Source organism: Oncorhynchus tshawytscha, linkage group LG25 (assembly GCF_018296145.1).
Source record: "Oncorhynchus tshawytscha isolate Ot180627B linkage group LG25, Otsh_v2.0, whole genome shotgun sequence".
Lineage (NCBI taxonomy): Eukaryota > Metazoa > Chordata > Actinopteri > Salmoniformes > Salmonidae > Oncorhynchus > Oncorhynchus tshawytscha.
Window position 1 is genome coordinate 40693720 of NC_056453.1, and position 144179 is coordinate 40837898.

Below are 144179 nucleotides of genomic sequence, written 5' to 3' on the forward strand. Positions count from 1 at the left end.
TTATCGCTACTACTACTACTACTATTATCACTATTACTACTACTACTGTTACTACTACTGGTACTACTAGTACTACTATACTACTACTGCCACTACTACTACTATTATCACTACTACTGTTACTACTACTAGTAGTACAACTATTATCACTACTACTACTACTACTGCTCTTATCACTATTACTACTACTACTACTGTTACTACTACTGTTACTACTATTACTACTACTATTGCTACTACTGCTGCTACTTCTAATACTACTACTACTACTACTACTACTACTACTAATGTCACTACTACTACTACTACTGCTGCTACTACTACTACTATCACTACTACTGCTACTGATACTACTACTACTACTACTGTCACTACTACTGCTGCTACTACTACTACTATCACTACTACTGCTACTGATACTACTACTACTACTGTCACTACTACTACTGCTACTTCTACTACTGTCACTACTACCACTGACGCTACTCCTACTACTACTGCTACTACTTCTGCTACTACTACTACTACTACTACTATTGTCACTACCACTACTGATGCTACTACTACTGATGCTACTACTACTACTACTTATGCTGCTACTACTACTACTGCTGTCACTAATACTACTACTACTGTCACTACTACTACTACTGATGCTACTCCTACTACTACTACTACTACTACTTATGCTGCTACTACTACTACTGCTGTCACTACTACTACTACTGCTGTCACTAATACTACTACTACTGTCACTACTACTACTACTGATGCTACTACTACTACTACTACTACTGATGCTACTACTACTACTACTACTACTGATGCTACTACTACTACTACTGCTGTCACTACTACTACTACTGCTGTCACTAATACTACTACTACTGTCACTACTACTACTACTGATGCTAATACTACTACTACTGTCACTACTACTACTACTACTACTGCTGTCACTAATACTACTACTACTGTCACTACTACTACTACTGATGCTACTCCTACTACTACTACTACTTATGCTGCTACTACTACTACTGCTGTCACTAATACTACTACTACTGTCACTACTACTACTACTGATGCTAATACTACTACTACTGTCACTACTACTACTACTACTACTGCTGTCACTAATACTACTACTACTGTCACTACTACTACTACTGATGCTACTCCTACTACTACTACTACTTATGCTGCTACTACTACTACTGCTGTCACTAATACTACTACTACTGTCACTACTACTACTACTGATGCTAATACTACTACTACTGTCACTACTACTACTACTACTACTGCTGTCACTAATACTACTACTACTGTCACTACTACTACTACTGATGCTACTCCTACTACTACTACTACTTATGCTGCTACTACTACTACTGCTGTCACTAATACTACTACTACTGGCACTACTACTACTACTGATGCTACTCCTCTTTACTATATTATTAAGATTGACTGCACTTCTATTGAATGTATTAAAGCTACACAATATAATGCTTAGTTAAGGGCACTTAGCACGGAGCATACAGCCCCTGGAGGAAGGATCCTCTCAAAAGCCAATTTATATCAGCACACACAGGAGAATTTTTACGTTTCCTAGCACTTTGCCTTCATTGACATGTATGAGGCCGCTCTGCACAGTCTCAGTCTCTGTTTTCAGTCTCTCTCTCTCTATATATATATACAGTATATATCAGTCATTTATTTGAAACAAATGAGCAAGCATCTGGACACGCAGGCCACTTAATTAACATGTGGGTATTTTTCCATCACAAGATCAATCATGAAAAGATGTCCTGTCACCTCAGATCTCAAAGGCCAGATGACAACACAGTGGGGGGGCTTTACGAGCTCCATAGTTTGCAGAGAAATATAAACACTGAATGGCCTTTGCTGTTGTTCCAAGGATTATTTCTTAAGCAAGAATAGCGGTCTTGTTGTTTTGAAGCCTTAACGTCTCTGATGTATCATATGGCATGGATCCATCAAATATAATCCATTTATTTCACAGTTGAGTAGATGGCTACGAAAGCCAAACCTGGTTTACAGTGAGTAACTGTATCTTCATGAATATAGTGTAGGACAGGCTTGTATTCGCTTAAACAAACATAATAACAGGAAAAGACATGGAACTCCTGTTGACTCAAGAGGGTTTGGTGCATTATTTTTTTTGGTATCTAATCCATTTGTCTGTGCATCTGAACCAAAACAGATTCACAGTATTTCTAGACAATATCTGGAAAGTCAAACATATTGCGTATGTTATAATGGTCTTTGAAAGTGATCCCTTAATGCACTGAAACTATAACTCATGTGAGCCGGAGTGATTCTCCCCATAAGTTGTGCATCTCAGATGTCGTGTATTTCAAGTATATTTCAGGTTGTGCCAAGATGTTGCGTTAGTCATTACTTCTCTCTTGACTTTTGAAGCTCCAGCATTTATCTTGTAGATTTATGATAGGACAGGCATCCAGATGTTTTAGGAGGATCTTTCTATGTGGGGATGATTTCAGGATCCTGCTGACAGAAGCACAGTTACAGGACGATTACTGTTGTTCTAGTTTTTTTTTTCCCCCACTGTCCCCGGTTTTATTCTAAACTTTCAGAAGTTAGATATCATCTAATTAACCAGTGTGGTCAATATACCACGGCTAAGGTGTCACACCCTGACCATAGTTTGCTTTGTATGTTTCTATGTTTTGTTTGGTCAGGGTGTGATCTGAGTGGGCATTCTATGTTGTGTGTCTAGTTTGTCTGTTTCTGTGTTTGGCCTGATATGGTTCTCAATCAGAGGCAGGTGTTAGTCATTGTCTCTGATTGGGAACCATATTTAGGTAGCCTGTTTGGTGTTGGGTTTTGTGGGTGATTGTTTCCTGTCTCTGTGTTTGCAACAGATAGGGCTGTTTTGGGTTTTCCCACATTTCTTGGTTTTGTTAGTCTATTCATGTATAGTTTCTTTATTAAAGAACCATGAATAATAACCACACTGCGTTTTGGTCCGCCTCGCCTGCGACTCAAGAAAATCGTTACATAAGGACTGTTCTTAGGCACGACGCAACACGGAGTGCCTGGATACAGCCCTTAGCCGTGGCATATTGGCCGTATATCACAAACCCCTGAGGTACCTTATTTCTATTATAAACTAGTTATTATAAACTAGTTACCAACGTAATTAGAGCAGTAAAAGAAAATACTTTGTCATGCCCATGGTAGACGGTCTGATATATCACAGCTTTCAGCCAATCAGCATTCAGAGCTCGAACCACCCAGTTTATAATGCAAATTAAATTCTAAACTCCCGAGTGGCGCAGTAGTTCAAGGACAAGAAGCAGTGCGGCTTGGTCGGGTTGTGTTTCGGGAGGACGCGCGGCTCTCAACCTTCGCCTCTCCCGAGTCCGTACGGGAGTTGCAGCGACTAGACAAAACTGTAGCTACCATTTGGATACCACAAAATTGTGGAGAAAGAGGGGTAAAACAATTATTCTTAAGTTTTCTCAGGATTATATAAAGGACAGATTTTTCGGTAACACTTTACAATGAGGTTACTTTGGTAAAGGGTTTATAAGCTTAGCCTTATTGTGGGTGAACATATACCAAAACGATTCCTCATAGTTTGTAGCCTAGTCACCTTCCCATCTGTCATACCAAAGGTTTCTCTGTTGTCCTAACTCAACCAGACAACTCCCTGTCAGACAATCTCCCTGTCAGGACTTGAAAAGGTTGATATTTTTAGATGTGACATGTTGCTGAGAGATGATTCAGTTGACTGAGTCACAGAGGTCAGCTTTGAACAGCAGACCATCCCAGAGCCATACATTTAAATGCATGGCTCTGGACCATCCCAAAGGCATTTCAGAACATTCATTTCAGCAAACTCATTTCAGATTCAGAACATTCATTTCAGCAAACTCATTTCAGATTCAGAACATTCATTTCAGCAAACTCATTTCAGATTTGGAACATTCATTTCAGCAAACTCATTTCAGATTCGGAACATTAATTTCAGTTTCCTTATTTCAGTTTCAGAATACTCATTTCAGCATACTTAATTCTAACAGTGCAGAAATATATAACAATACACAACAATACACAATACACACAAATATTGAAATATTAGGATGAGAAATAGAAACACAAAATGTATAGGTTTGGTCCCATGTTTCATGAGCTGAAATATAAGGTCCCAGAAATGTTCCATACGCACACAAATTTGTTTACATCCCTGTTAGTGAACATTTCTACTTTGCCAAGATAATCCATCCACCTGATAGGTGTGGAATATGAAGAAGCTGATTAAACAGCATGATCATTATTACACAGGTGCACCTTGTGCTGGGTGCAATACAAGGCCACTCTAAAATGTGCAGTTTTGTGGCACAACACAATGCTACAGATGTCTCAAGTTTTGAGGGAGTGTGCAATTGGCATTCTGACTGCAGGAAAGTCCACCAGAGCTGTTGCCAGATAATGTAATGTTAATTTCTCTCCATAAGCCGCTTTGGCAGCGATTACAGCCTCGGGTCTTCTTAGGCTTATGACGCTACAAGCTTGGCACACCTGTATTTGGGGTGTTTCTCCCATTCTTCTCTGCAGATCCTCTAAAGCACTGTCAGGTTGGATGGGGAGCGTCGCTGCAAAGCTATTTTCAAGTCTCTCCAGAGATGTTCAATTGGGTTCAAGTCCGGGCTCTGGCTGGGCCACTCAAGGACATTCAGAGACTTATCACAAAGCCATTCCTGCATTATCTTGGCTGTGTGCTTAGGGTCGTTGTCCTGTTAGAAGGTGAACCTTCACTCCTGTCTGAGGTCCTGATTGCTCTGGAACAGGTTTTCATCAAGGATCTCTCTGTATTTTGCTCTGTTCATCTTTCCCTCGATCCTCACTAGTCTCCCAGTCACTGCAGCTGAAAAACTTCCCCACAGCATGATGCTGCCACCACCATGCTTCACCATAGGGATGGTGCCAGGTTTTCTCCAGATGTGACACTCGGCATTCAGGCCAAAGAGTTGATGGAGGGCACTGTGTTCTTGGGGACCTTCAATGCTGCAGACATTTTTTTGGTACCCTTCCCCAGGTCTGTGCCTCGACAAAATCCTGTCTCGGAGCTATTTGGACAAATCTTTAACCTTGTGGCTTGGTTGTGTCTCTGACATGCACTGTCAACTGTGGGACCTTATACAGAAAGGATTGTGACTTTCCAAATCATGTCCAATCAATTGAATTTACCACAGGTGGACTCTAATCAAGTTGTATAAACATCTCAAGGATGATCAATGGGAACAGGATGCACCTGAACTTCATTTCGAGTCTCATAGCAAAGGGTCTGAATACTTATGTAAATAAGGTATTTTTTTTTGTTTTTATTTTTAATAAATGAGTAAACATTTCTAAAAACCTGTTTTCATTTTGTCATTATGGGGTATTATGTGTAGATTGATGTCAAAAGAATTGAACGTAACAAAATGTGGAAAAAGTCAAGGGACCTAAATACTTTATGAATGCCCTGTATATGTTAAAGCACGTGTAGCGTAGACTACGAGTTTCTATGAATTTCTGTTTTATTTTTCAAATATCAATTTATGATGTGCAGTGACTTGAAACAGCTCGACTGACCAACTGTCACATTTAATTAGCGACTAGGAACCAGCCCTGTGGCACTGTATCTCTGTTCTCAAGGTTGTCTCAATACCGTCACATTCACATCCACTACTTCTATTCTCCCTTCTAACATAGGCCACTGCTTTAATTTAAAAATATTTGAAAGTAGTATTTTACTACTTTACTTTAAACAATTATTTTAAAGTTGTTGAGACCCTGAGCAACTGAACACTATTGTTCTGGTGTTTTCACTCAGTAACCTCTGGACACAGAGACACACACACACACAGAGACAGAGACAGAGACAGAGACAGAGACAGAGAGACAGAGACAGAGAGACAGAGACAGACAGAGAGACAGAGAGACAGAGACACAGAGACAGAGAGACAGACACACACACAGAGACAGAGAGACGGAGACAGAGAGACAGACACACACACAGAGACAGAGAGACAGAGACAGAGAGACAGAGACAGAGAGACAGAGATAGAGAGACAGAGATAGAGAGACAGACACACACACAGAGACAGAGAGACAAAGAGACAGAGATACAGACACACACACAGAGACAGAGAGACAGAGACAGAGAGACAGACACACACACAGAGACAGAGAGACAGAGACAGAGAGACAGAGAGACAGAGACAGAGCGACAGACACACACACAGAGACAGAGAGACAGAGACAGAGAGACAGACACACACACAGAGACAGAGACAGAGAGACAGACACACACAGAGAGACAGAGAGAGAGACAGAGAGAGAGAGAGAGAGACACACACACAGAGACAGAGAGACAGAGACAGAGAGACAGACACACACACAGAGAGAGACAGAGACAGACACACACACACACAGAGACAGAGAGATAGAGACAGAGCACCAGAGATAGAGACAGAGACAGAGATAGAGACAGAGAGATAGAGACAGAGCACAAGAGATAGAGATAGAGACAGAGAGACAGAGATAGAGACAGAGCACCAGAGACAGAGAGACAGAGATAGAGACAGAGATAGAGACAGAGATAGAGACAGAGAGACAGAGACAGAGCACCAGAGACAGAGATAGAGACAGAGCACCAGAGATAGAGACAGAGCACCAGAGACAGAGACAGAGCACCAGAGACAGAGACAGAGACAGAGCACCAGAGACAGAGATAGAGACAGAGCACCAGAGACAGAGAGACAGAGACAGAGACAGAGACAGAGAGACAGAGACAGAGAGACAGAGACAGAGCACCAGAGCACTATTGGCCCTGGTCAAAAGTAATGTGTTAAACAGGGAATATGGTTGCCATTTGGGATGTAACTCCAGTTTGTAGTGAGGGAGCCCCTGAGGTTAGTGTTTAACATTAGTTTCAGTGTCAAGCAGTTATATGGGCTTCTCTACTCATTTACTGTGATTCATTCCTTGAAGAGAAGAGTATTAATGTCAAATACAGGTTGTGATTCCCAAGGATATCACCGTTTTCACTACCGAGGAGGGAAGAAGAAACCGAAATGTCAAATAGAATTGGTGTAATGGCAGTATAGAGTGCTTATTGTCTTGTAACACTTGAATAAACATATATATATAAATATATATATATATATATATATTATATATATATTGGGTTGACAATATAATTAAAGATAACTTTTATAATTTATCATTTTCATAATGTGGTGTGTCTCCACTTTACAGTAATTATATATAGTAGGTGGGTGGCTATCTGAAATGAGTATCCTGACATGAGTGTGCTGAAATTAGTGTGCTGAAATGAGTATGTTGAAATTAGTGTGTTGAAATGAGTATGCTGAAATTAGTGTGCTGAAATGAGTATGCTGAAATGAGTATGCTGAAATTAGTGTGCTGAAATTAGTATGCTGAGATGAGTGTGCTGAAATTAGTGTGTTGAAATGATTGTGCTGAAATTAGTGTGCTGAAATGAGTATGCTGAAATGAGTGTGCTGAAATGAGTATGTTGAAATGAGTGTGCTGAAATTAATCTGCTGAAATGAGTATGCTGAAATTAGTGTGCTGAAATGAGTATGCTGAAATGAGTATGCTGAATTAGTGTGCTGAAATTAGTATGCTGAGATGAGTGTGCTGAAATTAGTGTGTTGAAATGAGTGTGCTGAAATGAGTGTGCTGAAATGAGTATGCTGAAATTAGTGTGTTGAAATGAGTATGCTGAAATGAGTATGCTGAAATGAGTATGCTGAAATGAGTATGCTGAAAGCGGAGTGGTGCCTGGAAAATAACTTATTCCTCAACGTCAACAAAACAAAGGAGCTGATCGTGGACTTAAGGAGACTGCAGAGACTGCAGAGGGAGGGAACACGCCCCCATCCACATCGACAGGGCCGCAGCGGAGAAGGTGAAAAGCTTCAAGTTGCTCGGTGTACACATCACTGACAATCTGAAATGGTCCACCCACACTGGCAGTGTGATGAAGAAGGCGCAACAGCGCCTCTTCAACCTCAGGAAGCTGAATAAATTTGTCTTGGCATCGAAAAACAAACTTTTTACAGATGCACCATCGCAAGCATCCTGTCTGGCGTATCATCGGCTGGTACGGCAACTGCACCGTCCGCAACCGCAGAGCTCTCCAGAGGGTGGTTCGGTCCGCCCAACGCATCACCGGGGGTACATTGCCTGCCCTCCAGGACACCTACAGCACCCAGTGTCACAGGAAGGCCAAGAAGATCATCAAGGACCTCAGCCACCCGAGCCACGGTCTGTTCACCCTGCCACCATCCAGAAGGCGAGATCACTACATGTGCATCAAAGCTGGGATCGAGAGACTGAAAAACAGCTTCTATCTCAAGACCATCAGACTGTTAAATAGTCAACACTAGCTGGCCTCCTCCTAGTACCCTGCCCTAAACTCAATCACTGACACTAGATGGCTACCACCCGGTCACTCTACCCTGCACCTTAGAGGCTGCTGCCCTATGTACATAGTCATGGAAGACTGGTCACTGTTCTACCTGCTGGTACTCTACCCTGCACCTTAGAGGCTGCTGCCCTATGTACATAGTCATGGAAGACTGGTCACTTTAAGTCTTGTTTACATCCTGTTTTACCTCACAGGAGGTTGGTGGCACCTTACCTGGGGAGGACAGACTCATAGTATTGGCTTGAGGGGAAACAGTGGAATGGTTTCCATGTGTTTGATGCCATACCATTTGTTCCATTCAAGTCATTATTATGAGCCGTTCTCCCCTCAGCAGCCTCCACTTACATGTACAGTATATACTGTATTCTAGTCAGGGAAAATCCTATTGAAATATTGCTGTGCATATACTATTGTTCAGATGTAGAACATATTTTATCCACATACTGTCCATATTGTCAATACATCCCATCACACACACACATACACTGCATTCAGACCCCATCCCTTTTTCCACATTTTGCCTTAGTCTAAAATGGATTCCCCCCAAAAATGTACCTTCATCAATCTAAACACAATACCTCATAATGACAAAGCAAAAACAGGGTTTTAGAAATTTGTGCAAATGTATAACAATATATAAAAACCAGAAATAACTTATTTACATATGCATTCAGACCCTTTGCATGAGACTCGAAATTGAACACAGGTGCATCCCGTTTCCATTGATCATCCTTGAGATATTTCTACACCTTGATTTGAGTCCATCTGTGGTAAATTCAATTGATTGGACAAGATTTGGAAAGGCACACACCTGTCTATATAAGGTCCCACAGTTGACAGTGCATGTCAGAGCAAAAACCAAGCCACAAGGTCAAAGACCTTGTCCGAAGAGCTACGAGACAGGATTGTGTTGAGGCACAGACCAGGGGAAGGGTACCAAAAAATATCTGCAGCATTGAAAGTCCCCAAGAACACAGTGGCATCCATTATTTCTAAATGGAAGAAGTTTGGAACCACCAAGACTCTTCCTAGAGCTGGCCACCCATCCAAACTGAGCAATTGGGGCAGAAGGGTCTTAGTCAGGGAGTTGACTAAGAACCCAATTATCACTGTGACAGAGCTCCAGAGTTCCTCTAGGGAGATGGGAGAACCTTAGAAGGACAACCAACTCTGTAGCACTCCACCAATCAGGTCTTTATGGTAGAGTGGCCAGACGGAAGCCACTCCTCAGTAAAAGGCACATGAGAGCTTGCTTGAAGTTTGTCAACAGGCACCTAAAGGACTCTCCGATGAAACCAAGATAGCACTCTTTGGTCTGAATGCCAAGCGTCACGTCTGGAGGACACCTGGCACCATCCCTGCGGTGAAGCATGGTTTGTGTTTGAGTTTATTTTATTTTTACAGGGACAGTGCACATTAATCAACGTTTCAGTAAAAGTGCAGGTTTTAGCCAGCCGGCTAATTTTCAACCGCAGTCCCTGGGCAGGTTATTTAAAACAATTACAATATAGACAATCATTGAGCAGTGAGCACACGCAGAGCAACATAGGACAAGCAAGACGTAGCATACAGACAGAGCAACATAGGGCTAGCAAGACGTAGCATACAGACAGAGCAACATAGGGCTAGCAAGACGTAGCATACAGACAGAGCAACATAGGGCTAGCAAGACGTAGCATACAGACAGAGCAACATAGGGCTAGCAAGACGTAGCATACAGACAGAGCAACATAGAACAAAAAGCAACAAGACAAAATCCATAAAAGCAACAAAGTGTTTCCACACCTCACAAGCTACAGACAACAGACAACATGGAAAGCGGAAATACACAGCTAGGGATTATGATCACAAATCTGATTGACCTTTAGCCATGTCTTCATACATTTTGTGAAAGTGTGATAGGTGGTGCAGTTATGTGTGTCTGATGGCAGTGTATTCCAGACATGGGAAGCTCTCACAGAGAAAGCGGATTTACTAAAAGTGCTTTTTCTTAAGGAAACTATACAGTCACCTCTCATGGCAGACCTTGTGGATCTGCTGCCATATGTTTGGGTTTTCTGTTTATCAAAAATACTGAGTGGAGGGGGTGCCAGGCCATTCAGGATCTTGAATACAAGACATGCGTCGGTGTATTGCACAAGATTTTCGCAACTCAGGAGCTCATGCTTTCTGAGGATGTAACAGTGATGATGGCTATTGGGCTTCCTATCAAGCACTTTGAGAGCCTGTTTGTAGACAGACTGAATAGGTTTTAATATTACAAGCTTTTACAGCAAGCTTTGGCCCAACTAGTCAAGCAGTACGTTAGGTGGGGAAGTATCATAGATTTGGAGTACAGTTTTGCTACCTCTGTAGTCAAAAATTTCGTATAAATCGGAAATTAGCTAGGTTCAATTTGATTATTTGAATGAGCTTTTTCACATGCTTTTTAAAAGAGAGGTTGGAATCAAGTATGATGCCAAGGTACTTAAAATCACATACCACCTGGAGCTTCTCCCCTGACACATAGACATCTTGCTCAGTAGCCAGATCTTTTGCCCTCTTTGTGAAGAACATGCAAACAGTTTTTTTCACATTGAGATGCAAACACGAGTCACTGAGCCACTTTGTAACGTGGACCATTACAGTAGTGAGTTCTTGTGCAGCTTGTTGTTTGCTCTTTGCATGCACATATATCACTGTATCATCTGCATACACTTGAACTTCAGACCCAGTACAGACAGAAGGCAGATCATTAATGTACAGGCTGAACAGGAGGGGCCCCAGTATTGACCCTTGGGGCATGCCCTGACGACGCTATGCCAATTGTGTGTCGCCCCACGGACCTCCCGGTCGCGGCCGGTTACGACAGAGCCTGGGCGCGAACCCAGAGTCTCTGGTGGCACAGCTGGCGCTGCAGTACAGCACCCTTAACCACCACATCGCTTGACATGTTTCTACGAACTTTAATGGAACTTTTTTTACTTTTCGTCTGAACTTTGTGCATTTGGATTAGTGAACTAAACGTGCAAACAAAAAGGAGGTATTTGGACATAAATGATGGACTTTATCGATCAAAAATAACATTTATTGTGGAACTGGGAATCCTGGGAGTACATTCCGATGAAGATCATCAAAGGTAAGTTAATATTAATAACGCTATTTCTGACTTTTGTTGACTCCACAACATGGCGGGTATCTGTATGGCTTGTTTAGGTGGCTGAGCGCTGTACTCAGATTATCACATGGTGTGCTTTTACCGTAAAGCTTTTTTGAAATCTGACATAGCAGTTGCATTAAGGAGAAGTGTATCTCTAATCCTATGCATAACCTTGTATCTTTCACCAACGTTTATGATGAGTATTTCTGTAAATTGATGTGGCTCTCTACAAATTCACTGGATGTTTTGGAGGCAAAACATTACTGAACATAACGTGTAAACTGAGATTTTTGGATATAAATATTAACTTTATCGAACAAAACATACATGTATTGTGTAACATGAAGTCTTATGAGTGCCATCTGATGAAGATCATCAAAGGTTAGTGATTAATTTTATCTCTATTTCTGCTTTTTGTGACTCCTCTCTTTGGCTGGAAAATGGCTGTGTTTTTTGTGGCTAGGCGCTGACCTAACATAATCGCATGGTATGCTTTTGCCGTAAAGCCTTTTTGAATTCTGTGGTTGGATTAACAAGAAGTTCATCTTTAAAATGGTGTATAATACTTGTATGTTTGAGGAATTTTAATTTTGAGATTTCTGTTGTTTGAATTCGGCGCCCTACAATTTCACTGACTGTTGTCAAATCGATCTCGTTAATGGGATTTGAGCCAAAAGAAGTTAACAGTATCAAAAACCTTCCTCAGGTCCAGAAACATATCCCCAACAACGCCCCCTTTGTCCATCTTGGACTTCACATTTTCCAGAAGAAAGCAGTTGGCCGTTTCTGTGGAATGTTTCGCTCTGAAGCCAAACTGCATGGAGTGTAATGTGAAGGGGCTGTTGTTGAGGTGGGCAATCAGTTGTTCTGCTACACACCTTTCAACAACCTTCAACACCACAGGTAGTATACTAATGGGCCTGTAGTTACTCACGTCAGCAGGGTCGCCCAATTTAAAAATGGCCTTTATTACGGCCGACTTCCATACCCTTGAAACACCCCCAGACCAATAGATCTGTTGGTGACCTTAGTAATGCGGCCAATGAGTGACACTTTGTAGTTTTTAAGAAATGTAGAGTCCAGCCCAAACACATCTTTGGCTTTAGAGTTATTTAGTGAGCTAATCACCTTGTTCACTTCGGACTCAGAAACCTCCCTTATGATGAAGACATGTTGAGTGTCATTCACTAGCACTGAGCCCAATAAACCAGTGGAGGGGTTCTGTGTCAGTACCCTGACAGAGTCTATAAAGTAGGAATTGAAGGCTATTGCTATTTTGACTGCATCCTGTGTTAGATTTTTATTCACCATGATTTCTAGTCTTTTTGCAGTGTTACTATGGTCTTTCCCTGTTAACTTTTTTAGATCCTCCCAGATCAGTGTAGAACTTCCCTTTGCTTCACCAATTATGTTAATAAAAAGTTTGCCTTGGCCTGTCGGATTTCTTTCATCACCTTATTTCTCAACATGGTAAACCTACGTCTGTCATGCTCCAATTTGGATTTTAGGGCTGTTTTTAGAGCATAATCTCGTTCCTTCAACAATTTCCAGATTTCTCCATTCAGCCAAGGAAGAGTGCTCTTCTGGCCAGGTTTGGATTTGATTTTCTTTAGGAAACCATTTATTGTAGTCTGGATTGTGGATAGAAAAACCTGACTATCAGCTTCCACATCTGTATAGGACAAGAGATCATTCCAGTTAATTCCCTTAGTTGCGTTTTCAAAATTGTTTAATTCACTCTTAGGCATTCTTAGTTGATCTAGCTTTCTAACAGTAGAGAGGTTAAACTTGTTCTTAGAAAGCTTTCTGGATATGAGTGTCAGATTATGATCAGACAGCCCAGTAACCATATTGAATGATTTAGTCACTCTCTCTCTGGTTTATTACTGAACACCAAATCAATCTGTGTTTTAGAGCAACAAGTCACCCTGGTTGGCCCTTTAACTAGCTGTGTAAGGTCAAAGGTACTAGTGATCCATTTAAGGGTTTTCCTACAAGACTTGTCCTCATAAATAATATTAAAATCTCCCATTAAGATGACCTCTTTCCCAAAATCACATTCTCTAAGCATGTTATTAAACTGATCAAAAAACACACTTTTGGTGGAAGGTGGTCTATACATTCCAATAAGGGTCAAATACATTTGGGGAGACAGTGTAACGTTCAGGCCAATACATTCTAGTTCATTATCACATGACCACTCAATTTGTTTACATCAGATATGTTCTTTAATGTAAATCATCAGCCCCCCCCCCCTCTTCCTTCAATCCTGCCTCTCCTGAAGACATTGCAGCCATGGTGGTGGCAGCATTATACTGTGGAGATGTTTTGGCAGGGACTGGGAGACCACTCAGGATCGAGGGAAAGATGAAGTACTGAGAGATTCTTGAGGAAAATCTGTCCAGAGCTCTCAGGACCTCAGATTGGGGTGAAAGTTCACCTTCCAACAGGACAACACCCTAAGCACACAGCCAAGACATCGCGGGATTGGCTTCAGGACAAGTCTCTAAAGATCCTTGAGTGTCCCAGGCAGAGCACAAACCTGATCGAACATCTCTGGAGAGACCTGAAAATAGCTGTGCAACGAACTTCCCCATCCAACCTGACAGAACTTGAGAGGATCTGCAGAGAAGAATGGGAGACACTCCCCAAATAAAGGTGTGCCAAGCTTGTAGCGTCATAACCGGCATATTTAAAAAAAATATATCTTTGTCATCATGGGGTATTTGTGTAGATTGATGAGGAAAAATAACAATTGAATGCATTTTAAAATAAGGCTGTAACTTAACAAAATGTGGAAAAAGTCAAGGGGTCTGAATACTTTCCGAATGCACTGTTTATGTACATATCTACCCCCCCCTGCAGATTGACTCGGTACTGGTACTGTATATAGCCAAGTTATCATTACTCATTGTGTATTTATTCTGTGTTATTATTGTTCTATTATTTCTCTTTTCCTCTCTCTGCATTGTTGGGAATGGCCCCGTAAGTAAGCATTTCACTACACCTGTTGTTGGGAATGGCCCCGTAAGTAAGCATTTCACTACACCTGTTGTTGGGAATGGCCCCGTAAGTAAGCATTTCACTACACCTGTTGTTGGGAATGGCCCCGTAAGTAAGCATTTCAATACACCTGTTGTTGGGAATGGCCCCGTAAGTAAGCATTTCAATACACCTGTTGTTGGGAAGGGCCCCGTAAGTAAGCATTTCAATACACCTGTTGTTGGGAAGGGCCCCGTAAGTAAGCATTTCAATACACCTGTTGTTGGGAAGGGCCCCGTAAGTAAGCATTTCAATACACCTGTTGTTGGGAAGGGCCCCGTAAGTAAGCATTTCACTACACCTGTTGTTGGGAAGGGCCCCGTAAGTAAGCATTTCAATACACCTGTTGTTGGGAAGGGCCCCGTAAGTAAGCATTTCAATACACCTGTTGTTGGGAAGGGCCCCGTAAGTAAGCATTTCAATACACCTGTTGTTGGGAAGGGCCCCGTAAGTAAGCATTTCAATACACCTGTTGTTGGGAATGGCCCCGTAAGTAAGCATTTCAATACACCTGTTGTTGGGAAGGGCCCCGTAAGTAAGCATTTCAATACACCTGTTGTTGGGAAGGGCCCCGTAAGTAAGCATTTCACTACACCTGTTGTTGGGAAGGGCCCCGTAAGTAAGCATTTCAATACACCTGTTGTTGGGAAGGGCCCCGTAAGTAAGCATTTCAATACACCTGTTGTTGGGAAGGGCCCCGTAAGTAAGCATTTCAATACACCTGTTGTTGGGAAGGGCCCCGTAAGTAAGCATTTCAATACACCTGTTGTTGGGAATGGCCCCGTAAGTAAGCATTTCACTACACCTGTTGTTGGGAATGGCCCCGTAAGTAAGCATTTCAATACACCTGTTGTTGGGAATGGCCCCGTAAGTAAGCATTTCAATACACCTGTTGTTGGGAAGGGCCCCGTAAGTAAGCATTTCAATACACCTGTTGTTGGGAAGGGCCCCGTAAGTAAGCATTTCAATACACCTGTTGTTGGGAAGGGCCCCGTAAGTAAGCATTTCAATACACCTGTTGTTGGGAATGGCCCCGTAAGTAAGCATTTCACTACACCTGTTGTTGGGAAGGGCCCCGTAAGTAAGCATTTCAATACACCTGTTGTTGGGAAGGGCCCCGTAAGTAAGCATTTCAATACACCTGTTGTTGGGAAGGGCCCCGTAAGTAAGCATTTCACTACACCTGTTGTTGGGAAGGGCCCCGTAAGTAAGCATTTCAATACACCTGTTGTTGGGAATGGCCCCGTAAGTAAGCATTTCACTACACCTGTTGTTGGGAAGGGCCCCGTAAGTAAGCATTTCAATACACCTGTTGTTGGGAAGGGCCCCGTAAGTAAGCATTTCAATACACCTGTTGTTGGGAAGGGCCCCGTAAGTAAGCATTTCAATACACCTGTTGTTGGGAAGGGCCCCGTAAGTAAGCATTTCAATACACCTGTTGTTGGGAAGGGCCCCGTAAGTAAGCATTTCAATACACCTGTTGTTGGGAAGGGCCCCGTAAGTAAGCATTTCAATACACCTGTTGTTGGGAATGGCCCCGTAAGTAAGCATTTCAATACACCTGTTGTTGGGAAGGGCCCCGTAAGTAAGCATTTCAATACACCTGTTGTTGGGAAGGGCCCCGTAAGTAAGCATTTCAATACACCTGTTGTTGGGAAGGGCCCCGTAAGTAAGCATTTCACTACACCTGTTGTTGGGAAGGGCCCCGTAAGTAAGCATTTCAATACACCTGTTGTTGGGAATGGCCCCGTAAGTAAGCATTTCACTACACCTGTTGTTGGGAAGGGCCCCGTAAGTAAGCATTTCAATACACCTGTTGTTGGGAAGGGCCCCGTAAGTAAGCATTTCAATACACCTGTTGTTGGGAAGGGCCCCGTAAGTAAGCATTTCAATACACCTGTTGTTGGGAAGGGCCCCGTAAGTAAGCATTTCAATACACCTGTTGTTGGGAATGGCCCCGTAAGTAAGCATTTCAATACACCTGTTGTTGGGAAGGGCCCCGTAAGTAAGCATTTCAATACACCTGTTGTTGGGAAGGGCCCCGTAAGTAAGCATTTCACTACACCTGTTGTTGGGAAGGGCCCCGTAAGTAAGCATTTCAATACACCTGTTGTTGGGAAGGGCCCCGTAAGTAAGCATTTCAATACACCTGTTGTTGGGAATGGCCCCGTAAGTAAGCATTTCAATACACCTGTTGTTGGGAATGGCCCCGTAAGTAAGCATTTCACTACACCTGTTGTTGGGAAGGGCCCCGTAAGTAAGCATTTCAATACACCTGTTGTTGGGAATGGCCCCGTAAGTAAGCATTTCAATACACCTGTTGTTGGGAAGGGCCCCGTAAGTAAGCATTTCAATACACCTGTTGTTGGGAATGGCCCCGTAAGTAAGCATTTCAATACACCTGTTGTTGGGAAGGGCCCCGTAAGTAAGCATTTCAATACACCTGTTGTTGGGAAGGGCCCCGTAAGTAAGCATTTCAATACACCTGTTGTTGGGAAGGGCCCCGTAAGTAAGCATTTCAATACACCTGTTGTTGGGAATGGCCCCGTAAGTAAGCATTTCAATACACCTGTTGTTGGGAAGGGCCCCGTAAGTAAGCATTTCAATACACCTGTTGTTGGGAAGGGCCCCGTAAGTAAGCATTTCAATACACCTGTTGTTGGGAATGGCCCCGTAAGTAAGCATTTCAATACACCTGTTGTTGGGAAGGGCCCCGTAAGTAAGCATTTCAATACACCTGTTGTTGGGAATGGCCCTGTAAGTAAGCATTTCAATACACCTGTTGTTGGGAATGGCCCCGTAAGTAAGCATTTCAATACACCTGTTGTTGGGAAGGGCCCCGTAAGTAAGCATTTCAATACACCTGTTGTTGGGAATGGCCCCGTAAGTAAGCATTTCAATACACCTGTTGTTGGGAAGGGCCCCGTAAGTAAGCATTTCAATACACCTGTTGTTGGGAAGGGCCCCGTAAGTAAGCATTTCAATACACCTGTTGTTGGGAATGGCCCCGTAAGTAAGCATTTCAATACACCTGTTGTTGGGAATGGCCCCGTAAGTAAGCATTTCAATACACCTGTTGTTTTTACGAAGCATGTGACAAATATAATTTGAAATTAACCTTATTGCAATTCCTGTGTCTGTCTCAGAGGGTTGTGTGTGTAACGGATGTGAAACGGCTAGCTTAGTTAGCGGTGGTGCGCGCTAAATAGCGTTTCAATCGGTGACGTCACTTGCTCTGAGACCTTGAAGTAGTGGTTCCCCTTGCTCTGCAAAGGCTGCGGCTTTTGTGGAGCGATGGGTAACGATGCTTCGTGGGTGACTGTTGTTGATGTGTGCAGAGGGTCCCTGGTTCGCGCCCGGGTATGGGCGAGGGGACGGTCTAAAGCTATACTGTTACATGAGCATAAACACATATGTCCATTCTTAAAGGACGTCTTATCTGTGATATTCTCTACCTGCACCCTGTAGTTCCCATTCACATCCATATCATGCTCCCTCTCTCTATATCTCAGCTTGGACTTTGTCATGCAGCCAAGCACATAACGTAATATGCTCTCAGCTCTGTATCATGTACAATTATAATTATCTTTGTCAGGCCTGAGCCCTACAACCCTCATGCAGATATGATAATATGTCTTCATAACCAAGTGACCTTACATACGCAATATTTCTTTCCTTGTGAAGATTGCATGTCAATAAAGTAATGGCGCCTGGGAGGCGACGTGACGTGGTGTGGTGTGGTGTGGCGGAGAGGCAAAGATTTAGATGATTGGGCTTTCAGGTCCGCTGATGTACCACCATTATTATTCTACCTGTCAGGGTTGTACCCAGCTAGCAAATAACGTTCTAAGAACCATATGTTTCTTAGAGCTTGGTGAGAGCGTGGTTATCCTATGGTTATTTTGCATACAACGTTCTGGGAATAGTTTAGGATACTCAGCTAGCACATAACGTTTTGATAACCATATGTTTCTAAGCTGGGAATTTCAGTACCTCGGCATAATGTTCTCTACAAGGTTTAAAGTAATGTTCTCAAATTGTTCAGAGAATGTTAAGAAACAACATTCTTCTATAGGAATTTCAGTACTTCAGCATAACGTTCTCTGCAGATTTCCTCATGGTTCTATTTAAAATGATCTTATCAGAACATTAACAAAAATGTTCAATAAAAACCTCAAGAAAACTTTAGCGTAAATATACATTCCGTTCTCAGCATCAACAAAACTCTGTCTATCCTCTATCTTGTTAAATGTGTTCTGGTGTGTTGGCTGCACCCACTAATTGGTAACACCTGATCTTAATGAGTGCTTGTTCCCTTTTGAAATTAGCTTTTTTTGAATAGACTAAAATGAACAGCTTTGTATGAGTAAAAAAAGGAACTCTAGCTCCATCCTGGTGGCATAGTGGGCTAATTGCATGGAAGAGAATATAATATCATAGGTTTGAATCTCACTGAAAGCTGTGTCACACAAAAAGAAAGGTGTTTGCATGATTAATGCCTGTGCTTGGTGTTCAAAACTAAACTAAGCTAGCAGTGTTATAAAACGTGTTATTGAAACATGTCAGAACATGATTTAATTACCTTCAAAGATCCTATAGTTTCTGAATGTTAATAAAACTTTCAGGGAACCACAGTAAAATGTTCTCAGAACCTCCCTGCAACCTTAAAATGTATGTTCCCAGTACAGGTGAAATGTTCACGTCTGTTCTAGGAACGTTTTTAAAAGTGTTCCATTTTACCAGTCAGGAAACGTATAGCTTAGTTCCCAGAACCAATAGGAAACCAAAAACGTACGTTCCCAAAACTTCCAAGGAACCAAATGTGCTAACTGGATATACACAGATGAGGGTGGCGATGGGGTGACTAGGTAGAGAGAGAGGCCCAACCAGGCAGGCTCTCATTGGAACTCTTTTGTTAATAATTTTTTTAGACCCGACTAAAGAACAGGAGCAAGGGAGGTTGTGGTTGTGTCCAGAATGGTACCCTTATTCCCTTCATTTAACTAGGGAAGTCAGTTAAGAACAAATTCTTATTTACAATGTCGGCCTACCCCGGCCAAACATGCAGCGCACTATGGGACTCCCAATCACGGCCAAATGTGATTCAGCCTGGATTCTAACCAGGGACTGTAGTGACACCTCTTGCACTGATGCAGTGCTTTAGACCGCTGAGCCACTCGGGAGCCCCCAAAACTGCAGTACTTTTGACCAGAGGCTATGAAGTATTGGGACACAACCTTTTTCTATTTGAATAAAATGAAAAATATATATTGAGCAACAATGTCATTTTTAAAGAACTGGCGTGCGTGAGCCTGATGATATTACTGCGACTTATTATTATTTTTGTAACTGTGTCTTTAATTTTATCTCGTTTCTCATTTGTTATCATTAAGTTGCCCTTATTCCTATGTAACTACATTATTAAGTTGTTATAACTACAGTTATTATTACTGATTAGTTACAATACATAGATAGGTATAAGGGCAACTTAAGGTTAAGTCTTAGTCATCTCACCAACAACTAGTCGCTTACTAGACTTTGTAGCTCCTCTCTCCTACAGTCTGGCCCCAGTTATTACATCCATCCATCCCAGGACCCTTGACAACCCACTACCTGTGGGTCCGGCTGCTTGACAACCCACTACCTGAGGGTCCGGCTGCTTGACAACCCACTACCTGAGGGTCCTGCTGCTTGACAACCCACTACCTGAGTGTCCTGCTGCTTGACAACCCACTACCTGAGTGTCCTACTGCTTGACAACCCACTACCTGAGGGTCCTGCTGCTTGACAACCCACTACCTGAGGGTCCTGCTGCTTGACAACCCACTATCTGAGGGTCCTGCTGCTTGAAAACCCACTACCTGAGGGTCCTACTGCTTGACAACCCACTACCTGAGGATCCTACTGCTTGACAACCCACTGCCTGAGGGTCCTGCTGCTTGACAACCCACTACCCGAGGGTCCTGCAGCTTGACAACCCACTATCTGAGGGTCCTGCGGCTTGACAACCCACTATCTGAGGGTCCTGCGGCTTGACAACCCACTACCTGAGGGTCCTGCTGCTTGACAACCCACTACCTGAGGGTTCTGCTGCTTGACAACCCACTACCTGAGGGTCCTGCGTCTTGACAACCCACTACCTGAGGGTCCTGCTGCTTGACAACCCACTATCTGAGGGTCCTGCTGCTTGACAACCCACTACCTGAGGGTTCTGCTGCTTGACAACCCACTACCTGAGGGTCCTGCATCTTGACAACCCACTATCTGAGGGTCCTGCTGCTATGTAAACTTTTTTTTTTGATTGGCTGAGAGAAATTGATGATTAAAATATTGTAGGAGCTGCTTTGTTAGACTTCAGTGTGGCTTTTGACATGATCGATCACAGTTTACTGCTGGAAAAACTTATGTGTTATGGCTTTACACCCCCTGCTATATGGTGGATAAAGAGTCACCTGTCTAGCAGAACACAGAGGGTGTTCTTTAATGAAAGCCTCGCCAACATAATCCAGGTAGAATCAGGAATTCCCCAGGGCAGCTGTCTAGGCCCCTAACTTTTTTTTCCATCTTTACTAATGACATGCCACACTGGCTTTGAGTAAAGCCAGTGTGTCTATGTATGCGGATGACTCAACACTAGACACATCAGCTACTACAGCGACTGAAATCCCTGCAACACTTAACAAAGAGCTGCAGTTAGTTTCAGAATGGGTGGCAAGAAATAAATTAGTTAATTAATTAAATATAAAAAATTAAATTAAAATAAAAGCAATGTATTTGGGGCAAATCATTCACTAAACCCTAAACCTCAACTAAATCTTGTAATAATGTGGAAATTGAGCAAGTTGAGGTAACTAAACTGCTTGGAGTTACCCTGGTCAACCATTATGGTCAAAACATATTGATACAACAGTAGCTAAGATGGGAAACGTCTGTCCATAATAAAGCGATGCTTTATCAACAACGCAGGTCCTACAGGCCCTAGTTTCTGCCTTAATAACAGCACTATCAACAACGCAGGTCCTACAGGCCCTAGTTTCTGCCTTAATAACAGCACTATCAACAACGAAGGTCCTACGGCCCTAGTTTCTGCCTTAATAACAGCACTATCAACAACGCAGGTCCTACAGGCCCTAGTTTCTGCCTTAATAACAGCACTATCAACAAGGCAGGTCCTACAGGCCCTAGTTTCTGCCTTAATAACAGCACTATCAACAACGCAGGTCCTACAGGCCCTAGTTTCTGCCTTAATAACAGCACTATCAACAAGGCAGGTCCAACAGGCCCTAGTTTCTGCCTTAATAACAGCACTATCAACAACGCAGGTCCTACAGGCCCTACTTTCTGCCTTAATAACAGCACTATCAACAGCGCAGGTCCTACAGGCCCTAGTTTTGGCGCACCCTGGACTAGTGTTCAGTCGCGTGGTCAGGTGCCACAAAGAGGGATTTCAGGAAATTACAATTGGCTCAGAACAGGGCAGCACAGTTGGCACTTAAATGTACCCTGAAAGCTAACATTAATAATATACATGTAAATCTCTCATGGCTCAAAGTGGAGGAGAGATTGACTTCATCACTATTTGTACTTGTGAGAGATATTGACATGTTGAATGCACCAAGGTGCCTGTCTAAACTACTAGCACACAGCTAGGACACCCATGCATACCCCACAAGACATGTCACTAGGGGTCTCTTCACAGTCCCCAAGTCCAGAACAGACTATGGGAGGCACACAGTACTACATAGAGCCATGACTACATGGAACTCTGTTCCACAGTACTACATAGAGCCATGACTACATGGAACTATATTCCACAGTACTACGTAGAGCCAAGACTACATGGAACTATATTCCACAGTACTACAGAGAGCCATGACTACATGGAACTCTATTCCACAGTACTACAGAGAGCCATGACTACATGGAACTCTATTCCACAGTACTACAGAGAGCCATGACTACATGGAACTCTATTCCACAGTACTACATAGAGCCATGGCTATATGGACCTCTATTCCACAGTACTACATAGAGCCATGACTACATGGAACTCTATTCCACAGTACTACATAGAGCCATGACTACATGGAACTCTATTCCACAGTACTACATAGAGCCATGGCTACATGGAACTCTATTCCATAGTACTACATAGAGCCATGGCTACATGGAACTCTATTCCACAGTACTACATAGAGCCATGACTACATGGAACTCTATTCCACAGTACTACATAGAGCCATGACTACATGGAACTCTGTTCCACAGTACTACATAGAGCCATGACTACATGGAACTATATTCCACAGTACTACGTAGAGCCATGACTACATGGAACTATATTCCACAGTACTACAGAGAGCCATGACTACATGGAACTCTATTCCACAGTACTACATAGAGCCATGACTCCATGGAACTCTATTCCACAGTACTACATAGAGCCATGGCTACATGGAACTCTATTCCACAGTACTACATAGAGCCATGGCTACATGGACCTCTATTCCACAGTACTACATAGAGCCATGACTACATGGAACTCTATTCCACAGTACTACATAGAGCCATGGCTATATGGACCTCTATTCCACAGTACTACATAGAGCCATGACTACATGGAACTCTATTCCACAGTACTACATAGAGCCATGGCTACATGGAACTCTATTCCATAGTACTACATAGAGCCATGGCTACATGGAACTCTATTCCACAGTACTACATAGAGCCATGACTACATGGAACTCTATTCCACAGTACTACATAGAGCCATGGCTACATGGAACTCTATTCCACAGTACTACATAGAGCCATGGCTACATGGAACTCTATTCCACAGTACTACATAGAGTCATGGCTACATGGAACTCTATTCCACAGTACTACATAGAGCCATGACTACATGGAACTCTATTCCACAGTACTACATAGAGCCATGGCTACATGGAACTCTATTCCACAGTACTACATAGAGCCATGACTACATGGAACTCTATTCCACAGTACTACATAGAGCCATGACTACATGGAACTCTATTCCACAGTACTACATAGAGCCATGGCTACATGGAACTCTATTCCACAGTACTACATAGAGCCATGGCTACATGGAACTCTATTCCACAGTACTACATAGAGCCATGGCTATATGGACCTCTATTCCACAGTACTACATAGAGCCATGGCTACATGGAACTCTATTCCACAGTACTACATAGAGCCATGGCTACATGGAACTCTATTCCACAGTACTACATAGAGCCATGACTACATGGAACTCTATTCCACAGTACTACATAGAGCCATGGCTACATGGAACTCTATTCCACAGTACTACATAGAGCCATGGCTACATGGAACTCTATTCCACAGTACTACATAGAGCCATGGCTACATGGAACTCTATTCCACAGTACTACATAGAGCCATGGCTATATGGACCTCTATTCCACAGTACTACATAGAGCCATGGCTACATGGAACTCTATTCCACAGTACTACATAGAGCCATGGCTACATGGAACTCTATTCCACAGTACTACATAGAGCCATGGCTACATGGAACTCTATTCCACAGTACTACATAGAGCCATGACTACATGGAACTCTATTCTACATCAAATAACTGATGCCAGCAGTAGAATCAGAATTCAAACACAGATAGAAAAATACACCTTATGGAACAGTGGAGAATGTGAAGAGATACATACTGGAGGCAGCAGGTAGCCTAGTGGTTAGAGCGTTGGGCCAGTAACTGAAGGTTGCTAATTCGAATCCCCGAGCTGACAAGGTAAAACAATCTGCCGTTCTGCCCCTGAACAAGGAAATTAACCCACTGTTCCTAGGCCGTCATTGTAAATAACAATTTGTTCTTAACTGACTTGCCTAGTTAAATTAAATACGCACACTAGCACAAACATTGTTATATGGTTGTATTATACCTGTTGTATTGTAGATATGTAGTGGTGTAATAATGTTATATGATGTACTGTTTTATATTTTGTTTTAAGTGTAAGTGCCTTGATGTGCCTTGATGTGTTTAGACCACAGGAAGAGTAGCTGCTGCGTTGCTTTGGCAGCAGCTAACGGGGATCCCTAATAAATACAAATACAAATACCCACTACCTGAGTGTCCTGCTGCTATTCCCTATAATAGTGCACTACATTTGACCAACTTCTACTTAGAGCACTACTTCTGGTCAAACATAGTGCTCTATACAGGGAAGAGGGTGCCATTTTGGACTCCCTCTGCTGTCAGACTCTTGTTCATTCTACTTCAGACCACCATCTTATTTACAGGATCTCCTTTCATCTATGTGTCCGGCAGTCTCTTTTAAGGGTCTTACCAGTACAGTAGAATGATGGGCGATTAACTTACCAGTACAGTAGAATGATGGGCGATGTAATATAGACACCCTGCAACAGTAGTAATATAGACACCCTGTAACAGTAGAATGATGGGCGATGTAATATAGACACCCTGTAACGGTAGAATGATGGGCGATGTTGCATGAACGGCGGTAATACAGACACCCTGTAACAGTAGTAATATAGACACCCTGTAACAGTAGCAATATAGACACCCTGTAACAGTAGTAATATAGACACCCTGTAACAGTAGTAATATAGACACCCTGTAACAGCAGTAATATAGACACCCTGTAACAGTAGTAATATAGACACCCTGTAACAGTAGTAATATAGACACCCTGTAACAGTAGTAATATAGACACCCTGTAACAGTAGTAATATAGACACCCTGTAACAGTAGTAATATAGACACCCTGTAACAGTAGTAATATAGACACCCTGTAACAGTAGCAATATAGACACCCTGTAACAGTAGCAATATAGACACCCTGTAACAGCAGTAATACAGACACCCTGTAACAGTAGCAATATAGACACCCTGTAACAGTAGCAATATAGACACCCTGTAACAGTAGCAATATAGACACCCTGTAACAGTAGTAATATAGACACCCTGTAACAGTAGCAATATAGACACCCTGTAACAGTAGTAATATAGGCATCCTGTAACAGTAGAAATATAGGCACCATGTAGTGTAACAGCATTAATATAGACACCCTGTATCAGCAGTAATATAGACACCCTGTAACAGTAGTAATATAGACACCCTGTAACAGTAGTAATATAGACACCCTGTAACAGCAGTAATACAGACACTCTGCAACAGTAGTAATACAGACACCCTGTAACAGCAGTAATACAGACACCCTGTAACAGTAGTAATATAGACACCCTGTAACAGCAGTAATACAGACACCCTGTAACAGTAATAATACAGACACCCTGTAACAGTAGCAATATAGACACCCTGTAACAGCAGTAATATAGACACCCTGTAACAGTAGTAATATAGACACCCTGTAACAGCAGTAATACAGACACCCTGTAACAGTAGTAATATAGACACCCTGTAACAGTAGTAATATAGACACCCTGTAGCAGTAGTAATATAGACACCCTGTAACAGTAGCAATATAGACACCCTGTAACAGTAGCAATATAGACACCCTGTAACAATAGTAATATAGGCATCCTGTAACAGTAGAAATATAGGCACCATGTACTGTAACAGCATTAATATAGACACCCTGTATCAGTAGTAATATAGGCACCCTGTAACAGCAGTAAAATAGACACACTGTAACAGTAGTAATATAGACACCCTGTAACAGCAGTAATATCGGCACACTGTAACAGTAGTAATATAGACACCCTGTAACAGTAGTAATATAGACACCCTGTAACAGTAGTAATATAGACACCCTGTAACAGCTGTAATACAGACACCCTGTAACAGTAGTAATATAGACACCCTGTAACAGTAGTAATATAGACACCCTGTAACAGTAGTAATATAGACACCCTGTAACAGTAGTAATATAGACACCCTGTAACAGTAGTAATATAGACACCCTGTAACAGTAGTAATATAGACACCCTGTAACAGTAGTAATATAGACACCCTGTAACAGTAGTAATATAGACACCCTGTAACAGTAGTAATATAGACACCCTGTAACAGCTGTAATACAGACACCCTGTAACAGTAGTAATATAGACACCCTGTAACAGTAGTAATATAGACACCCTGTAACAGTAGTTATATAGGCACCCTGTAACAGCAGTAATACACGAGGCATCATGCCCATAGTGGGCACAAGGGCACGTGTCCCATCAGTTTAGTTCTGTTTTTTAAAGAAAAAAGGTAATTCTGTAATACTACTAGCCACCAAGAAATGTTATGAAGTTGTCTTTAGCTAGCCCAGGTTTCCAGTCTCCAAACCTCCTTACTAGGTAACAAGAAGACATTTATGCTATCAATCAAGTTAGAGTAGCTAGCTTGTCCAACTATTTTAGCTGGCATTTTAGCTGCCTGCTGGCAAGGTTGGTAGACTTTAGAAAAACAGGCAGTTACTAAATGTACTTAATAAGTCTCAGTCTTTTAAATGTTTTACGTAGGTTTTAGCAGAGATGCAGAGATGCATATTTAATTTATTTTAAAACATTTTTTTTTACATAGGATTAAGTGTGATGTTTATGGCTCTAGATTGCAGGAAAAAAACTGTTTAAGGTGTTTGAAAAAAACAAACATTTCGGCCAAAACCCCAGCCATCCTCACGTACTTTGTACCCCTCAGATTTTGGGGATGCATAATGCCCCTGGTAATATAGTCACCCTCTACTGTAATAGCATACTAACATGTGATGGACTGTAATGTTATTGCACAGAGACTTATTTTAGATTATTCTGCCTTGGTCTCCTGCAGACTGTCAAGCCAGTGAAGATGAGACACCTTCTTTTTTTAAAAATGAGATGAGGTAACTATGGTCTGTGTTTCAAATGGCACCCTATTCCCTATATAGTGCACTACTTTTGACCAGGGCCCATAGGGAATAGGGTGCCATTTTGAACCCAGACAGAGAGATGGTAATGGCACCCTATTCCCTATACATAGTGCACTACTTTTGACCAGGGCCCATAGGGAATAGGGTGCCATTTTGAACCCAGACAGAGAGATGGTAATGGCACCCTATTCCCTATATAATACTCTTCTTTTGACCAGGGCCCATAGGGAATAGGGTGCCATTTGGCAACTAGCCTAGCAAATAGCTCCCGTGGTGACAAAATGGATGCCATCAACTACCATCGGTGTCCTGTCTCCATCTCCTCCCAGCCCCAGTGACAGGTCTCATTATCGGGCGTCCAGTAGAATAGTTCCCAACCCGATAAAGGCATACCACTCGGTCTGACTCCACCCGTGGAAAGGAAATTGAATTCTGGAGGACGTACACGCCTGACAGTGAGAGCTCATAGTCCGAGACTAATTTAAGGAAGATTAAGTTAATTTCAATGACAGACCATTCTATCTGGGAAAAGTCTGTATATAACATACTGTTACAGTAGCTCTGTTGCCGGGAGATAAGGGGATAGTAATTTAAGACTGGGCACAGCCAGGGGATGAAGGCCTATAATCCCAATGGATTCAACCTCTTTACAGAACATCACAGGGGATATAGAGTGTCTGACAAGTATTATTCCGTAGAGGGGATTTTGGAAAAATCTTTCAATTTAGCGTGATCATTTAATTGACACTGACCCGAGGCCCGAGGACACACACACACACACATACACATACACATACACACATACACATACACATACACATACACACACACACACACACATACACATACACTTACACTTACACTTACACTTACACTTACACTTACATACACACACACATACACATACACACTTACATACACACACACATACACATACACATACACATACACATACACACTTACATACACACACACATACACAGCATTGGAATGAAACAGTGTAGATACCACGATTCGATGGGAGATGGAGGCTAGGTGGTTCGACTTGAATTCACCCGCTTAGACACAGCTACTCATCCGTAGCTTGGGTAGAAAAATATTTATTTTTCTTAAAACTTGCATTGCGTTTTGGGTTCGTTGACTTTATAGACCTTGGCTGCAGCTTGGGTATCGTAGTCTTCTCTGGAAATTCTTTACTCGCAGGTTTTATACCCTTGGGTCAGAAGTGGGCATAACCGCTATTAGGGCAATTCTCTGGGCGTACCAAGTTATGAGGGAAAGGTCTAGATTTTACTCAAATCCAATTTTAGACAACTAAATTAATTTAATCTTTCCCAAAACATTCTCTTTGATTTTGATATTTTCCATACAATGTACAATGTATAAACATCAAACATATACTAGGAAAACTCTTCATGTTACAATGTTTTCATAATAACGCCATCTATTAACCTTTAATAACAAAACAAAAATGACATACATTTTCATATTCCATCTATCGTCATGACCACCATTGTGGCTGACGGAAACCATTGTTCCAAAGTCCCTTTATTTCATGTTTAATGTTCTGAGGCTGGTTCTCCATATTAATAGGACAAAGGAATTTGTCTGTGGCCTAAGATTTACCAGGGGCGTGAGGGGTCATAAAACCCCCACATCTTCAGACCCCTAGATCTCTCCTCCTCTTTTGGGGTTGAGAGATAATCTGTAGGGTTGTGGTCTCCTGTAACCTGACCTGATCAGGACAGTCAAGTCATGACAGACGGCAATATCAACATACAGCTCGCTGGTTATACGATATACCGGCAGCATTTTTGTAAACAACAACTGGTGTACGATATCTAAGGAAGTCTCGAGCTATTGCTTGTCTGAGGTAGAGTTTCTCATGATAAGCTGCAGATCACATTAACTACCGAGAGAGTTCTCATCTATATTCTTTGTAGCTGTTTACATACCACCACAGTCTGAGCCTGGCACTAAGATAGCATTGAATGAACTGTATTCCACCATAAGCAAACAAGAAAATCCTGATCCAGAGGCGGCGCTCCTAGTAGCCGGGGACTTTAATGCAGAGAAACTTAAATCAGTTTTACCTCATTTCTATCAACATGTAAAAATGTGCTACCAGAGGGAAAAGAACTCTGGACCACCTATACTCCACACAATGAGATGCATACAAAGCTCTCCTTCACCCTCCGTTTGGCTAATCTGACCATAATTCTATCCTCCTGATTCCTGCTTCCAAGCAAAAATTAAAGCAGGATCAATAAACAAGTGGTCTGATGAAGCAGTTGCTAAGCTACAGGACTGTTCTGCTGGCACAGACTGGAATATGTTCCGGGATTTCTCCAATGGCATTGAGGAGTACACCACATCTGTCATTGGCTTCATCAATAAGTGCATCAATGACGTCGTCCCCACAGTGACCGTACATACATACCCCAACTAGAAACCATGGACTACAGGCAGCATCCGCACTGAGCTAAAGGCTAGAGCTGTCGCTTTCAAGGAGTGGAACTCTAACCCGGGAGCTTATAAGAAATCCCGCTATGCCCTCCGACGAACCAGGCAAAGCGTCAATATAGGACTAAGATCGTCGTACTACACCAGCAAACTATTACAGACTACAAAGGGAAGCACAGCCAAGAGCTGCCCAGTGACACGAGCAAACCGGATGAGCTAAACCACTTCTATGCTTGCTTCGAGGCAAATAACACTAAAACATGCATGAGAGCACCAACTGTACCAGAAGACTGTGTGATCACGCTCTCCGCAGCCAATGTGGGTAAGACCTTTAGACACGTCAACATTCACATGGCCGCAGGGTCAGACGTATTACCAGGATGTGTACTGTGAGCATGAGCTGACCAACAAGCAAGTGTCTTCACTGACATTTTCAACCTCTCCCTGTCCGAGTCTGTAATACCAACCTGTTTTAAGCAGACCACCATAGTGCTTGTGCCCAAGAACACTGAGGTAACCTGTCTAAATGACTACTGACTCGTAGCACTCATGTCTGTAGCCATGAAGTGCTTTGAAAGGCTGGTCATGGCTCACATCAACACCATCATCCCAGAAACGCTAGACCCACTCCAATTTGCATACCGCCCCAACTCCACACTGCTCTTTCCCACCTGGACAAAAGGAACACCTATGTGAGAACGCTATTCATTGACTACAGCTCAGCGTTCAACGCCGTAGTGCCCTCAAAGGGCCCGTGGGGTGGCAGGTAGCCTAGTGGTTAGAGTGTTGGACTGGTAACCGAAAGGTTGCAAAATCGAATCCCCAAGCTGACAAGGTAAAAATCTGTCATTCTGCCCCTGAACAAGGCAGTTAACCAACTGTTCCTAGATTTCAAAAATCACTGGATGTTTTGGAATCAAAACATTACTGCACGTAATGCGCCAATGTAAACTGAGATTTTTGGATATAAATATGCACATTATCGAACAAAACATACATGTATTGTGTAACATGATGTCCTATGAGTGTTATCTGATGAAGATCATCAAAGGTTAGTGATTAATTTGATCTATATTTCTGCTTTTTGTGACTACTCACTTTGGCTGGGAAAAAGGCTGTGTGTTTTTTTGACTTGGCCTTGACCTAACATAATCATATGTTGTGCTTTCGCTGTAAAGTATTTTTGAAATCGGACACGATGGGTAGATTAACAAGATGTGTATCTTTCATTTGCTGTATTGGACTTGTTAATGTGTGAAAGTTACACATTTCTAAAAAATATTTTAAAATATTTTTGAATTTCTGTTTCGATTGCTGTTTCGTGCGTTGACTTTTCACCGGAATGTTGTCGAGGGGTTCTGCTAGCGGAAAATAAATGAATAAAAAAAGCTAATCAATAAGCTAAGGACCCTGGGACTAAACACCTCCCTCTGAAACTGGATCCTGGACTTCCTGACGGGCTGCCCCCAGGTGGTAAGCATATGTAACAACACATCTGCCACGCTGATCCTCAGCACAGGGGCCCCTCAGGGGTGCATGCTCAGCCCGATCCTGTACTCCCTGTTCACTCATGACTGCACGGCCAGGCACGACTCCAAAACCATTATTAAATTTGCAGATGACACAACAGTGATCACCAACAACAACAAGACAGCCTATAGGGAGGAGGTCAGAGACCTGGCCATGTGGTGCCAGGACAATATCCTCTCCCTCAGTGTGTCCAAGACAAAGGAGATGATTGTGGACTATAGTAAAAAGAGGACAGAGTACGCGCCCATTCTCATCGACGGGGCTGCAGTGGAACAGCTTGAGAGAGCTTCAAGTTCCTTGGTGTCCACATCACCAACAAACTAACATGGTCCAAGCACATCATGACAGTCATGAAGCGGGCACAAAAAACCTATTCCCCCTCAGGAGACTGAAAAGATTTGACATGGGTCCTCAGATCCTCAAAAGTTTCTACAGCTGCACCATCGAGAGCATCACTGCCTGGTATGGCAAGAAGCCTCCAACCACAAGGCACTACAGAGGGTAGTGTGAACGGCCCAGTACATCACTGGGGCCAAGCTTTCTGCCATTCAGGACCTCTATACCAGGCGGGGTCAGAAGAAGGCCCAAAAAATTGTCAAAGACTCCAGCCACCCTAGTCATAGACTGTTCTCTCTGCTACCACACAACAAGCGGTACCGGAGCGCCAAGACTAGGTCCATGAGGCTTCTTAACAGCTTCTACCCCAAAGCCATAAGACTCCTGAACATCTAGTCAAATGGCTACCAGACTATTCACATTGCACCCCTCCCCTCTCCACACCACTGCAACTCTCTGTTGTCATCTATGCATAGTCACTTCAATTAACTCTTCCCTACATGTACATACTACCTCATCTAACCGGTGCCCCCGCACATTGACTCTGTACCGACACCTCCCTGTATATATTGTTAGTTTTTACTGCTCCTCTTTAATTACTTGTTACTTTTATCTCTTATTCTTATCCATACTTTTTGAAACTGCACTGTCGGTTAGGGGCTCGTAGGTAAGCATTTCACTGTAAGCATTTCACAGGTAAGATCTAACAATTCCACAACAAAACGTAATACACACAATCTAGTAAAGGAATGGGATGAGAATATATAAGTATAAAATATGTGGATGAGCAGTGACAGAGCGGCTAAGATGCAGTAGAAAGTAAAGAATAGGTAGTGAAGGATACAGTATACATTATATACATATGAAATGAGTAATGCGAGATATGTAAACACTATTAAAGAGGCCAGTGATTGAGTCTCAGTGGAGGCAGCAGCCTCTCTGAGTTAGTGATTGCTGTTTAGCGGTCTGATGGCATTGAGATAGAAGCTATTTTTCAAACTCTTTGTCCCAGCTTTGATGCACCTGTACTGACCTCGTCTTCTGGATGGACGCAGGGTGAACAGGCAGTGGCTTGGGTTGTTATTGTCCATGATGATCTTTTTTGCCTTCCTGTGACATGGGGTGCTGTTGGTGTCCTGGAGGGCAGGTAGTTTTCCCCCGGTGATGAGTTGTGCAGACCGCACCACCCTCTGGAGAGCTTTGCGGTTGTGGACGGTGCAGTTGCTGGCTCTCAATTGTGCACCTGTAAAAGTTAGTGAGGGTTTTTGGTGACAAGCCACATTTTATCAGCCTCCTAAGGTTGAAGAGGCGCTGTTGCACCTTCTTCACCACACTGTCTGTGTGCGTGGACCATTTCAGATTGTCGGTGATATGAACACCAAGGAACTTAAAACTTTCCACCTTCTCCACCGCTGTCCCATCAATGTGGATAGGGGGGTGCTCTCTTTGCTGTTTAATGAAGTCCAGAATCATCTCCTTTGTTTTGCTGAGTGAGAGGTTATTTTCCTGACACCACACTCCGAGGACCCTCACCTCTTCCCTGTAGGCTGTCTCGTCCTTGTTGGTAATCAAACCTACTACTGTTGTGTCATCTGCAAACTTGATGATTGATTTGGAGGTGTGCATGGCCACGCAGTCATGGGTGATCAGGGAGTACAGGAGGGGGCTGAGAACGCACCCTTGTGGGACCCCAGTGTTCAGGATCAGAGGAGTGGAGATGTTGTTGCCTAACTTCACCACCTGGGGGCGGTCCTTCAAGAAGTCCAGGACCCAGTTGCACAGGGCAGGGTCGAAACCCATGGTCTCAAGCTTAGTGATGAGTTTGGAGGGTACCATGGTGTTGAATGCTGAGCTGTGGTCAATGAACAGCATTCTTACATAGGTATTCCTCTTGTCCAGGTGGGATAGGGCAGTGTGCAGTGTGATGGCGATTGTATTGTCTGTGGACCTATTGAGGCGGTAAGACAATTGAAGTGTTTCTAGGGTGACAGGTAGGGTGGAGATGATATGATCCTTGTCTAGTCTCTCAAAGCACTTCATGATGACAGAAGAGAGTGCTATGGTGCGATAGTCATTTCGTTCAGTTTCCTTAGCTTTCTTGGGAACAGGAACAATAGTGGCCATCTTGAAGCATGTGAAGCACCATCCCATCTTGAAGCACCATCCCAGCAGACTGGGATTGGGACTGATTGAATATGTCTATTAACACACCATCCAGCTGGTCTGACCATACTCTGAGGACGTGGCTAGTGATGCCGTCTGGGCCGGCAGACTTGCGAGGGTTAACATGTTTAAATGTTTTAACGAGAGCCCACAGTCTTTGGTAGCGGACCGCGTTGTTGGCACTGTATTGTCCTCTAAGTGCTCAAAGAAAATGTTTAATTTGTCTGGAAACAAGACTTTGATGTTCGCGACGGGGCTGGTTTTCTTTTTGTAATCCGTGATTGTTTGTAGACCCTGCCACATACATCTCGTGTTTGAGCCGTTGAATTGAGACTACACTGTTTGTATTCGGTCATATTTCCAGTCGCCTTACCATGATTGAATGTGGTGGTACGTGCTTTCAGCTTTGTGTGAATGCTGCCATCAATCCATGGTTCCTGTTTAGGGCAGGTTTTAATAGTTACAGTGGGTACAACGTCTCCTATACACTTCCTTATAAATTCGCTCACCGAATATTATTATCTGAGGCTACCCGGAAAATATCCCAGTCCACCTCATCGAAGCAATCTTGAAGCGTGGAATCCGATTGGTCAGACCAGCGTTGGATAGACATGAGCACGGGCGCTTCCTGTTTTAGTTTCTGCCTACTGGAGGGGAGCAACAAGATGGAATCATGGTCAGATTTGCAAAAAGGAGGGTGAGGGAGGAAGACCGCTCCAGCACCCTCTCCACGGCAGCGTTGTTTTGGGTCGGCCTCTGGAATCAGCTCAAATGCCCTGGGAGGTGCAGACAAAGGATCCGCTTTGGGAAAGTCGTATTCCTGGTCGAAGTGCTGGTTGTGCTGGTAAGGTGACGTCTCTCTGATATCCAGTAGTTATTCCCGGTTGTATGTAATAACAATTAAGGTTTTCTGGGCTAACAATGTAATAAATAATACAGAAAGAAAACAAATACTGCAAATACTGTTTCGTAAGGACCTGAAGCGAAGCTGGAATCTCTATCGGCGCCATCTTACCAGATATATATATATATATATATATATATATATATATATATATATATATATATATATGAACTTAATGCACAAATATATACAGTATATATATATATATATATATATATATATATATATATATATATATATATATATATATACTGTATATATTTGTGCATTAAGTTCAAATCATGTGTAGATAATTTCCAAGCCCTTGGACTTCTGAGTTGTCTTTAGTCGGGGTGTGAACATTTAAACTTTGAAATGTTTAAGCGAAATTGGGATCCTTAACGTTCAGAAAATTCCCCGAATTAATTGTTTTTTTCTTCAACATTTTTTATCACAGTACAGTTATCACAAAACAATAAATACAATTTAAAAATCTGAACCTAGCCTATTCATTGATGATAGGTCCTGCTTTACTGAAGTTGAGAGACATCGAGCGGAGTTGAAGATTCCTCAGCTAAACAGACCCATGACATTTAATTTGTCCGTATTCACACCATTTTAGTCAGTTGGTCTTAGTCATTAAGTTTAAAATTCTTGAAATAATATAATAAATCAAATAACCCTGTCATTTTCTAAAGAGATATGTAATGTGATGAGAACATAATATAGACTATTACATAAATTGTCATGATTGTAATTGTATAGATACATCAAATTAAGTTCACTGTTGAGAAATAAAATGTGGAGTTTCACCCAAAACTTTTTCTTGATAATACTGTAGAGTATATTGTGGTTTGTTCTGCATTCCAAATATGTTTTGGAGCTTAACAAAATGGAATTAAGGTTACTTCCCAAATGGCACCCTATCCTATCCTTATATAATGCCCAGACCCTTATAGGCCCTAGTCAATATTAGTGCACTAATAAGGGAAGAGGGTGCAATTTGGTACGCAACCTCAGTCTAGCTTTGACAGTTGTCGTGGAAATTCCCATTACACAGAAATTAGTTATAAGAAAAGGGCAAACATTACAATTCCCATTACACAGTGTTTCCCTGTTATTGGTATGCTACAGGGTTTTCAGTTCACTCTCAGTTCCCAAGCTTACTTACATAGAGTGAAAAATGGCAGTCTCTCTCTCTCTCTCTCTTGTTCTGTTTCTTCTCTTTCCCTCTCTCTTTGGTCTCCCCCTCCGCCATTTTTTCTTAGAATCGAAAAAATATACATCTGCATGACTTTATCAGCATTCAACTTTCCTCTGAGACCTATGGATGGAAATGTAAGAATGAAAGACAGAGACATATGATTTATAATTATTATTTTTCTCTCTTCTTCTTCGTCTCTCTCTCTACCAATGACATAAGAACAGTTTCCCGCAATCCAATGAGAAAACAACCCATTGATAGTTTATGTCGAACTCCCACTCAAGTTTTGGTAATTTATCCATCCTTATGGACCCAGACTGATATGATCATCGTACCAGAGGCCAGCCAATTAAATTCACTATTGTTCCATAACCATGGGTACATGTCACTGATAATCTATGTGGGTGCGTCCTAAATTGTATCCTATCCCCTATATTGTGCACTGTAGTGGTTTAATGGGACCAGGTAAAAACAGTTCAATTTGGGACGCTACCATGGAGAATATCAATATACTCCTGTTATCAACATTTATAGCTATACTTACTACAGATGTGATATGCAGACATCTAAACTTTTAATACACTTTTACTGTATTCATTGAGGATTCATGAAGCCGAGGGATAATAGATATCAACTGAAATCCATGTCATTGTGAATTGATCATATGACTACAAATATGGCATTGAATATTGGCTTTATCTGATAGTGTTGGTGATGAAACGTACCGTGCAGATCAGGCCGAATGACCGTACACAGCTAACGGCTTACAGCATGGCTAAAAGCCTGTACATAACCTCATAATTCTCCCCCGCTGTGAAAAGGTTGTAAATGAACACGAGAAGACTGTTAGCGAGGATAAGAACAGTTTAATTGCGATGTTAATTGATTTTTCCATTACCACCTTAATTGATTGCTGGGTTGGTGAAAATGTAATTGTTTTTATTTTTATGTTATACACATGCAATGTGAAAGGGACCAGAAGGAGTAACAGAGAAACACTGTGAAATGGGTAGGAGTTGCAGAATAGATTTCCTTATTACTAAGCACTGCTATGTCCTTTGGATATACAAATAAATGCAATTTGATTTGATTTGCTATGCATCCTTTTGACATATTGATGGCTCTTGAAAAGCTGATTGTATGCAATCGTTAAACTCACCTCAGCTTGCAAATATTTCCTCCTTTTCTGACAGATCTGAGATGCTTGTTGAACATTTGGACAACATTTGGACAACAGCTTTACTTCTGTTGTCTGCGATATCCTTGTTGCTCTGACTTGAAATACATTTTCATTGAACCACCTCGGTATCAAATCAAATTTTATTTGTCACATGCAACGAGTAGACTTTACCATGAAATGCTTTACTTACAAGCCCTTAACCAATAGTGCAGTTCAAGAAGAAGAAAATATTTACCAAATAAACTAAAGTAAAAAATTATCAAAGTAACACAATAACAAGGCTATATACAGGGGCTACCAGTACACAATCAGTGTGTGGGGGTACAGGTTAGAAGTAATTTGTACATGTAAGGTTGGGGTGAAGTGACTATGCATAGATAACGAACAGCGAGGAGCAGCAGTGTACAAAACAAATGGAGGGGGGGGGGTCAATGTAATAGTCCGGTGGCCAATTGATAAATTGATCAGCAGTCTTATGGATTTGGGGTAGAAGCTGGTGTAGACTTTATCACTCGTGTTTAATTACTAAATTGTAATTACTTCGCCACTACGGCCTATTTATTCCCTACCTTCCTTATTTTACCTCATTTTCACACTGTATATAGACTTTTTCTCTACTGTATTATTGACTGTACGTTTGTTTATTCCATGTGTAATTCTGTGTTGTTTGTGTCGCACTGCTTTACTTTATCTTGGCCAGGTCGCAATTGTAAATGAGAACTTGTTCTCAACTAGCCTACCTGGTTAAATAAAGGTGAAATAAATAAATAAATAAAAATTAAAAGACCTTGTCGTGAAATGCTTATATACAAGCCCTAAACCAAAAATGCAGTTTTAAGAAAAATAAGAGTTAAGAAAAATATTTACTAAATAAACTAAAGTAAAAAGTAATAATAAATTGCTCTCAATGACCAATTTCCAAAGGAGATGAACGTCGTAAGAGACTGTATCCGGTACAAAGACAACAATGGATGGATGGTAAGCGTGGCTTTATCAATGTGGACAAACTCTTTATAGATGGACAGCTATTCCGAGACAGCTCCATAACACAGTGGCTGTACTAAATTCTCCAGGGACTTCATGTGACGAAAAAAAAAGTATGGGAACTGTTTAAAATATCTGAATGTTATGAAGTGGATATGAACACACACATACTTAACAAGCTTGCTTACACATAGAGACTTATACATACACACACACACACACACACACACCTGATCTCTCTCTTTTCTCTTCTCTTCCCTCGCTCTCTCAATTGTCAAGAACTGTTTTATAATTTCATGTGTTTATTGTGTCTCTTTTTTATGTATTTGTCTACAGGTTTATATATGTTTACAACAAGCAGAAGATATCAAAAGAGGGGCATTGGGGATGAATAACATATTGTACGGAATACATTTGTACTGTGGTGGAGTCGTCTCTAGAGTAATGCAAGGTCTCTTTCATGAGAAAGAGAAACGTCAAGTGCTATGGAAATGCTGGGATGTGTTTTTCAATTATGTTAAAGGTAATTATGATGCAACTATGATGGTGATACAATATGGATTACAATTATGAATATTATGGCTATACGCACCACATGTTACACACATAGACACTCAAACATACAAATTGGCAGAGTTATTTATTTGGGCAACACACATTATAGTCTTACTCTTTTACAGACATCATACACACTCATTATATCATATCCAATATCAGACACATCAACCTACTCAGATTTGTTACACAAATAATTTGTCTCAATTTTTTAACATCTGTGGCATTGGCTCACAGTCAAACAGGCAAGGGAATTTAAAAATCAGACATTTGAAAGCTCTAGTTGTCACGACTCCGACCGAAGGACACTCCCCTTCCCGTTTCTGGTGGCACTCGGCGGTCGTCATCGCCGGCCTACTAGCTGCTACTGATTATTTCCTCCCCCTCCTTATGTGTTGATTGTGTGCACCTGTTTTGAGTTAGGTAGTAGGCTTTATTAGTCAGCCGGCCCGCAGGGTTCCTTGTTTGGTCTCGTCTGTTTGGTGTACTTGTGTGCACGTCTATTGGGTTTTGTGTTTTCCCATTTTGTGGGTTTTCCTGGACGGTTTAAGTCCCCCTGTTTGGGGCATTTGTTTGTTCAGTACGCCCTGTGTTTTTGTGAGGGTTGGCTTATGTTCAGCGTTTATTCAGTGCATTAAAATAGCACTCCCCTGAACTCTCTGCTTCCTGCGCCTGACTCCTCACCCACTACACTCAGACCGTTACACTAGTTTTGACCTTCGTAATACTTCTGATGGCAGTAACTTTACAAGCACTAATTATGGTCAATTTAGCCTGAGAATAGTATCTAGTTATGGTAAAGGGTGAAATAAGTATAGCTAGTTATAATTGTAACGGTTAGGCAGATTATAAAAAAAGAAGATCCGTCTTTACATGACTAAAAGAAAAGGAATATAACATATAATATAACTGTTTACAGGAAACTCACTCTACATCCTTAGATGAAGTTGAGTTGAAAAAGGAATGGGGTGGTGAAATAATTTTCTGTCATGGACAAAGGAACTCAAAGGGTGTGATGATATTAATTAACAAAAATGTCGATCTGAATGTGCGAATAATCAGGAATGATTCGCAAGGAAGGTGGATCCTTTTGAATATGAAAGTGAACGAAAAAGTTTTGGCTCATTAATCTATATGGTCCAAAACAGGATGATCCACACCTCTTCGAAAACATTTATACCAGTTTATTGAATTTACAGGCAACAAATGATCTATTCATTATGGTAGGAGACTATAACACAGTGTTATCTACCTCAATCGTGTAACGGCAGATCTCCTCTTCGTCTGAAAAGGAGTAAGGATCGGACCAAGATGCAGCGTGGTAAGTGTCCATAACTTTAATCAAAGAAAACACTGAATACAAAAATAACAAAACAAATGTGAAGAAACAAAACCGAAACAATACCGTGTGGCGACAAACACTGACACAGAAACAAACACCCACAAACCAACAGTGAAACCCAGGCTACCTAAGTATGATTCTCAATCAGAGACAACTAACGACACCTGCCTCTGATTCAGAACCATACTAGGCCAAAACAGAAACCAAACATAGAAAAACAAACAGACTGCCCACCTCAACGCACGCTCTGACCATACTAAATAAAGACAAAACAAAGGAAATAAAGGTCAGAACGTGACAAACGGACTGTAAAGGTAATCTCTACAAACTATCAACACCGTGCCCTTAAGGAAATCACAAATATTATGGACACATTAGAAATAGTGGATATTTGGAGACTAAAAAACACCGACCTAGTCAGATATGCATGGAGGAGACTTAAGAAAGTAGTCAAGACGACTAGTTTGATTGTCTCTTTCTTTCTTGCATCAAAGGTTAACCTGTTGCGGCGAGCAATCCCGTATCCGGGATCCTATTTATAGCCTCAAGCTCATTACCATAACGCAACGTTAACTATTCATGAAAATCGCAAATGAAATGAAATAAATATATTTGCTCTCAAGCTTAGCCTTTTGTTAACAACACTGTCATCTCAGATTTTCAAAATATGCTTTTGAACCATAGCTAAACAAGCATTTGTGTAAGAGTATTGATAGCCTAGCATAGCATTAAGCCTGGTATTCAGCATGCAACATTTTCACAAAAACAAGAAAAGCATTCAAATAAAATAATTTACCTTTGAAGAACTTCAGATGTTTTCAATGAGGAGACTCTCAGTTAGATAGCAAATGTTCAGTTTTTCCAAAAATATTATTTGTGTAGGACAAATCGCTCTGTTTTGTTCATCACGTTTGGGTAAGAAAAAACCCGAAAATTAAGTCATTACAACGCAAACTTTTTTCCAAATTAACTCCATAATATTGACAGAAACATGGCAAACGTTGTTTAGAATCAATCCTCAAGGTGTTTTTCACATATCTATTGATGATAAATCATTCGTGGCAGTTTGGTTTCTCCTCTGAAGAAATGGAACGCGCATGGACCTGGAGATTACGCAATAATTTCGACGGAGGACACCGGGCGGACACCTGGTAAATGTAGTCTCTTATGGTCAATCTTCCAATGATATGCCTACAAATACGTCGCAATGCTGCAGACACCTTGGGGAAACGACAGAAAGTGCAGGCTCATTCCTGGCGCATTCACAGCCATATAAGGAGACATTGGAACACAGGGCATTCAAACTCTGGACCATTTCCTGTATGAAATTTCATCTTGGTTTCGCCTGTAGCATTAGTTCTGGGGCACTCACAGATAATATCTTTGCAGTTTTGGAAACGTCAGAGTGTTTTCTTTCCAAAGCTAAGCAAAGCAAAGTCAATTACATGCATAGTCGAGCATCTTTTCATGACAAAATATCTTGTTTAAAACGGGAACGTTTTTTATCCAAAAATTAAAAGAGCGCCCCCTATCTCGAAGAAGTTAAAAAAGTTTTAATAGGAGACAGAATGCGATCGGATCATCATCTAATTGGCATTCACATAACTCTTATAGATTTTCCTTGTGGAGGGGGATATTGGAAATTTAATCAAAGTTTACTGGAGGACATCTTATTTTTAACTAAGACAAAATAATTTATAACTGAATATTTCAAGTATAATATAGGTTCAGCAAATCCCCTTATTGTTTGGGATACCTTTTAAATGTACCTTCAGGGGTCATTCAATTCAACATTCATCAATAATAAAAAAACAGTTTCTGGCTAAAGAGACAAGACTGACAAGGGAAATCCATGACCTAATAGTACAGGTAGATGGCAATAAAAACAATACTACAGAGATACAGAATAAGTTAGAGGAAAAACAAAAAGAACTTGAGGAACTTATTCAAGAACAATCTAATGTAATCTATTACAAAAATAAAGCAAACTGGATGGAATATAGAGAAAAATGCACAAAATTCATCCTGAATCTCCAATACAGGAACGCAAATAAAAATAATTTGTAGAAAATCGTTACTGAAGATGGAGTCATCTATGATTCTCCAAATGATATTTTAAAAGAGGAAGCTAATTATTTTAGGTAGATGTTCTCTTTTCCATCTCATCCTCTCCCACTGAATGACGATTACGGTAAAGAATTATTTCCAAATAATATAAAAAATGGAAAATGTACAAATGTACAGAAAGATCAGTGTGAAAGCCAAACTACAGAGGAATAACTTTTTGAGGCTATTAAATCCTTTTAGTCTGGAAAAACCCCAAGTAATTTTTGATATACTAAAAGCTCCATTGTTAGATTGTTCTACCTACTCCTATAGAAATGGTAGTCTGTCAGGTACTCAGCAAGAAGGTCTGATTTCTCTATTATTCAAACACGACCCAGATGGCAAATATAAAGACCCGGTCTATCTAAAAAACTGGAGGCCCCTTACACTTTAATGTTGTGATGCAAAAATACTAGCAAAATGCATAGCACTCAGACAGGTTTTTTACATGGACGATACATTGGAGATAATATACGACAACTACTAGAAATAATAGAACATTGTGAAACATATAAGGAGCCAGAAATTGTATATATAGCGGATTTTGAAAAAAGCATTTGATAAGATAAGACTGGATTTTATTTATAAATGCCTGGATTTTTTCAATTTTGGTAATTTTCTTATAAAATGGGTACACAATAATGTATAGCAACCCATGTGTAAAATTTTAAATAATGGCTACTTCACAGAGAGTTTTGAATTGTCAAAAGGAGTTAAACAAGGGTGTCCGCTGTCACCATATCTATTCATTATGGCCATTGAAATGCTAGATATTAAAATCAGATCCAATAACAACATTAGAGGAATAGAAATCCAAGGCTTAAAAACAAAGGTGTCCATGTGTGCCGATGACTCACGTTTTATATGAAGTCCGTAAGCTAGATCCCTGCAATGTCTCATTAAAGATCTACATAACTTTTCTGGACTCTCTGGACTAAAACCTAATTATGATAAGTGTGCAATACATTGGATCTTTAAGAAATACAACTTTTACATTACCTTGCAGCTTACCTATGAAATGGGCTGATGGTGAAGTAGACATACTCGGTATTCATATCACAAAAAATATAAATAAGCTCTCAACAATGAATTTCAATAGAAAACTTGTAAAAAATAGACAAGATCCTGCAACCATGGAGAGGTAAATACCTGTCAATTTATGTAAAAATTGCCCTGATTAACTCCTTAGTCATATCTCAGTTTACTCACTTACTTAAGGCCTCCTCTTGATGATTCCTTTTTCAAATCATATGAGCAAAAAATATTTCGCTTTATCTGGGACGCTAAACTAGACAAAATTAAACGAGCCTATCTATATAATGAATACGAATTGGGTGAGTTGAGATTTTTAAATATAAAAGCACTAAACCTCTCTCTAAAAGCTTTAGGGGTGATGTTTAGGGGTGAAGCTGTGGGGGTAATGTTGACCAGACCAGAGCCTCTTCTGAATGTTAGGACATGAGTTCTTAGTGTTCTCTCATACATGATTCTCTATGGCCTGAATAAAACAATCTTGGAACGCTCCGTCCATCCTCTGACATAAAGCATTTCACTACCATACCTTCATCCTCCTCCCCTCATCCTCCCCTCATCTGCTTGGTCCCATGGTTTCTAGGCAAGCCTCCTCCATTTTACGCTGCTGCTACTCTCTGTTTATCTTATATGTATAGTCACTTTAACTATACATTCATGTACATACAACCTCAATTGGCCCGACCAACCAGTGCTCCCGCACATTGGCTAACCGGGCTATCTGCATTGTGTCCCACCACCCGCCAACCCCTCTTTTTACGCTACTGCTACTCTCTGTTCATCAAAAACGCATAGTCACTTTAACCATACCTACATGTACACACTACCTCAATCATCCTGACTAACCGGTGACTGTATATAGCCTTGCTACTGTTATTTTCAAATGTATTTTTACTGTTGTTTTAATTCTTTACTTACCTACACACACACACACACACACACACACACCTTTTTTTTGCACTATTGGTTAGAGCCTGTAAGTAAGCATTTCACTGTAAGGTCTAGACCTGTTGTATTCGGCACACGTGACAAATAAACTTTGATTTGATTTGATTTCCCCTTAGATATATGATGCGTGAAGGCAATGTTTACATTTCCCCTCAGATGATGTGTGATGGCAAGGTTTACATTTCCCCTCAGATAGATGATGTGTCAAGGCAAGATTTACATTTCCCCTCAGATATATGATGTGTCAAGGCAAGATTTACATTTCCCCTCAGATAGATGATGTGTCAAGGCAAGGTTTACATTTCCCCTCAGATAGAAGACGTGTGAAAGCAAGGTTTACATTTCCCCTCAGATAGATGATGTGTGAAAGCAAGTTTTACATTTCCCCTCAGATAGATGATGTGTGAAAGCAAGGTTTACATTTCCCCTCAGATAGATGATGTGTGAAGGCAAAGTTTACATTTCCCCTCAGATAGATGATGTGTGAAAGCAAGGTTTACATTTCCCCTCAGATAGATGATGTGTGAAAGCAAGTTTTACATTTCCCCTCAGATATATGATGATTTCCCACATTTTTCATTCTCTCTCTTTTCCACTGCCACCCTTTTCCTTCCACCAACACTCTATCTTTCAAACTTTAACTCAGGTCACCAGCTCTGCAGGGAGCCCCTGAGTGTATTTCTGGCAAGTTGCATTTTATCACACAACAGAGTAGAGCAGATTATCTTCGGGCAAGTTTTACTGTGAGCATGCCTCAGTCCCTCTCCAGTGTGTCCGTCCCGAAGCCTTCATCTTTGTGTTGCTGCTATCATCCTCTCTTCCTCCCTGGTTTCCTTCCCAGCTGGCTCTGATGGACCCAGTTGATATGTACCAATTCATTACACTATTCCCTACAGAATGCACTACTTTCAACAGATCCCTATGGGTCCTGGTCAAACGTGGTGCACTATAAAGGGAACAGGTGGCCGTTTGGGATGCAACCCAAGCGACAGTGAAAGTGAGGTGAACTGTTACATCCTGCAGTGTAGACTCTTCTGGTGCCTAAAGCCCTCGGGTGTATGAACAGCATGCCCGCTGCTACAACAACCAAACACTGGCAGCCAATTAAAACAGCTATAACAAACATATCTACCCTAAACAAACTGGCTCCTAGCCAGAGCACTGAGTAGTGGATACAGCTTTGTGAATGGGTCCATGATGACATGACCAAAACAAACCCCCCACTACTAAATCTGATCAACCTCTCACACCAAAACATTACTGTAATGTATTTTTTTACCAGCTATTGTGACAACCCACACCAACCCCTGTGTCTCACCTCTGTCTCTCCATCCCGGCATCCCTCCACCCCTCTATCCCTCCACCCCTCTATCCCTCCACCCCTCTATCACTCCACCCCTCTATCACTCCACCCCTCTATCCCTCCACCCCTCTATCCCTCCACCCCTCTATCCCTCCACCCATCCATCTCTCTATCCATCCATCCATCTCTCCATCCATCTCTCTATCCCTCCATCCCTCCACCCCTCCATGGTTGGTGATGGGGGGATGGGGGTGATGGGGGTGATGGTTGATGATGGGGGATGGGGTGATGGTTGATGATGGGGGATGGTTGATGATGGGGATGGGGTGATGGGGGATGGGGGTGATGGTTGATGATGGGGGATGGGGGATGGTTGATGATGGGGGATGGGGGAATCGGGGATGGGGGTGATGGGGGATGATGGGGGATGGTTGATGATGGGGGATGGGGGATGGGGGATGGGGGATGGTTGATGATGGGGGATGGGGTGATGGGGGATGGGGGATGGTTGATGATGGGGGATGGGGGTGATGGTTGATGATGGGGGAAGGTTGATGATGGGGGATGGGGGTGATGGGGGATGATGGGGGATGGGGGATGGTTGATGATGGGGTGAATGGGGGTGATGGGGGATGGTTGATGATGGGGTGGGGGGATGGGGGAATGGTTGGTGATGGGGGAATGGTTGGTGATGGGGGGGGTGGGGGAATGGTTGGTGATGGGGACCGGGAATTGTTGGTGATGGGGTGATGGGGTGATGGTTGGTGATGGGGGATGGGGGAATGGTTGGTGATGGGGGTGATGGGGGAATGGGGGGTGGGGTGATGGTTGATGATGGGGGATGGGGGAATGGGGGGTGGGGTGATGGTTGATGATGGGGGTGATGGGGGAATGGGGGTGGGGTGATGGTTGATGATGGGAGTGATGGGGGAATGGGGGGTGGGGTGATGGTTGATGATGGGAGTGATGGGGGAATGGGGGTGGGGTGATGGTTGATGATGGGAGTGATGGGGGAATGGGGGTGATGGTTGATGATGGGAGTGATGGGGGAATGGGGGTGATGGTTGATGATGGGGGATGGGGTGATGGTTGATGATGGGGGATGGGGTGATGGTTGATGATGGGGTGATGGGGGAATGGGGTGATGGGGTGATGGTTGATGATGGGGTGATGGGGTGATGGTTGATGATGGGGTGATGGGGGAATGGGGGTGATGGGGGGATGGTTGATGATTGGGGTGATGGGGTGATGGTTGAGGATGTGGGGTATGGGGTGATGGTTGATGATGGGGGTGGGGTGATGGTTGATGATGGGGGTGATGGGGGAATGGGGGTGATGGGGTGATGGTTGATGTTGGGGGTGGGGTGATGGTTGATGATGGAGGTGATGGGGGAATGGGGGTGATGGGGTGATGGTTGATGATGGGGTGATGGTTGGTGTTGGTCAATGTTCTCTCAAAAGAATTTGATCAAATTTCAGGTCTGTTGAGTGCAAACTTGAACGTTGTGAAAATTCTGTGCATCTTCCGACAATCTGGCCCTCAAACCATCACAGTCACCTAATAATCCCCAGTTTACAATTGGCTCATTCATCCTCCTCCACTCCCCTGTAACTATTCCCCAGGTCGTTGCTGCAAATGAGAACGTGTTCTCAGTCAACTTACCTGGTAAAAGAAGGGATAAATAAAATAAATACAAATAAAAAATAATGAAAAACACTGAGGCTGTACCTGCTTTAAGTTCGTTTTAACAGTGGTCAAGTAGGCTGCTGTGGATATTTGATTGTAATGTAGGCCTACCGGAGTAGCCTACCATCAAAAACAATGGAGAAAATGCCTCCCATAACATTTTAACATGGAAATAGCTTGTTCTATCATCCAGCCTACAGTAGCAGCCAATGTGTGGTGTTCAATGTAGACCTACATTCCATGAGACTTTTGAAAAAAACATACAGGGCTTGACCTGTTTATCCACTTGTCCTTCAGACACGGAGGTGACTGAATATGTTGTTGTGTTGTTTGATGCAAAAAAACACTTTACAAAATAAAAAGCGTTATTATTACCATACCACTATTACAGAGAATCAGATAAATTATTCTACCATCTGCCTATTGGCTACTCAGCTTATTCAAGCCTGTCTAAAATACAACACCGCCCCTTTAAGACAAGCTCTTTACCTGATTCGCTTTTCAAAGATGTCTAGAAATGTACACGTTTTGTGCTCTTGCAGGAAGCAAACACTCCCCTATAAGTGACTACAAATGATCATGATAACTGGGCTAATAACTCACTAACTAGCAAAAGATATGAACAAATGTACAAATGTGTACACGTTGCTACTGTACATGTAGGTTTCTCTTTGATCTCAAAACAAGTGCATCTACTCACGACCGCTCATGCTGTAAAAACAGTCCAGTTCAATGGCAATGGCACAGATCCATAAAGTATAGGACAATGGTCTATTTGCATATAGGCCTACTTCAGCTCTGATGGTTGGTGATGGAGGGGGGTTGGTTTATATTCTTTGAAGCATCAATATGTGGTAATGTCAGGCTTGCTTAGACTCAAGGACAATAATGTGTGTGTGTGTTTGAATATGCTACCCACTAATGTAGCACTACCGGTATCTCTGTCCTCATCTCTGTTTTCTGTCACTACGAAAAATCCCCGGGACTGTTTCAGGACACTGTCTCCTCTCTGCGCGGGGCCCTGCCTGTCCTGACAATGTCCTTTCACATCATGTTATTGTCTACCACACTCTGAGATGCAGTAGTCCAGTCAGCAAGACATCACTCATCCTCTTTGTCTGATGTCTGCCCTCCTTTTTCTTTGCCAGTAATACACTCTGCGTCTGTTTAGAATTGATGGAGAAGGGAATGTGCCTATCTGTTAAGCTGTCAGGAGATCTTTGACAATAGTAATAGCACTCACTGTTTTCCTCATTTGCCTGCCTGAAACCCATAGCAGTAGTCTGAAGGATTTGACAAGTGGCAATCTCCCCACCACTGTAGTGCCATGCTCTCTCAATGCTCTCGCTATGCTCTCTCTATGCTCTCTCTCTCTATGCTCTCTCTCTCTCTCTCTCTCTCTCTCTCTCTCTCTCTCTCGCTATGCTCTCTCTCTCTCTCTCTCTCGCTATGCTCTCTCTATGCTCACTCTCTCTCTCTCTCTCTCTCTCTCTCTCTGTCTCTCTGTCTCTCTCTCAATTCAATTCAATTCAAGGGCTTTATTGGCATGGGAAACATGTGTTAACATTGCCAAAGCAAGTGAGGTAGACAACATACAAAGTGAATATATAAAGTGAAAAACAACAAAAATTAACAGTAAACATTACACATACAGAAGTTTCAAAACAGTAAAGACATTACAAATGTCATATTATATATACAGTGTTTTAACAATGTACAAATGGTTAAAGGACACAAGATAAAATAAATATGCATAAATATGGGTTGTATTTACAATGGTGTTTGTTCTTCACTGGTTGCCCTTTTCTCGTGGCAACAGGTCACAAATCTTGCTGCTGTGATGGCACACTGGAATTTCACCCAGTAGATATGGGAGTTTTTCAAAATTGGATTTGTTTTCGAATTCTTTGTGGATCTGTGTAATCTGAGGGAAATATGTCTCTCTAATATGGTCATACATTGGGCAGGAGGTTAGGAAGTGCAGCTCAGTTTCCACCTCATTTTGTGGGCAGTGAGCACATAGCCTGTCTTCTCTTGAGAGCCATGTCTGCCTACGGCGGCCTTTCTCAATAGCAAGGCTATGCTCACTGAGTCTGTACATAGTCAAGGCTTTCCTTAATTTTGGGTCAGTCACAGTGGTCAGGTATTCTGCCGCTGTGTACTCTCTGTGTAGGACCAAATAGCATTCTAGTTTGCTCTGTTTTTTTGTTAATTCTTTCCAATGTGTTAAGTAGTTATCTTTTTGTTTTCTCATGATTTGGTTGGGTCTAATTGTGCTGCTGTCCTGGGGCTCTGTAGTGTGTGTTTGTGTTTGTGAACAGAGCCCCAGGACCAGCTTGCTTAGGGGACTCTTCTCCAGGTTCATCTCTCTGTAGGTGATGGCTTTGTTATGGAAGGTTTGTGAATCGCTTCCTTTTAGGTGGTTGTAGAATTTAACAGCTCTTTTCTGGATTTTGATAATTAGTGGGTATCGGCCTAATTCTGCTCTGCATGCATTATTTGGTGTTCTACGTTGTACACGGAGGATATTTTTGCAGAATTCTGCGTGCAGAGTCTCAATTTGGTGTTTGTCCCATTTTGTGAAGTCTTGGTTGGTGAGCGGACCCCAGACCTCACAACCATAAAGGACAATGGGCTCTATGACTGATTCAAGTATTTTTAGCCAAATCCTAATTGGTATGTTGAAATTTATGTTTCTTTTGATGGCATAGAATGCCCTTCTTGCCTTGTCTCTCAGATCGTTCACAGCTTTGTGGAAGTTACCTGTGGTGCTGATGTTTAGGCCAAGGTATGTATAGTTTTTTGTGTGCTCTAGGGCAACAGTGTCTAGATGGAATTTGTATTTGTGGTCCTGGTGACTGGACCTTTTTTGGAACACCATTATTTTGGTCTTACTGAGATTTACTGTCAGGGCCCAGGTCTGACAGAATCTGTGCAGAAGATCTAGGTGCTGCTGTAGGCCCTCCTTGGTTGATGACAGAAGCACCAGATCATCAGCAAACAGCAGACATTTGACTTCGGATTCTAGCAGAGGGAGGCCGGGTGCTGCAGACTTTTCTAGTGCCCGCGCCAATTCGTTGATATATATGTTGAAGAGGGTGGGGCTTACGCTGCATCCCTGTCTAACCCCACGACCCTGTGTGAAGAAATGTGTGTGTTTTTTGCCAATTTTAACCGCACACTTGTTGTTTGTGTACATGGATTTTATAATGTCGTATGTTTTACCCCCAACACCACTTTCCATCAGTTTGTATAGCAGACCCTCATGCCAGATTGAGTCGAAGGCTTTTTGAAATCAACAAAGCATGAGAAGACTTTGCCTTTGTTTTGGTTTGTTTGGTTGTCAATTAGGGTGTGCAGGGTGAATACATGGTCTGTTGTACGGTAATTTGGTAAAAAGCCAATTTGACATTTGCTCAGTACTTTGTTTTCATTGAGGAAATGTACGAGTCTGCTGTTAATAATAATGCAGAGGGTTTTCCCAAGGTTACTGTTGACACATATTCCACGGTAGTTATTGGGGTCAAATTTGTCTCCACTTTTGTGGATTGGGGTGATCAGTCCTTGGTTCCAAATATTGGGGAAGATGCCAGAGCTAAGTATGATGTTAAAGAGTTTTAGTATAGCCAATTGGAATTTGTTGTCTGTATATTTGATCATTTCATTGAGGATACCATCAACACCACAGGCCTTTTTGGGTTGGAGGGTTTTTATTTTGTCCTGTAACTCTTTCAATGTAATTGGAGAATCCAGTGGGTTCTGGTAGTCTTTAATAGTTGATTCTAAGATCTGTATTTGATCATGTATATGTTTTTGCTCTTTATTCTTTGTTATAGAGCCAAAAAGATTGGAGAAGTGGTTTACCCATACATCTCCATTTTGGATAGATAATTCTTCGTGTTGTTGTTTGTTTAGTGTTTTCCAATTTTCCCAGAAGTGGTTAGAGTCTATGGATTCTTCAATTGCATTGAGCTGATTTCTGACATGCTGTTCCTTCTTTTTCCGTAGTGTATTTCTGTATTGTTTTAGTGATTCACCATAGTGAAGGCGTAGACTCAGGTTTTCCGGGTCTCTATGTTTTTGGTTGGACAGGTTTCTCAATTTCTTTCTTAGATTTTTGCATTCTTCATCAAACCATTTGTCATTATTGTTAATTTTCTTCGGTTTTCTATTTGAGATTTTTAGATTTGATTAGGAAGCTGAGAGGTCAAATATACTGTTAAGATTTTCTACTGCCAAGTTTACACCTTCACTATTACAGTGGAATGTTTTTCCTCAGGAAATTGTCTAAAAGGGATTGAATTTGTTGTTGCCTAATTGTTTTTTGGTAGGTTTCCAAACAGCATTCCTTCCATCTATAGCATTTCTTAATGTTACTCAGTTCCTTTGGCTTTGATGCCTCATGATTGAGTATTGCTCTGTTTAAGTAGACTGTGATTTTGCTGTGGTCTGATAGGGGTGTCAGTGGGCTGACTGTGAACGCTCTGAGAGACTCTGGGTTGAGGTCAGTGATAAAGTAGTCTACAGTACTACTGCCAAGAGATGAGCTATAGGTGTACCTACCATAGGAGTCCCCTCGAAGCCTACCGTTGACTATGTACATACCCAGCGTGCGACAGAGCTGCAGGAGTTGTGACCCGTTTTTGTTGGTTATGTTGTCATAGTTGTGCCTAGGGGGGCATATGTAGGAGGGAATGCTGTCACCTCCAGGCAGGTGTTTGTCCCCCTGTGTGCTGAGGGTGTCAGGTTCTTGTCCGGTTCTGGCATTTAGGTCGCCACAGACTAGTACATGTCCCTGGGCCTGGAAATGATTGATTTCCCCCTCCAGGATGGAGAAGCTGTCTTCATTAAAATATGGGGATTCTAGTGGGGGGATATAGGTAGCACACAGGAGGACATTTTTCTCTGTTAGGATCATTTCTTTTTGAATTTCTAGCCAAATGTAGAATGTTCCTGTTTTGATTAATTTAATGGAGTGAGTTAGCTCTGCTCTATACCAAATTAGCATACCCCCTGAGTCCCTTCCCTGTTTCACACCTGGTAGTTTGGTGGATGGGACTACCAGCTCTCTGTAACCTAGAGGGCAACCAGTGGGTCCATCTCCTCTATACCAGGTTTCTTGCAGGATGACAATGTCTGTATTACCGATTTCTTTGGTGAAGTCCGGGTTTCGGCTCTTTAGGCCAAAGGCAGATGACCTCAGGCCTTGGATATTCCAGGATAATATAGTGAAGGCTTTTTGTTCCATAGAGTGTCCAATGTTGTTGGTCGTCGTTTGGCCTCAGGCCAGTAAGTGTGAGCAGAGCCTGCTGAGCATCTGGTACATGCCATTGGCTTCTCTCTCTCTCTCTCTCTCTCTTTAGGTATCTGTCTGTCTGTCAATTCAGTTTGCTTTATTGGCATGATGTAACAATGTACATATTGCCAAAGCTTACTTTGGATATTTACAATATGAAAATAAGAAGAATCAAAATTGTCAATGGGACAACAGTAACAACAATAACCAAGGGTCAATATAACAATACATTGAACAATAACAATAACCATACAGTAGAGGACATGTGCAGGTTGATTGGTCTCTCAGATACGGTCCCTCATCTTATGGCAGGCAGCAATGTAGTGCGCTGCCAACCCACAGCTCTCTGCGTCCTCCCCCAACAGGACGGGTAGCCTACTCTCATCAGAGAGGTGTTTGAAACCTTGAATAAGGGCTTCAAATTTGGGGAAATAACACTCTCTAATTGTTTTATATTTTTTACATTTTGTCAGGAAACGCACCTCTGTCTCAGGTTCTGCTGTTGTGCAGTGGTTGCACAGCCTTTCCTCTACAGGGAGCCAGGTTTTCCTGTGTCAACCCTTCTCAATGGCAAGGCTGTGCTCACTGAGCCTGTACCCTGTCAAGTTTTTTCTAAGGTTTTGATCAGTAACCATGGTCAAACAGTTAGGCATGGTGTACTGTCGATTTAGGGCCAGACAGCACTGCATTTTGCTTTGTGCTTGTGCCTGTGTTTCCCAATAAGCAATGTAGTATTGTTTTAACTGTGTTATAATTTGGTTTATTCTGATTGATTGGATGTTCTGGTCCTGAGGCTTCAGTGTGTTAGTAGAACAAGTTTGTGAACTCAGCCCCAGGGCCAGCTGGATGAGGGGACTCTTTTCTTTGCTCAGCTCTTGGCATTGCAGGGCTTAGTAATGATATGAGAGGGGGTCACTGTATTTTAGATGTTTCCAAAACTGAATTGCTTTTTTAAAAGTTTTTATTATTAGTGGATATTGGCCTAATTCTGCCCTGCGTGCATTGTTTGTAGTTTTCCTCTGGACATGTAGGAGAATCTTACATAATCACTTCCGGTGCCGACAGAGATGGCCGCCTAGCTTCGCCTTCCTAGGAAACTATGCAGTACTTCGTTTTTTTTATGTGTTATTTCATACATTGGTACCCCAGTTAATCTTAGGTTTTATTACATACAGTCGGGAGGAACTATTGGATATAAGAGCAACATCAACTCACCATCATTACGACCAGGAATACGACTTTCCCGAAGCGGATCCTCTGTTTTGCGCAGGACAATGGATCTGATCCCAGCCGGCGAACCAAAACAACGACGCCGTAAAAGGGGCAGACGAAGCGGTCTTCTGGTTAGGCTCCAGGGATGGGCACATCGCGCACCGCTCCTGAGCATACTACTCGCCAAAGTCCAGTCTCTTGACAACAAGGTAGATGAAATCCGAGCAAGGGTAGCATTCCAGAGAGACATGAGACTGTAACGTTCTTTGCTTCACGGAAACATGGCTCACTCGAGACACGCTATCGGAGTCTGTACAGCCAGTTGGTTTCTTCATGGATCGCGCCGACAGAAACAAGCATCTTTCTGGTAAGAAGAGGGAGGGGGGTATATGCCTTATGATTAACGAGACGTGGTGTGATCCGTGGTCCTGGGGATTTTAACAAGGCTAATCTGAAAACAAGGCTCCCTAAATTCTATCAGCATATCGATTGCGCAACCAGGGCTGACAAAACCCTAGATCATTGTGATCAGAGCAACATACAGGAACTCAAGTCCTTCTGTTCGCCTGACTTAGAATTCCTCACAATCAAATGTCGACCGCATTATCTACCAAGAGAATTCTCTTCGATTATAATCACAGCCGCATATATTCCCACCCAAGCAGACACATTGATGGCCCTGAATGTAATTTATTTGACTCTATGTAAACTGGAAACCACATATCTGGGGATTTTAACAAGGCTAATCTGAAAACAAGACTCTATTCTAACTTCCGCGATGCATATAAGGCCCTTCCCCGCCCTCCTTTCGGAAAAGCTGACTACGACTCCAGTTTGTTGCTTCCTGCCTATAGACAGAAACTAAAACAGGAAGCTCGCACGCTCAGGTCTGTTCAACGCTGGTCCGACCAATCTGATTCCACGCTTCAAGATTGCTTTGATCACGTGGACTGGGATATGTTCCGCATTGCGTCAAACAACAACATTGACGAATACGCTGATTCGGTGAGAGAGTTTATTAGCAAGTGTATCGGCGATGTCGTACCCACAGCAACTATTAAAACATTCCCAAACCAGAAACCGTGGATTGATGGCAGCATTCGCCAAAACTGAAAGCACGAACCACTGCTTTTAATCAGGGCAAGGTGACCGGAAACATGACCAAATACAAACAGTGTAGCTATTCCCTCCACAAGGCAATCAAACAAGCTAAGCGTCAGTGTAGAGACAAAGTAGAGTCACAATTCAACGGCTCAGACACAAAAGGTATGTGGCAGGGTCTACAGTCAATCACGGATTACAAAAAGAAAACCAGACCCGTCGCGGACCAGGATGTCTTGCTCCCAGACAGACTAAACAACTTCTTTGCTCGCTTTGAGGACAATACAGTGCCACTGACACGGCCCGCTACCAAAACCTGCGGACTCTCCTTCACTGCAGCCGACGTGAGTAAAACATTTTAACGTGTTAACCCTCGCTTGGCTGCAGGTCCAGACGGCATCCCCAGCCGCATCCTCAGAGCATGCGCAGAACAGCTGGCTGGTGTGTTTACGGACATATTCAATCAATCTTTATCCCAGTCTGCTGTTCCCACATGCTTCAAGAGGGCCACCATTGTTCCTGTTCCCAAGAAAGCAAAGGTAACTGAGCTAAACGACTACCGCCCTGTAGCACTCACTTCCATCATCATGAAGTGTTTTGAGAGACTAGCCAAGGACCATATCTCCTCCACCCTACCTGACACCCTAGACCCACTCCAATTTGCTTACCGCCCCAATAGGTCCACAGACGACGCAATCGCAACCACACTGTATACTGCCCTAACCCATCTGGACAAGAGGAATACCTATGTGAGAATGCTGTTCATCGACTACAGCTCAGCATTTAACACCATAGTACCATCCAAACTCATCATCAAGCTTGAGACCCTGGGTCTCGACCCCGCCCTGTGCAACTGGGTACTGGACTTCCTGACGGGCCACCCCCAGGTGGTGAGGGTAGGTAACAATATCTCCAACCCGCTGATCCTCAACACAAGGGTGCGTTCTGAGCCCTCTCCTGTACTCCCTGTTCACCCACGACTGAGTGGCCATGCACGCCTCACTCAATCATCAAGTTTGCAGGCGACACTACAGTGGTAGGCTTGATTACCAACAACGATGAGATGGCCTACAGGGAGGAGGTGAGGGCCCTCGGCGTGTGGTGTCAGGAAAATAACCTTACACTCAACATCAACAAAACAAAGGAGATGATCATGGACTTCAGGAAACAGCAGAGAGAGCACTCCCCTATCCACATCGACGGGACAGTAGTGGAGAGGGTAGTAAGTTTTAAGTTCCTCGGCGTACACATCACGGACAAACTGAATTGGTCCACCCACACAGACAGCGTGGTGAAGAAGGCACAGCAGCGCCTCTTCAACCTCAGGAGGCTGAAGAAATTTGGCTTGTCACCTAAAGCACTCACAAACTTCTACAGATGCACAATCGAGAGCATCCTGTTGGGATGTATCACCGCCTGGTACGGCAACTGCTCCTCCCACAACTGTAAGGCTCTCCAGAGGGTAGTGAGGTCTGCACAACGCATCACCGGGGGCAAACTACCAAACTAACTAGCTTCTATCTCAAGGCCATCAGACTGTTAAACAGCCACCGCTAACATTGAGTGGCTGCTGCCAACACACTGACTCAACTCCAGCCACTTTAATAATGGAACAATTGATGTAATAAATGTATCACTAGCCACTTTTATATGTTCACATACCCTACATTACTCAGCTCATATGTATACTGTATACTGTACTCGATACCATCTACTGCATCTTGCCTATGCCATTCTGTACCATCACTCATTCATATATCTTTATGTACATATTCTTTATCCCTTTACACTTGTGTGTATAAGGTAGCAGTTGTGGAATTGTTAGGTTAGATTACTCGTTGGTTTTTACTGCATTGTCGGAACTAGAAGCACAAGCATTTCGCTACACTCGCATTAACATCTGCTAACCATGTGTATGTGACAAATAAAATTTGATTTGATTTGAATTTGATGCAGAGTTTCAATGGGGTGTTTGTCCCATTTGATGAAATCTTGTTTTTTGTTTTGGACCCCACACCTTGCTGCCATAAAGTGCAATTAGGTGTTTCAATTTGAATTCGTTTTTAAATGGCGTAGAATGCCCTGTGTGCTTTCTCCCTCATTAAGGCGTCCAGTTGTCTGTCTCTGACTGTCGCTCTCTGTCTGTCTGTCTGTCTCGATCTCTCTCTCTCGCTCTCTCTCTCTCGCCCTCTCTCGCTCTCTCTCTTTCTCGCTCTCTCTCGCTCTCTCTCGCTCTCTCTCGCTCTCTCTCGCTCTCTCACTCTCTCTCTCGCTCTCTCTCTCTCTCGCTCTCTCGCTCTCTCTCTCTCGCTCTCTCTCTCGCTCTCTCTTGCTCTCTTGCTCTCTCTCTCTCGCTCTCTCTCGCTCTCTCTCTCTCGCTCTCTCTGTGTCTCTGTCTCTCTCTCTCTGCCTGTCTCTCTCTCTCTCTCTCATCTGGTTTTCATATCACATAGAGGGCTTGGGCTGTTGCACAACAGCAACCAAAGCCCATGTAAGTCAGTTTATAACATTCCATCATTGGTCTCAGGCCTCAGGTCCTGTGGTGCTAACCTTGGAAAAGTAATTCACATTTCTATATCAATATCACCCATCAGACAGGGCCCGCAACCGCCTAGCTTGTTTGAGTTGGAGACTCCATGTGACTTTAAAAATCGTAAAGGACTTGGGTTGATGCATCTGACAGTTAATAGCTTACTTTCTAAACTGGATTTACATTAAGGTCCGGGCTATGCAGATGAAAGCGGACATTCTGGTATTGACTGAAACCAATTTTGAGGGTTATAATGTATTCAGAGCTGATAGATAGGGTAGAGGTGGTGGAGTGGCCATTCTTATTAAAAATAATTGATCTGTCTCTTTACTGAAACGCATTTCCCTTTGTAAATGTATTTAGCTGCTATCTTTAAGCCTTTGTCTGGGGGAAAATGTATCCATAACTGTTATAGGGTTCTGCCGTCCTCCCTCGGCTAACATTCGTGCACTCGATGAGTTCACTAGTTTGTTGTCTTCTTTTACTTTCTCCTAGGTGACTTAAATTATGAAAAGAAGAAGGAAATACAGGCTTCGACAATCTAAAAAACATGATGATGATGATGATGATCTAAACCCAACCCAGATGGTGACTAAGTCTACACAGCCCAACCCTATAGATCCTTCAAAGTCAACTCTGATGGATCTCATCCTAACAAATACACCAGAGAGATATGTTTCTACTGTTATCTTCTCCTAAGACAATAGTGACCATTTCCAAGGTGTTTGTGTTAGAGATGTGAAAATACAAAAATCTAAGCCTTGTGTCATCTCAAAGAGGAACTTCAAAAACTTCAGTGAACAGGATATTTTTACATGATCGTTGTTTTAGTGACCTTGATTGTATTTTAGTTATCGCTGAACCTGATTCAGCTTTGAGCCTCTTTGTATATGTCTTCAATACTATTGTAGATAGTCATGCTCCCTGTGCTTGATTCAGCTTTGAGCCTCTTTGTAGATGTCTTCTATACTATTGTGGATAGTCATGCTCCCTTTATAGAATGGAGGGTTAAAGGTAGATCTAATGCCTGGTACACGCCGCAATTATCAGAAGTCATTCATAAAAGAGATGATGCTTGGGTCAAGGCCAGGAACACAGTCTTAGGCCCAGACTGGCAAGCTTTTATTAAGCAACTGAGGAATCACTGTGTAAAATAAATCAGAAAGGCTAAATCTGATTATTATGTAATCGCTCTTTCGGATTGTAAAGGGATAAATTTTGAAAAGCTGTCAAATCCCTGAAGGATTCAACTTTCTCTCTGCCACAACAAATTAATTCAGATCAAATCAAATTGTATTTGTCACATGCGCCGAATACAACAGGTGTAGACCTTACAGTGAAATGCTTACTTACAAGCCCTTAACCAACAATACAGTCTAAAGAAAATCCCACAAAAAGTAAGAGATAAGAAGAACAAATAATTAAAGAGCAGCAGTAAATAACAATAGCGGGACTATATACAGGAGGTATCGGTACAGAGTCAATGTGTCAATGTACTGGGGGCACCGGTGTCGAGGCAATTGAGGTAATTATGTACATGTAGGTAGAGTTATTAAAGTGGCTATGCATAGATAATAACAGAGAGTAGCAGCGTGGGGTTGGGCAATGCAAATAGTCTGGGTAGCCATTTGATTAGCTGTTCAGGAGTCTTTATGGCTTGGGGGTAGAAGCTGTTTAGAAGCCTCTTGGACCTAGACTTGGTGCTCCAGTACCGCTTGCCGTGCGGTAGCAGAGAGAACTGTCTATGACTAGGGTGGCTGGAATCTTTGACAATTGTTAGGGCCTGTGGCATACTATTACCTACAGTGCATTCGGAGAGTATTCAGACCACTTCCCTTTTTCCATATGTTGTTACGTTACAGTTATTCTAAAATGGATTCAAAATACATTCAAAATACTCATCAATCTACACACAATACCCCGCAACGACAAAGTGAAAACAGGATTTTTAGAAATGTTTACAAATGCATTAAAATAAAATACCTTTTTACTTACATAAGTATTCAGACCCTGAAATTGAGCTCAGCTGCATCGTGTTTCCATTGATCATCTTTGAGATGTTTTCTACAACTTGATTGGAGTCCACGTGTGGTAAATTCAGGAAAACTGTCCCTGAAGTGTTCTGCTTCCTCTCTACCACAACAAATGAATTAAGACACAATGGCATACTATTACATGTAGTGCATTAGGAAAGTGTTCAGACCCCTTACCGCTTTCAGAAGTATTCAGACCCATTCCCTAGCTAAATAAGGGTTCAAAAAAAATAAAAAAATAAACATTATTTGGTCAATTTTGTTCCTCAAAAATGCAGTGTATGATAAAGAATTTTGTAGCTCTGAGTCTCTATTTTTATCCAATGTAAAAAAAAAACACAATTTCAAATGTTGCTACATAAGACCGATTTGAGCCAGTCGGTCACCTATAAGGTCAGTTGCATTTCAGAGAGAGAGAAAAACAAAGCTGTGAGGTCAAAGGAATTGTCCGTAGAGCTCCGAGACAGGATTAACAGATCTGTATATGTCCAGTACTTTCTCAATGCACTGTGTAAGGTTGGGTATGGTTTGTATATTTATGTTGTATATACAGAGCGCATTTGTAAAAGAAACCTAGGTTTCAATATATCTTCCCTGCTAAAATAAAAGTTATAAATAAAATAAAAAAATATTCCAAAAATGATCTTTCCAAAATCCCAGAACAGAAGGAAACTTTGGCATTACAGTCAGTCAATATTATTTCAAATATCTCAAGTACTTTTACATGCATTCAAAGTAAATATTCAGATATATTTTATTTAAAAAGTCAAGTAGTTAAATATTTTAATGTATTTGTAAATACACTTGGAAAGTATTTGAAAATACTCAAAGAATCTGGATTTGTCGCACATTTATTTACTATTTTTCATTGGCTAAGGATGTGGAATGCTGAACACAGTATACTATTAAACTGTGGTTCAATTAATCATAAATTACCTATAAGCAATCAATGCACAGGCATTTAAATGACCTATTCCCTCCCTACAGTGGATACAATTTCCCAAACAAACAAGTTCGGTAGTTTTGTGTTTCTTGGTATTTTACATATACCCACAGTCAAAAACGAAATATAGATGACTGTACATATACCCACATCCAAATCAAATCAAATTGTATTGGTCAAATACAGATATTTATCAGATGTTATTGCGGGTATAACAAAATGCTTGTGTTCCTAGCTCCGACGGTGCAGTAGTATCTAACAAATCACAACAATGCACACAAATCTAAAAGTAAAAGAATGGAATTAAGAAATATATAAATATTAGGATGAGCAATTGAGTGGCATTGACTAAAATACAGTAGAGTAGAATACAGTATATACATGAGATGAGTAAAGTGGTGTGTAAACATTATTAAAGTGACTAGGGTTCAATTATTAAAGTGGCCAGTGATTTTATGTCTATGAACATAGGGCAGCAGCCTCTAAGGTGCTGGGTTGAGTAACCAGGTGGTAGCTGGCTATTTAACAGTTTGATGGGCCTTGAGATAGAAGCTGCTCTCCTTCCCTTCTCCTCTCCTCTCCTATTCTTCCTTTCCTTTCCTCTCCTCTCCTACCCTTCTCCTCTCCTCTCCTCTTCTCTCTCAGCCTCCTCTCAACTCCACTCCTCTCCTCTCCTCCCAACACCTCCTCTCCTCCACTCCTCTCTACTCCTCCCCTCCTCTCCTCTCTTCTCCACTCCTCTCCTCACCACTCCTCTCCTCTCTTCCTCTCATCATCAGTGACAAACAGCTGCAGCCAAGCAGCCCAGGCACCTCCTGTGACAGTAAGAGTCGCATGATGGATTGCCCTGCTGATCAAAGGGGGTCAAAGGTCAAATCTGGGGCTGCGCTATCTGAGCACTGGACATGTGATATCATCCCAGATAGCCACTTTAGGTCTTGTCTCAACAAAAAAAACTCTGTGAAATCTGGATTTGTATGATTTTGGATTTGTTTACAACATGTGTAATGGATTTATTTTATCAAAGCCACATTATTTGAAGTATGTTTTGGACGGTGAACATAAACAGTAATTGATATTTGGGGCTCGTCACTATTATTGTAATTGATTGTGCCATGGGATATGTTACGGAGTGCAGTTGTATTAGTGTTTGTCTCACTGAGAAACATTACACAATGTTTCTCAGTTAAATGTCAATGTGTTTACAGACGACTGGTACTGAGAGTCACAAGGGGAAGATACAACGATCTGCACCCAATCTCCCCTCTCTCCTCTCTTTCCCTCCTCTCTTACCCTCACACATACCCCCACCACCACCACCACCACACACACACACACACACACACATACAATTTAATCTCCACCCAGGTCGGGCTGAAGAGGCCCCCTCTGCTGAAAAGAGCAGACATCTAAAAGTTTGTGACATATGTGACAGTAGTATTGATCCAGTGATCGTGACAATGGGGAGAGATGACAGCATTCCAGCCACAGAAGATAGCTCTGGGACGTTCCCAGTTTGGTATGTGTCATGTCCTATTGTTGTCATGGTCACACATACAGTATCAACATGATGCAGAGGTCCTAGCGTACGTAAACAGCGCCGGTAAAAACAGTCCTGGTTTTAACTGGCACGGGTTTAAGGTAGGAGAAATTACATGTTTTTTTTTAAAGGGAATTTATCTTAGATGTATTCTGAATTTTGTATTTAAAGGTTTAACGAAATGACTAAAATTACTATGGGCCCCCTGATTTCGACCCGAGTTAAGCGGGCCTAAATGGAACGTAATTCCCTTTTCATGCACTTTTATCTTGGTGTATTCTGACCTGGAACTTAACCATGATAACGCCATTCTCCATGCACTGTAATGTAATGTACAACTTGATAAGAGCTAGGTAAATGATTCATCCGTTTGGATAAGGGAATTGTAAATATAAATTAGATATCGATAGTTTTAGATATAGATAGTTTTAAATATATTTGACCTTATAAACGCTGGAGACAAATGTGAAACCAGTCATATGGCAGCAAACTGAAGCATATCAACTTATCAACATATCAACATATCAACATATCAACATATCAACGTATCAACGTATCAACGTATCAACGTATCAACATATCAACTTTCCCACAGTGAAATCAAATCAAACCAAATCAAATGGTATTTGTCACATACACATGGTTAGCAGATGTTATTAGTCACACACACATTGTTTGCAGATGTTATTGGTCACATACACATGGTTAGCAGATGCTATTGGTCACACACACATGGTTTGCAGATGTTATTGGTCACATACACATGGTTTGCAGATGTTATCGGTCACATACACATGGTTAGCAGATGTTATTGGTCACACACACATGGTTTGCAGATGTTATTGGTCACATACACATGGTTAGCAGATGTTATTGGTCACACACACATGGTTTGCAGATGTTATTGGTCACATACACATGGTTAGCAGATGTTATTGGTCACACACACATGGTTTGCAGATGTTATTGGTCACATACACATGGTTTGCAGATGTTATCGGTCACATACACATGGTTAGCAGATGTTATTGGTCACACACACATGGTTTGCAGATGTTATTGGTCACATACACATGGTTAGCAGATGTTATTGGTCACACACACATGGTTTGCAGATGTTATTGGTCACATACACATGGTTAGCAGATGTTATTGTGAGTGTAGAGAAATGCTACATGTAGCAAAATGAAGTCTATGAAACTCTGTCCCTGTCACGACTTCCACTGAAGGTGGTTCCTCTCCTTGTTCGGGCGGCACTCGGCGTCGCCGGTCTACTAGCCTTCGCCGATCCATTTTTCCTTTTCTGTTTGTTTTGTCTTTGGTTCTTTCACACCTGGTTTTCATTTGCTTTATTTCTGTGTGTATAATTACCCCTGTTGCCTGCTTAGGTTATTCGTTTCATGTTGTTCATTGAGGGTGTGCCTCAGTTATTTTCACTGTATATACCGATTGGGTATAAGTTTAAGGAGTGTTGTTTTTCCTCCTTCCATGAGTAACTGTGTTCTCTTTTGTCGTGGGTGTTTATTTTGGTATTGTACCTGACCCTATTGTTGTGGACTTGCCTATTAAAAGACGCTACTTGGACATCTCTGCTCTCCTGCGCTTGACTCTTTCACCTACCTCTAAATACAATATCGCAACAGTGCCATTATGAAGAATTTAAATTGTAAGGCCTTTTAACTTGTAGCAATGGGCACCCTCGAATATCTTAATTATAGGCTACTTTCTCTGTTTCTTATTTCTATCACGTTAAATATTAGTCACTATCAGTATGGAGCGTCAGTAGACCTTATAACAACACATACTCAACTGTCAATTCACTGTTTGTTCCCTTCAGTTGGTCCTGCCTTCATGATCATTCCATTTAATTACATTGCTTCCTCTTTAAACGTTGTTAAGGCCGTTTGGTTGTTGCTGAGGACCGTTAGTAACAGTTGATAATATCATTTTTTTAAGACATGTAGGCTAATTAAGTCGTTGAGCTGAGCGCAGACCAAGCCAAAACAGTTTTGAACCTGGCGCATGGCACAATACTCGACCATTGTTAGTGCAGGCAACCGACAAGGGTACTAGTGTACACTATTCTCCCTACTAATAATTCTATGTAGACTAATATTCCAACATTATCATGGGTTAAGGAACTGAATGTGTACATTTTCAGGATGAATCAAACCACTGTAGTTTCTACTCATCAATATATTTTGTGCATGAAAGCTTTCCAAACCCTGTTTTTTATGATTCATCAATCATACTTTCATAGTCCTAAAATTTGAATTAATTTACAAGATCAAAGTCTTTTTTTTAATCTACCAGTTGGTGCTGAAATGAAGATGAATATGAATATATTTAGATGGGATTCTTTCATTGATCCCTATATTCTGAACCTGTTCTCTCAATGTATAGTCTAGTCTGTTGATACAATTAGAATTAAAGGTACACCATATTTAAAGGGATAGCTTAAATAAATGTACCAAAGACAGTGTCACGCCCTGGTCTTAGTATTTTGTGTTTTCTTTATTATTTTGGTCAGGGTGTGACATGGGTTTATTATGTAGTGTGTTTTGTCTTGGGGTTTTTGTAGGTATTAGGATTATGGTATAGTGGGGTTATCTAGAAAAGTCTATGGTTGCCTGAAGTGGTTCTCAATCAGAGGCAGGTGTTTATCGTTGTCTCTGATTGGGAACCATATTTAGGCAGCCATATTCTTTGAGTGTTTTGTGGGTGATTGTTCCTGTCTCTGTGTTTGTTTGCACCAGATAGGCTGTTTATAGGGTTTTTCACGGTTATTGTTTTTGTATACTGTTCGTGTTCTCATCTTTATTAAAGATGTATACGAATAACCACGCTGCATTTTGGTCCGATCCCTGCTAAACCTCCTCTTCAGAGGAAGAGGAAGAAGAAAACTGTAACAGACAGTACAGTATGAAGATAGTTTAAAACTGCTTCTCCAGTAGAAATCACAGATCAATCCTCGATGTCATGGCGATATTGGCTAGCTAAACTCATACATATTAACATGTCATTGGATCTAACTAGTGGTGTGAAAAGTATCCAATTGTCATACTTTAGTAAAATGAAAGATACTTTAATTGAAAGTTACTCAAGTATAAGTGAAGGTCACCTAGTAAAATAATACTTGGGGTAAAAGTATATGGTTTTAAATATACTTAAGTATCAGAAGTAGAAGTATACATTTCAAATCTCTTATTTTAGGCAAAGCAGACAGCACCGTTTTCTAGTTTTTTTTAAATGTACGGTTAGCCAGGGAGCACAGTTCAATATTCAGACATTATTTACAAAAGATGCATGTGTGTGTTTAGTGAGTCCGCCAGACCATAGGTAGTAGGGATGGCCACGTGTTCTCTTGATAAGTGAGTGAATTTCACAAATGTCCTGTCCTGTTAAGCATTCAAAACATAACAAGTACTTTTGGGTGTCAGGGAAAATGTATCTCGGGAAAAGTACATTATTTTCTTTAGGAATGTAGTGAAGTAAAAGTAGTCAAAAATATAGTACAGATACCCCCCAAAAAAAAAAAAGTGACTTAAGTAGTACTTTAAAATATTTTTACTTAAGTACTTTACACCACTGGGTCCAAGGGTTTCACTTCTCTAAATGACTTTTCTAACCCCAAACCCTGGCCTTGTCTGTTTGGTCTGTTTTGCAAAAGTTCCAGAAAGTCTTACCATGTTGTGTCTCTGGGTTTAGAAACTATGTGAATGTACTGAAAACCCAAGACAAAATATGTTGGCTCAGCAAGTGGGAGGGTTTTCAGAAACTGAAATTTATTTGAAGTGCGTGCAAAAAAAAAGTGGGGACCATGAATGCAAAGCCCATTACGCACCTTCATAAGTCTAAATATAAACTATTGAGAAGCTTGTCAGAAAGGCATGTGTAAGAAATGCAGAATTTAGTCAGGGGGGTATATTTAGTCAGGGGGGTATATTTTGTCAGGGGGTATATTTAGTCAGGGGGTATATTTAGTCAGGGGGTATATTTAGTCAGGGGGTATATTTAGTCAGGGGGGTATATTTAGTCAGGGGGTATATTTAGTCAGGGGGTATATTTAGTCAGGGGGAAAGGTATATTTTATCCACCCACACTCTCAGGGATACAATCTGTTCCTTGTATCTCACAACAACAACAACAACAAAAATCAATGTTTATGGAAATACAGACCCAGTCATCATCAGCCAGGTCTATAAGAGGTGTGCTAAATAAGAGACATACATCAGCCATTACTTCTATGGTACAGTAGAGACTTGCTGAGAACCTATAAGAGGTGTGCTAAATAAGAGACATACATCAGCCAGGTCTATAAGAGGTGTGCTAAATAAGAGACATACATCAGCCAGGTCTATAAAGAGGTGTGCTAAATAAGAGACATACATCAGCCAGGTCTATAAGAGGTGTGCTAAATAAGAGACATACATCAGCCAGGACTATAAGAGGTGTGCTAAATAAGAGACATACATCAGCCATTACTTCTATGGTACAGTAGAGACTTGCTGAGAACCTATAAGAGGTGTGCTAAATAAGAGACATACATCAGCCAGGTCTATAAAGAGGTGTGCTAAATAAGAGACATACATCAGCCAGGTCTATAAGAGGTGTGCTAAATAAGAAATACAAGAGGTCTATACATCAGCCAGGTCTATAAGAGGTGTGCTAAATAAGAGACATACATCAGCCATTACTTCTATGGTACAGTAGAGACTTGCTGAGAACCTATAAGAGGTGTGCTAAATAAGAGACATACATCAGCCAGGTCTATAAAGAGGTGTGCTAAATAAGAGACATACATCAGCCAGGACTATAAGAGGTGTGCTAAATAAGAGACATACATCAGCCAGGACTATAAGAGGTGTGCTACATAAGAGACATACATCAGCCAGGTCTATAAGAGGTGTGCTAAATAAGAGACATACATCAGCCATTACTTCTATGGTACAGTAGAGACTTGCTGAGAACCATTGATTTAATGCCTGAATGGATTGTGTAAAATAACTTCATTTAGGACCAAACTGGGAGAGAATAAGAGAATAGGGCTCTAATTGTATTCTCAGAGGATATTGGTCTGGAGCAGACTTTGGCTGGTACCAAAACTGGCACCCTATTCCCTTTATAGTGCACTACTTTTGACCAAGGCCCATAGGTCCCTGGTCAAAAGTAGTGCACTACATCCTATGGGCCCTGGTCACAAGTAGTGCACTACATCCTATGGGCCCTGGTCACAAGTAGTGCACTACATCCTATGGGCCCTGGTCAAAAGTAGTGCACTACATATGGACTAGGGTGCAATTTTGGGGGGGATTCATACTAAAAGGCAGTCTGGTTTTAAGATTAGTGACATTTATCACTTGTGAGAGAAGATGGTATAATTAGCTTGCCAGTCTACTTTAGGCTGTGGTAGTGCTCAGCAGAAAGAAGGATGGACTGCATGCCGAAGCACCTGACAGCCAGTCGATAATGTGGCATTTAACGTCATAAATTATTCTAAAGCCAATTATATCAAAATGGACACTGCGCTCTCCAGAAATAACTTTATTCCCTATCATTTCCCCTCTAACAGCAGGCGTAGATTTCATTCTTTTTTTCTACATACGGCACTAATAAAGTCATATGGTGAAACCATGATAATTAGGGATAGGATTTATACAGTAATTGTCATTATGTGAATTTGTACAGTCGATACATTATTTCTTTGTCACGTTTTTTTTTTCTCATCAATTTCTTTATATAAATTGGAAAATGTCAAAACACATATTGTTCATATGGGCTGAAACGTATTTTATTTTTTCATCCAAATGAAATCTCTCAATCTCTTCTCATGTCCGGTCATAAAACAAAAACGCTTCTCCACCTCATAAAGAATGTGAGTCAGTAATTTAACGAGAATAGCAGTAATATATATCAGATATGTATCTCATTCTTCCGGGAGGCCTTGAGAGGCAGGGTCAAGCTGCCTGGTAATATATAGAATAGACTGTGATGTCTGAAGGTCGTGTCAGTTCTCTTGGATCCTGTAACTCATCCTTCGGGGAGGCCTTGAGAGGTCAAGCTGAGTGTTAGTATATAGAGTAGACTGTGTCTCCCGTGTGGCGCAGCGGTCTAAGGCACTGCATCTCAATGATAGAGGCGTCACTACAGAGCCTGGTTAGATCCCGGGCTGTAACACAACCAGCCGTGATCGGGGGTCCCATAGGGCGTTGCACAATTGGCCCAGCGTCGTCCGAGTTAGGGGAGGGTTTGGCAGGGGCAGGCCGTCATTGTAAATAAGTATTTGTTCTTAACTGACTTGCCTAGTTTAATAAAGGTTAAATAAGAAGGTCGTGTCAGTTCTCCTCTACATAATGCATAATGATCCTGCACCTCAGACTGACTCCAATCTCCTGATCCTGAACTTTGGGGATGAACATTTTACTAAGGAAATCATCCGCCATGTGGCACTTCTATCAACCCACCAATGTGCTACTGACAGGCGTGAATCATAGTAAATAATATCTTGCAAATTATAAAGCATGTTTTACCACTATGGGGTGAGGGATAAATGTTGTTGGATACATACCGCCAGCTGTTTGCAGTTATGGCTAGTTTGTTTTTTAGCAGAGTAGTAAGTAGTAAAATGGAATGTTCTGTTTTAGAGGATTGGGTGTGGAGTACTATTAAACAACTAGGAAGTAGAGTAACTGGTGCCTTCTGGGGGCTTGTCAACGTACTGCTGTAATCAATCTAGCATATTCTCAGAATATAATAAAGTTGAGTCCTCGTACTGAATAATCTTGTTGGGAACATGGCATTTTTACCATGAAACCAAAGACCCTGAACATTGACTGTACAATATAGTCAATACAGTATGGTACACTATCAAGAGGTCCAAATGCAACATGGTAAATCGCCTATACCTTGTTCTCAAGGTAGTCATCTCTGTAATATTGGATATGATGAATGTGTAATATGTTGCATTATATCGAACTGTAGTTAGTGTATTATGGTTATATCTAACTGTAGTTACTGTATTATGGTTATATTTAACTGTAGTTACTGTATTATGGTTATATCTAACTGTAGTTACTGTATTATGGTTATATCTAACTGTAGTTAGTGTATTATGGTTATATCTAACTGTAGTTACTGTATTATGGTTATATTTAACTGTAGTTACTGTATTATGGTTATATCTAACTGTAGTTACTGTATTATGGTTATATCTAACTGTAGTTACTGTATTATGGTTATATCTAACTTTAGTTACTGTATTATGGTTATATCTAACTTTAGTTACTGTATTATGGTTATATCTAACTTTAGTTACTGTATTATGGTTATATCTAACTTTAGTTACTGTATTATGGTTATATCTAACTGTAGTTAGTGTATTATGGTTATATCTAACTGTAGTTACTGTATTATGGTTATATCTAATTGTAGGTACTGTATTATGGTTATATCTAACTGTAGTTACTGTATTATGGTTATATCTAACTTTAGTTACTGTATTATGGTTATATCTAACTGTAGTTACTGTATTATGGTTATATCTAACTTTAGTTACTGTATTATGGTTATATCTAACTTTAGTTACTGTATTATGGTTATATCTAACTGTAGTTAGTGTATTATGGTTATATCTAACTGTAGTTAGTGTATTATGGTTATATCTAACTGTAGTTACTGTATTATGGTTATATCTAATTGTAGTTACTGTATTATGGTTATATCTAACTTTAGTTACTGTATTATGGTTATATCTAACTGTAGTTACTGTATTATGGTTATATCTAACTGTAGTTACTGTATTATGGTTATATCTAACTTTAGTTACTGTATTATGGTTATATCTAACTTTAGTTACTGTATTATGGTTATATCTAACTTTAGTTACTGTATTATGGTTATATCTAACTGTAGTTACTGTATTATGGTTATATCTAACTTTAGTTACTGTATTATGGTTATATCTAACTTTAGTTACTGTATTATGGTTATATCTAACTTTAGTTACTGTATAGTAACTGAAAGAGACAGAAATCATGTCGCGATTGACAGCATGGCCAATATTGAATGTTTATCCTTTTAAATTTGGAAAAGAGACCCTTAAACTCACACATCCCCTCCACTGAATAGCAGGCTAGTGATGTATTTGCAATGCTTGCAGTTAGCCACTGTTTCCTTCCAAACCACTCACTATTGAATTTGCCATTTCCAACTTGTTGTGTAAATGTTTATGTCCAATGGCCGATGAGCACCGATGCGTTTCATCTATAATTTCTCTTCATCGTATCTCTTCATACGACACGGATTGAACAGGATTTGCCAGTAGATTGTCGAATTGATTCATGATGAAGAAGATTTTGAAAGTATGATGTCCAGTCAAAGCTACTGTAGATATAACTTGATTTAACGTCATGTTATGCTTATATGTAACTGTAGTTACCGTATATGCTGATATCTAACTGTAGTTAGTGTATTATGGTTATATCTAACTGTAGTTACTGTATTATGGTTATATCTAACTTTAGTTACTGTATTATGGTTATATTTAACTTTAGTTACTGTATTATGGTTATATCTAACTGTAGTTACTGTATTATGGTTATATTTAACTGTAGTTACTGTATTATGGTTATATCTAACTGTAGTTACTGTATTATGGTTATATCTAACTGTAGTTAGTGTATTATGGTTATATCTAACTGTAGTTACTGTATTATGGTTATATTTAACTGTAGTTACTGTATTATGGTTATATCTAACTGTAGTTACTGTATTATGGTTATATCTAACTGTAGTTACTGTATTATGGTTATATCTAACTTTAGTTACTGTATTATGGTTATATCTAACTGTAGTTACTGTATTATGGTTATATCTAACTGTAGTTACTGTATTATGGTTATATCTAACTGTAGTTACTGTATTATGGTTATATCTAACTGTAGTTACTGTATTATGGTTATATCTAACTGTAGTTACTGTATTATGGTTATATCTAACTTTAGTTACTGTATTATGGTTATATCTAACTTTAGTTACTGTATTATGGTTATATCTAACTTTAGTTACTGTATTATGGTTATATCTAACTTTAGTTACTGTATTATGGTTATATCTAACTTTAGTTACTGTATTATGGTTATATCTAACTTTAGTTACTGTATTATGGTTATATCTAACTTTAGTTACTATATTATGGTTATATCTAACTTTAGTTACTGTATTATGGTTATATCTAACTTTAGTTACTGTATAGTAACTGAAAGAGACAGAAATCATGTCGCGATTGACAGCATGGCCAATATTGAATGTTTATCCTTTTAAATTTGGAAAAGAGACCCTTAAACCCACACATCCCCTCCACTGAATAGCAGGCTAGTGATGTATTTGCAATGCTTGCAGTTAGCCACTGTTTCCTTCCAAACCACTCACTATTGAATTTGCCATTTCCAACTTGTTGTGTAAATGTTTATGTCCAATGGCCGATGAGCACCGATGCGTTTCATCTATAATTTCTCTTCATCGTATCTCTTCATACGACACGGATTGAACAGGATTTGCCAGTAGATTGTCGAATTGATTCGTGATGAAGAAGATTTTGAAAGTATGATGTCCAGTCAAAGCTACTGTAGATATAACTTGATTTAACGTCATGTTATGCTTATATGTAACTGTAGTTACCGTATATGCTGATATCTAACTGTAGTTAGTGTATTATGGTTATATCTAACTGTAGTTACTGTATTATGGTTATATCTAACTTTAGTTACTGTATTATGGTTATATTTAACTTTAGTTACTGTATTATGGTTATATTTAACTTTAGTTACTGTATTATGGTTATATTTAACTGTAGTTACTGTATTATGGTTATATCTAACTGTAGTTACTGTATTATGGTTATATCTAACTGTAGTTACTGTATTATGGTTATATCTAACTGTATTATGGTTATATCTAACTGTAGTTACTGTATTATGGTCATATCTAACTGTAGTTACTGTATTATGGTTATATCTAACTGTAGTTACTGTATTATGGTTATATCTAACTGTAGTTACTGTATTATGGTTATATCTAATTGTAGTTACTGTATTATGGTTATATTCAACTGTAGTCACTGTATATAGTTATATCTATCTGTAATTAATGTATATGCTTAATGTACACCTTTTAGGGTTGATATTTTGTCTTTGAAGCAGTGTAACATCCCCCCCCAGGACACAGTGATTCGAACATTGACATAGACATAGCCGAGAGCTTTGATTTATGCATGCAAGCACTGAAACAAAGGAGTGGAAAATGTTGACCTTTCCAGATAACAGAAAAAGGCTTGAGGGCCTTGTGAAGGAGCAGCAGGGCTTTCCCTTACATTAGGGATCAAATGTTAATCTGTTACTGTTTGTACCCCAGAAAATGTACCAGTTGAAATAGGAACTGAATCACTTTGTTGTCTTTCTTTCCTACACCTGTATGCTAAAAAAAAATTTTTTCATGTATACTAAACCTTATTTTTCATGAATGCTAACCCTTTAATGTTTGCACGCATGGTTATAATATTATATAAGAAGAAAAGGAAGGATTAGTGATATTAGAAGTGATCAAAATTATATTATAAACTGGGTGGTTTGATCCCTGAATTCTGATTGGCTGAAAGCCGTGGTATATCACAGCTATGACAAAACATGTATTTTTACTGCTCTAATTACATTGGTAACCTGTTTATAATAGCTATAAGGCACCTTTTGGGGGTTTGTGGTATATTGCCAATATATCACGGCTGTAAGGGATTTCCTCCTCTTCTTCCGAAGAGGAGAGGCGAGAAGGATCGGAGGACCAATATGCGGCGTGGTAAGTGTCCATGGTTCTTTTAATACGAAATAGTACACATGAACAACTGAATACAAAAACAAGAAACGTGGAATGAACGAAACCCAAAACAGTACCGTGTGGTGAACAACACAGACACGGAAACAAACACCCACAAACACACAGTGAAACCCAGGCTACCTAAGTATGATTCTCAATCAGAGACAACTAATGACAACTGCCTCTGATTGAGAACCATACTAGGCCGAAACATAGAAATCCCCAAATCATAGAAAAACAAACATAGATTGCCCACCCCAACTCACGCCCTGACCATACTAAATAATGACAAAACAAAGGAAATAAAGGTCAGAACGTGACAACGGCTAAGGGCTGCATCCAGGCACGCCATTTTGTCTCATGCGTAAGAACAGTGAATTATTGGCCATATACCACACCCCCTCGGGCCTTATCGCTTAAATATAATTGTACTTTACCATTTTTTTTACTGACGTTGGGTTTATTTAAAACGTTTTGAAATGGTTGCAAGATCCACTACTGTACCGGTCCTGTATTGTCTAATATTTCTGCATGTGTGCAACCAGGTCTGTGGAGTGAGAAACCTTCTGTTCTCATTCATTTCTCTATCAGAGAGGAACCTAATGCAAAATGAATGTAGCCCCTTGGCATAGAAGATAGAGGTACAGATCTAAAAGCCTTGGAACATCTGTGTAATAAAACATATGGCCCCCCCAACGATGTAGGCAATGTTCTCTTAGCCTTAAGTTAAGATGTCCAATGCAATATACCTTTGCCCTGAGGCTCTACTGTACCAGTCTGACTCTCAACATCTGTAAGCCCCCACCAGATCTACATGCATTGGGTCTTTGTTGTTGCAAATATTTTCTCAAACATTCAGCTTATTAGTGTGGAAACATTAACATTTAACCAACCATATTTCAATATTCGGATTTTGTAGCGAACATGTTTTTGGTGGTGTGGTTGTCTACTAATTGCATATAATCAGTTGCCATTATAAAGATAAGCAGACCTTTGTAATATTGAAGAACAATAATTTCAGACATTCAGAAGAGATAATGTGGTCTGACATGGCGGTTCCATAAAGGTCATATCTGTGGGCTTACGTGCGTTAGTAAAAAAAAAAATGTAAAAGACTAAAAGAACAAGAAATACCAGTCGAGTTGAAAACAACATCAGAGAAACAAGCTCCTCCATCCCTTTTCTGTTGTTTCATTCTGTTAATAGCCCTGTTGTTTCATTCTGTTAATAGCCCTGTTGTTTCATTCTGTTAATAGCCCTGTTGTTTCATTCTGTTAATAGCCCTGTTGTTTCATTCTGTTAATAGCCCTGTTGTTTCATTCTGTTAATAGCCCTGTTGTTTCATTCTGTTAATAGCCCTGTTGTTTCATTCTGTTAATAGCCCTGTTGTTTCATTCTGTTAATAGCCCTGTTGTTTCATTCTGTTAATAGCCCTGTTGTTTCATTCTGTTAATAGCCCTGTTGTTTCATTCTGTTAATAGCCCTGTTGTTTCATTCTGTTAATAGCCCTGTTGTTTCATTCTGTTAATAGCCCAAGGTAAAGATTTATCTGCTGTTGTTAATTTACTTCAGTTTCAAATAAAGCATCCAAGGTCACTTCTTCTCCTCTCTCCTTCTGCCGGCTGCCGGGCCCCACAGGATAACATTGTCATGTCTCTCTAATAGGCAGTACAGGGAATCATTAGTTCTGCTCAGCTTTCTGCCTGATAGGCTTTTCAGACCAATCATCAGTCTAACTACATCCCAAATTGCACCCTATTGCTTACCTAAGTGCACTACTTTTGCCCAGAGCTCAGGCTAAAGTAGGAAATAGGCTGCCGACACAGACAAAGCCACAGCCGTGGGCTTCCCTCCATCAGCCAGGCAGCCAGGCAGTATTGACACTGTCAGGGCAACGGCTTAATCAGGCAGGACACTCTGAAACATTGATTTGAGGAGCCTGGCGTAATGCTCTCCTTGTTTTATCCACAATGGTATTGATGCGCTAAGAGCCACCACTAGCTAGCTAGCTCACCTGCCACATTGTCATGGAAAGTGTGTGTGTGTGTGTGTGTGTGTGTGTGTGTGTGTGTGTGTGTGTGTGCGTGTGCTTGCGCAATCAACAGCCCCTCCGGTCCCCTCTCCTCTCGAGCCTCGGAGGTGTCAGATGGTAAATATTATTGGCATGCTGACAGTCCCCCGCCAAGCAGGGGTGTGTAAATACGTTAATAAACAACATGATGGGCCCACTTCATCCCAAGGTGAGAACGCGGAGACTGTTTCATCAACCCTTATCCGCAGGCTGCACTGAGACAGCCAGGCCTCCCCTGTCCGATGATTTGTCTGGCAATCGTAAAGTGCCTTGTGTCAACAGGGAGTGGAGGCTTTGTCCCAAATGGCAGCCTGTTTACTTTACGGGCTTTGTAGAACACTAAATAGGGTGCCTTTTGAGACGCAAACAGGGGAGAGTTTATATAGGACAGTGTTTGGTCTCTGCTGTGGTAGAGGTCAACAACGATCACATCCAAATGTACAGTACAGTATATAGCCTAAATCAGAAGACTGTACTGTATTCTTAAAATGTGTAAATGGGGTTGATCCTTCATGTGTAAATGGGGTTGATCCTTCATGTGTAAATGGGGTTGATCCTTCATGTGTAAATGGGGTTGATCCTTCATGTGTAAATGTGTTGATCCTTCATGTGTAAATGGGGTTGATGCTTCATGTGTAAATTGAATTATTATGTATAATTCCTTCAACAACAGAAAATCTGATCACCAATGACAAAATGTCATAGAACACAATACAGCAGTTGTTTTAATTTGTGAAAAATACAAAACTAAATCATGTGCAAGATATTTACAATAATTTTGTAAAATACAATATACTGTATTTAGCATTCAGTATTGTACCTATGACACAGTCAGACATATTAAACTTAGCACTTGTCAGTGTCCACAAATCAATGTGCTAAAATATACAAACAAAACAAACTAGACGTCCAATGCCAAAACTCCCTCTTCACCCACAGTCTACTGTGTACACACAATAGGAATAATCCAACAAAGCTTTTTTGTTGACTTCTTGAAAGGACCATTGAAATGACAAAGAAGAGCAGTATGTTTTATCTCAAAGTTAACACTAAATGGTTAATTTGTTAGTTTAAGACTTTTATTCCTTATCATTACTTGCTAACATGCTAATCATCTTAATCTCCAGGGAATCTGTATATTCCCAATAATATTTTACAATTAAATGTCTTTAAAAATAAATGTGCATGTTTTGATGCGAATGTCATGAGAGGAATATGTTATTTATTAAATTTGAACACTAAACTGGCAAGATGTATCTAGATGTATCTAGATGTATCTACTGAAAATCAGGTGGTACAAAGTTTCACATTTATGTATAAACAGTTATAAATAACTATCTCCTCTGGTAATATCAATTTACATGCCCTGTTTTATATGTAATTCCTATCTTGTTAAGCCACTCTTCGCTACAGTGGATCTTTATCCTGAGTCCTCCTCCGACGTAAACACTGCCTAGCACATTGCTGGCACAGAGCCATGGAAAGCTTGAATGTTCTCCATTCCAGCAAAATCCCACATACTTTCTTTCTTCTTTCAGTCTTTCTGCAGATTACCAACTTTTATTGGCTCCATTGGAGGCATGTAGTTACATTGGAGTCTCTGTATGCTTTGACACGCTAGTGTTGTTCTGGCCCTCACGGATCTCTCTTCACCACTGTCCACTTGGATGGTTAGGGGAGAAACAAGGGATCATGTTGAAGGTATTTCTAAATGGTTTGGGGAGAAACAAGGGATCATGTTGAAGGTATTTCTAAATGGTTTGGGGAGAAACAAGGGATCATGTTGAAGATATTTCTAAATGGTTAGGGGAGAAACAAGGGATCATGTTGAAGGTATTTCTAAATGGTTTGGGGAGAAACAAGGGATCATGTTGAAGATATTTCTAAATGGTTTGGGGAGAAACAAGGGATCATGTTGAAGGTATTTCTAAATGGTTTGGGGAGAAACAAGGGATCATGTTGAAGGTATTTCTAAATGGTTTGGGGAGAAACAAGGGATCATGTTGAAGATATTTCTAAATGGTTTGGGGAGAAACAAGGGATCATGTTGAAGGTATTTCTAAATGGTTAGGGGAGAAACAAGGGATCATGTTGAAGGTATTTCTAAATGGTTTGGGGAGAAACAAGGGATCATGTTGAAGGTATTTCTAAATGGTTTGGGGAGAAACAAGGGATCATGTTGAAGATATTTCTAAATGGTTAGGGGAGAAACAAGGGATCATGTTGAAGATATTTCTAAATGGTTAGGGGAGAAACAAGGGATCATGTTGAAGGTATTTCTAAATGGTTTGGGGAGAAACAAGGGATCATGTTGAAGATATTTCTAAATGGTTAGGGGAGAAACAAGGGATCATGTTGAAGATATTTCTAAATGGTTAGGGGAGAAACAAGGGATCATGTTGAAGGTATTTCTAAATGGTTTGGGGAGAAACAAGGGATCATGTTGAAGGTATTTCTAAATGGTTTGGGGAGAAACAAGGGATCATGTTGAAGATATTTCTAAATGGTTAGGGGAGAAACAAGGGATCATGTTGAAGGTATTTCTAAATGGTTTGGGGAGAAACAAGGGATCATGTTGAGGTGTTTCAGAGTATAACTACACCTGTAACATTCTTCTTCTACTGTCTGAGTACAGCGTGGGGACTGGTCTTCTACTGTCTGAGTACAGCGTGGGGACTGGTCTTCTACTGTCTGAGTACAGCGTGGGGACTGGTCTTCTACTGTCTGAGTACAGCGTGGGGACTGGTCTTCTACTGTCTGAGTACAGCGTGGGGACTGGTCTTCTACTGTCTGAGTACAGCGTGGGGACTGGTCTTCTACTGTCTGAGTACAGCGTGGGGACTGGTCTTCTACTGTCTGAGTACAGCGTGGGGACTGGTCTTCTACTGTCTGAGTACAGCGTGGGGACTGGTCTTCTACTGTCTGAGTACAGCGTGGGGACTGGTCTTCTACTGTCTGAGTACAGCGTGGGGACTGGTCTTCTACTGTCTGAGTACAGCGTGGGGACTGGTCTTCTACTGTCTGAGTACAGCGTGGGGACTGGTCTTCTACTGTCTGAGTACAGCGTGGGGACTGGTCTTCTACTGTCTGAGTACAGCGTGGGGACTGGTCTTCTACTGTCTGAGTACAGCGTGGGGACTGGTCTTCTACTGTCTGAGTACAGCGTTGGGACTGGTCTTCTACTGTCTGAGTACAGCGTGGGGACTGGTCTTCTACTGTCTGAGTACAGCGTTGGGACTGGTCTTCTACTGTCTGAGTACAGCGTGGGGACTGGTCTTCTACTGTCTGAGTACAGAGTTGGGACTGGTCTTCTACTGTCTGAGTACAGCGTTGGGACTGGTCTTCTACTGTCTGAGTACAGCGTGGGGACTGGTCTTCTACTGTCTGAGTACAGAGTTGGGACTGGTCTTCTACTGTCTGAGTACAGAGTTGGGACTGGTCTTCTACTGTCTGAGTACAGCGTGGGGACTGGTCTTCTACTGTCTGAGTACAGCGTGGGGACTGGTCTTCTACTGTCTGAGTACAGAGTTGGGACTGGTCTTCTACTGTCTGAGTACAGCGTGGGGACTGGTCTTCTACTGTCTGAGTACAGCGTGGGGACTGGTCTTCTACTGTCTGAGTACAGCGTGGGGACTGGTCTTCTACTGTCTGAGTACAGCGTGGGGACTGGTCTTCTACTGTCTGAGTACAGCGTGGGGACTGGTCTTCTACTGTCTGAGTACAGCGTGGGGACTGGTCTTCTACTGTCTGAGTACAGAGTTGGGACTGGTCTTCTACTGTCTGAGTACAGCGTGGGGACTGGTCTTCTACTGTCTGAGTACAGAGTTGGGACTGGTCTTCTACTGTCTGAGTACAGAGTTGGGACTGGTCTTCTACTGTCTGAGTACAGAGTTGGGACTGGTCTTCTACTGTCTGAGTACAGAGTTGGGACTGGTCTTCTACTGTCTGAGTACAGAGTTGGGACTGGTCTTCTACTGTCTGAGTACAGAGTTGGGACTGGTCTTCTACTGTCTGAGTACAGAGTTGGGACTGGTCTTCTACTGTCTGAGTACAGAGTTGGGACTGGTCTTCTACTGTCTGAGTACAGAGTTGGGACTGGTCTTCTACTGTCTGAGTACAGCGTTGGGACTGGTCTTCTACTGTCTGAGTACAGCGTGGGGACTGGTCTTCTACTGTCTGAGTACAGCGTGGGGACTGGTCTTCTACTGTCTGAGTACAGCGTGGGGACTGGTCTTCTACTGTCTGAGTACAGCGTGGGGACTGGTCTTCTACTGTCTGAGTACAGCGTGGGGACTGGTCTTCTACTGTCTGAGTACAGCGTGGGGACTGGTCTTCTACTGTCTGAGTACAGCGTGGGGACTGGTCTTCTACTGTCTGAGTACAGCGTGGGGACTGGTCTTCTACTGTCTGAGTACAGCGTGGGGACTGGTCTTCTACTGTCTGAGTACAGCGTGGGGACTGGTCTTCTACTGTCTGAGTACAGCGTGGGGACTGGTCTTCTACTGTCTGAGTACAGCGTGGGGACTGGTCTTCTACTGTCTGAGTACAGCGTTGGGACTGGTCTTCTACTGTCTGAGTACAGCGTGGGGACTGGTCTTCTACTGTCTGAGTACAGCGTTGGGACTGGTCTTCTACTGTCTGAGTACAGCGTGGGGACTGGTCTTCTACTGTCTGAGTACAGAGTTGGGACTGGTCTTCTACTGTCTGAGTACAGCGTTGGGACTGGTCTTCTACTGTCTGAGTACAGCGTGGGGACTGGTCTTCTACTGTCTGAGTACAGAGTTGGGACTGGTCTTCTACTGTCTGAGTACAGAGTTGGGACTGGTCTTCTACTGTCTGAGTACAGCGTGGGGACTGGTCTTCTACTGTCTGAGTACAGCGTGGGGACTGGTCTTCTACTGTCTGAGTACAGAGTTGGGACTGGTCTTCTACTGTCTGAGTACAGCGTGGGGACTGGTCTTCTACTGTCTGAGTACAGCGTGGGGACTGGTCTTCTACTGTCTGAGTACAGCGTGGGGACTGGTCTTCTACTGTCTGAGTACAGCGTGGGGACTGGTCTTCTACTGTCTGAGTACAGCGTGGGGACTGGTCTTCTACTGTCTGAGTACAGCGTGGGGACTGGTCTTCTACTGTCTGAGTACAGAGTTGGGACTGGTCTTCTACTGTCTGAGTACAGCGTGGGGACTGGTCTTCTACTGTCTGAGTACAGAGTTGGGACTGGTCTTCTACTGTCTGAGTACAGAGTTGGGACTGGTCTTCTACTGTCTGAGTACAGAGTTGGGACTGGTCTTCTACTGTCTGAGTACAGAGTTGGGACTGGTCTTCTACTGTCTGAGTACAGAGTTGGGACTGGTCTTCTACTGTCTGAGTACAGAGTTGGGACTGGTCTTCTACTGTCTGAGTACAGAGTTGGGACTGGTCTTCTACTGTCTGAGTACAGAGTTGGGACTGGTCTTCTACTGTCTGAGTACAGAGTTGGGACTGGTCTTCTACTGTCTGAGTACAGCGTTGGGACTGGTCTTCTACTGTCTGAGTACAGCGTGGGGACTGGTCTTCTACTGTCTGAGTACAGCGTGGGGACTGGTCTTCTACTGTCTGAGTACAGCGTGGGGACTGGTCTTCTACTGTCTGAGTACAACGTTGGGACTGGTCTTCTACTGTCTGAGTACAGAGTTGGGACTGGTCTTCTACTGTCTGAGTACAGCGTGGGGACTGGTCTTCTACTGTCTGAGTACAGCGTGGGGACTGGTCTTCTACTGTCTGAGTACAACGTTGGGACTGGTCTTCTACTGTCTGAGTACAGAGTTGGGACTGGTCTTCTACTGTCTGAGTACAGAGTGGGGACTGGTCTTCTACTGTCTGAATACAGAGTTGGGACTGGTCTTCTATTGTCTGAGTACAGAGTTGGGACTGGTCTTCTACTGTCTGAGTACAACGTTGGGACTGGTCTTCTACTGTCTGAGTACAGCGTGGGGACTGGTCTTCTACTGTCTGAGTACAGAGCTGTGACTGGTCTTCTACTGTCTGAGTACAGAGCTGTGACTGGTCTTCGACTGTCTGGGTACAGCGCTGGGACTGGTCATGGAGAACATCCAAGCTTCTCCGGTGCCTCCATGCCAGGCCAGTGGTAGGCAGGCCAGCGCCAGGTAGGCCAGTGGTAGGCAGGCCAGTGCCAGGCAGGTAGGCAGGCCAGTGCCAGGCAGGCCAGTGCCAGGCAGGCCAGTGGCAGGCAGTGCTTATAGCCAAAGGAGGACCTGTCTACAGGTATAGATAGGTGCATTAGCTCTGGTCCAGGGCGTTAGTGAGAACTCCTCTACTGTACTAAGAGAGAGTTGCAATGGGACTGGAGCTACAGGTATTTATGCCCACTTGTGGCATGTGGCATGCTCGATCTTTCACCTCATCCTTGGTGATATGATGTTATCATCATTTTACAGTATATAACCCACCCTTTTGGTTTCAGGTAGGCCTATCAAAGTCAATAAGGTATTGATAGGGTTATATAGGTAGGGTTATACAGTATAACCTAATCGAATAGGCAAACCTATTAAGGTCATTAATATGTATCTTATTTGCTGCTCAGATTGCTAACGTTACTCAACATCCTCCAGTGTCTCCTCGGAAACAGCTCACATTTGGGTTATAGCAATGGCATTATAATGACAGGTCAAACGTGCCAAATGAATAGAGAATGTGTTTTTTAAATGTATTTCCAGTGTCATTCCATCCACATCACACATTGCCTATATATTTAACATTTGCAGGTTGTTTGGGATTTGATATACATACTGTCACTCAAACAAACTGGCCAATCGAAATAAGGCTGGGGCCAGTACAATACCATGTACCATTCTGACATGAACTCTGACTATCAACCACAAATATAGATGGTGATTTTACTCTCATCCCAATGACGGTCCACAAACGATCCGCTAAATAATATAATTGGTGTGGGACTGCGTTTAACAGAAAAGACCGTCATATCATATAGCATTGTTTTGTATTGAATCTTACCAGGTTTGCCAAAAACCCCATGGAAGCAGTATGACTATCCAATCCTGGATACATCGGTCGATACGTGTCAGTCTTGAAATGTCATTGTACAAATGACAGTCAACAGCGTATATATGGTTTTTATTGGCAAATAATCAGTCCAGTTTGATAACACTCTATTATAATGTTTCATCATATGTTATCTGGCATTGCGTTGCTTTGCTACTCTGACTGAAGCGACCCTCATTCTCCAAAATGGTTCAACTGATGGAGTCTGGTCACTATGGAACTGGCTGTGTAAACTACAGTGTTAGCATTAGTGACTGACTGCCTTGTACATCTGATTGACATCTGATTTTATTTAAATGTCTATTACTTCATTTACATATTCATATGTATTAAACATGTCAAGAAGCCTGTTGATATGATGTTACTGTAGCTACTGTACATACGCACCTTTCCATGAGGTTTATTATGCAGCATTGATGTTTTGATCATTCATTTATAAGTCCATAAATTGATGTAGCAACTAAGGATCCTAGCTTTAAATTGTTCTTCAGATTCCAGTTCCACTGGATCAGGGTGGAGTTCCATGCATTCTCTAGGTGGGTTCTAGCTGTTTTTGTGTTCTAGTTCCATGCGTTCTCTAGTTGGGTTCTAGCTGTTCTTGGGTTCTAGTTCCAGGTGTTCTGTAAGTGGGTTCTAGCTGTTCTTGTGTTCTAGTTCCAGGTGTTCTGTAGGTGGGTTCTAGCTGTTCTTGTGTTCTAGTTCCATGCGTTCTCTAGTTGGGATCTAGCTGTTCTTGGGTTCTAGTTCCAGGTGTTCTGTAAGTGGGTTCTAGCTGTTCTTGTGTTCTAGTTCCAGGTGTTCTGTAGGTGGGTTCTAGCTGTTCTTGTGTTCTAGTTCCAGGTGTTCTGTAGGTGGGTTCTAGCTGTTTTGGGGTTCTAGTTCCAGGTGTTCTGTAGGTGGGTTCTAGCTGTTCTTGGGCTCTAGTTCCAGGTGTTCTCCAGGTGGGTTGTACGGTAGGTCTCAACATTGGGTTCTGTAGTTCAGTATTCGCCCTCCACCTCTCTGATGGACGGGATGAGGTTGTTGGTGGATTTGTAAGGGTTCTGGTTAACCTGGTGGTTGACCTGGTGGTTGGCTGTGTGACTAGAGTGTGACTTCCTGGGGTAGGCTGCGTTCTCAGGCTCATCTATAAAGCATGTCTTTTCTGAGAAACAATGGGGGGGGGGAATCAAACAGTTAATGGTTTGTGGATGTTACTGGTTCCATTCCAAATGGCCCCCTGCTCCTTATGTAGTGCACTTCGTTTGACCAGTGCCCATAGGGGTCTGGTCAAAGGTAGTGCCCTATATAATATGGTGCCATTTGGGACGTAATCACTGTTTTCAAAGTGATTACTAGCTATTTCATTAGCATTCCAAATAAGTACGATTTACTCTGAATAAGACCCATTGCCTAACGTCAGCGAGTGAACAATGCAAGCTCTTTTTAATACAGTAGTTCGCCATGCTGTTGTATCGGTCAGTGGTCATGCAATGCAAATATCTCATATTGTGGCGTCAAATCAAATCAAAGTTTATTTGTCACATGCGCCGAATACAACAGTGAAATGCTTACTTACAGGCTCTAACCATTAGTGCGGGGAAAAAAGGTCAGAGAACAAAAAGAGAAACACTCAGTGCATACAGCTTACAGTAGTAATCTGGGGAAGTTGGAAATGGATCCATCATTTTTTGGGGGGGGGGGTTTAAAATTTTTACCCCCTTTTTTCTCCCCAATTTCATGGTATCCAATTGTTAGTAGCTACTATCTTGTCTCATCGCTACAACGCCCGTACGGGCTTGGGAGATACACAACCCAACCAAGCCACACTGCTTCCTAACACAGCGTGCATCCAACCCGGAAGCCAGCCGCACCAATGTGTCGGAGGAAACACCATGGGCCTCGGTTAGCGTGCACTGCGCCCTGCCCGCCACAGGAGTCTCTGGTGCGCGATGAGACAAGGATATCCCTACCGGCCAATCCCTCCCTAACCTAAATGACGCTGTGTGTCACCCCACGGACCTCCCGGTCGCGGCCGGTTATGGCAGAGCCTGGGCGCAAACCCAGAGTCTCTGGTGGCACAGATATTAGAATGATTTCAAACCTTGCACGCCCTTAACCACTGCGCCACCCGGGAGGCCCATGGACCCATCATTGATCAATACAGTTTTAGTCAAGGTTTGAAATCATTCTAATATCCTTTGTGTTTTATTATACGAGGGGATTCACTCTTTGGCTTGATGTAACCTGCCTTGTGAGGATCCAATTACAAATACAAGACAAGTTGACAATTGATTTGATATCCCGCACTGTATATAATAAATTATTCAATGACTTATTCAACAACATTCTCCTAACAAGAGCATTTTCACAGAAACATATGGTGGTTGATATGGAAAGATATAGAACGGTTGAAATCATTTACTCTAGTTTGTTTGAAGTATAATTTGTCTGAAAACAGATCAAAGTGGCATTAAACCACGTGGTGTGGTTGTATAAAAGGATCCATCCTGTCGTATTAAAGAGGGACTGATGATGAGCTTATAGCCATGCAGGTCTGGGATACTGTTGGGTGAGGCAGCTATATCAGAAACACCAGAAGTTTCTTTGCCCCCCCCCCGCCATCTTCTACTTCATGCATGTTCATTCATCACATCCATACCTTGGCCCATTCTATTCATCCTTGTTGCATTTTAGAGAAAGGAGCATAAACTATGTCAGACAAACAGCCGCCATGTAGTGTGGTAATATTTGAAATATAAAGTATATTATATATATATATAATATAAGATATATATATATATATATATATATATATATACATAATCGTAATAAGACTAAGCATTTAGTCTATTAAAATGTTTATCTGACTCCATAAAGATAATTAGCAATATACAAGAGACTATGGTTGAGTTACGGTAATAGGCAATGAAGACATGTCTGGGAATGGAATTCTAAATACAAGTGGGGGGGTGAGATCAACACAGGAGACATTACTCTGTAGAATGATGAGACAAATGGGGGGGGGTGAGATCAACACAGGAGACATTACTCTGTAGAATGATGAGACAAATGGGGGGGTGAGATCAACACAGGAGACATTACTCTGTAGAATGATGAGACAAATGGGGGGGTGAGATCAACACAGGAGACATTACTCTGTAGAATGATGAGACAAATGGGGGGGTGAGATCAACACAGGAGACATTACTCTGTAGAATGATGAGACAAATGGGGGGGTGAGATCAACACAGGAGACATTACTCTGTAGAATGATGAGACAAATGGGGGGGGAGAGATCAACACAGGAGACATTACTCTGTAGAATGATGAGACAAATGGGGGGGAGATCAACACAGGAGACATTACTCTGTAGAATGATGAGACAAATGGGGGGGAGAGATCAACACAGGAGACATTACTCTGTAGAATGATGAGACAAATGGGGGTGAGATCAACACAGGAGACATTACTCTGTAGAATGATGAGACAAATGGGGGGGTGAGATCAACACAGGAGACATTACTCTGTAGAATGATGAGACAAATGGGGGGGGGTGTTGGTGGGATCAACACAGAGACTGCTGAATTCCTAAGACAACACAGAAGTCATTCTTGCATGCAATTGATAAGAAGACTGACTTCGGGGGGGAATGGGCTGGCCTAGAACCGTACATGTTAAAACCACATGTCTAAAAACACTGGCTGGCTGGGATAGTAGACTGGACTGGGTACAATTCAGGTCCAAATTCTGCGGCATGCGTTATTTAAAAAAAATGTTCTACTAGCCTGGTTTGGAAAGTACTAGCAATCGGGCAAAGCAAGCTAGCTTAATAACTCGCATCCCTTCAAAAAGTTGCTCATGTTCTGAATATATCAAAGTGTACATGGTAACATGGTTTCAACTCATTTTGCTGCTTAAAATGGTATACATTGATGTTACAGCATGTACACTGCATGTGTATACATGTGCACATCAACTACAGCATGTACACTGCATGTGTATACACGTGTGCACATCAACTACAGCATGTACACTGCATGTGTATACATGTGCACATCAACTACAGCATGTACACTGCATGTGTACACACGTGTGCACATCAACTACAGCATGTACACTACATGTGTACACACGTGTGCACATCAACTACAGCATGTACACTGCATGTGTATACACGTGCACATCAACTACAGCATGTACACTGCATGTGTACACACGTGTGCACATCAACTACAGCATGTACACTGCATGTGTACACACGTGTGCACATCAACTGCAGCATGTACACTGCATGTGTACACACGTGTGCACATCAACTACAGCATGTACACTGCATGTGTATACACGTGTGCACATCAACTACAGCATGTACACTGCATGTGTACACACGTGTGCACATCAACTACAGCATGTACACTGCATGTGTACACACGTGTGCACATCAACTACAGCATGTACACTGCATGTGTACACACGTGTGCACATCAACTACAGCATGTACACCGCATGTGTACACACGTGTGCACATCAACTACAGCATGTACACTGCATGTGTACACACGTGCACATCAACTACAGAATGTCCATGCTTGTTTCCAAAGCATTCTGAGAGTTGTCCATGCTATGCACAATACTTATTTTTGATTTCGCTGTAAATATCCAAATATGTATGAAAAGCGTGCAAGTTCCATAACAAAATCTAATCTAATATTAGCATCTTTTTAAAAAGTGTGATTAAAAGAAATACAGGATAAACAAAAAACAAGCTTGGATGTCTATGTATAGTCTCACCCACAATACTAACCACAGTAGTATTCACTCAGCAACCTCAGTAAATGTTCAAGATATCCTGTAAACCCATACTTCAACTTTAGTATTCTCAAGGAGACCAAACACAAAATAATCATTATTAATAGTTCCTTGTTTATAGATCACATGAATTTTAATGTGTTATTCTGCATTATTTTCTGCTGTCATCGAGATCTGCCATTTTGACTTCTCTGTTTATAGAGCAATCGGTGAGAAAAAACACTAGATTATTTAGAAATGATAAGAAATGCAGAACTTCATAACAGGCAGTTCACTACTGGACAAATACAAACAGACACGTTCTCTATGTTCCAAATGGCATCCTTACTTTCTTTGTTGTGCACTACTTTTGACCAGAACACATAGGGCTCTGATCAAAAGTAGTGTACTAAATAGGAAATAGGGTTTGCCATTTGGGATGCAAACATCTTTAGAGGAATCACATACTTTTGTTTATCCCGTGAGTCCCTGCTCTTGGCGCGGTTGGTGCGGTTGGTGGTGGGGATAGAATGGACGGAGGAGCTCTTTTTGCTGGAGGAATGGGAGGAGTGGGAGCTATGGGTGAGGCTGGCCTGGGACTGACCCGCGTTGTGGTCAAACTGCATCAGGCAGAAGATCAGGTCTGATGGCACCAGCTCAAAACCATACGGTGGGTTGGTTATTACATATCTGGAGAGAGAGAGAGAGAGAGAGAGAGAGAGAGAGAGAGAGAGAGAGAGAGAGAGAGAGAGAGAGAGAGAGAGAGAGAGAGAGAGAGAGAGAGAGAGAGAGAGAGAGAGAGAGAGAGAGAGAGAGAAAATATATCTATTCATGTAGTCCTTAATATTAGCAGGCATGTCAGTTACAAACTAAATTCTTATTTACAATGTTAGCCGGGCAAATGTAGATACAGTAATCAATTTTTTTCGATTTTCGATTTATCCAAATGTATCAAAATGAGCCATCTACAGTTATTCTAGTGGACAATGTGTCGACAGTAACTCACCTCCTAACATACTCACCGTTTAGTGCATTGACTTGTATGACTTTGTGTGTTTAGATGGGCGTCCCTCAATCGGTAAATTCCGAAGCAAAGCATGTTGTATGTTTTTAACGCTTTACAAAACAAGTCACCGTAGCAACCACCATCCTGGAAGACAGAGAAGCAAAAAGTTTAACCTCTCTAGGCAAGGGGGTGGTATTTTCACGTCCGGATGAAAAGCGTGCCCAAAGTAAACTGCCTGCTACTCAGGCTCAGAAGCTAGGATATGCATATTATTAGTAGATTTGGATAGAAAACACTCTGACGGTTCTACAACTGTTTGAATCATGTCTGTGAGTATAGCAGAACTTATTTGGCAGGCAAAACCCTGAGGACAAACCATACAGGATTTCTTTTGTTGAGGGGACAGTGTTTTCAAATGAGTGTTCTATGTGGATCTAGATTTCTAAGACACTTAATTGCAGTTCCTATTGCTTCCACTAGATGTCAACAGTCTTTAGAAATTGGTTGATGTTTTTCCTTTGATTAATGAAGAAGTAGCCATTTCCTATCTGGGTGGATAGCTAAGTGTACTGTTGTGGTTGGGGGACGCGCAACCTGAAAGCTCGATCCACTCTGTTTTTATCTGCTATTAAATGCAGTTTATCCCGTCTTAAATGTTATCGATGATTTCCATAAAAAAACATACCTCAAGTTGGATTAGGAAAGTTGTTTGAAATGTTTGAATAAAGTTTACAGGTAACTTATTAGATAATGTGTAGTCATGTCGGGCAAGTTGGAACCGGTGTTTTTCAGAATCAAACGCGCCAAACAAATTGACATTTTGGAGATATAATGACGGAATTTATCGAACAAAAGGACCATTTGTGATGTTTACGGGACATATTGGAATGCCAACAGAAGAAGCTCTTAAAAGGTAAGGCATGAATTATATCGTTATTTGTGAGTTCTGTGTCGAGCCTGGTGGGTTGAAATATGATTGTCTGTGTTTGTTTGATGGGGTGCTGGGTGCTGTCCTAAGATAATAGCATGGTTTGCTTTCGCCATAAAGCCTTTTTTTCAAAATCTGACACAGTGGCTGGATTAACAAGAAGTAAAGCTTTAATTTGGTGTATTGCACTTGTGATTGTATGAAAGTTAAATATTTCTAATAATTTAATTTGGATGTGGCGCTCTGCCATGTCACCGGATGTTGTCAAATCAATCCCGTTAACGGGATTTAATCCCTAAGACGTTTTTAATGTTACGTTTTAGATTTTTTAACTCACAGCTTGTCCCTATATGATTCATATAAATTGTGAATAAAATGGAGTCTTGTGGAATTCCTGGAAACTACTGTAGATTTTTGTCCATCCACATTGACACACAGTAGCCTCTGAAAATGAGCCTCACATTTCATTACATACACTGGATCCACTTGATATGTATGGTTCAGCATACCACAGAGGCCAGGATATATCATTCAGCCTCCTCTTCAACCACAGAGGCCAGGATATATCATTCTGCCTCCTCTACAACCACAGAGGCCAGGATATATCATTCAGCCTCCTCTACAACCACAGAGGCCAGGATATATCATTCAGCCTCCTCTTCAACCACAGAGGCCAGGATATATCATTCTGCCTCCTCTACAACCACAGAGGCCAGGATATATCATTCAGCCTCCTCTTCAACCACAGAGGCCAGGATATATCATTCTGCCTCCTCTACAACCACAGAGGCTAGGATATATCATTCAGCCTCCTCTTCAACCACAGAGGCCAGGATATATCATTCTGCCTCCTCTACAACCACAGAGGCCAGGATATATCATTCAGCCTCCTCTACAACCACAGAGGCCAGGATGTATCATTCAGCCTCCTCTACAACCACAGAGGCCAGGATATATCATTCAGCCTCCTCTACAACCACAGAGGCCAGGATATATCATTCAGCCTCCTCTACAACCACAGAGGCCAGGATATATCATTCAGCCTCCTCTACAACCACAGAGGCCAGGATATATCATTCAGCCTCCTCTACAACCACAGAGGCCAGGATATATCATTCAGCCTCCTCTACAACCACAGAGGCCAGGATATATCATTCAGCCTCCTCTACAACCACAGAGGCCAGGATATATCATTCAGCCTCCTCTACAACCACAGAGGCCAGGATATATCATTCAGCCTCCTCTACAACCACAGAGGCCAGGATATATCATTCAGCCTCCTCTACAACCACAGAGGCCAGGATATATCATTCAGCCTCCTCTACAACCACAGAGGCCAGGATATATCATTCAGCCTCCTCTACATGCCTTGTTCTCCCCTACTGGCCTCAGTGAGTAAACAGCCCTGAAGGACTTTTCTGTACTGCAAGCAGAGGTGACAAAACACAACCAGTCACTTACCCCCAAGTCAGCGAAAGGCCCGTCGTACAAGGCTAACTGTGCAACACGACACCTGTCCCGGTTAGCGAGGGTCTGCGGCGTGCTGTAGCCTCCTCGTAATGCGTTCTCCTCCGCCAACAGACCCTCCAGCTCCGGGGTGGCCCCCCCTGTTACCAGCGTCCGGATCAGGGTGAGGATATTATCATTGAAGTATGTCTGAAACAATGAATGAGACAAGAGAGAGAGAGAGAGAGAGAGAGAGAGTGAGCAAGAGGGAGAGATTGTTAAGCATGAATCCATGACATGCAGCCAGCCATTTAGGCCTGAAGAAATTCCAATTACTGCAGGTTACTCTCTCTCTCTCTCTCTATCTCTCTCTCTCTCGCTCTCTCTCCCTCTACCGCCAGGCAGAGCCACAGTGACTTGTTTCTACACATATTCATGCTGTTGAGGTACTCTTAGGACTGGTAAGAATGAAGGGTTTGGATAGAGAAGGGACAGTAGTGGTGGGGAGTATGTAACAACCCTGTGTTAGTTCATTACAACACTGTAGATTTAGTGAACATGTTCAGGTCTTCTTCTTTCTCTGGTCCGTCTGTCTGTCTGTCTGTCTGTCTGTCTGTCTGTCTGTCTGTCTGTCTGTCTGTCTGTCTGTCTGTCTCTGCCCGCACGCCCACCTGCCTGCCTGTCTGCCTGCCTGTCTGTCTGCCTGTCTGCCTGCCTGTCTGCCTGTCTGTCTGCCTGTCTGCCTGTCTTTGCTTGTTCTACACAGGAACATGTTCCCTGTCTGGGATGCTGTCAGGGCTCCAGAGTAGAATGACGGATGAGCCTTGTCTATTAGGTAACATGACCTTTGTCTACACCGAAACACACTTAAAGGCAGCTTCTGTTCCAGCCTCAGTCAAAGTGAAAGACAGACAGATGAAGCCATCGTACCAGGTAAAGTGCCAGGCTTTCTTGTATGTCATCCTGGAGTCTTTTTGTTTTTTTAACCACGGGGACATAACATTTTATTGTCCCAATGGGATTCCATTAAGACCTTTCTTGGTTTGATGATGTCTGTGTAGAGACCTTTTAGTCAGTAACATCAGTAACACTTGAAGGTACACATATTAGACACAAATTGGTGGATTATAAGTGTGTATATAAGTAGCTTATAAGGCCTTTATTAGGTCTTATAAGGGTGTATATAAGTAGCTTATAAGGCCTTTATTAGGTCTTATAAGGGTGTATATATGTAGCTTATAAGGCCTTTATTAGGTCTTATAAACCATCTATTAGTGTTCAAACATAAGTCATGTCTATTACTGGTCAGTCCTTAATAACCTCATTGTTAGTTACAATACATGCTTATTACTAGTTAATAAAGAGCGAGTTACACAAGAAACAGGCTGTTAGTAAGCTGTCTCAATGTGGGGTTAATAAGGGCATAGTACCACTATATGTGTTCCCTGGTCTAAATTGTGACCATATGTTTACTTGCCAAACTTTTTTTCCAGAAATGACGTCATTGGACAGAAAGGGGCCCGCCTCCTGTCATATACAGTATGCCATACAACCACCATTTAAGTTGAAATGTAATGCTTAATAACCTCATCAAACAAACAAGACCTAATAAAGACCTTATAAGCTACTTACATACACAGTTATAAGACATAATAAAGGCCTTATAAGCTACTTACATACACAGTTATAAGACATAATAAAGTCCTTATAAGCTACTTCCATACACCCTTATAAGACATAATAAAGTCCTTATAAGCTACTTCCATACACCTTTATAAGACATAATAAAGTCCTTATAAGCTACTTACATACACCCTTATAAGACATAATAAAGACCTTATAAGCTACTTACATACACCCTTATAAGTCATAATAAAGTCCTTATAAGCTACTTACATACACCCTTATAAGACATAATAAAGTCCTTATAAGCTACTTACATACACCCTTATAAGACATAATAAAGTCCTTATAAGCTACTTACATACACCCTTATAAGTCATAATAAAGTCCTTATAAGCTACTTCCATACACCCTTATAAGACATAATAAAGTCCTTATAAGCTACTTACATACACCCTTATAAGACATAATAAAGTCCTTATAAGCTACTTACATACACCCTTATAAGTCATAATAAAGTCCTTATAAGCTACTTCCATAGAGCCTTATAAGACATAATAAAGTCCTTATAAGCTACTTACATACACCCTTATAAGACATAATAAAGTCCTTATAAGCTACTTACATACACCCTTATAAGACATAATAAAGTCCTTATAAGCTACTTCCATAGACCCTTATAAGTCATAATAAAGTCCTTATAAGCTACTTACATACACCCTTATAAGACATAATAAAGTCCTTATAAGCTACTTACATACACCCTTATAAGACATAATAAAGTCCTTATAAGCTACTTACATACACCCTTATAAGTCATAATAAAGTCCTTATAAGCTACTTCCATACACCCTTATAAGACATAATAAAGTCCTTATAAGCTACTTACATACACCCTTATAAGACATAATAAAGTCCTTATAAGCTACTTACATACACCCTTATAAGTCATAATAAAGTCCTTATAAGCTACTTCCATAGACCCTTATAAGACATAATAAAGTCCTTATAAGCTACTTACATACACCCTTATAAGACATAATAAAGTCCTTATAAGCTACTTACATACACCCTTATAAGTCATAATAAAGTCCTTATAAGCTACTTCCATACACCCTTATAAGACATAATAAAGTCCTTATAAGCTACTTACATACACCCTTATAAGTCATAATAAAGTCCTTATAAGCTACTTACATACACCCTTATAAGTCATAATAAAGTCCTTATAAGCTACTTCCATACACCCTTATAAGACCTAATAAAGGCCTTATAATAAAGTGTTACCGTAACGTCTATAGTTTCCCATTCCTATTAACCGATTTCTTTTGTTGAGCATTTATGGTATAAAATCTGGAAACCACAAGCTCTTTGCGTTACCAACTGGAGTCTGAAACCGGGTCTCTTTGGGTCTGAAACCAGGTCTCTTTGGGTCTGAAACCGGGTCTCTTGGGGTCAGAAACCCGGGTCTCTTTGGGTCTGAAACCAGGTCTCTTGGGGTCAGAAACCCGGGTCTCTTTGGGTCTGAAACCGGGTCTCTTGGGGTCAGAAACCCGGGTCTCTTTGGGTCTGAAACCGGGTCTCTTGGGGTCAGAAACCCGGGTCTCTTTGGGTCTGAAACCAGGTCTCTTTGGGTCTGAAACCGGGTCTCTTGGGGTCAGAAACCCGGGTCACTTTGGGTCTGAAACCGGGTCTCTTGGGGTCAGAAACCGGGTCTCTTTGGGTCTGAAACCAGGTCTCTTTGGGTCTGAAACCGGGTCTCTTGGGGTCAGAAACCCGGGTCTCTTTGGGTCTGAAACCAGGTCTCTTTGGGTCTGAAACCGGGTCTCTTGGGGTCAGAAACCGGGTCTCTTTGGGTCTGAAACCGCATCTCTTGGGGTCTGAAACCGCGTCTCTGGCAAGCCACAATGCTTTGTGAGCCCACCTTGCTAAAGCCTATATAGGCAATCGCTCAGGGGAGCCAAACGTTAGCATTTCGCTACACTCGCAAATAACATCTGCTAACCATGTGTACGTGAGAAAAATAAAATGTTGATTTGATTTGAAAAAGTCTGTGTAGTGTGTAGTTAGTGCATGTCTTACAGCACTCATCAGGGAATCCAGCACGCTCACTGCGAAAGCCGTCCCACAGGCGAAGGGCTGAGTGAGGTACAACTCTGTGTCAGGGTCGTCGTCGTCATCCTGGTCCAGGAACTGAACATTGGAGTCATTCACTGGTGGGGAAGACATTAAAATATGGACTTATTGATGTGTATGATACTACAGTGTTGTAGTATAGCATGACAGTCAGGCTGTTCAACATACAGTACGCTATAACTAAAATCTGATCAACAGCTTAACCATCCTGCAGGAAATAGTTATCATGCATAACATATACTTTTACACACAGCCATAATCTCAGACATTATTCACGTAAAACAGCGATTCTGAAGCGTCACAGATTCAGTCATAGAACGTAGACAATGCCAGATGGCACAGAGGGATTGCTTTAAACAGTCAATGGTTGTGGATATGGATTGTTAAAAGAGTCAGAGGAGATTTAATACGTAGGTATTTAAATCATGTGTTTACTTGGAGAAGATCTCAAATATTTACAGGCCATCCTCCATGGAAGCATAGTATTGTATGTGCGAGTTTTGTCTCTGGTTGGCTTTGTGGTCAGCTACAGCATTACAACCCATATCCCCAGGCCATTCATGGACTCATGACTTCATGCACATTAAAAGACTTAAGCTTTGAATTTCAACATAAGCAATCTTCAACCGTATCAACAACATCAATAAGATGTTGTTAAGTCTTGTAAGTATAGCTATAGGTCCAGCTAAAGTTATTCATTTGAAAAGAAAATATGTTAATCTTTTTTTAAACACACCTTTGAGCACAAAAAACACCTAGAGCTTTAAAAAAGAAAGTATTGATGTTGTTTAGTTTCAGAAGTGCTACTCCAACCGTGTGCTAAATAAAAATCAGCCAGACCTGACAAGAGTCAGATGAAAGGAAGGTCATTGGCAAGAGAAATGATCAATGAACAACTAAGATGATACTACGGAAACAGACCTAAGACGCTACTATGGAACCCGAACTAAGATGCTACTACAGAAAAAGAGATAAGATGCTCTAATGGAAACAGAACTAAGATGATACTATGGAAACCGAACTAAGATGATACTACGGAAACAGAACTTAGATGATACTATGGAAACCGAACTATGATACTATGGAAACAGAACTATGATACCATGGAAACAGAACTAAGATGATACTATGGAAACAGAACTTAGATGATACTATGGAAACCGAACTATGATACTATGGAAACAGAACTATGATACCATGGAAACCGAACTAAGATGATACTACGGAAACAGAACTTAGATGATACTATGGAAACCGAACTATGATACTATGGAAACAGAACTATGATACCATGGAAACAGAACTAAGATGACACTATGGAAACAGAACTAAGATGATACTATGGAAACAGAACTATGATACCATGGAAACAGAACTAAGATGACACTATGGAAACAGAACTAAGATGATACTATGGAAACAGAACTATGATACCATGGAAACAGAACTAAGATGATACTATAGAAACAGATCTAAGATGATACTATGGAAACAGAACTAAGATGATACTATGGAAACAGAACTATGATACTATGGAGACAGAACTATGATACTATCGAAACAGAACTACAATAGTAATGGAAACAGAACTAAGATGATACTATGGAAACCAAACTAAGATGATACTGTGGAAACATAAGTAAGATGATACTATGGAAACAGAACTAAGATGATACTATGGAAACAGAACTATGATACCATGGAAACAGAACTAAGATGATACTATAGAAACAGATCTAAGATGATACTATGGAAACAGAACTAAGATGATACTATGGAAACAGAACTAAGATGATACTATGGAAACAGAACTAAGACGATACTATGGAAACAGAACTATGATACTATGGAGACAGAACTATGATACTATGGAAACAGAACTACAATAGTAATGGAAACAGAACTAAGATGATACTATGGAAACCAAACTAAGATGATACTGTGGAAACATAAGTAAGATGATACTATGGAAACAGAACTAAGATGATACTATGGAAACAGAACTATGATACCATGGAAACAGAACTAAGATGATACTGTGGAAACAGAACTATGATACCATGGAAACAGAGCTAAGATTACACTATGGAAACAGAACTAAGATGACACTATGGAAACATAACTATGATACCATGGAAACAGAACTAAGATGACACTATGGAAACATAACTATGATACTATGGAAACAGAACTAAGATGACACTATGGAAACATAACTATGATACTATGGAAACAGAACTAAGATGACACTATGGAAACATAACTATGATACTATGGAAACATAACTATGATACTATGGAAACATAACTATGACACTATGGAAACAGAACTAAGATGACACTATGGAAACAGAACTAAGATGACAGTATGGAAACATAACTATGATACCATGGAAACAGAACTAAGATGACACTATGGAAACATAACTATGATACTATGGAAACAGAACTAAGATGACACTATGGAAACATAACTATGATACTATGGAAACAGAACTATGATACTATGGAAACATAACTATGATACTATGGAAACATAACTATGATACCATGGAAACAGAACTAAGATGACACTATGGAAACATAACTATGATACTATGGAAACAGAACTAAGACGATGCTATGGAAACAGAACTATGATGCTACTATGGAAACAGAACTATGATACTATGGAAACAGAAATAAGATGATACCATTCCCCCTGTGTTTGTTCTATGCTGGCTGAAGACCTACAGTAGCTAGCCAGGTACTAGCTAACACCAGACACAGATGATAGAAGTAACCTAGAAGTATCTTTGCCTTAGATGAATAGTTAATTGCTGACATGCTGCAGTCAAATGTTGGAACTAGTAGACTATGTAAAACAGTGTGAAACACGCCTTCTACGATGTTCATTACACGGCCATACTTATTTAAATAAGGTAAGAGAATAAGACATTACCATTGGTGCATTAAAATTGTGCTTTTTGTGATAACTGAAAGCCATGCCTCCAATATAATTTTCAGGTATGCCTTGCCTTTTCGAGTGAATTCTAGAGTTACCACCATGACTGTATTTGTTAGAGAAAGAGACGTGGTTTTTGAATTCGTACATTTTCAGTCCTGTGGTCTTCATCAAGGGACTTCCTAGGCATATGTTATCATTCAAATTAAACTCTTTATGACAATTTGTTATATATCTCATGAGGCCATATTTTGAGGCCTAATTTTACCCTAATACAGTGAACTGTAATTAATGGTTTACAGGCCACATCAGGCCTGCAAGTAGGATTTCAAAATGCTGGTAACCTTCCCCAAATTCTCAGATTTTAAACAAATCCTGGTTGAAGGATTTCCTGTTTATTCCCTCCCGTTTCCAGGAATCTTCCAACTGGGACTTCTGGGAAATGTGGTAATTCTGGTTGCCAGAATGTTGCAAACCTACCTGCAAGTCACATTATTCTGGGTTACAATGTGATGTGTAATTCCTATTCTAACAGCGACAGAATTAGGATAACCAACAGATGGAATTTTTATTCTCCTGCAACCTGCATTATTAATAAAGACTGCCATGGTTAGGAACACTGTGAGGAGACTACCTAAGCCATCTAAACTGGACAAGCATTTCAGTTACGGTGCAAAATGACTGATTGGATAAGTTTAGAAAAATGTATGTTATTGTATTTTGTGTAGCATAAGATTAATGAATAAATTAAACTACATTCAAAAACACAGATATTAAAAATAATTCTATAATCAACCTGCAGTAAAGCATTCTGGGAAATATGATAATGATTATGGTACAAATGTGCCTTTTTTTGGGTACCACCCCAGTGACAAACCCGTTAGTTCCTTTAGGTTGCAACAATGTTGTATTGTACCCGATGGTGGGTATTGAGGGTACACAAAATACGCTTGTGCCCTGGGAAACATTTATATTTGAGTAATTTAGCAGATACTCTTATCCAGAGCAACTTACGTGAGCAATTAGGGTTAAGTGCCATGCTCAAGGGCACATGGAACTAGCAACCCTTGAGTTACTGGCCCAACGCACTAACCACTAGGCTTCCTGCCGTCCAGAAATGTACCTTCACACTGTACCTCTTTTGTTGAGAGTGTAATTCTTGTGATTCCTTTATATTCAAATTATTGGATACATTAACTATAATCTTCATCCGCACATGTAGCCTAAAAAGTACCGAACTGTACCATGTGAGATTATACGTGTACCTCTGAAGGTACATTATGTGTTTTTAATATTGTTGTACAACAGGGAACAATACTGTACCCTAACCATACCATTATTTATAAGTGTATGAAAACAGAACTAAGACGTTACCATGGAAACAGAACTGAGATGCTACAATGGAAACAGAACTGCGATACTACTATGGAAACAGAACTGCGATGGTACTATGGAAACAGAACTGAGATGCTACTTTGGCAACAGAACTAAGGTGCTACTAAGGAAACAGCCACGAGGACTTGCATTGGGATCAAAGAGCCTTGTGATTCTCAGAAAAGAGAAATAGGCCAAAACAAGACAGTCAATTCCAACAAGAGAACCCAGAGTAACAGAGTACAATCTGCTCAAAGTGATACCCTGGGAATGAACCAGACTCGGGTTACATCCCAAATCACACCCTATTCCCTACATAATGCACTACATAAGGTTCCATTTGGGATGCAACCTAGGCCTCTTGGACCAGGCAGACAGAGAAATCAAAAGGAAGCTGGAGGAGGACGAGGCGGCTCGGCGGCGGTAGTGCAACACCGAGGCAGCGGCTTCTTACCCAGTTCTGTTATTATGTGTATGTTGATCCCACTGCTTGTATCCTGACTGAATGAAATCACAGGTAGGACTTTGCCTGCTGCTTTTACTAACGGTGCTACAGACAAGTGTTAGGGAGAAATAGTTACGAGGTTAAAGATTAGATAAATGTATTAGTCATGGAATGGTTCAAAACATGAAAATCAGCTTCAGAATGTGTTAGAAAGCATAGATTGACTGAGGAATTCTGGTCTGTTTACTTTATTAAAAATCTGAAACATCCGTACTATTACCACACTGGATCAGATTAGAAAAATATATATATTCTCAATCAGGCAATTCATTTTGGTGTTTTTTCATCACTATAAAACTATACAAAAAAATGTGTGTATATAATTCCATGACACCTTCCTTTTCACCCATTTCACACTCTTTAAGGACAATGCCAGAGTGACATTTCATTCATACCTGCTGACATACCTAGTTCAGTGATGATGGGGACATTGGCTCCTGTTGTGATGGAAGCCTGTCGGACCAACCCCCCGTGAACTGGACTGTTTTCAGGAGAAGACCTGTCCATGCCTGGCAGGGTAAAGCCTACATGGAAACATACATAGATGCTGATGACTGCCTACGACAGATGATATAATGCCTTACGTAGCTGTTATAAAGGCCTTATGAATGCATACATTCGAGGCCTACAGTAACATGTTAACACAAAGCATATTCCTGTCATGAGGCACTTATCTATTCACCAAAGAAAGTATAGAAGTACAAGGAAAATGGAATTGCTATGATTATTTATCAATACTGTATAACATATTTTAGCCCTTCTTGGTCACATTCAAGTCATTTGTAGTAAGCCAATATTACGCAATGTTGAGTCAATTCAGCTGTATTCATGAGAGGTGCCTCCATCTGTAAATATCACAATATAAACGTTTACATGTTACTCATTTTGTTTCCCGTCAAAGTGTCGCCGTCTGAGTGGAGTCTCAAAAAAAAAAAAAAAATCTTCTAATGCTGATAAAGTGTCATACACGCATAACATAGCCACGAAATAACAGAAACAAGTGACGTGAGAGTGAATCTAAATGGACTTGACATCCCCCCCCTTTTTTCTCTCTCTCCCTGACAAGTAAAAACATGAATTCGGTGACGCTGTATGAATGATACACAGCCTGTGATTTGACATCTGTCACTTGCTGCTGACTAAAGCCCGACCACTAGGTCATACAAGTATTATAGAGGAACAACCAGGTCAAGAGGTCCCTTAAAGTAGTACAGTCAATGGCAGGACAGGAATGTCAGTCCATTATTGTAGCCCGTTTCACTTCACTTCTAAGTCTCACGTGATGTCAGGAAATGTTTTGATGTAATATTCATAAATGACTTACTGTATCATTTTTTTTTTTTGTGTGTGTGTAAAATTGATTACAAAATAGTAATAAGAATCAAATGTGTAAGATAATCTATAATTTAATTTGCTTAATGCCAGGATAATGTCAGGATAATGTCAGGATAATGTCAGGGTAATGCCAGGATAATACCAGGATAATGTCAGGATAATGCCATGGCAATACATACGATAATGTCAGGATAATGTGAGGATAATGTCAGCATAATGTCAGGATAATGCCAATTACCAACAAGTAGCCATAGTCATTGTAACCTGAGGAACAATCATCACCAGAGATTCCTGTCAAACACAGTGACATCAGGTCAAACACAAGCACGCACACACACACACACAGTGTTGTACAGCTAACCTTGTGGGGACACACAATTCAGTCCCATTCAAAATCCTATTTTCCCTTACCCCTAACCCTAAACCTAACCTGTACTCTTACCCTAACCCTAACGTTAACCTTAACCTTAACCTTAACCCAAAAACCTAACCGCTAACCCTAACTCCTAACCCTAAATGTAATTCTTACCCTAACTCTAATGTTAACCTTAATCTTAAACCCCCTAGAAATAGCATTTGACCTTGCGGGGACTAACAAAATGTCCCCAGTTGGTCAAATTTTCTTGTGGGGATTTCTGGTCCCCACAAGAATAGTTAAACACGTCCACACACACACACACTAATCCCTAACCCATACCCTTACCCTAACCTTATCCTGAAAACCTAACCTTAACCCTAAATCTAACCCTAAACCATACCCTTACCCTAACCTTATCCTGAAAACCTAACCTTAACCCTAAACCTAACCCTAACCCATACCCTTACCCTAACCTTATCCTGAAAACCTAACCTTAACCCTAAACCTAACCTTAACCCTAACCCCAAACCTAACCTTAACCCTAACCCTGAACCTAACCTTAACCTTAAATCTAACCTTAACCCTAAACCTAACCTTAACCCTAACCCTAACCCTAGATCCTAACCCTAAACCTAACCTTAACCCTAACCCTAAACCTAACCTTAACCCTAAACCTAACCCTAACCCTAAACCTAACCCTAGATCCTAACCCTAAAACCCTTCCTTACCTTGGGAGGTAGCCTGCAACACCCCGATGCTGTCGTCAAACTGCATAGACTTGATGTTGAGTGACGCCAGGATACATTCCTTGTCCTGCAGTGAAGCGTCGTCGATATTGCTCTGATTGGCCGACAGGATGACACACATGTCACAGAGGTTGATATTGACGGCCCTCAGATCGGCCCGGCTCAATGGTGTGCCCTGTGAAAGGAGGTGAAACAAACATAATGCTATGTTATAATGACTCGTACAATACTGTACGTAAAAAAGACAAAGTCGATTTGGCATGGGCACGCAGATCCTAAGAAATTTCTACACCATCGAGAGAAAATTGACTGGCTGCATCACAGCTTGGTATGGCAAATGCACCGCCCTCGACCACAAAGCGCTACAGAGGGTGGCCCAGTACATCACTGGGGACTCAAGCCAAAGACTCAAGCCATAGACTGTTCACTCTGCTACAGTCCTGCAAACGGTACCGGAGCATCGGCTCTTGGACCAACAGGCTCCGAGACAGATTCTACCCCCAAGCCATAAGACTGCTAAATAGCCAGACTGCTAAATAGCCAGACTGTTAAATAGCCAGACTGCTAAATAACCAGACTGCTAAATAGCCAGACTGCTAAATAGCCAGACTGCTAAATAGCCAGACTGCTAAATAGCCAGACTGCTAAATAGCCAGACTGCTAAATAGCCAGACTGTTAAATAGCCAGACTGCTAAATAACCAGACTGCTAAATAGCCAGACTGCTAAATAGCCAGACTGCTAAATAGCCAGACTGCTAAATAGCCAGACTGCTAAATAACCAGACTGCTAAATAGCCAGACTGCTAAATAGTCAATTAATGGAATCAGACTATGTGCACTGAACCTACGCACACTCACTAGACTATATATATACACTATATACACACTCACTAGACTATATATATACACTATATGCACACTCACTAGACTATATATATACACTATATACACACTCACTAGACTATATATATATACACTATATACACACTCACTAGACTATATATATACACTATATACACACTCACTAGACTATATATATATACACTATATACACACTCACTAGACTATATATATACACTATATACACACTCACGAGACTATATATATACACTATATACAAACTCACTAGACTATATATATACACTATATACACACTCACTAGACTATATATATACACTATATACACACTCACTAGACTATATATATACACTATATACACACTCACTAGACTATATATATACACTATATGCACACTCACTAGACTATATATATACACTATATACACACTCACTAGACTATATATATACACTATATACACACTCACTAGACTATATATATACACTATATGCACACTCACTAGACTATATATATACACTATATACACACTCACTAGACTATATATACACACTATATGCACACTCACTAGACTATATATATACACTATATGCACACTCACTAGACTATATATATACACTATATACACACTCACTAGACTATATATATATACACTATATACACACTCACTAGACTATATATATACACTATATACACACTCACTAGACTATATATATATACACTATATACACACTCACTAGACTATATATACACACTATATACACACTCACTAGACTATATATACACACTATATACACACTCACTAGACTATATATACACACTATATACACACTCACTAGACTATATATATATACACTATATACACACTCACTAGACTATATATATACACTATATACACACTCACTAGACTATATATAGACACTATATACACACTCACTAGACTATATATACACACTATATACACACTCACTAGACTATATATACACACTATATACACTCACTCGACTATATATACACAATCACTAGACTATATATACACACTATATACACACTCACTAGACTATATATAGACACTATATACACACTCACTAGACTATATATAGACACTATATACACACTCACTAGACTATATATACACACTATATACACACTCACTAGACTATATATACACACTATATACACTCACTCGACTATATATACACAATCACTAGACTATATATACACACTATATACACACTCACTAGACTATATATATACACTATATACACACTCACTGACACATACACCACATTGACACTCCCACACAAAACCCACACACATTACCATACACTATATACACACATACATAACACACACACACACGCATTCCGACAGAACACAAACACACATACACGTTACACACACACTTTCACACTCATCATATGTTCTTAATTGTAGTCTTATTGTTATCTATCCTGATGCCTAGTCACGTTACCCTGGCTTCATGTACATATCTACCTCAAATACCTTATTATTATCTATCCTGATGCCTAGTCACGTTACCCTGGCTTCATGTACATATCTACCTCAAATACCTTATTATTATCTATCCTGATGCCTAGTCACGTTACCCTGGCTTCGTGTACATATCTACCTCAAATACCTTATTAGTATCTATCCTGATGCCTAGTCACGTTACCCTGCCTTCGTGTACATATCTACCTCAAATACCTTATTATTATCTAACCTGATGTCTAGTCACGTTACCCTGGCTTCGTGTACATATCTACCTCAAATACCTTATTATTATCTATCCTGATGTCTAGTCACGTTACCCTGCCTTCATGTACATATCTACCTCAAATACCTTATTAGTATCTATCCTGATGTCTAGTCACTTTACCCTGCCTTCATGTACATATCTACCTCAAATACCTTATTAGTATCTATCCTGATGTCTAGTCACTTTACCCTGCCTTCATGTACATATCTACCTCAAATACCTTATTAGTATCTATCCTGATGTCTAGTCACGTTACCCTGCCTTCGTGTACATATCTACCTCAAATACCTTATTATTATCTATCCTGATGTCTAGTCACTTTACCCTGCCTTCATGTACATATCTACCTCAAATACCTTATTAGTATCTATCCTGATGTCTAGTCACGTTACCCTGCCTTCATGTACATATCTACCTCAAATACCTTATTAGTATCTATCCTGATGTCTAGTCACTTTACCCTGGCTTCGTGTACATATCTACCTCAAATACCTTATTAGTATCTATCCTGATGTCTAGTCACGTTACCCTGGCTTCGTGTACATATCTACCTCAAATACCTTATTAGTATCTATCCTGATGTCTAGTCACTTTACCCTGGCTTCGTGTACATATCTACCTCAAATACCTTATTAGTATCTATCCTGATGTCTAGTCACTTTACCCTGCCTTCGTGTACATATCTACCTCAAATACCTTATTAGTATCTATCCTGATGTCTAGTCACGTTACCCTGCCTTCATGTACATATCTACCTCAAATACCTTATTAGTATCTATCCTGATGCCTAGTCACGTTACCCTGCCTTCATGTACATATCTACCTCAAATACCTTATTAGTATCTATCCTGATGCCTAGTCACGTTACCCTGCCTTCATGTACATATCTACCTCAAATACCTTATTAGTATCTATCCTGATGTCTAGTCACGTTACCCTGCCTTCATGTACATATCTACCTCAAATACCTTATTAGTATCTATCCTGATGTCTAGTCACTTTACCCTGCCTTCATGTACATATCTACCTCAAATACCTTATTAGTATCTATCCTGATGTCTAGTCACGTTACCCTGCCTTCATGTACATATCTACCTCAAATACCTTATTAGTATCTATCCTGATGTCTAGTCACGTTACCCTGCCTTCATGTACATATCTACCTCAAATACCTTATTAGTATCTATCCTGATGTCTAGTCACGTTACCCTGCCTTCATGTACATATCTACCTCAAATACCTTATTAGTATCTATCCTGATGTCTAGTCACTTTACCCTGCCTTCATGTACATATCTACCTCAAATACCTTATTAGTATCTATCCTGATGTCTAGTCACTTTACCCTGCCTTCATGTACATATCTACCTCAAATACCTTATTAGTATCTATCCTGATGTCTAGTCACTTTACCCTGCCTTCATGTACATATCTACCTCAAATACCTTATTATTATCTATCCTGATGTCTAGTCACTTTACCCTGCCTTCATGTACATATCTACCTCAAATACCTTATTAGTATCTATCCTGATGTCTAGTCACTTTACCCTGCCTTCATGTACATATCTACCTCAAATACCTTATTAGTATCTATCCTGATGTCTAGTCACTTTACCCTGCCTTCATGTACATATCTACCTCAAATACCTTATTAGTATCTATCCTGATGTCTAGTCACTTTACCCTGGCTTCATGTACATATCTACCTCAAATACCTTATTATTATCTATCCTGATGTCTAGTCACGTTACCCTGCCTTCATGTACATATCTACCTCAAATACCTTATACCACTGCACATTTATCTGTTGTTGTACTTCCTGTATATAGATCTATTGTTGAGCATTTTATTCCTCGTGTTACTATTGCATTATTCATTTTTCGGAAAGGCTCGTAAAGCAAGCATTTCACGGTAAAGTCTGCACAAGTTGTATTCGGAGCATGTGACAAATACATTTTTATTTATTTATTTATTTTGTGTCTTTCTTCTGCAGGAAAACAAATTGAGGATACCAATTTTGTGATTTAACTCTACTCACAGGTAAGATGGAGACTTTGGGGAAGTTGTGAAGGGTCTCCCATTCCCTCTTCAGGTACTCCAGAGAACCCACAAACACGATGGGTTTCAGCTCGTGGTAGTGGAAGTTGCTAGCTCTCAGAGGCATCACAAGGTTCCTAAGGCCCACCAAAGCCGACTTTGCGTCTCCAAATATACAGACGACCACGTGGCCGCTTAGAACAGTCATGGCAGCTTCGCTCCGGGTCTGCAATGGTCAGACAGAACCAAACGGGTATGTAAAAATTACAACAATACAACTTTGTCTAATTTAAATTGTATAATGTGTCTATTACCATTTAGCAATGTGTTCAGATGATTTATTTTCATTCAGTTAATCTGAATATTTTAGAGAAGAAATTGTCCATTAAAATGATAATTAGCCTACTGTAATATTTATAGACTGTCATTGTAATTAACAAATTGCAATATGACATATTGATATAAGAAATGTCCTATACACAGGACCCCCTCAGTGGAGCAAATGGCATGTCAACCACCTCATTACAACGTGTTTAACTGCCCTGTCCATGTCTGGTGGAACTTTGTGACACGACAAATCTGTCACGGGGAGAGATCCGTGTCCCAAATGTCACACTATAACCTTTACAGTGCACTACTGTTGACCAGGGCCCACACGGAAAATCCCAAAGTAGTGCACTATATAGGGAATAAGGTGCCATTTGGGACACGACCCAGTGATGAATGACCACCTCAGCGTGAGGGAGTGAGGTACCCACCAAGATGACCTTCTCGATGTCTTTGGACTGGCACCAGTGGAACATCCCTGTGGAGTCGTACTTCTTCACGTTTACATCCATGTTCTCAATCTGTTCGTTCCCCGGCATGAGGAGAGGGTCATGCCTAATCAAACAAAAGAAAGAGGGAGAGAGAGAGAGAGAGAGAGAGAGAGAGAGAGAGAGAGAGAGAGAGAGAGAGAGAGAGACAGAGAGAGAGAGAGAGGAGAAATGGAGGGATGAGAGATAGACCTTGAGGGAGGATTGGAGGCTTGTCGTCGTTGTGTCATTTTAAAAACGTATTGGACTGGCGCGTTGTCGGCGGCCGCCGGTCAATATCTGAACATCAAGGTGAAGGGATTATTAGGCAATAAATTGAGAAGCATTATTTATATGCGGTTGTATAGCTGGAAAGTGGATCGTTGGTTGGTGAGACATATTCACCTGGTTGATATTTCATCTGAACAGATATAGATGCATGTACTGAATATCGTGCATAAAAGCAAGAGATTAAGGACGTCAGGATACTAAAGGATGTTTAGTCTACATCTCAGAAGAACCTTCAGGTAAGGGAACCTGCCTGTTGCTTACAGTATGGATTTGTCCAAATGGCAGCCTATTCCCTATATAGTGCACTACTTTGGACCAGAGCCCTATGGCACCCTGTTCCCTATATAGTGCACTACTTTGGACCAGAGCCCTATGGCACCCTGTTCCCTATATAGTGCACTACTTTTGACCAGAGCCCTATGGCACCCTATTCCCTATATAGTGCACTACTTTGGACCAGAGCCCTATGGCACCCTATTCCCTATATAGTGCACTACTTTGGACCAGAGCCCTATGGCACCCTATCCCTATATAGTGCACTACTTTGGACCAGAGCCCTATGGCACCCTATTCCCTATATAGTGCACTACTTTGGACCAGAGCCCTATGGCACCCTATTCCCTATATAGTGCACTACTTTGGACCAGAGCCCTATGGCACCCTATTCCCTATATAGTGCACTACTTTTGACCAGAGCCCTATTAGGAAGGGTCCCTTTGGGACACAAATTGTGTTCGCGCCCTATTTCACGGGTGTTAAGTGTCCCTGCACTCAACATAGCACTTTACTTCCTTTGGGTTTTCACATATCAGCATGACTTCCCATCAAATTTCCGTTTCTATCCTCCAAACAGACTCATCAATATAACATTAGAAACATTTTAAAAGGGGATCTGCAAACAAATCACATTTACTCAAAATCGAAGCTTTGTCATATACATTTTTTCCCTGCTTATTCCTGCCAGAAGCGATCAGTCGAGACGCCAGTGGAGACGCCAACAAACTGCAGAATCATCAGAGTGAGTGACATCTAGGACAGCGGTGTGGCGGAGGAAGGAAGGAGAATGCATCAGTACACTGCCACTTGATGCCTCCGAAATGGCACCCTATTCCCTATATATAGTGCACTACTTTACACTATGGCCCATGGAGCACTTATATAGGGAATAGAGTGCCATTTGGGACAAACACTCTGACTGGCATGAGCATGGAGAATTACGGCCTCCTTACAGCTCCTGACAGTATGCTCCTCACAGTAAAGACTTAACAGACCTCACTTAATATTTCATCGATTTGCCCAATCATATTTTCTTTCTAAACTGAAGGCTATTAATGTTTAAGCATCCAAGCGTTGTGTGTGTATGTCAGGACCAAATAAACAATGTTACTAATTACTGAGAGAGGTTATGAGCATCTGAGCTTGATGCTATCGTACACTGACCACTGAAGTGGTCTCCGAACAAGGGTACCTATCTGTGGTTGTAGTGTGTGCTGAAGCTAAAAAAGGAGATGAGATTTTGAAAACAGTTGTAATATTAATGTTGTGGAGGCAGATAGGGTAGAGGACAGGCATCTTATTTCACATGGGGCCAATCTTAAAGCTCATTGTATATGGGGATTAATAATTAGGATATAATGCCCAATCACCAAGTGCTTACAGGCCTAGAAAAAAAGCATGCCTTCTACCATATATAACTTTGAAAATAAATATTGGAATAATCTAGTTTTAGTTCCATACATCGTCACTAGCTCTTGTTACAACATGGATTTGTCAAATTAGTGAAGATTAAACTCTGAAATATAGACAGGAAACATCTGCCTTCATTCCTAGACCTTTAAATACTTCATATATTTTATTAGTTAAGAGCACTGTACCTTTGCTCTGTATGGACATTAGAAGAATGCCACCCTAAGTAAGGTTTTAAGTATGACGGTGTCAGCTGAAACTGCAATCCCTCAGGCTCCATGAGACAGGAGAGCTAAAATGTCTGTCTGTGGGGATTTACCCCAAGGCTATAGCCATAATGTCCTCCCTCTCAGGAAGGTAGTTGGATAACGCAGGCAAACGTCTTCTTTAAAATGCTTTCTACTTCCCAACCTCCAATCTGTCAGGAGAACTCAATTTCACATTCAAAATGACCTGCATATGTGAGAGACACAGAAAGGTTGTGTTTAAATGGGGCTAGCTGAGGTAAATGTTGTGTTAAAATGGGGCTAGCTGAGGTAAATGTTGTGTTTAAATGGGGCTAGCTGAGGTAAATGTTGTGTTTAAATGGGGCTAGCTGAGGTAAATGTGTGTTTAAATGGGGCTAGCTGAGGTAAATGTTGTGTTTAAATGGGGCTAGCTGAGGTAAATGTTGTGTTTAAATGGGGCTAGCTGAGGTAAATGTTGTGTTTAAATGGGGCTAGCTGAGGTAAATGTGTTTAAATGGGGCTAGCTGAGGTAAATGTTGTGTTTAAATGGGGCTAGCTGTGGTAAATGTTGTGTTAAATGAGGCTAGCTGAGGTAAATGTTGTGTTTAAATGGGGCTAGCTGAGGTAAATGTTGTGTTTAAATGGGGCTAGCTGAGGTAAATGTTGTTTAAATGGGGCTAGCTGAGGTAAATGTTGTGTTTAAATGGGGCTAGCTGAGGTAAATGTGTTTAAATGGGACTAGCTGAGGTAAATGTTGTGTTTAAATGGGGCTAGCTGAGGTAAATGTTGTGTTTAAATGGAACTAGCTGAGGTAAATGTTGTGTTTAAATGGGGCTAGCTGAGGTAAATGTTGTGTTTAAATGGAAATAGCTGAGGTAAATGTTGTGTTTAAATGGGGCTAGCTGAGGTAAATGTTGTGTTAAAATGAGGCTATCTGAGGTAAGTGTTGTGTTTAAATGGGGCTAGCTGAGGTAAATGTTGTGTTTAAATGGGGCTAGCTGAGGTAAATGTGTTTAAATGGGGCTAGCTGAGGTAAATGTTGTGTTTACATGGAACTAGCTGAGGTAAATGTTGTTTAAATGGGGCTAGCTGAGGTAAATGTTGTTTAAATGGGGCTAGCTGAGATAAATGTTGTGTTTAAATGGGCTATCTGAGGTAAATGTTGTTTAAATGGGGCTAGCTGAGGTAAATGTTGTGTTTAAATGGGGCTAGCTGAGGTAAATGTTGTGTTTAAATGGGGCTAGCTGAGGTAAATGTTGTGTTTAAATGGGGCTAGCTGAGGTAAATGTTGTGTTTAAATGGAACTAGCTGAGGTAAATGTTGTTTAAATGGGGCTAGCTGAGATAAATGTTGTGTTTAAATGGGGCTAGCTGAGGTAAATGTGTTAAAATGGGGCTAGCTGAGGTAAATGTTGTGTTTAAATGGAACTGGCTGAGGTAAATGTTGTGTTTAAATGGAACTAGCTGAGGTAAATGTTGTGTTTAAATGGAACTAGCTGAGGTAAATGTTGTGTTTAAATGGGGCTAGCTGAGGTAAATGTTGTGTTTAAATGGAACTAGCTGAGGTAAATGTTGTGTTTAAATGGGGCTAGCTGAGGTAAATGTTGTGTTTAAATGGAACTAGCTGAGGTAAATGTTGTGTTTAAATGGAACTAGCTGAGGTAAATGTTGTGTTTAAATGGAGCTAGCTGAGGTAAATGTTGTGTTTAAATGGAACTAGCTGAGGTAAATGTTGTGTTTAAATGGGGCTAGCTGAGGTAAATGTTGTGTTAAAATGGGGCTAGCTGAGGTAAATGTTGTGTTTAAATGGAACTAGCTGAGGTAAATGTTGTTTAAATGGGGCTAGCTGAGGTAAATGTTGTGTTTAAATGAGGCTAGCTGAGGTAAATGTGTTTAAATGGGGCTAGCTGAGGTAAATGTTGTGTTTAAATGGAACTGGCTGAGGTAAATGTGTTTAAATGGGGCTAGCTGAGGTAAATGTTGTGTTTAAATGGAACTAGCTGAGGTAAATGTGTGTTTAAATGGGGCTAGCTGAGGTAAATGTTGTGTTTAAATGGGGCTAGCTGAGATAAATGTTGTGTTTAAATGGGGCTAGCTGAGGTAAATGTTGTGTTTAAATGGAACTAGCTGAGGTAAATGTTGTGTTTAAATGGGGCTAGCTGAGGTAAATGTTTGTTTAAATACAGCTGACCAAATGTTTGTTTAAATGGAATAGCTGGGTCAAATGTTGTGTTTAAATGGGGCTAGCTGAGGTAAATGTTGTGTTAAAATGGGGCAAAACTGAGGTAAATGTTGTGTTTAAATGGAACTAGCTTTGTAGCTAAATTGTGTTAAAATGGGGCTAGCTGAGGTAAATGACGGACAGACAACTGAGCCAATGGCGGAAGACTACAGACTACACCCCAGCTGAACCAATCCAAAGGGGCTCTTCCAGGTAAATTTCTGTTTAAATGGGGCTAGCTGAGGTAAATGTGTTTAAATGGGGCTAGCTTTGGTAAAGTTGTGTTTACATGGAACTAGCTGAGGTAAATGTTGTTTAAATCTTCACTCTGAATAAATGTTGTGTTAAAATGGGGCTAGCTGAGATAAATTTAAAATGAGGCTAGCTGAGGTAAGTGTTGTGTTTAAATGGGGCTAGCTGAGGTAAATGTTGTGTTTAAATGGGGCTAGCTGAGGTAAATGTGTTTAAATGGAGCTAGCTGAGGTAAATGTGTTTAAATGGGACTAGCTGAGGTAAATGTTGTGTTTAAATGGGGCTAGCTGAGGTAAATGTTGTGTTAAAATGGGGCTAGCCGAGGTAAATGTTGTGTTAAAATGGGGCTAACTGAGGTAAATGTTGTGTTTAAATGGGGCTAGCTGAGGTAAATGTTGTGTTAAAATGGGGCTAGCTGAGGTAAAGGGTAAAGTTTTGGTTGTAATCATACATTGTGCATTACTTGAAAAGAGACACTTCATGATCAGAAGTATGTGGACATCTGCTCGTCAAACATCTCATTCCAAAATAATGGGCATTAATATGGAGTTGGTCCTCCTTTGCTGCTATAACAGCCTCCACTCTTCTGGAAAGGCTTTCCACTAGATATTGGAACATTCCTGCAGGGACTTGCTTCCATTCAGCCACAAGAGCATTAGTGAGGTCAGGCACTAATGTTGGGCGATTAGGCCTGGCTCTCAGTCGGCGTTCCAATTCATCCCAAAGGTGTTCGATGGGGTTGAGCTCTGTTTAGAGCCCTGACTATGCGCAAGTTCTTTCACACCAATCTCAACAAACCATTTCTGTATGGACTTTGTGCATGGGGGCATTGTCATGCTGAAACGGGAAAGGGCCAAACTGTTGCCACAAAGTTGGAGCACAGAATTATCTAGAATGTCATTGTTATGCTGTAGCATTAAGATTTCCCTTCACTGGAACTAAGGGGCCTAACCCAAACCTTGAAGAACAGCCCCAGACCATTATTCCTCCCTCCACCAAACTTTATAGTTGGCACTATGCATTCGGGCAGGGAGCGTTCTCCTGGCATTCGCCGAACCCAGATTTGTCCGTCGGACTGCCAGATAGTGAGGCGTGATTCATCGCCCCCAGAGAATGCGTTTCCACTGCTCTAAACCACTCCAGCCGACGCTTGGCATTGCGCATGGGGATCTTAGGCTTGTGTGCGTGCGGCTGCTCAGCCATGGAAATCTATTTCAGGAAGCTCCCGACGAACAGTCAACGTTACTTCCAGAGGCAGTTTGGAACTTGGTAGTGAGGACAGTCATTAGACGTTTCCACTTCACAATAACTGCACTTGACCGGGGCAGGGCAGAAATTTGACGAGCTGACTTGTTGGAAAGATGGCAGCCTATGACATTGCCACGTTGAATGTCACTGAGCTCTTCAGAATGGCCATTCTACTGCCAATTTTTGTCTATGCAGATTGCATGGCTGTGTGCTCAATTGTATACGCCTGTTGTGGCTGAAATAGCCAAATCCTCTCATTTGAAGGGGTGTCCACATACGCTTGTATATATAGTGTATGTTAAACATTTATTTTTGTAATGAGGCTTGCTTCCCTCTTATGGCTAGAAATAAGCTTGTTCAGGCCACTTTTCTCTCTGTTATTGATTATGGTGACTTGTTTTATATGCATGCAACCTCCGCTGTCTTACAGAGACTGGACTCTGTTTATCATGCATTCATGTGCTTCATTACAATTGCCAAGTCTCTCACCCGCCATTGCACATTGTACCAAATGGTAGGTTGGACCTCACTTTATATGCGCAGAAAGATACGTATGTGTTCATCTACAAAGCCCCTCTGTAATCTGGTCTCCTTCACCACCAGCAGTTACCATACCCAGTCTGCTAGGTGGTTGCTATTTAAAGTCCCCAGGACATTTACAGTATTAGGCAAGACTGCCTTCTCGGCTTGTGTACAGGACGCGTGGAATAGTCTACAATCCCTGCTTCATCTAGATACGTTAGTGTCACTAAATGAATTTTAAATATTGACGGGAGACTCTGTTACAGAGGAATTGTAAATACTTTTCTTTAGGATGGACCATGTTGTTGTATGTTTTAATTCTGTAACGTATTGATTGTTGCTGCCTTCTTGGTCAGGTCTCCCTTGAAAAAGAGACTCTGGGTCTCAATGGGCTTTTCCTGATCAAATAAAGGTTAAATAAATTAAAAAATAACATTTTAGGATATACATTTTACGAAATTGGCCTTGCGCTCACAATGGTTGATCATCACAAAGAACCACTTTCATTGGCTTATCAACATATATTTTAGCAATTGGTCCAGTAGTTGCCTTCACTGTAAAACTTTCCCTTGTAAATTCACAGCAAAGTTGCCACATAAATACTGTAATTTTGCTTTACAGCAGGGATGCTGTATAATGTTTTATACTAAGAAAAACAGTTCTGTATTATACAATAACATTAATATGCTGGCAACTCTGCTGCCAGTATGATCCTGTAAATTTACACTACAGTATGTTACCGTGATCGGTTTTACGATACCACTACACTTACTGTAATCTATCTTCTGTGATTTCAATTAATTAATTCATGTTTGAATTAATTAATTCAAATCATTGAGGGGAGGCAGGGTTTGTACGTTAATGTAATTGCAAGGGATTGGTGCAAGCAGGTTGACTTCTAGGTAATGTGTTTACATATTACAGCATATTAAATATATATTAACATTTGGCTTTAATATCTCTTACACTTCAAGAGGCCTCAATACTCTAATAAAAATCATCAGCTGGAGCACCTTTATTTGACCAATCAAGAGCAAATTGTTATTTACAACGCCGGCCTGACGTAGTGTTTTTTTTTTAATGCTCTGTAGGAAGGTGAGAGGAAGAGCAGAACAGGTGTTAATATAAGAGTGAAAACATTTAGTGGTTTTTACACCCCCCATATTTCATTACCAAGCACGTTTCACCATTCACTCAGTGGAGGCCTGTCACTTCAATCTGCGCTCCCCGCCATTACTGGTGAGTGAGGCACAGACTATGTCTGCCAAGATAGCTATCTCTCACAGTCTCAGACACGATGAGTCCCAAATGGAACTCTATTTGTTATATAGTGCATTACCTTTTGACCAAGGGTCCATCTGGTTATTAGTAATTCACTATGGTCGGGAATATGGTGCCATTTGGGACGTAGTCACTGTCAAACCTACACCGGCGCTCGCCTCAGCTGCACTGTTCCCGACATGACGTGTGTCACGGTGCGGACGAGTGCGAGCTAACGCTGTGTGACTTTGTCTCGTGACCCATAAGGGCTCTGTGGAAATAGAGTTTGTCTCAGCCAGGAGGAAATCATCAAGGAGGGGGTAGATGTGACTACTTCAGTGGCACGTCACATTCTCTCTCTGCCGTCATCAGGCTATATCGCCGTGTCCTTTTCTCAAATAGCACCCTTTTCCCTACTTTTGATCAAAACCAAGTGCACTATGTAGGAAAGAGGGTTCTATTTGGGACACAGAACCTATATATAATATCTCTACAGCTGATTCTACTGACTCTACTTCCAGGGATAATTTCTATAGTTTTTGACTTCATAAAGGTGTTTCTAAAGTGTGTTTTTTTAACCAGGAGGCAGGTAGCCTAGCGGTTAGAGCATTAGGCCAGTAACTGAAAGGTCGCTGGTTTCAATACCCCAGCCAACAAGGTGAAAAAAATTTGATGTGCCCTTGAGCAAGGCACTTAACCCTAATTTACTCCAGGGGCATCGTACGACGATGGCTGACCCTGTAAAACAACACATTTCACTGCACCTATCTGGTGTATGTGACAATACAGCTTTTTTTAATTTTATTTTTTTCTATTGCTTTCATCAACACGTACTGTAGGCTATGTGTTTCATTATTTTCACTACGTAGATTGAGTGGAGTTGAAATTGTTCTGAATGACATGGGTCTCAGATCCAAATAAAAATAATTTATTTTTTAAATTCGAATTAGTAAATATTTATTCTGACTACCTAATGTACATTGTAGATTTATCACTGTGATGGATGGATTTTAGATTCACTTTCATCATGAAAGATAAAACATCAGTAGCATATAAATGCATGCATTTTAGAACATAGGAGTTGACAGCTCAACTGAGTGGAAACTCTGCTAGAAGCTGGGCATTTTAAATGGGCTCTTCCAGCATTCCCTTCAGTAAGAGCACTGTAGCTCCTAGCTGTGAACGAGCATTCACTCCCCCCCCCCCGCTCCGCTCCAGCAGGCAATGGAATCAGGCAATGGCTTTGAACCCCCCATCATACAAACTGACTAAGGCATGCTTTTCAAAAACCCACAGCCAATCTGTTGATCATTACTTATTTACAAGGGCCGTGGGGCCCCCAGGTCCTGTAGAATACACATGGTATACGCAACCAGATGTTTTTTCTATCAGCTTGTAGAAATAAAGTATCCCTTAGGCTACTGCAAACAATCGCTTCTTCGAGTTCACAGTGCAGGCAGCCAGACGATGCACCTTAGTATTTCATGAAAGATTAGGTCAGTATACAGTATTAGATCAGATCCACCTGTATACAGTATTATATCAGATCCACCTGTATACAGTATTAGATCAGATCAGTATAAAATCAGATTCACCTATATACAGTATTAAATCAGATCCACTTGTATACGGTATTATATCAGATCAGTATACTGTATTAGAATCAGATTCACATATATACAGTATTAGATCAGATTCACCTGTATACAGTATTAGATCAGATCAGTAAAACAGTATTAGATCTGGTCGGTATAAAGTATTCGATCCAATCAGTATACAGTATTAGATCCGATCGTTATACAGCATTAGGACAGATCAGTATACAGTACTAGATCAGATTGGGATACTGTATTAGATTAGGTCTACCTGCATACCCAGCACTATTAGCATGGCTAACAGCGGAGTATGATAGGATAGGATGAACTTTAATGTCCAGAGGGTAAAAATTGTCTTAGACACACAGTGCCGCAGTAAACAAAATAAACACTGTACATACACACTGTGGTGCGTTAGCGTCCGTTTAGCTCAGGGCTATAACATGAAAAGTCTGAATAGTAGACCCTCAGAGCTTCGACTACCTTTCCAGGAGCCAGGGAAACCTCCGAAAGCGCTACTGTACAGCTCTGACATTCACTTTGAAGCAAATCAGACGAGGCCAAATGCCTCCAAATAAATTTTACCAGTCAAACAGATCAAAGAAAACGTGCATAAATGATGTGGCGAACAGGGACGCGGTTTAGATGATTTTCCTCATGTAAGCAGGTGAGCAAATGCTTGTTGGTAACTGTAGGACTGTAGTACTATCTTAACTAGCATCGAGGTACCTTCAATTACAACTTGCTTTTACACAAAGTATATACAATAGCAATGTACAGTAGAATTCAATCATATTTTATGCAGAGTTTTACAGTTGTTCCATACTCTGCTATGTGACTTCCCTCTGATCTGGTTTGTCTATTACCTTTCCCCTTGAATGATAATGTCTCTTCTATTCCTTCTAATGGCCTCGTGTTGAATAGCAGTTCCTATCACCCGTCAAAATCAATAAACACTCAATTAATTCCATGGGACAAGATAAAAGCAAGGTAGCATTTGATTTTCAGTTTGGATGGCGATGAGGCATATCACACGTGGTCTTGTGAACCAAAAATAGAACTCAAAGGGATCGCTACAATAGAGTTGCCGGGGGCGATAGAGCCACAGGAGTCTCTCTGATTGGTTGGTGCTGTCATTAGTGTCACTGATGTTTAAAGGTCCAGTACATGTGGATGGGACTGGGAGGGGTGACAGTTGAGGCCTTAAAGCTAGAGTATTACTCAAACCGCTTCTCGTGATCGGTCTGTCTCTCTCATGAAATACATATTGAAGCTTATGTCTTGTCTTTTTAACAGCTGACAAATTGACAGCGTAGAAATGTTTCAGCTTTAGAGAGTTCTCTGTCTCGCTCTCGTTCTTATTCTGTGTAATGTGTATCATCAAGGAAGTTACGACTTGTGACTGAATTCAGGAAGGTGAGCCTGTGTCAAATTTTGCAGACTTGGATTTAAGAAAAGAAGAAAGTGAAGCTTGTGGTGCGTTAGCGTCCGGTTCAGCTACAACATGAAAAGGTCTTAGTCTGATTAAATCAAAATGGTATATCATACACTGCTGTTGGCGGGAAACATGGGAAAGTTATGCATCTTGTAAATTTGATAAACTTGTTCTCCCAATTTGGAGACAAGTAGGCGAAAAAAATCACTTGAGTCAGCATCGTTCACACCCTCTTAATTAAGCCCGACTCATCTCCTTAAGAATAAACAAATGAGTCAGCATGGTATCGTCCTCCAGGAAGTAGTGTCTCTATTATCCCCCTCCATTATCTCAGCCAATCAGGGATCCTGCCTTTCTCCCTACATAGCTCAGTGCTTTCTCCTTGGCTAAACTAAGCTCATAAAATAACAAATCCCAGACCAGTCTGTAATCAATGCATACGAAAGTTTCCATGTTCAAGAAGGCATTTCTGCAAAAACAAATACAAATATATATATTTTTTAAGTAGAAAAGAGCGTCAAACGCCTACGATCCTGAATCCGGGCACATATAAAGAAACACTAACGGAACAGTACTGATAGATAGTGTTCTCTTGAAGCTGTTGTCTTACCTCATCATTTTTGGTGAACCGTTGGGTGAGTTCCTTGTGTTTCCATTGCCTTGTTTCTTTTTAGGCGAAACAGCTGACTGCTGCTCTTCTTCCACTGCAATAACAGGCGAGAGTGGGAGAAGCCAAGGAGGTGAGATCACATACAGGAAGTCTTATACATTTACTGTACGTTAGTACACCAAGACAACACAGGACAATCGGTTCAAAAGTCAGAGAAGGTCCCAAAGCAAAAGAGGAAAGACAAGTTAGAATCAGGAACAGGAGACTAGAGGAACAGGAGACCACAGGGTGAGGAAGGGGAAAGGACGGGACGGATGTAATGCATGATACAGTACGACCTGACAAATCCCCCAAATGCAACTCAATAAAAATGCATGTGAACATCGTCTGCATTGGTTTAAACATAATGATACAACATGCCGTCACCATCATGCTTCTCATTTAATATACCACTGATTTACTGTAAATCTGACTTATTATAAAATGGACTTACTGTAAATCTGACTTATTATAAAATGGACTTACTGTAAAACTGACTTATTGAATATCTTACAGTATCCTACATACTGTGCGTATAATATGATAACAACACAGTATCTATTTTATTAGGCAAGTCAGTTTATTAGGCAAGAACAAATTCTTATTAACAATGACAGCCTAGGAACAGTGGGTTAACTGCCTTGTTCAGGGAGTTAACCCACTATAGATTTTTACTTTGTCAGCTCAGGTATTCGATCTAGCAACCTTTCGGTTACTGGCCCAACACACTAACCACTAGGCTACCTGCCGCCCCAGTATTTTAACATCACACAAAAAACCAAGCCCAAATTTTAATGGTATTTACAAATTATACTTTTCCATTTCTAGCTTGATACTGTATATATCGGTTCAAGTTTTGTAAATAAATTGTAATCATCCTCAAACCATTTCTGAATCATTATAGTTTAAAAATGCACAATGGAATCAACCCCTTGGAATAAGTATCACTAGGAGTGTGTGACTGACTGTGACACATGCATTAACCCCATTAGGTATGCTAATTCAGTAGACATATGTCCATGTCCTATTAAATCATTTCATTAGAAACTTAAAGGAACTGCCCAGGGAAAATCACTTGTAAAAGTTCATTCTCTGTTAACTTATATGCAAATAATGTTGTTGACTCTTTAAGTGTATTTGTGGCCAAAGCATGGATAGTAGAAAAAAAAACACTTCAATAATCCTATCTCAAACTTGTATCTCAAACAGATCGCTTTAAAAAAGGCTATTTCCTCATAGAACATGATGTCCTCTCTCTGAGGTGGATGAGCTGGCCAATCAACTGTCTAGAGGAAGATGAGCTGGATAATCAGCACTCTACTCACATGAATATTTTTTATGAAAGCTATAGGCCCAAACCATTCTGTTGTTGGGGTACGGCCCACACCATTCTGTTGTTGGGGTACGGCCCACACCATTCTGTTGTTGGGGTACGGCCCACACCATTCTGTTGTTGGGGTACGCCCACACCATTCTGTTGTTGGGGTACGGCCCACACCATTCTGTTGTTGGGGTACGCCCCACACCATTCTGTTGTTGGGGTACGACCCACACCATTCTGTTGTTGGGGTACGGCCCACACCATTCTGTTGTTGGGGTACGGCCCACACCATTCTGTTGTTGGGGTACGACCCACACCATTCTGTTGTTGGGGTACGCCCCACACCATTCTGTTGTTGGGGTACGACCCACACCATTCTGTTGTTGGGGTACGACCCACACCATTCTGTTGTTGGGGTACGACCCACACCATTCTGTTGTTGGGGTACGACCCACACCATTCTGTTGTTGGGGTACGACCCACACCATTCTGTTGTTGGGGTACGCCCCACACCATTCTGTTGTTGGGGTACGACCCACACCATTCTGTTGTTGGGGTACGGCCCACACCATTCTGTTGTTGGGGTACGCCCCACACCATTCTGTTGTTGGGGTACGACCCACACCATTCTGTTGTTGGGGTACGACCCACACCATTCTGTTGTTGGGATACGCCCACACCATTCTGTTGTTGGGTACGACCCACACCATTCTGTTGTTGGGGTACGACCCACACCATTCTGTTGTTGGGTACGACCCACACCATTCTGTTGTTGGGTTACGCCCACACCATTCTGTTGTTGGGTACGACCCACACCATTCTGTTGTTGGGGTACGACCCACACCATTCTGTTGTTGGGGTACGACCGACACCATTCTGTTGTTGGGGTACGCCCACACCATTCTGTTGTTGGGGTACGCCCCACACCATTCTGTTGTTGGGGTACGACCCACACCATTCTGTTGTTGGGGTACGACCCACACCATTCTGTTGTTGGGGTACGCCCACACCATTCTGTTGTTGGGGTACGACCCACACCATTCTGTTGTTGGGGTACGACCCACACCATTCTGTTGTTGGGATACGCCCCACACCATTCTGTTGTTGGTACGACCCACACCATTCTGTTGTTGGGGTACGACCCACACCATTCTGTTGTTGGGGTACGCCCCACACCATTCTGTTGTTGGGGTACGCCCCACACCATTCTGTTGTTGGGGTACGACCCACACCATTCTGCTGTTGGGGTAGGACCCACACCATTCTGTTGTTGGGGTACGACCCACACCATTCTGTTGTTGGGGTACGCCCCACACCATTCTGTTGTTGGGGTACGCCCCACACCATTCTGTTGTTGGGGTACGACCCACACCATTCTGTTGTTGGGGTACGACCCACACCATTCTGTTGTTGGGGTACGACCCACACCATTCCAACAAAGAAAAGCTGTTTTTACCATTGGAAGGAAAACTATTTTATAGGTCATATTTCATAGAAATCTGAGAACACCGGGCAGTACCTTTAAGATGCTTCTACTGCTGGCTATGCAAATCTCTCAGAACGTTCATCTAATTAAGATAATAAAGCACAAATATCACAGAGGTGACATCATAAATATGGGCCCTTTGTTCCAAAGTCTGAATGCATCGGAGATGGCTGGTCTTTAGTTTCCTCTCTCTTCTCAGGGCCTAATGACACTGACTGCTGATGCCCTTGGCTCGTGTAATTAGATTGGTCTGAGTGCCACTATGATTTATTCACAGCTCAGCTGCCCCCTTGGACATTGTCTTTACCACTACATGAAACTACACCGACCCAGGGCTCTTCTCTTCGCGGGGGAAAAAAAAGAATGACAAGTTTCGCCTTCCAGTGAAAATGAATCAGGCTAATTCTTTACGCTAGCTGATATCACATTTCTACACGTGAAGAGAAAGCAGAAAGAACAGCTCCTCAGTGCCAGTTCAGTGAAAATGAAATAAAAACAGCAGGTTGACATCTAGCGACTCCTGTGGTGGGCCGGGCGCAGTGCGCACTGACACAGTCGCCAGGTGTACGGTGTTTCCTCTGACACATTGGTGCGGCTGGCTTCCGGGTTAAGTGGGCATTGTGTCAAGAAGCAGTGCGGCTTGGTTGGGTTGTTCTTCGGAGGACGCACGGCTTTCAACCTTCACCTCTCCTGAGTACGTACGGGAGATGCAGCGATGAGACAAGACTGTAACTACCAATTGGCAACAATAAGTAACAACAACAAAAATTACAAAAAAATATCCTGGTCCTCAGATGGGCTAACCTCCAATCGCAATGCTGCCGGGCTGTTTATCTATGACAGTATAATGGAGACAGTAGTGAAGCAAAGGTGGAGTGGCTGGAGATTCCTCAGTCAGTGTGTTCAATATTTAGTAGTTCCCAGCTGACAGCTGCACGCACTGGGTCATTAGTAAGGAATGTTACACGTGCAACCACTCCACCCCAGCAGTACAGCCTCTGCCTCAGTCACAAACACATGCGTTGTGGTAGTGTCGAGCAGGGTGTAGTAAAGCCTAGCTACACCAGACCTCAAGGGGGCTTACAACCCCAGTGCTCTACTCCAGCCTAGCAGCAGCCTCAGTGTTGTGATGTTAGCTAGTATCATTGAGGTTCAACCCGAGGGGGCTTGCATCTACTCCACTCAGCTACAGTCTAAAACACAACACGTTGTGTGTTGTTATCTAGTGGTGAGCAGGGGCCAAACTAGCCACGCCGTGCTGCATGGCACCACAAGTAGGGTTCTCACATGTACAGTGTGGTGTTACTGGAGTGACTGGGCTGGTATCTGTATGTAACTAGCAGCCTGCTGGCATCCTCTGCTGCCAGCCCCCCTGGGCCAGCTCTCAGAGGCTATACATTAACACTGAGGGCCTGGAAGACTGCAGGCTTCCTTTACAGTTGTTGACTAGAGGAATTGACACGGGCATGGGCAATACTGACACAGACATGAATTGACACAGACATGGGCAATACTACTCCACTGTTGCTGCTTTATGGTGGGCTGCGTTGGTTGTGGAGTTGTAATGCAATTATTCTTTATTTGTTTACCTTCATTTAATTAGCCAAGTCAGTTAAGAACAAATTCTTATTTAGAATGACGGCCAGCCCCGGGCCAAACCCTAACCCGGATGACGCTGGGCCAATTGTGCGCCGCACTATGGGACTTCCAATCATGGCAGGTTGTGATACAACCTGGAATCGAACAAGGGTCTGTAGTGACGCCTCTAGCACTGAGACGCAGTGCCTTAGACCGCTGCCCCACTCTGGAGCCCCGAATAGACTGGTTCTGATAGGTTGACCTTTTGATAAATGGGTCGTCTTTAACTGTCGGACAGAGAAGAATGAAAATCAGCACAAGAGAAGAACCATAGATTATAGTCTATACAGTCTATACTAATAGTCTATACAGTCTATACTGATAGTCTATACAGTCTATACTGATAATCTATACAGTCTATACTGATAGTCTATACAGTCTATACTGATAGTCTATACAGTCTATACTGATAGTCTATACTGTCTATACTGATAATCTATACAGTCTATACTGATAATCTATACAGTCTATACTGATAGTCTATACTGTCTGTAAATTATGTGCTGTGGGGTTGAATTCAACTGACTTTATAATGGACTGACTATCAGCGGGAATTGTATTTTACAGACGTGTCATTCACCATTATTTTAAGTCGGGGATCATTCTTTATGGCATAAAAATATGAATAGTTCAATAATTAAGACACTCATTGGTATCAAACACCACTTAGCCACTAGAAGTAGACTCTTAAAATGAAAATGTTAGATATGACATTTACTTTGCTTTTCATAATCAACATGAATTAATCAACAGCAGGGCTTTCAGGTGTTTGATTGTTCTACTATTCTACTATGAGAATAATCGCAACAGACATTTACATCCGACACCTGAAAGGGAGGAACTTAACATATTTTATCACAACAAATCTAATAAATTGAATATTTTGAATCCCTAATCAATGCTGCAAAATAAATGTGTTTATTTAGTTTTGACTTATCTAGTGTTAAAAAAAGATACTTTTATTTTTTTATTATGACAAATAAATCTGACAATACCCGCAGGAGAAAGAAAATATCTTTCCACTTCTCCCAAAGCTAGCTGGGATCAGAAGCCAATTTGTATAGAGATGATTATTTGAACGGTCAGCTGTCCAACACATTACGGTTCTGGCTCTAAACCTCCTGCACTCATCTGTCCCACGTCAAACACGCACAGCTTTACTGCAGGGACAACACATTACCGTTCTGGCTCTAAACCTCCTGCACTCATCTGTCCCACGTCAAACACGCACAGCTTTACTGCAGGGACAACACATTACCGTTCTGGCTCTAAACCTCCTGCACTCATCTGTCCCACGTCAAACATGCACAGCTTTACAGCAGGGACAACACATTGTGGCAGATGTCCTGACTTTCTAAGACCCTCTACTTTAGATGGTCTATAGTAACGTTGTCTCGTCATCCACTACTTGGAATGAATTGTGAAATCGGAGAGAGAATAATGCTCAATAATTATGTTTTGTCATTGTCAATCTAAAAAAAAAATCTAAACAAGTGAATAGTGTGATCCACTAGCTTATTCGGGTAATTGGTTTTTGAGAGCCGTTTGATTGGTTTTGATAGCCGTTTGATTGGTTTTGATAGCCGTTTGATTGGTTTTGATAGTCGTTTGATTGGTTTTGGTACCTGTTTGATTGGTTTTGGTACCTGTTTGATTGGTTTTGGTACCTGTTTGATTGGTTTTGATAGTCGTTTGATTGGTTTTGGTACCTGTTTGATTGGTTTTGGTACCTGTTTGATTGGTTTTGATAGTCGTTTGATTGGTTTTGGTACCTGTTTGATTGGTTTTGGTAGCCGTTTGATTCCAGGTTCTCTTGAGATTCACCAGACATAACTGTTATCTGAGAACTACAACACTTTACTCTACAGTGCAGTGATCTTAGCACTAATATCCAGAGATACACTACCTTAGAGCATTAGCACCATCTACTGCTCAAATTAAAACGAATACTTACTGAAACATAAAGTATTGGGATAAAACTGAAAAACACACATCGTTCTGTGTTATAAAAATGTAATATTATCATGAAAGACATACGTAGTTAATTTGCCTCACGTACCATGACAGCCATGACAGTATTTTCTGTCACAGGGCAACATCAGACAGACACTAACCTCCCTCCTAAAGACACACAGACCAGTCCAGTAATAGACCGTGTCTTTTCAACGTCAGTTGTTGGAGGATGTGGAATTATTGAGCAGTGAAACACAGCAACTGGCGAGCTGGGTTGAGGTCAATTATATTCAAATTCTGTCAATTCAGGAAGTAAACAGAAATCCCAATTGGATTTTTTTTCTCTCAAAGAAATTTAGGAAAACTGGAATTGGAAATTCAGTTTACTTCCTGAAATAATTATTTAACTGAAATGACCCCAAACCTGCTGATGAGCAAACAGGAAAATATGGAGAGTTAGATAGACACAGTCAGAAAGATGTAGGCAGGGAATGGACAGGGGACTGAGAGGAGGGTTAACGACGTTAAGAAACAAATTTAATAACAAAAACATACATGGGAAATCAAAACTTACTTGATTTGATATATCCGTTATAGTTATTTTTTGCTGAGAAAGATGCAAAGACAATGAAAAGTTACAGGGTTGTTGCAATGAGAGCAAATTATATAGCCTGATAATACAGGGTATACCGGAAGGTTATAATGTCAGTTATAAAGCTGCTGTTGGGTTCAATCTCTTTAAAGCACTTTTGAACTGAGGTGTGCCTTGAAGACAAAATGGACCAAGCAATGAAAAATAACAATTGGTTAGTAAAAAATAAGGATGTTTCAATGACTTGCGGTGATGCCGTCAGCTTAGCCAGATCTCACCAGATTGACTTCAGCAATTCAAAATGTTTCCAGATCCCCAATACGTTAGGAGATGCGCCCCCCACCCGAACCCCACAAAGGTTTAATAATGAAGTCAGACTGTGATACTTCCTTGGTCAGGGAGCTGAAATTATAAATGGTTAACTTAAAATGATAAACCTTATTGTTACTGACACATACAGTACCTCATACATTGTGACGGAGACCTATAGAACAGGATATTTACAAAGGAAAGGTTTTGGGGAGTAGGTTTCCCCACTCCCCATGACAAAGAGTATCCCAGATTCCACATGATTTACTTTCTGTAAGTCAGCTTTTGGACCCCTGTAGAGTCCAACATATTCATCAATACCTTACCTATTGGACCCCTGTAGAGTCCAACATATTCATCAATACCTTACCTATTGGACCCCTGTAGAGTCCAACATATTCATCAATACCTTACCTATTGGACCCCTGTAGAGTCCAACATATTCATCAATACCTTACCTATTGGACCCCTGTAGAGTCCAACATATTCATCAATACCTTACCTATTGGACCCCTGTAGAGTCCAACATATTCATCAATACCTTACCTATTGGACCCCTGTAGAGTCCAACATATTCATCAATACCTTACCTATTGGACCCCTGTAGAGTCCAACATATTCATCAATACCTTACCTATTGGACCCCTGTAGAGTCCAACATATTCATCAATACCTTACCTATTGGACCCCTGTAGAGTCCAACATATTCATCAATACCTTACCTATTGGACCCCTGTAGAGTCCAACATATTCATCAATACCTTACCTATTGGACCCCTGTAGAGTCCAACATATTCATCAATACCTTACCTATTGGACCCCTGTAGAGTCCAACATATTCATCAATACCTTACCTATTGGACCCCTGTAGAGTCCAACATATTCATCAATACCTTACCTATTGGACCCCTGTAGAGTCCAACATATTCATCAATACCTTACCTATTGGACCCCTGTAGAGTCCAACATATTCAACAATACCTTACCTATTGGACCCCTGTAGAGTCCAACATATTCATCAATACCTTACCTATTGGACCCCTGTAGAGTCCAACATATTCAACAATACCTTACCTATTGGACCCCTGTAGAGTCCAACATATTCATCAATACCTTACCTATTGGACCCCTGTAGAGTCCAACATATTCATCAATACCTTACCTATTGGACCCCTGTAGAGTCCAACATATTCATCAATACCTTACCTATTTGACCCCTGTAGAGTCCAACATATTCATCAATACCTTACCTATTGGACCCCTGTAGAGTCCAACATATTCATCAATACCTTACCTATTGGACCCCTGTAGAGTCCAACATATTCATCAATACCTTACCTATTGGACCCCTGTAGAGTCCAACATATTCATCAATACCTTACCTATTGGACCCCTGTAGAGTCCAACATATTCATCAATACCTTACCTATTGGACCCCTGTAGAGTCCAACATATTCATCAATACCTTACCTATTGGACCCCTGTAGAGTACAACATATTCATCAATACCTTACCTATTGGACCCCTGTAGAGTCCAACATATTCATCAATACCTTACCTTTTGGACCCCTGTAGAGTCCAACATATTCATCAATACCTTACCTATTGGACCCCTGTAGAGTACAACATATTCAACAATACCTTACCTATTGGACCCCTGTAGAGTCCAACATATTCATCAATACCTTACCTATTGGACCCCTGTAGAGTCCAACATATTCATCAATACCTTACCTATTGGACCCCTGTAGAGTCCAACATATTCATCAATACCTTACCTATTGGACCCCTGTAGAGTCCAACATATTCATCAATACCTTACCTATTGGACCCCTGTAGAGTCCAACATATTCATCAATACCTTACCTATTGGACCCCTGTAGAGTCCAACATATTCATCAATACCTTACCTATTGGACCCCTGTAGAGTCCAACATATTCATCAATACCTTACCTATTGGACCCCTGTAGAGTCCAACATATTCATCAATACCTTACCTATTGGACCCCTGTAGAGTCCAACATATTCATCAATACCTTACCTATTGGACCCCTGTAGAGTCCAACATATTCATCAATACCTTACCTATTGGACCCCTGTAGAGTCCAACATATTCATCAATACCTTACCTATTGGACCCCTGTAGAGTCCAACATATTCATCAATACCTTACCTATTGGACCCCTGTAGAGTCCAACATATTCATCAATACCTTACCTATTGGACCCCTGTAGAGTCCAACATATTCATCAATACCTTACCTATTGGACCCCTGTAGAGTCCAACATATTCATCAATACCTTACCTATTGGACCCCTGTAGAGTCCAACATATTCATCAATACCTTACCTATTGGACCCCTGTAGAGTCCAACATATTCATCAATACCTTACCTATTGGACCCCTGTAGAGTCCAACATATTCATCAATACCTTACCTATTGGACCCCTGTAGAGTACAACATATTCATCAATACCTTACCTATTGGACCCCTGTAGAGTCCAACATATTCATCAATACCTTACCTATTGGACCCCTGTAGAGTACAACATATTCATCAATACCTTACCTATTGGACCCCTGTAGAGTCCAACATATTCATCAATACCTTACCTATTGGACCCCTGTAGAGTCCAACATATTCATCAATACCTTACCTATTGGACCCCTGTAGAGTCCAACATATTCATCAATACCTTACCTATTGGACCCCTGTAGAGTCCAACATATTCATCAATACCTTACCTATTGGACCCCTGTAGAGTCCAACATATTCATCAATACCTTACCTATTGGACCCCTGTAGAGTCCAACATATTCATCAATACCTTACCTATTGGACCCCTCAATACCTTACCTATTGGACCCCTGTAGAGTCCAACATATTCATCAATACCTTACCTATTGGACCCCTGTAGAGTCCAACATATTCATCAATACCTTACCTATTGGACCCCTGTAGAGTCCAACATATTCATCAATACCTTACCTATTGGACCCCTGTAGAGTCCAACATATTCATCAATACCTTACCTATTGGACCCCTGTAGAGTCCAACATATTCATCAATACCTTACCTATTGGACCCCTGTAGAGTCCAACATATTCATCAATACCTTACCTATTGGACCCCTGTAGAGTCCAACATATTCATCAATACCTTACCTATTGGACCCCTGTAGAGTCCAACATATTCAACAATACCTTACCTATTGGACCCCTGTAGAGTACAACATATTCATCAATACCTTACCTATTGGACCCCTGTAGAGTCCAACATATTCAACAATACCTTACCTATTGGACCCCTGTAGAGTACAACATAAAGCTCAGGTTTTTTAGCTAATGGCAGGACAGTGAGGGGACATGTTCAACCAGGGGGCATGCTGGTCCTGGCATCTGTCGCCTGCGATTGGCCGGCACAGAACTAACAGGCTAGCATCTGTCCCACAACAAGAGAATGAAAAGAGGGACACCTAGTCAGTTCTGAATGCAGTGAACAGAAAAGTGTCTTTCACATTTAACCCAACCCCTCTGAATCAGAGAGGTGTAGGGGGACAGCCTTAATCGACGTCTACAGCACCTAAGGAGCAGTTGTTGACGGTTAACTGAATTGAACAAGGGAGGAATGGCAGATTGTTTCACCTTGCCGCCCCGGGGAGTCTAACCAGCAGCCTTTTGGTTACTGGCCCAACGCACTTAACCGCTACGCTACCTGCCACCCGAAGAAGAGAGAGAGAGAGAGAGAGATGGGGAGAGCGATGGAGCGGGAGAGAGAAATGGAGAGAGAGATGGAGTGGGAGAGAGAGAGAAATGGAGAGAGCGATAGAGTGAGAGAGAGAGAAATGGAGAGAGAGATGGAGAGAGAGAGAAATGGAGAGAGCGATAGAGTGAGAGAGAGAGAAATTGAGAGAGAGATGAAGCTAGAGAGAGAGAAATGGAGAGAGCGATAGAGTGAGAGAGAGAGAAATGGAGAGAGAGATGGAGCGAGAGAGGGAGAGGAGGGGAGAGGGGGCTCTGGGAGGCCTGGGGGTTAGGAACTGTCACCCTGAGTTTCATGACAACTGGTAACACTCTCAAAATGAAAATGCAAACATAATTTTCATGTCAGCCCGCATGAGGCCCTGCTCTCAGTGTTCAGCACTCCGTGTAGACAGCGACTCTGGAGTATTCTCTGCTAACTTAGCCATGCAGCCAGACTACGGCTAGCCAGCTAGTCACATCCACAACAGCCCTAGCTGGAAGACTGCAGCTGAGGGGAGAGGACAGCCCCCAGAGACTAGACTATCTGCTTTGATTTTATTAAACAAATGTGGACTGACTTAATATTTCAAAGTAACATGTACCAACACATTGCATATTCTGCTCTTCCCATGCCACGCAACATACACCAGTGTGGGTTGATGACGTCATGCTCCGACACACTCAGAGGAGATACAAAATGCCTTAGTTATCTGAGACTAAAGCCCCCCCCCTCGGCTCCATGTCTGTATTTCTGTCTGTAGGGACTTGTTTCTTGGCAAACTGTGTTGTCTTTACAGCCCCTTGAATCTGCAAGCATCTACTGTAATTGAGGGAGGGTGATTCAGGTCACTAGTAAAGAAATGTAGGTTGGTAACACATGGGCTACAGTAGTATGAAACCCTACTACAATAACATTAGATTTTGAACATTACAAATAATAAAGTCAAGCAGAATTGGTATTTTATCCACTAAAAAACATTGTAACATTAACAGAAATATAGAATTTGGTCAATAAACAGTATTTTGTCTATTTAAAGTATTTAAACCCACTAAATAAAGTATTTAAACCCAATAAATAAAGTATTTAAACCCAATAAATAACCAACTATAAAACGGTAAATCATGCGTCAATTACTAAAGGATAACCAAAACAGCATTAAAACACATTCCAGACAAACATAGCATGTTCTAGAAGACAACTAGGAGCAGGACAAAGACACGACAGGATAACCAACATCATCATAACACTGATCTCCAACATCAATCAACAACATCAACAATCACGGTAATCGCTAAACAAAACTCACATATGTAGACTATTAGACTATTGATGCATTCTGACCGAGACAGAAAACACACAAACCAAAGACTCGGTATTGCATGTTCATGCACACACAAACACACACACAGACACACACACACACACACACACACATGGATGACACACGCTGTGTGTGTCACGTTGACAACTTACAGGCACGTAAAGTGGTCGAGCAATCATTAAGAGAGACAGGAGAGAGAGGGAAGCCACGCTGCTGAAGGGTGTCCTTCGCGTTACTATGGTGATGCACATTGGCCGACATGCGAGAGCAGTCACGCTCTGAACGGCCGCAATCAAAACAACATGCCAGCGTCATTCTCTTGTAGACGGACATCTTGGCTACAGTCATGGGACGGTTGGGCGGTTGGAGAGATGGAAGGATGAGAGGAAGGGGAGGAAAGGAAGCAGGTTAATGGCAAGGCAAGGTTATTCTGTAACCTAGTGAGGGGGGGGGATTGGGAGAGACATGGGAGGGGCGCTAACAAAATGGAACAGGTGCCGAGTCGGACCCTAAATACCAAGTCACTGACTAGTACAACTTCTATTCTACAATCTGAGACAGACCAATGTAGCTAAATCTCAACGAGGGCTTTAGTTTGAAAACATTCACTGATGCTAAACTTGTGTTCGTATGCACACAAAAGGAGGATCTTCAGTCAGTAGAGCTGTCGTCTCAGACTAGAGGACGTCCATATCAAAGGGTCAGCAGGTTAAATAGACTGTCAGGAACACTGCTTGACTGTACCCATCTGATACAATAGCTGAGAGGCTGGGTTACTGTACCCATCTAATAGGTGAGAAGCTGGGTTACTGTACCCATCTAATAGGTGAGAGGCTGGGTTACTGTACCCATCTGATACAATAGGTGAGAGGCTGGGTTACTGTACCCATTCAATAGGTGAGAGGCTGGGTTACTGTACCCATCTAATAGGTGAGAGTCTGGGTTACTGTACCCATTCAATAGGTGAGAGGCTGGGTTACTGTACCCATCTGATGGGTGAGAGGCTGGGTTACTGTACCCATCTAATAGGTGAGAGGCTGGGTTACTGTACCCATCTGATACAATAGGTGAGAGGCTGGGTTACTGTACCCATTCAATAGGTGAGAGGCTGGGTTACTGTACCCATCTAATAGGTGAGAGGCTGGGTTACTGTACCCATCTGATACAATAGGTGAGAGGCTGGGTTACTGTACCCATCTGATACAATAGGCGAGAGTCTGGGTTACTGTACCCATCTAATAGGTGAGAGGCTGGGTTACTGTACCCATCTGATACAATAGGCGAGAGTCTGGGTTACTGTACCCATCTAATAGGTGAGAGGCTGGGTTACTGTACCCATCTGATGGGTGAGAGGCTGGGTTACTGTACCCATCTGATACAATAGGTGAGAGGCTGGGTTACTGTACCCATCTGATACAATAGGTGAGAGGCTGGGTTACTGTACCCATCTAATAGGTGAGAGGCTGGGTTACTGTACCCATCTGATAGGCGAGAGGCTGGGTTACTGTACCCATCTGATATAATAGGTGAGAGGCTGGGTTACTGTACCCATCTGATACAATAGGTGAGAGTCTGGGTTACTGTACCCATCTGATAGGTGAGTGACTGGGTTACTGTAACCATCTGATATAATAGGTGAGAGGCTGGGTTACTGTACCCATCTGATAGGTGAGTGACTGGGTTACTGTACCTGTATAAAAGGTGAGTGACTGGGTTACTGTGGATACAGTGAGTGACTGGGTTACTGTACCTGTATAAAAGGTGAGTGACTGGGTTACTGTACCCATCTGATGGGTGAGTGACTGGGTTACTGTGCATCATACGTCTCGTACTGATCCACCGTATCACAGTTACACCACAGTTAAATCACATGGTATAATATGCAGCCTGGTGACCAGACTGCTCGCGCGCGTCTGTCCATGTGCACCATCGAGCGTATGTTGATTTTGTCCACTCACACCAGACGCGATCAGGACACGCAGGTTGAAATATCAAAATGAACTCTGAACCAATTATATTAATTTGGGGACAGGTTGAAAAGCATTAAACATTAATGGCAATTTAGCTTGCTAGCTTGCTGTTGCTAGCTTATTTGTCCTGGGATATAAACATTGGGGTTGTTATTTTAGCTGAAATGCACTCCGAGAATTTATCCACAGATAAAAGTGTAAATGTAGTTTGTTTCTAGTAATTTCTCCTCCTACAGGCTTCTTCTTCTGTGGACTTTATATGGCGGTTGGCAACCAACTTTAAGGTGCATTACCACCACCAACTGGACTGGAGTGTGAACCTCAGTTCATCTTTCAATCACCCACGTGGGTATATGCTCCTAAAAACCAATGAGGAGATAGGAGAGGCGAGACTTGCTTGCTCGTCAATCGTCACAAATAGAATCAAGTTCTATTTTAGCGCCTGGCTACGCAGACGCTCGTTGACGCGCACAAGCAGTGTGTGGGTGCAATGATTGAATAACATGTATGTGTACATTTATTTTTGCAACGCTCGTGCACTTGACGCGGGCAGTGTGGTCAGCATGTAAATGTTTAAATAAAACAGTTAGCTGGTTTCGTGATGAACATGCTCTGTAAGCATTTGGTAACCCAAGCAAAGCGGCACTGTGAAATCTCAATGTTACACTGAAGCCTATGATGCTAGCTATATCTGCCTCTTGTTGGCATCCGTCCACAGAGAAGTTCACATGATGTAGATGCAGGATGAGATGTTTAGCCACATACAGTACAGTACACATGTAAGAGCGTGGGACTGGGCACCAGTCTCCTGGCTGCACGGGACCGGTTTGACTCAATCATAGCGCCCTATGTAAAGCAGTCCTCTATTTTTTGGATTCATAAAGTAAAAGTGTGCCCATCTATCACGATCACTTGACCAAAGTCCAAATATCACTCACTGCAGCAAAGATCACTCACTGCAGCAAAGATCACTCACTGCAGCAAAGATCACTCACTGCAGCAAAGATCACTCACTGCAGTAAAATTCACTCACTGCAGCAAAGTAGCTGTTTGCATTTGTTTAAGCTGTTTTCTAGTGACGTTTATTTGGATACATCCATAACAATGAGCTAATGAGGTGCAATTTCGCCTGGCATAGAGAATGTGCTCTCTCGTCAGGACACTGTTGTTCAGAGGAGCTAGCCAACAACACAGCTAACACAATCACTTCAAACTGAGGCTGGAAAGACTGAAAACTAGCTGCACTTCTTTTAGTTCTACCTGTTTTCTATTGACATTTCTTTGTATATATCCATGAAAATGATGCCAGCTGATTCATGATTTAGACTGGCTGAGAAACGTTGCCTGTCTGTCTGTCGGTCTCGTCCCGACTTCCGACACGTTCATTATTATGGGACAGTTGGAGATCGAATTTGAATATTGAAACAATGTTGAGAGACAGACAGCAATGTTTATACAAATCTCCCCTGTTAAAAACTTAATGTTAGTCTAAAACAAATGTGAGATAATGTCTAGATGCTTTTTATAGCGGAGATCAAGTTTATAAATTGTCGCCTCCTGGGTGGCGCAGTGGTCTAGGGCACTGCAACACAGCACAGCGCTAGCTGTGCGCTGCGCTGCGCTGTCGCAGGCTCTGTCGCAGCCGGCCGTGACCAGGAGGTCCGTGGGGCAATGCACAATTGGCCTAGTGTCGTCTGGGTTAGGGAGGGTTTGGCCAGTAGGGATATCCTTGTCTCATTGCGCACCAGCGACTCCAGTGGCGGGTCGGGCGCAGTGCGCGCTAACCAAGGTAGCACGGTGTTTCCTCCAACACATTGGTGCGGCCGGCTTCCGGGTTGGAAGCGCGCTGTGTTAAGAAGCAGTGTGGCTTGGTTGGGTTGTGTTTCAGAGGACGCATGGCTTTCAACCTTCGTCTCTCCTGAGCCCGCACGGGAGTTGTAACGATGAGACAAGATAGTAATTACTAACAATTGGATACCATGAAATTGGGGAGAAAAGGGGGTAAAATAAGAAATATATATATTTATATAAAAGTTTATAAATTGTCTGGATGGGCTGATGAGACAGTGGATTGCTCAGTCAGATGGAACAGAGTGAATAGGCATTCCAACATCATAGATTTAGCCGGTGGTAACTTGTGGAATAGACACCGGCTGGAATCTGGTTTTAACCAATCAGCATTCAGGTCGTTGTTTAATAAAGGCCAACAACTAAGTCAACTAAGTCAATATCCTATATTAAATATCCAATCATACTGCTTTCACAGTATATTTTGATTTATTTTGAGCATTTCTGAGTTGACTCATTCTAACCTCATCCAGATTGTTGAAGTGTTAGGAGGACATCTGGTGGTAGTCTGCAGTAACTGTTTCAAGTGAAATTGAGTCCAGAGATATGGGTGGTTAGGTTTTTGACTGCGTTCAATGTTCTCCTTGACCAGAGAGTAAAGCGTGCAAATGAGAAATGAATGAAGAACGCAGGCAGGTAGCAGTATTGACCTTCAACACATGCTATATGAATGAATAACGCAGGCAGGCAGCAGTATTGACCTTTGCCTGTGTCCTTATGAAGAAAGGAGGCAGGCAGGCAGCAGTACTGACCTTCGCCACATGATATATGAAGAAAGGACGCAGGCAGGCAGCAGTATTGACCTTTGCCTGTGTCCTTATGAAGAAAGTAGGCAGGCAGGCAGCAGTACTGACCTTCGCCACATGATATATGAAGAAAGGACGCAGGCAGCAGTATTGACCTTTGCCTGTGTCCTTATGAAGAAAGGAGGCAGGCAGGCAGCAGTACTGACCTTTGCCTGTGTCCTTATGAAGAAAGTAGGCAGGCAGGCTGCAGTATTGACCTTCGCCACATGATATATGAAGAAAGAACGCAGGCAGGCAGCAGTATTGACCTTCGCCACATGATATATGAAGAAAGAACGCAGGCAGGCAGCAGTATTGACCTTCGCCACATGCTATATGAATGAATAACGCAGGCAGGCTGCAGTATTGACCTTCGCCACATGATATATGAAGAAAGAACGCAGGCAGGCAGCAGTATTGACCTTCGCCACATGATATATGAAGAAAGAATGCAGGCAGGCAGCAGTATTGACCTTCGCCACATGCTATATGAATGAATAACGCAGGCAGGCTGCAGTATTGACCTTCGCCACATGCTATATGAATGAATAACGCAGGCAGGCTGCAGTATTGACCTTCGCCACATGCGACATGGACAGTAATTTCAACAATAACAGATCTAATTCAAGGCAGTAGACTGTACTATGGAGGGGAACGGTAGGGTACCCATATCACTCACAATAGATCACTATAAGTAAACCCGTTAACACATAGTTTAATGTTCCAAGGCAGCAGGAAGAGAACACATGAAGAGTTAGGGTCAATAGGTATGGACATAACATATAAAAGACAAGACAAGCGTCTCCAGTCTAGGCACACCGTTGAATAAGCCTGTTTGAAATCACCAAAGGAGAAACCTAACACAGACGTTAGACAGATCAAAACTGTTTTCGTTGCTGTTGAGACTGGTCCCAGATCTGTTTGTACTGTTCTGCCAACTCCTATAATCATTGTCACGCCAAAACATGACAGCTCTGGGACCAGGGTATATGCTGCTTTATCCTCTTGCTCTTAAATCACTGTATTGATTGCTACATTAATGTATTGATTAGCATTATGTATTGATTGCTACATTAATGTATTGATTATCATTATGTATTGATTGCTACATTAATGTATTGATTAGCATTATGTATTGATTGCTACATTAATGTATTGATTATCATTATGTATTGATTGCTACATTAATGTATTGATTATCATTATGTATTGATTACTACATTAATGTATTGATTATCATTATGTATTGATTGCTACATTAATGTATTGATTATCATTATGTATTGATTGCTACATTAATGTGTTGATTATCATTATGTATTGATTGCTACATTAATGTATTGATTATCATTATGTATTGATTGCTACATTAATGTATTGATTATCATTGTGTATTGATTGCTACATTAATGTATTGATTATCATTATGTATTGATTGCTACATTAATGTATTGATTATCATTATGTATTGATTGCTACATTAATGTATTGATTATCATTACCTATTGAGTTCTACATTAATGCATTGATTATCATTATGTATTGATTGCTACATTAATGTATTGATTATCATTACCTATTGATTGCTACGTTGATGTATTGATTATTATTATGTATTGATTGCTACATTAATGTATTGATTATCATTATGTATTGATTGATACATTAATGCATTGATTATCATTATGTATTGATTGCTACATTAATGTATTGATTATCATTATGTCTTGATTGCTACATTAATGTATTGATTATCATTATGTATTGATTGCTACATTAATGTATTGATTATCATTATGTATTGATTGCTACATTAAATATGAATAAGTGTACGTTCCAAATGGTTCCCTATGGTTCCCACTACATATAGTGCACTACTTATTACCAGGGCCATGCGAGCCCATTTGAAACTCAGCCTTAGAACACAGATGGAAAATACATTTTCTGTGGACAGTTATTTATGCACTTACTGCTTGTTAAAAAGGGGCAATCTGCAGTTCGAACAATAACAAAGTGGCCCACCCTGCCACAGGTTTGGTAACCAGTTGAGGGATGGGACTGGAGAAATGTAACTACTCTCAAATTCATGAACAAAGTTATGGATACAAGGACTGACCATCCGTGATATCTACATGATCGTTATACTGATATTTTGAGGCTATAAATATTTACATTATTTACAAATAAAGGAATGAAACGAGTTTATATTTTGGTTTCTGATGGGGTACGTCAGTTGAACTAAGTAAAGGAATGAAACGAGTTTATATTTTGGTTTCTGATGGGGTACGTCAGTTGAACTAAGCTCACATGGCATCTATAACTTATATTCTTCAAGAATCAATGGGTCTATATATCATCAATTTGAATCTTAATCTTAAAACGAATATAAGAACTGCAGATTTGCCCCTTTAAACTAGTCCTACGGCCTTTCCAGATGCAGAGGTCAACTGGTTTTATTATTATTATTATTATTAAATATTATTATTTATTTTCCTGTAAATTGTCAATTTTTGGACTTAACTGTTTTAGTGGCTATGTAGGTCATGTCAGGACAATGTCTGTATCCCCAATGACACCCTCTTTTCCCTATATACTACACGTCTTTGGACCGACTCCCCAAAGTAGTGCACTGTAAAGGGAATATGGCTCCATTTGGGACACAGGCCAACGACACTACAATGTTTACGCTAACGTTAGCTCTGCTTAAACCTAGACTGTAAACAAATTCCTGTCAACACTCATCTATAGTATAGTATACACATAGTGTAGTACGCATATAGTATAGTACACATATAATATAGTATAGTACACATATAATATAGTATAGTACACATATAGTAGAGTACACCTATAGTATAGCGTAGCACACATATTGCATAGTACACATTTAGTATAATACACATATAGTATTGTAGAGTACATGTATAGTATAGTACACTTATAGTATACAGTTAGTATAGTACACATATAGTATTGTAGAGTGCACATATAGTACAATAGTATATTACATGTATAGCATAGTATATTATATGTATAGTATGGTATGGTATAGTACACATATACGATTGCAGAGTACCTTCATAGTACACATATAGTATATTACATGTATAGTACAGATATAGTATAGTATAATACATGTATATTATAGTACATGAAGTATAGTACGCATATAATATAGCACACATATAGTATTTCTAGAGTACACATATAGTATAGTAAACAAGTAAACATATAGTATAGTACACATATACTATAGTATACTACACATATAGTAAAGTACAGTACACATATAGTATAGTACATGTATAGTATACACTGTGTTAAAATATCGTGCATTAAAAAGCTCAATAAATATTATTTTTAAAGAACAGTAAATACTTACATCGTTTGCATCCACATTTCTTTATCCTTTTAGGATCTGTGATGTCATCGTGGCAAGCTTTGCAGTAGAAAAGTGCCCTATGAAAACACCCCAGACATATTTTAGTATCCAACCATCAGTAAGTCCAAGACTAATTTAACATCATTTGATGTCAAACTCTATTTGGAGGCTTTCTGAGTCTTTTCTACAGAGAACAATTAAATACTTTCACATACAGCGCATTCTGGAAAGTATTCAGACCCTTTGACTTTTTCCACATTTTGTTACATTACAACCTTATTCTAAAATGTATTAGATAGTTTTTTTCCCTTATCAATCTACACACAATACCCCATAACGACAAAGCAAAATAGGTTTTTAGAAATGTTTGATATGTGTTAAAACAAATGGAAATATCACATTTACATAAGTATTCAAGTCTTCTTGGGTATGACACTACAAGCTTGGCACACCTGTATTTGCAGAGTTTTTCCCATTCTTCTCTGCAGATCCTCTCAAGTTCTGTCAGGTTGGACGGGAACTTTGCTGCACAGCTATTTTCAGGTCTCTCCAGAGATGTTCGATTGGATTCAAGTCCGGGCTCTGGCTGGGCCACTCAAGGACATTCAGAGACTTGTCCTGAAGTCACTCCTGCGTTGTCTTGGCTGTGTGCTTAGGGTCGTTGTCCTATTGGAAGGTGAACCTTCGACCTAGTCTGAGGTCCTGAGCACTCTGGAGCAGTTTTTCATCAAGGATCTCTCTGTACTTTGCTCCATTCATCTCTCCCTCAATCTTGACTCCCTGCCACTGAAAAATGTCCGTACAGCATGATGCCCCACCAAGCTTCCCCGGAGGGATGGCGCCAGGTTTCCTCCAGACGTGAGACTTGGCATTCAGGCCAAAGAGTTCGATCTTGGTTTCATCAGACTAGAGAATCGTGTTTATCCTTTCCAAATGATGTCCAATCAATTGATTTGAACACAGGCTGAACCCAATCAAGTTAGAAACATCTCAAGGATGATCAATGGAAACAGGAAGCACCTGAGCTCAGTTTTGAGTCTTATGGCAAATCTCTGAATACTTATGTACATTGTTTTATACATTTGCAAACAAATCTAAAAACCTGTTTTCACGTTGTCATTATGGGGTATTGTGATGTCATTATGGGGTATTGTGATGCCATTGTGGGGTATTGTGATGTCATTATGGGGTATTGTGATGCCATTGTGGGGTATTGCATATAGATTGCTAAGGACATTTTTAATTTAATCAATTTGAGAATAAGGCTGTAATGTAACAAAATGTGGAAAAAATCAAGGGGTCTGAATAGTTCCCGAAGGCACTGTACAAGTACCTACCTCTTAACTTCTTTGGCATCGCTGGCGATAAAGAACCCCAAGGTACCTTCCTGCATCTTCACATGGTTCCCGGGGTTGATGAGAGTGCTGTTGTAAATACAAAACAAAAATAGATGGTCGTCAAGGAGGAGAATCATTCTGTTACAGGCAGTTAGCATCCTAATGCTCTAAACACGAGGAATGGTACACACTTAGACAAGACCACTATCTAGTATGGACAAACAGAGGATGGTGACTGTAACGTAGCTCATGAGAATCACTGTAAAACAAATGCAAATCAAAGTTGACACTGCTATTATGAAATTGACTGCATCATCCAATGGGAATTTGTAATGATGTAATGATTGATTAATTGATTAATATATAGAACCTCCATCTGTCAAGGATGAGAATGAACATTCAGGTAAGGTTAGGTGTCTTGGAGAGAACAACATTAGAGCTAAGGTACTGTATACTAGCCTGGTCACCCCAGACCAGTTTGAGCACAACCATACCTGTATTCTAGCCTGGTCACCCCAGAACTGTGACAAAGCACATAATATATTACATGGACTCTGTTTTAAATAATATGGGTAGACATGATTTATGAATAACTAACCCTACATCTGTTAGGTCCCTGTTCCTCAGTCAAGTATTGAATGTCATTGTATTGAATTGTATTGAATTGAAGGACAGATTCAACCACAAATACCAGGGAGCTTTCGAATGCCTCATTAAGAAGGGCAGTGATTGGTAGATGGGTCACAATAACAAATCAGACATTGAATATCTCTTTAAGCATGGTCAAGTTAATAATGATGTTGCGGATGATGTATTAAACCACCCAGATACATCAAAGATGCAGGCGTCCTTCTGAACTGAGCAGCAGGACAGGAAGGAAACTGCTCAGGGATTTCACCATGAGGCCATTGGTCATTTTAAAGCAGCTACAGAGTTCAATGGCTGTGATGGGAGAAAACTGAGGATGGATCAACAACATCGTAGTGACTCCACAATAATGACAGAGTGAAAAGAAGAATACAAATATACAGAATAAAAATATTCCAAAACATGCATCCTGTATGCAACAAGATACTAAATAATAAGTAATACTGCAACAACAAGATACTAAATAATAAGTAATACTGCAACAACAAGATACTAAATAATAAGTAATACTGCAACAACAAGATACTAAATAATAAGTAATACTGCAACAACAAGATACTAAATAATAAGTAATACTGCAACAACAAGATACTAAATAATAAGTAATACTGCAACAACAAGATACTAAATAATAAGTAATACTGCAACAACAAGATACTAAATAATAAGTAACACTGCAACAACAACGAAAATCACAGCAAAGGAATACACTTTTTTGACCTAAATTCAAAGCCTTATATTTGGGGCGATTCCAACACAGGGGCCTCTCGAGTGGTGCAGCGGTCTAAGGCACTGCATCGTAGAGGTGTTACTACAGATGCGGGTTTTATCCCGGGCTGTGTAGCAGCCGGCCGTGACCGGGAGACCCATTAGGCGGTGCACAATTGGCCCATTATCATCTGGGTTTGGCCAGCCGGGATGTCCTTATCTCATTGCTCTCTAGCGACTCCTGTGGTGGGCTGGGCGTATGCACGCTGACACGGTTGCCAGTTGGACAGTATTTCCTCCGACTCATTGGTGTGGCTGGTTAAGCGAGCAGTGTGTCAAGAAGCAGTGCGGCTTGGTCATGTCGTGTTTTGGAGGACGCATGGCTCTTGACCTTCGTCTCTCCCGAGTCCGTACGGGAGTTGCAACGATGGGCCAAGACTGTAAGTGCCAGTGTGGGGAGAAAAGTACTAAAAAACAACAACCACACATCACTGTGTAACTGCCTCCTTATTTTCAAGCATGGTGGTGGTTGCATCATGTTATGGGTATGCTTGACATCATCAATACTGGGGAGTTTTTCAGGATAAAAAGAAAGGGGATGGAGCTAAGCACAGGCAAAATCCTAGATGAAAACCTGCGTCAGTCTGCTTTATACCAGTCACTGGGAGAGGATTTCCACTTTCAGCAGGACAATAACCTACAACACAAGGCCAATCCTACACTGGAGTTGCTTACCAAGAAGACAGTGAATGTTCCTGAGTGGCCAAGTTAAAGTTTTGACTTAAATCTGCTTGATTTATATGTATTGCAAGACTTGAAAATTGCTGTCGAGCCATGATCCCCAACATCGTGACAGAGCTTGAAGAAGTTGCAGAGTATGTTGTGAAGTTTGTTCGCCAAAAACATGACAATTAAATACATTTTAATACCACTTTGTAATACAATAAACTGTGAATCCAAGGGGTCTGAATACTTTTGCAAGGCACTGTATGTGTCATGGCTGTGGGTCTGTTGGAAAGAGGTTCTTCCTAGGTTCCTGCCTTTCTAGGGAGTTTTTCCTAGTCACCGTGCTTCTACATCTGCAATGCTTGCTGTTTGGTGGTTTTAGGCTGGGTTCCTGTATAGCACTTTGTGACATCAGCTGATGTAAAAAGGGCTTTATAAATACATTTGATTTGAACTGTACCTGCTTTCCCGTATATCAGACTTGTACTCGATAGCGATCAGTAGCAGCTTTAGCTTCACATAGCAGAGTCTGGAGAGGAGCATTCAAAAACATCAATATTATCAAACAATCAATGTGACAGAGAGAGAGAGAGAGAGAGAGAGAGAGAGACAGGGAGGGGGAGAGGAATGTCGAGAGCGAACAATGGCGAGAGAGAGAAAAAAAGAGAGAGAAAGAGAGAGAGTGAGGAATGTCGAGAGCGAACGATGGAGAGAGAGAGAGACAGAGAGAGACAGAGGAATGTCGAGGGAACAAGGGAACAATGGAGAGAGAGAGAGACAGGTAGAGAGAGAATGAAAGTTGTAGAGAGGGAGAGAAAGAAAGAGAGAGGTGGGTGATGGTGATTTGAATATAATTGATATAGTAGGGTACTTCAGAAAACAGTATCATCATACTTACTCACAAATGGTGGGGAAGGATAAGCCCACAAAGGCACTAGACAGGTACTCAGTATACATTTCATTGGCTACTCCTTCCAGATAATACTTCTGCCACGTGTCCTCTTCAATCTGAAACAATAAAGGATAAAACATGCAAAGGTACCGTATATTATCAAGAACATATTTTATTTACCTCGCACAAAAAGTGAACCAAAGTAACCGTAAAGCAAATAACCCTGTATGTGTATGTACATCAACAGTCTTAAATATCAAACAAGTATTCTGAAATTACAAATACAGTCAGAATATGGAATAGTCTGTACAGTTGTGGCCAAAAGTTTTGAGAATGACACAAATATTAATTTCCACAAAGTTTGCTGCTTCAGTGTCTTTAGATATTTTTTGTCAGATGTTACTATGGAATACTGAAGTATAATTACAAGCATTTCATAAGTGTCAAAGGCTTTTATTGACAATTACATGAAGTTGACGCAAAGAATCAATATTTGCAGTGTTGACCCTTCTTTTTCAAGACCTCTGATGGCGGCCCATTATTGCATAATCAATGCTTGGAGTTTGTCAGAATTTGTGGGGTTTTGTTTGTCCACCCACCTCTTGAGGATTGACCACAAGTTCTCAATGGGATTAAGGTCTGGGGAGTTTCCTGGCCATGTTTTGTTCCCCGAGCAACTTAGCAACTCTTGCCTTATGGCAAGGTTCTCCATCATGCTCCATCATGCTCCATCATGCAGGAAAAGGCATTTTTCTTCACTAAACTGTTCCTGGATGGTTGGGAGAAGATGCTCTCAGAGGATGTGTTGGTACAATTCTTTATTCGTGGCTGTGTTCTTAGGCAAAATTGTGAGTGAGCCCACTCCCTTGGCTGAGAAGCAACCCCACACATGAATGGTCTCAGGATGCTTTACTGTTGGCATGACACAGGACTGAGGGTAGCGCTCACCTTGTCTTCTCTGGACAAGCTTTTTTCCGGATGGCCCAAACAATCGGAAAGGGGATTCATCAGAGAAAATGACTTTGCTCCAGTCCTCAAAAGTCCAATCCCTGTACCATTTGCAGAATATCAGTCTGTCCCTGATGTTTTTCCTGGAGAGAAGTGGCTTCTTTGCTGCCCTTCTTGACACCAGGCCATCTTCCAAAACTCTTCGCCTCACTATGCGTGCAGATGCACTCACACCTACCTGCTGCCATTCCTGAGCAAGTTATGTACTGGTTGTGCCCCGATCCCGCAGCTGAATCAACTTTACGGTCCTGGCACTTGCTGGACTTCGTTGGGCGCCCTGAAGCCTTCTTCACAACAATTGAACCGCTCTCCTTGAAGTTCTTGATTATCCGCTAAATGGTTGATTTAAGTGCAATCTTACTGGCAGCAATATCCTTGCCTGTGAAGCCCTTTTTGTGCAAAGCAATGATGACGGCACGCGTTTCCTTGCAGGTAACAATGGTTGACAGAGGAAGAACAATGATTCCAAGCACCACCCTCCTTTTGAAGCTTCCAGTCTGTTATCCGAACTCAATCAGCATGACAGAGTGATCTCCAGCCTTGTCCTCGTCAACACTCACACCTGTGTTAACGAGAC

The 144179-nt window shown here is 41.3% G+C and overlaps 2 protein-coding genes across 3 annotated transcripts in view; both read right to left on the reverse strand.

Annotated features, from left to right (window-relative positions):
- Window positions 1-730: 730 nt before the first annotated feature.
- Window positions 731-62227, reverse strand: LOC121840759 (vegetative cell wall protein gp1-like; the record flags this gene model as incomplete). The annotated part of the gene is made up of 3 exons (XM_042305842.1): window positions 62213-62227; window positions 45808-47037; window positions 731-1363 (listed from the first exon to the last, which is right to left on the reverse strand). Coding segments are annotated over exons 1-3 (1878 nt in total), but the record flags the coding sequence as incomplete, so codon positions are not given.
- An 18449-nt stretch (window positions 62228-80676) lies between these two features.
- The window catches only part of LOC112224696 (calcium-activated potassium channel subunit alpha-1), a 214727-nt gene continuing 151224 nt past the window's right edge, over window positions 80677-144179 (reverse strand). Inside the window, exons 15-31 of one of the 2 annotated variants that reach the window (XM_042305752.1) lie at window positions 142601-142710; window positions 142163-142231; window positions 139621-139707; window positions 138284-138360; window positions 124905-124937; window positions 117894-117987; window positions 106512-106635; window positions 105755-105979; window positions 101080-101272; window positions 99066-99182; window positions 98608-98703; window positions 93783-93913; window positions 90093-90287; window positions 87720-87847; window positions 87166-87387; window positions 84569-84588; window positions 80677-83071 (exon numbers count right to left, since the gene is read on the reverse strand). In XM_042305752.1, coding sequence (XP_042161686.1) covers window positions 82908-83071; window positions 84569-84588; window positions 87166-87387; window positions 87720-87847; window positions 90093-90287; window positions 93783-93913; window positions 98608-98703; window positions 99066-99182; window positions 101080-101272; window positions 105755-105979; window positions 106512-106635; window positions 117894-117987; window positions 124905-124937; window positions 138284-138360; window positions 139621-139707; window positions 142163-142231; window positions 142601-142710 — 2085 coding nt within the window. In that variant the 3' untranslated portion in view covers window positions 80677-82907. The remainder of the gene's footprint in view (window positions 83072-84568; window positions 84589-87165; window positions 87388-87719; window positions 87848-90092; window positions 90288-93782; window positions 93914-98607; window positions 98704-99065; window positions 99183-101079; window positions 101273-105754; window positions 105980-106511; window positions 106636-117893; window positions 117988-124904; window positions 124938-138283; window positions 138361-139620; window positions 139708-142162; window positions 142232-142600; window positions 142711-144179) is intronic. The other variant, XM_042305753.1, reaches the window with a different exon arrangement.